Here is a 136831-nt window from a genome sequence, read left to right as displayed (position 1 = left end):
CTGCTCGGAACAATAATAATGATAACAAAGCAAAATGAATGTTACAGTCATAGCTGTGAACGTTTCCCTTTTTTTAAAAGGGAAATTCCCTTATTCCGAATAGAATTCCTCGCAAGAAAAGGGAAAAGTTGGCAGATATGGTTACAGTTAGAGACAAGTCAATGAGAGATTGAGAAGACAACAGTGCTTCTAGGCATGCACAGAGATCTCTATATAGGGCAAAGGCTCTCCTGTGATTTGGTAATCACCACCCGATTGCAGCAGCGGTAGATTAGGCCACACCAAAGCCAGATCTCTCCATCTTGGCCCATTTTCTAGGCCAGCCGTCCAGGAAAGGACATAGGCTCAGCTCTGACTGGTTTTTCAAGCGATAAATCTCTCTGTGGCAGAGTCAATGTTGATTGCTTGAAAAGTCTCTTAGCCAGAGATGGAAGGACCTTGGAGCAGCCGTAGGGCATTTAAGACAGGGATGAATGTGTGCAGGATGGGCCCAGGCAGGTTTTCCCAACGGAGGGAATTTGCCATGGGAATGTCCCTGCCCACAGAATGTCTGTCTTGGGGACATGAACCTTCTGACGCAGCATCAGAAAACCATGCAAGCTTGTTGTCACAGCAGGCAGGCAGTCATCTGGGACTCCAGACAGAGGAGTTGGACACCCCTGAAGATCTCCGCTTCGTTTTATGCATTTTTCAAAACACATACACGTATGCATGTTTCTAGCCCTCATTGAGGCTCCTTCTAAAGTTGAAAGCAGCAGCCTAACCCGAACTATGGAGAGGTGATATGCTGTTGTTGTAGTTTAGTCGTTCAGTCGTGTCCGACTCTCCGTGACCCCCTGGACCAGAGCACGCCAGGCACTCCTGTCTTCCACTGCCTCCCGCAGTTTGGTCAGACTCAGGCTGGTAGCTTCAAGAACACTGTCCAACTATCTCGTCCTCTGTCATCCCCTTCTCCTTGTGCCCTCCATCTTTCCCAACATCAGGGTCTTTTCCAGGGAGTCTTCTCTTCTCAGGAGGTGGCCAAAGTATTGGAGCCTCAGCTTCAGGATCTGTCCTTCCAGTGAGCACTCAGGGCTGATTTCCTTCAGAATGGAGAGGTTTGATCTTCTTGCAGTCCAGGGGACTCTCAAGAGTCTCCTCCAGCACCAGAATTCAAAAGCATCCATTCTTCGGCGATTAGCCTTCTTTATGGTCCAGCTCTCACTTCCATACATCACTACTGGGAAAACCATAGCTTTAACTATACGGACCTTTGTTGGCAAGGTGATGTCTCTGCTAGCCATATTTGCTAGCCGAGGTGATATGCTAGCCATATTTTAATATCCGAAGGCCGTTCCGTGGATGATGGAGGGGAGGTCTGTTTGCTGCCTGGTCCAGAGGGTAGGACCACAGATTCAAAAGGCAAGGAAGGGAAATACAGCGAGTATCTGGAAAAGCAGTGCCCTCAATTTGATACCTGGACTTTGTCTTGACTAAGTTCCGCAAAATAAATTGGGGCATGAGAATGTAAGGTAAAGAGGAAAAATAGAGAAGAGGAATCGAGAAAGAAACAGTTGACTTAGTTTACAACCGGACCCACGCTGAGGATGAAGGAAGTCAAATAGAAATGAATAAGAACTGAAATTGGGATGTGTCTGTAACATCTGCTTTGCACTTGTAGCTGTAGTATCTTTTTGTTGGTTTGTTTTGTGAGTGTTGTCTGTGTTGGTGTCGGTATAATAAATCAATAATAAAGAAAGAAAGATTTAAAAAAGATAAGGCAAGGAAGGAGATCCCAGCTCCACATCTGGGAGAAGTTTCTAACAGACCTTCACTGGCAGAACAGACGCCTTGGGGAAAGCGGAGAAGGTTTTTAAACAGAGGTTGGACGGCCGTCTGCCAGGGATGCCTTTGTTGTGATTCGTGCATTGCAGAGGGCTGAACTCTTCCAACTCTATGATTCTACTCCATGAAAACCATAGACCGAGTCATCTCCAGAAAATGTTCCTCACCACATGCATCCACAGTGTTAATGAACCACATTATCCCAAACTCTCTGGAACTCTGCCTCTGCAACCCTGAAGCCCAGATGTTTTCTACTACAACTCCCATCAGCCCCAGTCAGCACAATCATGGGACTTGTAGTCCAGAACATGTGTGCTATTCCGACACACTGGCCCTTTAAGAACAGGACAGCCTCCCAGCTGGTCCCAATTTCCCCTGCAGCAGGCCTGTCTTTGGTGCACCTGCTGGAGAATTGTATAAGACCACATAAATTTAATAATAATAATAATAATAATAATAATAATAATAATAATAATAATTTATTTATACCCCGTCCATCTGACTGGGTTTCCATAGCCACTCTGGGCAGCTTCCAACAAAGTATTAAAATACAGAGGTCTGTTAAATATTAAAAGCTTCCCTAGACAGGGCTGCCTTCAGATGTCTTCTAAAAGTCTGGTAGTTGTTCTTCTCTTTGATATCTGTAGGGCATTCCACAGGGAGGGTGCCACCACCAAGAAGACCCTCTGCCTTGTTCCCTGTAACTTGGCTTCTCGCAGGGAGGGAACCGCCAGAAGGCCCTCGGAGCTGGACCTCAGTGTTCAGCAGAACAATGGAGGTGGAGACGCTCCTCCAACGACTGAGGTCATTGAGGGCTTTCAAGGTCAGCACCAACACTTTGAATTGTGCTCGGAAACATACTGGGAGCCAATGTAGATCTTTCAAGACCAGTGTTATATGGTCTCGGCGGCCACTCACAGTCACCAGTCTAGCTGCCGCATTCTGGAATAGTTGTAGTTTCTGGGTCACCTTCAAAGGTAGCCCCACATAGAGCGCATTGCAGTAGTCTAAGCAGGAGATAACCAGAGCATGCACCACTCTGGCAAGACAGTCTGCGGGCAGGGAGGGTCTCATCCTGCGTACCAGATGGAGCTGGGAGACAGGTGCCCTGGACACAGAACTGACCTGCGCCTCCATGGACAGGTGTGAGTCCAAAATGACAATAGTAAAATACAACAGTCTATTAAACATTAAAAACTTTCCTAAACAGGGCTGCTTTCAGATGTCTTCTAAAAGACATTCCCGGACAGTCCGTGGGCTGGACTGAAAAGGTGATTGGGCCGCATCCGGCCCCTGGGTCTTAGGTTGCCCACCCCTGATCTAGCCTCTTCTGGGCAGGTCCTCCTGCCTTCTCCAAGAAATGGAGAAGGTTCTTCAAAAAGGGATGTGATTTATGAGAAGTTGGGTGGGTGGTTTAGGCAAAAATGAAAGGAGAAGGGAAGGAGCTCAGGACGGCTTTGTCTTGTTGGAGATTCAGGTCTCATGCTGCCTGCTTCATGTGGAAAGATGAGGCAGGTTGGTTTTCTGGGGATGAAGTTTCTCCCAGAAACTGATCCCCTTCCAGGAATCGGCTCCAGCGGTGGGAGAGGTTACTCCCGACGTTTTAATGGAGCACATTGAGTCTGCCTTCGGCTACTGGGGAAACCCCTGGCACTGAGCGTTGTGCAGAGAGGCTGGGCCAAGCCAGCCTGGAAATACCCTTTTGGGAGGGAGGCAGCGCAATGCTCCGTCGGCAGGCCTGCAACATGTGCTTTCCGGCTGTCAAGGAAGCAGGGAGTGTTTTGGAATGGGATTGCTTGCTCTGCTTCGGTCGGATGTCGCAAGGAGATGGTTTATGGCACAACAGAGCCGGGAGGGGGGGAAGAGGAGGGAGGAGGAAAAAACCCTCCAGCTGGTGCCTGTTTGCTATGACTGACCATTTCCACAACCCAAAAGGACAGCGGTTGCCAGGATAGGTTTCCCGAGGTGGCGGAAGGCAGGAAAAGGAAAACAAAATCTGCTCTTGGAAAGGCGCCAGCCTGCTGGGTTGATTAAATTTCAGCACCTTTGCAAGGGCTGACGCCTTTCAGAGATCTGGAGATATCAAGGATACCATCACTTAAACAATGCATTAAGCAACAGGCGATTAAATAGCCAGAGTTGGTCAATCGGCTGCCGAAGGAGTGATTAGAATTAAAACCGCCTTGGACGTTGCTTGTGTGATGGGAATTTTGAGGTCTTAGTTATATGTTAAATGTTCATAAGTGTACCTGAAGAAGTGTGCATGCACACGAAAGCTCATACCAAGAACTGACTTAGTTGGTCTTTAAGGTGCTACTGGAAGGAATTTTTTTTTGTTTTGACTATGGCAGACCAACACGGCTACCTATCTATAAGTGTACCGACCAAGATCAGCACAGGAAGACCGACCTGGAATCATTTTTGATTCCCAAGCTGTCCCAAACTGACCAAATGTCAAGGTCAAAGGAAAATGGAAAAGACTCCCAAAATGACCAAATGTTTTCTCTGCAAGGAGGGAGGAGGTGGAGGAGCCTTTCCCTTCACAAATCCTGTCTTAAGGGTATGTCTGTCTGAATAGGGTGAGCCTGTGACCTGACTCAGGAACTAAGTATTTGTCATTACAGAAGACTGGCCAGGCTCCCCAAGGTATCCAATCAAGTGAGCATTAACACGTAACCTGCCAGACAGGAGATAAACAATGCACTCAGATTTCTGCTGTAGACCGCCCTTTTCTGTGATGTAGGTATGATGTATCTGGGGGGTATGATGTATCTGGGGATGTATCTTCAGCTACCCCCCCTTCTGTGGGGAGTGGTCTTGGACTCCAGGGCGGGCAATTTAAAATGTCTTTTTAAGGACAAGCACACCTTTGTTCTGGGTCCTCCTCCTTTCCTGCGTGAGAGGGGAGCACCCTGTTGCAAAAGATCAATAAAGATCAGGCTTACTAGCTGCTTTGCTTCTCAATATTCTCTGGTTGACCTCTGTTATTTTCCCCGACTGATGGAGAACCTACAAAGGCCTCTATAAGCGCTCTTGTGTCCCCCATAAGGGAATAAGGGCAGATTTTCGTTTATTACAGATAGATAGATAGATAGATAGATGATAGGGTTTTTTCAGTTGGGCACCATTGCCATTGTAAGAGAATGGGGGGAGGCATTAATGGTGAGTTCTGGCCCCTCTTTTTCTAAAAAAATAGCACCGAATAGATATAATCATTACCGTATTTTTTGCTCTATAAGACTCACTTTTTCCCTCCTAAAATAAGGGGAAATGTGTGTGCGTCTTATGGAGCGAATGCAGGCTGCGCAGCTATCCCAGAAGCCAGAACAGCAAAAGGGATTGCTGCTTTCACTGCGCAGCGATCCCTCTTGCTGTTCTGGCTTCTGGGATTCAGAATATTTTTATTCTTGTTTTCCTCCTCCAAAAACTAGGTGCGTCTTGTGGTCTGGTGTGTCTTATAGAGCGAAAAATACGGTATAAAATGAGTCTGGCTGGGGCAACCCAGTGAGGTGGCCGGCATGTAAATCATAAAATTTTGTGGTTGTTGTTGTTGTTGTTGTTGTGAACCTGCCAATCCACTGTGCTCAGCAATACCAGTTTGATCTTCCAAACCACTTAACAGCACTCATAACTGGTGTCGCAGAGCATAGCTATGAAAGTTTGCAAGGAAATTCAAGAATGGGGAGGGGGAGTCTTGGAGGTTTCCCGTCAATCCGCTCCCGCTGGAGCGGGGCCTTCCTAGTGACATTTCCAGGGGTGCAGGAGAAGCCGACATAGGTAGAAGAGTGACTAGTGGGGTGCCACAGGGTTCTGTCTTGGGCCTGGTCTTATTCAACATCTTTATCAATGACTTGGATGATGGACTCAAGGGCATCCTGATCAAATTTGCAGATGACACCAAACTGGGAGGGGTGGCTAACACCCCAGAGGATAGGATCACACTTCAAAATGACCTTGACAGATTAGAGAACTGGGCCAAAAGAAACAAGATGAATTTTAACAGGGAGAAATGTAAAGTATTGCACTTGGGCAAAAAAAATGAGAGGCACAAATACAAGATGGGTGACACCTGGCTTGAGAGCAGTACATGTGAAAAGGATCTAGGAGTCTTGGTTGACTGCAAACTTGACATGAGCCAACAGTGTGACGCGGCAGCTAAAAAAGCCAATGCAATTCTGGGCTGCATCAAGAGGAGTATAGCACCTAGATCAAGGGAAGTAATAGTGCCACTGTATTCTGCTCTGGTCAGACCTCACCTGGAGTACTGTGTCCAGTTCTGGGCACCACAGTTCAAGAAGGACACTGACAAACTGGAACGTGTCCCGAGGAGGGCAACCAAAATGGTCAAAGGCCTGGAAACGATGCCTTATGAGGAACGGCTAAGGGAGCTGGGCATGTTTAGCCTGGAGAAGAGGAGGTTAAGGGGTGATATGATAGCCATGTTCAAATATATAAAAGGATGTCACATAGAGGAGGGAGAAAGGTTGTTTTCTGCTGCTCCAGAGAAGCGGACACGGAGCAATGGATCCAAACTACAAGAAAGAAGATTCCACCTAAACATTAGGAAGAACTTCCTGACAGTAAGAGCTGTTCGACAGTGGAATTTGCTGCCAAGGAGTGTGGTGGGGTCTCCTTCTTTGGAGGTCTTTAAGCAGAGGCTTGACAACCATATGTCAGGAGTGCTCTGATGGTGTTTCCTGCTTGGCAGGGGCTTGGACTCGATGGCCCTTGTGGTCTCTTCCAACTCTATGATTCTATGATTCTACCCTGACCGCCCTTGCGACACTGACAGAGGTCTCCCAGCCCACGCTTCCGGAACGGCGCACCGCGTCACGGATGCCCTGAAAACCGAGGTCACCTCCAATACCCCCCTTGTGGTGCCGGGCTGCTGGCCTTGAGCGGGCGGGGGTGATACCGAGAGCGAAACCCTCTGTATGATGACCAGTGACCCCTTGTGCATTGCCGCTGTTTCTAAAGATAGGGCAGCGTGTTTGCTAAGGGTTTACACATTGACAGAACTCCAGGCGGGCACAGAAAAACCAGCCGTGAAATTGTGAGTAAGCACCGCGGTACCGAAACCCTGATGACCCCCCCTGGTTATTCACCGTCTGAACCTGACTGTCTGTCTGTCTGCAAGCAGCAGCTGTTGTCTTTTACCCATTCCTAGTCCTGAGTCTTTCGGCAAATGTTCTTTTATTTTTTAAACCACAAACAGGATCTGGGAGGTCCGGGGGCCGGGAAACATGGAGGCGGGCGCAAGATAAGGGTTCAGTTGCTGGGAAATTAAAATCTTGCTTCTTGTTATCAAGTGTCCTTGGGTTGGGACGGGTTTGTAGTCAAAATAGGGAGGTGGGAATATAAGAAAAACCACAGACTGAGCTTTGCTGTTGCTCTGTGCTTGCTAGGAAGGGGTAAACAGAAGGATTCTGGGAAGTGAGAGGCCATATTGTCATGTTTGGGTCTGGTCTATAACTGAGCAGGCCCCAGAGGATTCTGGGAAGTGAGAAGCAACCTTAATAGTCACAAAGAATTATGGGAAAGGAAAAAGCCCTGCTGGCGACCAGGAAACGGATCATTTCAGTTCCTTTGCGAATCCCGGCTCAGTTCTCCTTTCTGGACACTTGCATAACATCTTCTCAAATGTCAGCGCAGAGAGTTAGGCGAGTGGAGGAGGGAATCTCCCACAAAAGAAGTTGTTGACTTCCTCTCTGAGCTGGGACAGGAAGTTGGTCATGCGCACAGGAAATTGCGCTCGCCGCATGTGTGTGTGTGTGTGTTATTGCCTTCAAACTTCTGCCGAATTTCAGCGACTCCCAAGCAAAACAAAACAAAACAAACAGCCCCGGAGAAGAAGTTGCGGGCAGAGTGCGCACAAGATGGGGGAGATACCGGGTTCAGATCTTACCGCTGACGCTCACTCGCTCAGTGGCGTCAAGGCAGTTGGGCCATGCAGTCAAAACGGCACGCATGACCCCCTCAGAGCAGCCCCTTCGGCTGCCTGGTGCCCTCTGGACTACAACTCCCATCTTCAGCCCCCTCCTGGTTGCTGATCACCATGACGGCTAAAGAATATGCAATCGTTAACCTGTGAGGGAACTGCCCTCGGAGCTGGACCTCAGGCCCTCGGAGCTGGACCTCAGTGTCTGGGCTGGACGATGGGGGTGGAGAAGCTCCTTCAGGTCTACTGGGCCTTTGAGGCCATTTAGGGCTTTCAAGGTCAGCACCAACACTTTGAATTGTGCTCTGAAACGTCCTGGGAACCAATGAAGATCTTCCAGGACTGGTGTTATGTGGTCTCGGCAGCCGCCCCCAGTCACCAGTCTAGCTGCCGCATTCTGGATTAGTTGTAGTTTCCGGGTCACCTTCAAAGGTAGCCCCACGTAGAGCACATTGTAGTAGTCCAAGCGGGAGATAACCAGAGCATGCACCACTCTGGCATAAGAACTGAGGCGGGGTGGAGAGAGAGAGAGAGAGAGCCCCAAGTTCAGGCAAAGGAGAAGAAGTTAGGGCAAGACTGCAGAGGGACAGACTGATCTGGCTCTCCTGAAATCTACGTGATGCTGCCTGGGCGCTGCTTCCTCTAGCTGAACACCTCCTTCTCTAAGACATTATCTGGAAGTGCTCTTCTCACACCCACAGGTCTCTCCGCACTGGGAAAGCACCCCTGCCGTGCAGATGCCAGTGTCTGGCCCTCCGTGAGACATACACATCTGACTCATCCCATCCTGCTTGGCTGGGGTGACACAGGGCCAGGGCAGCCTGAGGAATTCTTTGGGGACTGTTCTGCAGTTGCACTTGGATGAGAACAAAACCGTTTGGCGGGAGGCAGAGGGAGCCACGTTTTGGCTTTTCTAGATCCTGAAGCTGAGGCTCCAAGACGTTGGCCACCTCATGAGAAGAGAAGACCCCCTGGAAAAGACCCTGGTGCTGGGTTCCAAGTTGTTTGAGCAGGCACAGGCAAACTCAGCCCCCCAAATGTTTTGGAACTACAATTCCCACCCTCCCTAGCTAACAGGACCATTGGTCAGGACCATTGGTCAAAACATCTGGAGGGCCGGAGTTTGCCTATGCCTGTGTTTGAGAATGAAGGTACCACTGTATGCATTTAAGGCAAAGCCTTATATTTAAATGCAGACTCTTATATTTGCAGAGCAATGACAGACCTAGACAGCATCTTAAAAAGCAGAGACATCACCTTGCCAACAAAGGTCCATATAGTGAAAGCTCTGGTATTCCCAGCAGTGATGTATGGAAGTGAGAGCTGGACCATCAAGAAGGCTGATCACTGAAGAATGGATGCTTTTGAATTCTGGTGCTGGAGGAGACTCTGGAGAGTCCCATGGACTGCAAGAAGATCCAGCCTCTCCATTCTGAAGGAAATCAGCCCTGAGTGCTCACTGGAAGGACAGATCCTGAAGCTGAGGCTCCAAGACTTTGGCCACCTCGTGAGAAGAGAAGACTCCCCGGAAAAGACCCTGATGTGGGGAAAGATGGAGGGCACAAGGAGAAGGGGACGACGGAGGACGAGATGGTGGGACAGTGTTCTCTCCCAGCATGAGTCTGACCAAACTGCGGGAGGCAGTGGAAGACAGGAGGGCCTGGCATGCTCTGGTCCAGGGGGTCACAAAGAGTCGGACACAACTAAACGACTAAACAACAACACCACCCCTCCAAAGGAGCCTTGGCAAGAAAAAACACACATCAGAGTTGTTAAAGCCAGAGGGGACAGGAATGTGACAATTCGGGAGTAGTGCCAAGTCCCCACCATGGCCTCGAGCTAAAGTCAGGACAATGAGCCTGACCGTTCCCCGATACCATACACAATTCTTCTTCGGCGATCACTTGTAGCCGAGTTTTAACATGGTTTTAACTGTGAGTCCGTAAGTGACTGTGGAGGCCAATTCTGGACCCACACATCCTTCCACAGTGGGGACATTGGTTTCCGGACGGGAGTTGATCCCGGTGTGGATTTGCCAAGCGTGCCTTCCTCTTAGCACATTTCCCCCTTGCGTCCTGAGTTTGAGTGTCTTCAAAGCCCATGACACCTTTGGCAAAGGCTGTTCTCCAACTGGAGCGCTCGCAGGCCAGTGTTTCCCAGTCGTTGGTGTTTATACTACATTTTTAAAGATTTGCCTTGAGAGAGTCTTTAAACCTCTTTTGTTGACCACCAGCATTACACTTAACCATTTTAAAGTTGGGAATAGAGTAGTTGCTTTGGAAGACGATCATCAGGCATCTGCACAACATGACCAGTCCAGCAAAGTAGATGTTGAAGAATCATTGCGTCAACACTGGTGATCTTTGTTTCTTCCAATATACTGGTAATAGTTTGCCTCTCTTCCCAAGTGATGAGTTAAATTTTTTGGAGACACTGTTGATGACCTTAAAACCCCAAACCTCCCTCTTTTGTCCTAATCCTATGGCACAAGTGAAACCAACTATTAAATGCATGCTTAAATGAAATTCCATTATTTTTAATGAAAAAACTCCACATTTTCTGTGAATGGGTACCGACTGACCAATCAGGATGGTTAGATTTTGACAGACAGCCAATCAGATGTTCCAAACAGCTCCCTCTAGTGTCTGGGACACGCAATCGGCAGGGAATCACTGCAATGCTGGAAAGGCAGCCCAGCCTTTTGAATGGTCGATTGAGCGCCGCCCTGCTGGGCAGACAATGGAATTGGATTCATAAAATGTATCCATTCTGATTTCAATTGCCCAGAAGTGTTACAATGCATGTTTTCAACTTGGCTGAAGGGGGGAAAGTACAGAATCTCCAGAAATTCTCATAAAATCAATGCTTTAAGTAATTCGCTCCATTCCAGTGGCATCTTACTCCGAATTGGAAGGCAGATTTTAGGCATGGCCTTCATCCATAATCCTACAGGCGTATGGTCATGTCAGGGACGTGGGTGGCGCTGTGGTGTAAACCACTGAACCTCTTGGGCTTGCCGATCAAAAGGTCTGCAGTTTGAATCCCCGCGACTGGGTGAGCTCCCATTGCTCAGTCCCTGCTCCTGCCAACCTAGCAGTTCGAAAGCACAGCAGTGTGAGTAGATAAATAGGTACCACTGTGACGGGAAGGTAAACAGCGTTTCCGTGCGATCTGGTTTCCATCATGGTGCCCCGTTGCACCAGAAGCGGTTTAGTCCTGCTGGCTGCATGACCCGGAAAGCTGTCTGTGGACAAATGCTGCTCCCTTGGCCTGAGAACGAGATGAGCACCACAACCCCATAGTCACCTTTGACAGGACTTAAGGGGTCCTCTACCTGTACCTTTACCTTTTATGGTCAGGTCACGTACAACTCACTCCTTCCCAGGAGGAAGCGGAGTAAGGAACAGGAGGTGTTAGAGAGCAACAATGAAAAAGACAGAAAGGCCAAACTCAGGAAAATCCAGAGGACAGAGAGAAGTGTACAGTGGTACCTCGGGTTAAGTACTTAATTCGTTCCGGAGGTCCGTTCTTAACCTGAACTGTTCTTAACCTGAAGCACCACTTTAGCTAATGGGGCCTCCCACTGCCACCACGCAATTTCTGTTCTCATCCTGAAGCAAAGTTCTTAACCCGAGGTATTCTTTCTGGGTTAGCAGGTACCACTGTAAATTGTTTTATTGTTCTTTGGGAAGATGGTACTTAGTTTCATTTAAAGTCTACTAAAGATTGATCCAAGGTAGATTCCAATGTATAGTTAGCAGAGTGAAAACTTAAACACGTTGCAGGATTCCCAAAAATAGAGCAGAGGCAATATTTCATCCAGCAGAGTTTTACTGAAGGCAAATGAGCATAATGGTCACAAATCCAGTGCTATCAGGATTGGCCCTGTCCATAAGAAATCCCGTTGCAGCAGACTTAAATTAAACTTACAATAACTTATAATAAGTCTAGAACTTTAACACCATATACAGAAAACCGGAACATAAGAGATATAGAAAGCGAAAGAGAGGGAGACACAGGCTCCTTCTGGCCCTACTATTATAGTCAGCATGACTTGCAGAAGAGAGAACAGAACCAGTTTAAACCAACTGTACTCAACTTCCCAGAAGGTACAACCTATGGGTAGCCAAACTAAGGCCAGGGGGCCAGATCCGGCCCAATTGCCTTCTAAATCCGGCCCATGGATCAGCATGTTTTTACATGAGTAGAATGTGTCCTTTTATTTAAAATTCATCTCTGGGTTATTTGTGGGGCATAGCAATTCGTTCATATTTTTTTCCAAAATATAGTCCGGCCCCCCACAAGGTCCAAGGGACAGTGGACCAGCCCCATGCTGAAAAAGTTTGCTGACCCAAACAATCATGAACCTTCTACAGTGGTACCTTGCAAGACGAATGCCTCGTAAGACGAAAAATTCGCACGATGAAAGAGTTTTTCGTTTTTTGAGTTGCTTCGCAAGACGAATTTCCCTATGGGCTTGCTTCGCAAGACAAAAATGTCTTGCAAGATTGTTTCCTTTTTCTTAAAACTGTTAATACCCAGGGTGCATTGCTTGAAGAGGTGCAGTTGCGACTTGATTTCAAGGAGCAACTCATAGCACGCGGTGTGGTAGCCTTTTTGGAGGTTTTTGAAGACTTTGGTGATCCGTGCTTCGCAAGATGAAAAGTTCGCAAGACGAAAAAACTCTCAGAACTAATTAATTTCGTCTTGCGAGGTACCACTGTACTTGTTTCTCTCACAGAGAGAAGCTTCCAGTAGCTTCCAGAACCCTCTTGCATTAATCAGAATAGGAAAGACCTCTACACATCAGATCAAAACTTTCTGCACTAAGAAATGCAAACTGGCACTTCAACGGTGTCAGGAAATAGGGGTGATTGACAGGAGTTTAAAGGTCAGCACCAACGCTTTGAATTGTGCTCGGAAACTACTGGGAGCCAATGCAGATCTCTCCGGACCGGTGTTATGTGGTCTTGGCAGCTGCTCCCAGTCCCCAGTCTGGCTGCCGCATTCTGGATTAGTTGTAGTTTCCGGGTCACCTTCAAAGGTAGCCCCACGTAGAGCGCATTGCAGTAGTCCAAGCAGGAGATAACCAGAGCATGCACCACTCTGGAGAGACAGTCTGTGGGCAGGGAGGATCTCATCCTGCGTACCAGGTGGAGCTGGTAGACAGCTGCCCTGGACACAGAATGGACCTGCGCCTCCATGGACAGCGGTGAGTCCAAAATGACTCCCAGGTTTAGTCGGGAATCTCCCTTCTTGTTGTTTGAAGCCACTGATTCAGGCCCTGCCCTCTGGAGCAGCGGAAAACAGCATATCTTAATGCACACACAATTTTGCCCGGATGCTGAGGTCCAGCTCCGAGGGCCTTCTGGCGGTTCCCTCCCTGCGAGAAGCCAAGTAACAGGGAACCAGGCAGAGGGGCTTCTCGGTGGTGGCCCCCACCCTGTGGAACGCCCTCCCATCAGATGTCAAGGAAATAAACAACTACCTGACATTTAGAAGACATCTGAAGGCAGGCCTGTTCAGGGAATTTTTTAATGTGTGGCATTTTAATGTATTTTTAATCTTTGTTGGAAGCCACCCAGAGTGGCTGGGGAAACTCAGTCAGATGGGTACAAATAAATAAATAAATAATAATAATAATAATTATTACATTTATTACATTTATTACATTTATTATTATTATTTTATTAAAGCGGCAATAACAGTCTGCCGTAAGATTGCAAGCTCCATGGGGGCAGAGCGATGTGCTTTGCTCTCAGTGGACACTTCTACAGCAGCCTTCGCCAACCCGGTGCCCTCCGGGTCGCCTGATCCAATGGGGGTGCTGTGGCGCAGCCTCGGTTTCTGCAGCCCAAGGTGCGTCAAACCCTGTGCACAGAGCGTATTCGACACCAGCAACTCACGTTCCTGCTGAGACCGTGACTCGCCGGTGTGTGTGTGTGTATTTGCAACCGCTGTCTTTGAGCTTGTGGAGGGGTGGAAAGGAGGGGTTGACTCATCCCAGCTGCTCCAGAGAACCAAACAAAGCAAAAACCGAACCTGGAATGTGCTGAGAACAGGATGAGGGTGTGCTTGCGGGTGACTCATAAGCGCAGAGACGTCAGGCCTGGGAAGCAGGGGTGTGCCTCTGCGAGAGTGTGCAGAAAGCACAGAGTTTGTGCAGAAAGCACCGAGTTTGTTTTTCGCAAGCTGGGGATCGCCAAGCACTTTGGTTCCAACCCCCATCCTCCACAAATCATCTCAGAAGCAGCACCTAATTCCCAAAATTTGGTGCTCAAGGCACTTGTACAGGCTTAGAGATGTGGCTTGTTATTATTGCTTGGTAGGTTCTAGAGCATGGGTAGGCAAACTAAGGCCCGGGGGGGGGGCTGGATCAGGCCCAATTGCCTTCTCAATTCAGCCTGCGCACGGTCTGGGAATCAGCGTGTTTTTACATGAATAGAATGTGTGCTTTTATTTAAAATGCATCTCTGGGTTATTTGTGGGGCCTGCTTGGTGTTTTTACATGGGTAGAATGTGTGCTTTTATTTAAAAATGCACCTCTGGGATACCGTATTTTTCGCTCTATAAGATGCACCAGACCACAAGACGCACCTAGCTTTTGGAGGAGGAAAGCAAGAAAAAAAATATTCTGAATCTCATAAGCCAGATCCGCTGTGCAGTGAAAGCAGCAATTCCTCTTGCTGTTCTGGCTTCTGGGATAGCTGCGCAGCCTGCATTCGCTCCATAAGACGCACACACATTCCCCCTTACTTTTTAGGAGGGAAAAAGTGAGTCTTATAGAGCAAAAAATACGGTATTTGTAGGGCATAGGAATTTGCTCATCCCCCCCCTCAAATATAGTCTGGCCCCCCACATGGTCTGAGGGATGGTGGACCGGCCCACCGCTGAAAAAGGTTCCTGACCCCTGTATTTGACTCTTGCCACAGCAAACGTGCTTCACCTGCTGTGTTACTGCCTATATTTGCAGCCATTTACAGCGCAGGTTCCCTGGTAAGGTGGTGGAGGAGAGGGAAGCAACGTTCCTGCACGCAGAAGAACTCAAACCACTTTTAACTCTGGAAATGGACCTCCATCCCTCAGTGAGGAATAGGCTGTGCTGGTCCTGATTACTCCTCCCTCTTCCCACGGTTTTGCAGCACTCGTATCTAAAAAGGAAGGTGCAGCTAGAGGCAGCTGTGTCTTTTTTTATATATATATAAATATTTATTAAGAATTTTTATAAGAAAAAAGCATAAATAACAAACAACATTGCTTGTGTCATACACAAAATTTCATAACTCGTTTGGACTTCCTCACATCTCCCGCTCCCACTTACATTGTTAAAAAAATTTTTTCAAGCAAATTATCATCTTGTTTACAATCTTATATCCACTCATTTAAATATAATCTGATAGTTCTCCCAAAGGATTTGTCTTTTCCTTTATCTCGCTTATCGTCTAGTTTCAATCTAGTTTAGTGGTGGCCAATTATTTATGATCAAGCATCCTTCTTAACATTCAATCAAATTACAATATTTTTGTAAATAAGTTTTAAATTTCTTCCAGTCTTCTTCCATCCTTTCTTCTCCCAGGTCTCGGATTCTGCCGGTCATCTCCGCCAGTTGCATATAGTCTATCAGCTGCATCTGCCATTCTTCCAGTGTGGGTAGATCTTGAGTCTTCCAATTTTTGGCAATGAGTATCCTTGCTGCTGTTGTTGCATACTAGAGGCAGCTGTGTCTACTCACTAGTAACTCTGCATATGGGGCAAGCTTCTCCCCCATGGGTGATCTGCATGTTAGCCAGATGGAGCCTTTGGCACGGGTTCCGGTAAGTGCAGAGAGCGCTGCCCGTGGCATGGAAAGGGCACTAGGTTCTTTCTTTTTTGTATTTCCTGATTAAGAAAACCACACCGACTAATATGATCTGATTGCACGATGCGTCAGCGTGGGAAGCCTGGGCCGAAATCACGTTCTCAAGGTGAACCCGGTGCCCCCGTTATGTAAGCGCCGCAGACAAAGACGGCGGCAATTAGCAGTTTAATAACATGCCATTAGCAATAATAATCCTCACATAATCTAGAGAGGGCTGTTTTCCAGAACCGGAGAGGCAGCTTTTGCCGTCGTGTCTACATGGGTGCGAGTTTCCCGCGGTGGTTAATTTAGACATCCTTTAAGTAACAAAATACAAATCGTTTCCAAATGTGTGGGCCTCCCGCCTGACGTTTTGCCGGCTCCCCTCGTCCTGGAAGGACCTAGTGCTGGCTGTGGACATGCTCAGAGGCACTCTTGCTGTGTGCCTTTACGGCACCCGATGGCTAAAGGAAGCCTGGCGATTCAGTGGCGTGCTGCGAACTCATACCTGAATCTGTAGTCAGGAAAGGGAAGTGATAATGCAGTGTCGGGCATGAGAGTCGGGGCTTCGCGTTTGGTTGCTGTTTTCGGAAAGGCCTCTGTGGTTTGACATAAGCGGAAAAGGGGTCAGGAGGAATCCTGGATGCTTCTCACAGCTCAGAAGACAGAGCGATGCCATTGCAAATGCAGCACAACGGGAAACAGCCCGAAATCTCACACTGTGTGCTTGGCACTGCTCATCCCGGGGCAAAGCTGTAACAGTGACAATTGCGCCCCATTTGAGATTTTGACAGGGACCTGAAACCCCAGACACTTCCTACGTATGATTTAGAATTCCTTTGTTCCAGTTACAGATAGGTAGCCGTGTTGGTCTGCCATAGTCAAAACAAAAAAATTCCTTCCAGTAGCACCTTAAAGACCAACTAAGTCAGTTCTTGGTATGAGCTTTCGTGTGCATGCACACTTCTTCAGATACACAGTGTATCTGAAGAAGTGTGCATGCACACGAAAGCTCATACCAAGAACTGACTTAGTTGGTCTTTAAGGTGCTACTGGAAGGAATTTTTTTGTTTAGAATTCCTTTATTACACATACAAAACTGGGGCCATCGTTTTCAAGACAAGCCACCTTTGCACCGTGAGTCTGGCAAATCTGGAACCGGACTTGATAATCAAATAACGATATATTCTTTAGTTGGACTTTGTTGTTTTAACGTGCAAATGTGCTTATTCTGCCTGCCTGTTTTATGGTTTCGGTTTTTGTCTCTTAATTTTAATCTGTTGCTGTAACTCTCCTTTTTTATGCACACCATGAAACGAAAATTTTAAAATCCCTACAAAAATGTAAGAGAGACAGAATGGTTTAAATTAGGGGAGCTCACCCCGTCGCGGGGATTCAAACCGCCAACCTTCTGATCAGCAAGTTCTAGGCTCTGTGGTATAACCCACAGAGCCACCTGCTTCCCATTCCTGGACAGTTGGAGGGCTGGATTTAGAAGGCGACTGGGCCGCATCCGGCCCCCGGGCCGTAGGTTGCCTACCCCTGGTCTAATATCTATGAATCTAAGATGAACTCTGTTGGTTCAGAGCAAATCTGCAGCCTGAGACAGGCTGACCTGGAAGGCAAAGGCCCCATTTATATACCCTCCAACATTTCTCTGATGAAAATGGGGATGTCCTGTGTTTATTATTATTATTATTATTATTATTATTATTATTATTACCCCACCCATCTGACTAGGTCGCCCCAGTCACTCTGGATGGCTTCCAACAGATATAAAAACATAATAAAAATGAAACATGTGTTATAAGAATTTAAGATCACAAATATATAAATTAAATATTCATAAATTTACAAGGCAAACACATACACAGAAGTATGTAAACCATGTGTCTGAAATAGTATGGAAGAACAATCCTGAAACCATTTCGACTCTCCCAAATTGACCTCAAATGTTTCTCTGCAAGGAGGAAGGTATTTGTAGGACATCCAATGAGCATTGGAACACAGTTGTTTTTTAATATTGTATTTTAATTCCCCCCCCCCCCCAAGATCTGGTGATGAAAAGCGGTATATAAATTTAATAAGTAAATAAAGAAATGGCCACCAACCGGGATGGCTTTTAAATTGTTGTTGTTGAGTTGCTTAGTCGTGTCCGCCTCTTCGTGACCCCCTGGACCAGAGCACGCCAGGCCCTCCTGTCTTCCACTGCCTCCCGCAGTTTGGTCAGACTCAGGCTGGTAGCTTTGAGAACACTGTCCCACCATCTCGTCCTCTGTCGTCCCCTTCTCCTTGTGCCCTCCATCTTTCCCAACATCAGGGTCTTTTCCAGGGAGTCTTCTCTTCTCAGGAGGTGGCCAAAGTCTTGGAGCCTCAGCTTCAGGATCTGTCCTTCCAGTGAGCACTCAGGGCTGATTTTCTTCAGAATGGAGAGGTTTGATCTTCTTGCAGTCCATGGGACTCTCAAGAGTCTCCTCCAGCACCAGAATTCAAAAGCATCCATTCTTTGGCGATGGTCCAGCTCTCACTTCCATACATCACTACTGGGAAAACCATGGCTTTAACTATACGGACCTTTGTTGGCAAGGGCTTTTAAATAGGATTAGACAAATTAACGGAGGATGAAAGCGCTATTAATGGCCGCTAACCGTGATCTCACTGGATTGTAAGCGATAGAAAAAAATATCTCTTTGCAAACTTAAAAGTGATTTCTCTCCAGGCTTCGCACTGTGAGAGCTTGTCCCCAGACTAAATAACTGGAAGAAATAAACACACAGCCTGCACTACAGAATGGGAGCTCAGCCTTGCAGAAAACTGATTTATGAGCCGCTTTTCTGGGAATTGCATACCCGAAAAGGAGTGTGTGTTATTGACGCTCAAAATAAACCAAAGAAATTGTATTATTCCAAGTGCTTCCAGCTCCAGGTTCTCTGCTGGTGATGGGAGGAGTGTAAAGGAGGCTTATGTGTGAGGAAAAGGAGAATCTCCTCCCAACCTCTCACAAGATGCAAAGGAAGATCATTGAGAAAGACACACAAAGTCACACACACACACACACACACACACACACACACACACACAGGAGAAACACAGCCAGCTCAGCACTGCCCCCTTCAGGTCAAGAGGGTACTGCAGCCTGTTTCTGGGTCAACCTGGACGGTGTGCCAGGTTCACTTCCCAGAATCCTTCGGGGCGATCAAGCCTCTTTTATTTCCCAGAATCCTTCAGGACTTGCTCAGTCAGAGAATAGGACTGAACTTTGCACGGGATACAAAAGGAATGCGTGGCCTCTTTCTCCTGTTAATCATAAACCAGACAATATTCGTACACGTGGAGACTATTAAGGTCCCGGTGATGGATATCAACAAGATAAGCCGATGCTGAACAAACCGTACGCTTTGAACGTAAAACTTGTACGTGCAGCACAACACAAGTGTGCATCGCACAAGGGCGTTGCTGTATTTGCACGGGGCTCACTTACAAAAAGTATCACTGCACGTAAGACGCAGACCCTCCAAGTGTCCCTGTTTTCCAGGGACAGTCCTGGATTCACAGAAAAACCACCCTGGTTTCTGATTTGATCCTGGAACCTGCTTTTCCTTAGGGCATTCCTATTGTCATCGGAGAAATGTTGGAGGGTATGGAGTTATACGACTCTGCGAGCCGAGGAAATAAGTAACTATACGACCTTTAGAAGACATCTGAAGGCAACCCTGTAGAGGGAAGGTGTTTAAAAAAAAAAAAAACGTTTAATGTTTGATTATCTGTTTTATATACAGTGGTGCCTCGGGTTAAGTACTTAATTCGTTCCGGAGGTCCGTTCTTAACCTGAAACTGTTCTTAACCTGAAGCACTACTTTAGCTAATGGGGCCTCCTGCTGCCACCGCACGATTTCTGTTCTCATCCTGAAGCAAAGTTCTTAACCGGAGGTACTATTTCTGGGTTAGCGGAGTCTGTAACCGGAAGCGTATGTAACCTGAAGCGTATGTAACCCGAGGTACCACTGTACTACAAAAGCCATCCTGGTTTCTGAATTGATTCCGGAATATCCTGCTTTTCCTTTGTCCTCCCCTGCATGTCTCAGAGAACCAGTGTTTTTTTAAAAAAATAAATAATGTTTAGGGGTACTGATGTAAACAAAATCTCCTTTTCCCTTATGGGGTATCCAAGAGCCCCTATAAAGTCATTAAGTGGGTTCCCTATCAGTAATGGGTTCCCTATCAGTAGGAGCACCCTATTGGTGCTGGAGGAGACTCTTGAGAGTCCCACGGACTGCAAGATCAAACCTCTCCATTCTGAAGGAAATCAGCTCTGAGTGCTCACTGTATGTATCCCAAGGTACCACTGTATGCTGAAAGCTACCCAGAGTAGCGGACACAGGTGGCACTGCGGGTTAAACCATAGAGCCTAGGACTTGCCAATCTTCTGATTGGCGGTTCGAATCCCCACAACGGGGTGAGCTCCTGTTGCTCGATCCCTGCTCCTGCCAACCTAGCAGTTCGAAAGCACGTCAAAGTGCAAGTAGATAAATAGGTAGAGCTGCAGCGGGAAGGTAAACGGCATTTCCGTGCGCTGCTCTGGTTCGCCAGAAGCGGCTTAGTCATGCTGGCCACATGACCCAGAAGCTGTACGCCGGCTCCCTCGGCCAGTAAAGCGAGATGAGCACCGCAACCCCAGAGTTGGCCACGACTGGACCTAATGGTCAGGGGTCCCTTTACCTTCACTTATTATTAGCAGGTTGTTAAGGTCCTCCGTGGAGCATACCAGAAAGGTCCTGTAGGTATGAGGGTCCTAGGCCGTATAGGGCTTTAAAAGCCCTCCTGAACAGCTGCCTTTTTAACGACAATGGTGGATCCCAAACAGCCCCAGAGTGGACTGACAGCAGGCTTTAATCTAGGCAGGCCCCTTTGCCCCCGTGCCAACTTGGCCGGCGATCTCGGAAGCAGCGTTTGGCACCGTTTCGGGAACGAGCCGTCGGAAAGCCCAAACCAGGCTCTTTTCCCAGCTTGCTGACACAGCTCTGGCCCTGTGGCTTGGCAGGAGGTGCCTTTTTCCAATAGCTCACAGGCGCTTTTGGCTCGCGGGCCCAACGAGCTCGAAAAGGGGAGGCCAGGAAGCAGCCTGAAGAGGTGCAGCCGAGCCGTTTGGGGACAGGCTGTTCCCTTGCGGTTTCCTCTGCAACCCGCGGCCAGAGACGGGTGTTGGTGGTGCAGAAGGGTGTGAGGTGGGTGGAGGAATGAGACATCACTGCAACCAGGGGGAAGGACCCAGGAGACGGCTGGCAGGCTGGACAATTTTGTCTCTTAGCAGCAAGAGGCTTTCCTTCTTGAAATATATATATATATATATAGAGAGAGAGAGAGAGAGAGAGAGAAAGGATCATCGAGTTGTGATGCAACAGCTGCTTTTCCGGCCATAGCTCCTGGGACTGAACGTCCCCTTCTTGCTCTGCCTGCCTGCCTGGAAAAAAACTATTGCAAAACCTTCCTCCTGGGGAACTGGAAGATGGACTGGGTGGGGCAGTGAGAGCAGAGAACAGCAGAAAAGACTCCTGGAAGCTCAGCATCCTCGTTTTTCCACCAAGCAGTTGGTCCCTTACCTTTCCCGCCCCGACCTGGCCACAGTGATCCATGCGACGGTCACCTCCAGGCTTGACTACTGTAATTTGCTCTACGTGGGGCTGCCCTTGAAGCTGTCCCAGAAACTCCACCGGGTGCAGAATGCCGTGGCGAGGCTCCTTACAGGGTCCTCGCCACGGGATCTCATTCACTCAGTGCTTTTCCAGCTGCACTGGCTCCCGGTGGAGCACAGGGTCAGGTTCAAGGTGCTGGTTTTGACCTTTAAAGCCCTTCATGGCCTAGGACCCTCGTACCTACGGGACCTCCTCTCCTGGTATGCCCCATGGAGGATCTTACGGCCTGCAAATAATAACACCTTGGAGATCCCTAAGGAAGCCAGATTAGCCTCAACCAGAGCCAGGGCCTTTTCAACACTGGCTCCGGCCTGATGGAACGCTCTGTCTCATGAGACCAGGGCCCTGCAGGATCTGATTTCTTTCTGCAGGGCCTGTAAGACAGAGTTGTTCCGCCTGGCCTTTGGCTTGGAATCAATTTGATTCCCTCCCCCTCTTTCCTTTTTCCTTTCTCTCCTCTGATGGAACTCCTGGTTGGGGACTTCCCTGGCTTTTTTCTGGCCCACGTAGGACCAGTCTGGAAAGTTAGCCTTGGTGAAGACCTGACGTTTTCATCCCCAAAAAAGGTTTTGATTTGAGTTTCTACTGAAATGAGGCTGTATTTTAATGTTGTATTTTAATCTTGTTTTTAAGTTGCATTTCAATCAATTTGTTTTTATATAGGGTGTTAGCCGCCCTGAGCCCAGTCTTGGCTGGGGAGGGCGGGGTATAAATAAAATTTATTATTATTCTTCTCCCCATGGCCAAATACCACTAAGAACTTACAAGTTCGGATAGACTGCCTCTGGACCTGGAGGTTCCATGAGAACCTAAAGAAGCTGAGGTTTGGGAACAGAAATGTGGACCTTGATGTGTAATAAGGGATGTGGAGCTTGGAATTCCCCTTCCCACCTCTCCCCCTGGTCAAATACCTCAAAGAACAGTCACAGGCAAACTCGGCCCTCCAGATGGTTTGGGACTACAACTCCCATCATCCCTGGCTAACAGGACCAGTGGTCAGGGATGATGGGAATTGTAGTCTCAAAAAAAACCATTTGGAGGGCCGAGTTTGCCTATGCCTGTCAAAGAACCTACAAGTTCAGATAGACTGCCTCTGGACCTGGAGGTTCCATAAGGACATAAGAGCCTTCTGGTTCAGGCCTGTGGCCCACCAAGTCCTGCATCCTGCATTCTCACAGTGGCCAAGCGCCCCTAAGAACCTCCGGATGTAGATAGACTGCCTCAGGACCTGGAGGTTCCATAAGAGGAGTCTTGCTGCCAGATTACCCTATTTTTCGCCCTATAGGACGCACCGTCCCATAAGGCGCACCTAGTTTTTTGGGGGGGAAATAAAGGGGGGGAAATTATTTCCCCCCCAGGCGCGGGGCTGGGGAGGCCCGAACTTCCCCCGACCCCAGCCCCCAAACAGGCAGCTCTCTGCAAGCCGTGGGAGCCCAGCGCTGGCTCCCGCTGCTTGCGGAGAGGTCCGCGAAGCCTGGAAAGCGAGAGGGGTCGGTGCGCACCGACCCCTCTCGCTCTCCAGGCTTCAGCGAAAGCCTGCATTCGCCCCATAGGACGCACACACATTTCCCCTTCATTTTTGGAGGGGAAAAAGTGTGTCCTATAGGGCGAAAAATACAGTAGGTCAGTGACCCAACTAAGGCCAGTGACCATGGCCATCTAAGGCCAGTGACCCATCTAAGGCCAGTGACCACGGCCAACTGGCTGGCCCACAAGCAGGATTCGAACACAAGAGCCCTCTCCCCATTCTGCAGCTTCCAGCACCTGGCACTCAGATCCATTGCTGCCTCGGGCTGCGTAGACAGAGCACAGCTATTGTGGTTCGCAGCCATTGATAGACTTGACTCAGGTAGGCAGCCGTGTTCGTCTGATGCAGTCGAAATATATTTTTAAAATGTCCAATAGCACCTTAGAGATCAAATAAGTTTGTTCTGGGTATAAGCTTTTGTGTGCATGAACACTTCTTCAGACACGAATAAAATTTTTTATTGATAGACTGAGTTAGTTGAGGTTTGGGAACAGAAATAGGACAGGGATGTGGGGCTTGAAATTCCCCTTCCCACCTCTCCCTCTCATTTTACTGCTTCAGAACATTGGCCAGACCAGCTAAATGGAACCTCCTTGGACTGCAGCAGTCTACCAGATGGAAGCCCATCACTGTCATTTGCTGCTTGTGAACTTCAGTGGTGGGTGAGTGTATCCCAGCCATTCGCTGCTGGAAACGTTAACACACAGAGATAAATGCAGTTTGGTTTCATCCCATGAGGGCACCTACCTCCGAAGTCAAATGGCTGTGTTAGCATCACTGAGGCTGAGAGGCGGTGATTGTCCCAGGGTCACAGCCACTGAGCTTCATGACCGAGTGGAGATTTGAACCCTGGTCTCCCAGGTCCTAGCCCAATGCTCTAACCACTATGCCACGCTGGTTCTCATCGAAAAACTGGCTCTCAGCCTTGCTGAGCAATGCCCAGAGTTCCACGGGTTCCCCTGCTCTGATCTAAACGAAAGCAACCGAGCTGGGAATTTAGTGAAGCAAAATGAACACTTTATTATTATTATGAACAAAATGGATTGGGGAAATAAATCACAAAGGAATCCTTTGCTGCTGTACAAAGTAACAGAACTGCCTTGCCTTGGTCACCAAGACTGGCAGTGTGGAAGAGAACGAAGCTCTTCGAAAAGGTTAATGGGTTGGATCCGGACCTAGTTTTACTTAGAGTAGGCCCACCGAAATCAATGGAATGTAAGCTGGTCCTGGCAAGCTTACTCCTTTTCTGCCAGTGGGTCTGCAAAGCAGGACAGCTAGCACAGAAGAGTGAACTCATTAGGAAGTCCCACTGAAACCAGCAGGAATTACGCCCAGGTAAACCTGTGAAGGACTGCAGCCTGAAGTCTGGACCCAACTCCTTTTTTTTTTATCTTGATAATCATAAAAGGACACACACTAGAAAACTAAAGACAGAAACTGAGAAAGTCTTCCACAACAGGGGACAGGCCAGGTCTTCTCTGCGGTGGTAAAATCTCCTTTTTCCACGAAAACAGGGAGCAAAACCAACGAGAAATGGAAAAGGACACGCTCCCCCAGGGCAGAAAAAAATAAAATGGTGAGCAGAGAGAATGCAGCGATGAAAACCAGACAAGATTGCAGTCCCTCCCGGATTCATGTGTGAAGAGACATGCTTGCAGGGTCTCTTCTCCTGCGAGAAATAACTTAATCCTGCCAGGGGCACCCAATTTATGGACAGCAGGGTAGAGACAGGTTGAACTAAGACTACTGGGTCAGATTTCTCCTTTTGTATTCGTTAGGAAAGGAAAATCCACAGGCGGGAGTTCTGCACAGGGTTTCAGGAAATCTCCTTTGCAGAATTATGCATTTGATCAATCTACAAACTTACACACACATTAGCACAGGCCCATCTTCCAGAAAAAAAAGTCAAGGTGTGAGATTTAAAGGAGGAAATCAAAAGGGAACCGCAGATCCTTTCCGGGAGGGAGGTTTCTTTGTGGAGAGGACACCGCAATGGCAGGCGGAAAGGTTTGGCTAAGGAACCTGCAGAACTGTGGGGGGGTTAGGCTTGCAGATTTGCTCCTTATGGGTGGTCCTCAAGCATCTCTCTCCCGAAAGAAAGAAAGAAAGAGCAAAAATATTGACTGGCCAGCTCCAAAAAAAGACCCGCAGATTCCGAGGCCCCGCAGATCAGGAGAATTTTAATTTGTCGTACTTCCACAGCATCCTTTTCCGACAAGAGAACTGTCTGTAAGCGAAAAGGTTTCTGTGCATCTGAGCTGAGCGCCGGGCGTTTCGGTTAGAAGTTGTGGAAGATGTGAAACCAATGCGGACCCAGATGGAGACAGGTTCTGTCGGGAACCTGAACAGCACATAGGACTCACCGTGAAGACCTGGGCAGACTGGGAGGACTTTGCAAAGGAAGGAAGGAAGCAGAAGAGGTAGGACAAGGAGGCTCCCTGCTCCTTGTCTGTCTGTGTTGACAGGACTGCCTCCTTCTGGTCATGCGGGGAACCGACTCTGACCCAGCGGTTCAAACCAAAACGTCCGGCAGGAACAGCTTGCAAGCGGCCCTAAAGGACGCCTTGGGAGGGGGCCTTTCCCGTGATCTTGTTGGAGCACTCCAGGAGGGCGTTGTGGATGTCTTTGGCGCAAGAGATCTGGGACTTAATCATGCTGAGGTACTGGGTGTAGGGCAGGCTCTCCGCCTGGACCGCGTCCGGCTTGGTGGCTGTTGGCACGAGGGTCGGGGAGTGCTTGGCGCTGTCAAAGCTCTGGGAGAGGCACTCGTAGGCCAGGCGCTGAGGAAGGGGGAGCGGATCGGAAGGAGAGAGAGAGAGTTAGGAACTTGGCCTCGCTGAATAGGGCTGGGTATTCCAGCATCCTTTCCCCCCGAAACTGTGACCCAAGAAATAAGGCAGAGCAAGGCGCTTCCCCTTGACAGTGGCGTAGCGTGGGTTGTCAGCACCCGGGGCAAGGCAAGTAATTTGTGCCCCCTAACCCGTGGATTTGCGCCCCCTAACCCCCAGATGTTGCGCCCGGTGCAGCTGGCCCCCCCTGCACCCCCCACGCTACGCCACTGCCCCTTGATGCTAGTCCCTGGCGCCTGCTACCCAGGGGTAGACTGCCTCTGTATATGGAGGACCCATTTAGTACTCAAGGATAATAGCAGCTGATCAGTCTCTCTGTCTAACCAGGGACCCGGGGGCTTCATTTAGACTGTGAGAAAAAGGTCTGGGGGAAAAGCTGGGCTTTTAAGTTTTCAAAAAATGGATAAGAGCATCACACTCCTGGGCAGCTATCTCAGATGGCGTCAAGTACCCCACAGGAATATCGGTGTGGCTGCAGGAGCAGGGAGACATTTCCCCGCTTATGGTGGGAATGCCCCCCCCCCCCGACATTTTGGAAGAAATATATACAGTCCATACCTCGGGTTACAGACACTTCAGGTTGCGTTTTTTCGGGTTACGGAGACGCCGAAACCCGGAAAGTATCGGAATGGGCTACTTCCGAGTTTTGGCAGTTGCACTTTGCGCAGAAGCACTGAATCGCAAGCCGCTCGTGCGCAGACACGGCACTGCGGGTTGCGAACGTGCCTCCCGCACGGATCACTTTCGCGACCCGAGTGTCCACTGTAAACACATTCCCCATTCAAGTCTCCCCACAACTTTCCCTTTTGAATCAGAGTTTTAGCGTTAGGAGGACCCCCAAATGCCATCTAGTCCAACTCCCTGGAATGCAATTAAATTTGCGGGGCAATCAAACAGCAGCTTTCCAACCTAATAAACTTCTTAACGTAGCTGCAACGAGTATCTCTTTGGCCCAGAAATGGAAAGCACTACAGGACTTAAAACCTTGTGTTGCGGTAAAAGAATATGTAGACTCTGGCTGCTGCGTTTCTAAGGGTATGGAGATCCCAGAACACTCTTACGTCACTTATGGGATTTTATTTCCTATGTGCCCAATGCAGATATGCAAAACTCTCCTGAGCCTTCATGACGTTTCTTGCTCCTGTTATTTTTGCTCGTTTTATCTGCTGTTTATTTGAAGAACGCAACCTCTGTACGGCTCCTCTGTTTTGTAACCTCAATTGTGGGGTTTATTTGCGCTTCTGAATTTACATCAGTAAAGAACTGCACAAAATAAATAAACCCAAGTCACAACCTGCAGCACCAAGCAGAGATGGATTCCGTCTCCCATCTCAGAGCCAAATCCAGACTTCTGGGCTGCAACACCAAAGCCAGATTTTTGCGCCACACTCCCAACCCTGCTGCTTCTTTGCCTGACAAAAGAGATCTGGAGGACTTGGAAAGCCTGCTCGCTATTTTCCGGCACTGGGGTTGCTCCTAATGACGACGCTGCCCAGCTGTGAATTTGGGATTTAATTTCTTACTGCCTGACCTTTGCTTTGTATGTGCCTGTTTATTTGTCTTTCAGTGCTCCCAAGCGAATGAACTTGCGGCGATGAATCTCACCAATTAATGATATGCCGTGCAAAAGAAAAAGGAGGGAGCGTTTCATAAGGTCTGATCCTGCTGCCAATATGGGACATTCTTGGGACACTCACCAGGCACAACTCCAGCTGGTCACACAAGGCGTAGAATTCCTCAAGGCTCTTGTCCACTCTCTGCACGGGGCCGTCGTTGCTTTTCCTAGAAGGAGAGGAAAGCCGATCTTTGATTTGCATTTAGGGAAGAGGGTGAGGGGAGGAAGAAGCAGGGCAAGGGGGTAGGGGCAAAAACTCACTGTCCACTGTCGATGTTGGTGTTCTGGATGAAATTCTGGGCAGCCACTTTCATCAAACTCTGCAAACGGAAGAGGCAGAGAGTACAGTATATCAGATTACAAATCGGGGGCGATAGACAGCTGTGGCAGGAAGAGGGCACATCTACCAAAGACCCACACGCACACCCCTCTGGAGCCTGGCCAGGTGTGCAAATATCATCGTACCATATGCTGGTGATTTCTTAAAATGATGCAAAGTTTCGGTTTCAGCATGAAGCAAACTAGCACGCTTTCGAGACCAAAGGCCTGATCTGGGCTTGAAAGGGCGGTATGCCTGGCAACTTCTCAGCGGCTCTGTGACGCTAGGAATCAAGATGGTTAGATAACCAAACCGCTAACTGGGAATTAAGGCTGTGGGCCTAGCCACCTGCTCAGTGGCTGTGACAGCAGCCTGAGAGGGTGTTTATTGGAAGAAAGAGTGGATATTTTGGCTGGACCCCCAACACCCAGCGTGGCCAATGGCATGGGTGGATGGGAGCAACATCTGGAGGGCCACAGGTTCTGAGCAGCAGCACTGGACTCCCGGGTAGGGTCTGACAAGAGCAGAACAGAGTGTGCTGACTTTATTATTATTATTATTATTATTATTATTATTATTATTATTATTATTATTATTATATCTGTATACTGCCCTTCATCCTTAGATCTCAGGGCAGTTCACAACATTAAAATACAATAGGACACCCATTAATCTGAACCTTTTATTGAGGGTGAAAGAGGAGAGTGCAAAATATGTTCTGAAGCTCAACATCAAAAAAATGAAGATCATGGCCACTGGGCCCATCACCTCCTGGCAAATAGAAGGGGAAGAAATGGAGGCAGTGAGAGATTTTACTTTCTTGGGCTCCATGATCACTGCAGATGGTGACAGCAGTCACGAAATTAAAGGACGCCTGCTCCTTGGGAGAAAGGTGATGACAAACCTAGACAGCATCTTAAGAAGCAGAGACATCACCTTGCCAACAAAGGTCCGTATAGTTAAAGCCATGGTTTTCCCAGTAGTGATGTATGGAAGTGAGAGCTGGACCATAAAGAAGGCTGATCGACGAAGAATTGATGCTTTTGAATTCTGGTGCTGGAGGAGACTCTTGAGAGTCCCATGGACTGCAAGAAGATCAAATCTCTCCATTCTGAAGGAATGCTCTGGTCCAGGGGGTCACAAAGAGTCGGACACCACTAAACGACTAAACAACTAAACAACAACAGGCTTCTGCTGATGCAGCCTAGAATTGCATTTCCTTTTTATCGCTGCTGCATCACAGTGTTGATTCATGCTAAGCGTGCAATCTACTAAGACCATACCCCTGCCCAATCCTTTTGGCTAGCCCTGCTGCCAAGCCAGTTGTCCCCAATCCTTTCATTTGGGCACCTGCTTATTCCTTTTGGATATCTTTTTATTATATGTATGTAACAACAGCAGCATGGATGCTACTAGCCCAGAGAGGAATGGCAAACCAAGCTGTTAGACTATGCTGAAATGGCAAAACTGACCGGAAAGCTCAGGGACCAAGAAGAGAAAAACTTCCAAGAAAGAATGAGAAAAGTTTCTAATTTATTTAGGAGACCACTGTAAGCAGATGAAAATGCGAGCAGGGTTTTAATCTCGCTCGTAATGTAACAAATACTATGGACAATATGGATAGATATAAAATAGAGATTACGAAATAATATGCAGTTGAAAATGTTGACACGAGGACCCATGGAGGGGATGGGGGAAGTCTCGAGATTGTACTCTGAATCTTCAGGTTACAGATGCTTCAGTTTACAGACTCTGCTAACCCAGAAATAGTAAGAACTTTGCTTCAGGATGAGAACAGAAATCGTGTGGCCCCATTAGCTAAAGTGGTGCTTCAGAACAGTTTCAGGTTAAGAACAGACCTCCGGAACGAATTAAGTTCTTAACCCGAGGTGCCACTGTAATCTCTTTATACGGATGTGTATTTGGTATGGTTATAAATTTGTATTTGTAAAACCAAATAAAAATGTTTTTTTTTTAAAAAAAGGAGATATTTTTATTATTACGCAGCTTCCTATTATGTTCCACAGAAACCGAGCCCCAGGGCACATTAAATTCTACCCCAAGGCCACAGCGAGTCAGAAATAGCCGGCTGGGAGCAAGCAGCGATTCCGAGAGCTGCGGTTTCGTTTCCAGGACCTCGCATGGTCAGGAAATGCGAGGGCAAGCTCAAAGGTATCAAAACAAAACACACACAAAACCACCAAATCCTGGAAACCTGCCTGCCGACGCCTCCGGGTCCAAGCCGAAGCCTGTTCCGTTTCTCGTTCTAGGGATATTGACACAGGGATAAAGGTGCCCTCACCCCACCCCTGGGGGCTCATCCTGCCACGCTGATTCATTTACCAGAAGCCTTGGACACGAGCCCTGGGGGCGGTGAAGCATCCATTCCCCACCACGGGACTCCTGGTTTTTTTGTTCCTCTGACTCTCTTCGCCCCCGCGCCACACAGACCAAAGGAGGGGAGGAAAAAAGTTGCCGCTTCAGCAATTCATATATTTGGGCCAAGGACTGACGCTTCATTCTTTCGGAAAGAGCCAAGAGTCGTTTCAAAATGCGGGGATAAAAATAAAAATAAAAAAGTCTGACTCGGCAAAGGGCTTTCCGGGAAAAACAAAGCAAAAAACGAAACCACACGTTTGCGAAACAGAAAGGGAAGGGAGCTTGCCTCAGTTCCCAAGAAGGGAGCGATGCCTAGGGGTTAGAGCTGCGGTTTCTCAAAGGTGGGCAGCTAGCTGATCTGCACCTTAGGTCAAGCGGTCTGGAAGAGAAGATGTAGGTAGTTGGCTTTGGAACTGGGGAGGGAGAACAGAAGGGCCTCGTTGGGCTATCAGCTCACAGGAGCTTCCGAAATGGCCACTGCATTTCACGCTGCCCTACCTGCCCCACATTTGAAGAACCAGTGTGGTGTGATGGACTCAGGAGAGGGCTCAAATCCCCCACTAAGCAATGAAGATGACCGGCAGTGACCTTGCGCCACTCAGTACCCCGATCAGGCTAGCCTAAGTTTCCACCAACGGTGTCTCCGAAAAATTTGACACATCACTTGGGAAGACAGGCAAACTAATACCAGTGTACAGTGGTACCTCGGGTTACAGACGCTTCAGGTTACAGACTCTGCTAACCCAGAAATAGTACCTCGGGTTAAGAACTTTGCTTCAGGATGAGAACAGAAATCGTGCTCTGGCAGTGCGGCAGCAGCAGCGGGAAGCCCCATTAGTTAAAGTGGTGCTTCAGGTTAAGAACAGTTTCAGGTTAAGTACAGACCTCCGGAACGAATTAAGTACTTAACCCGAGGTACCACTGTACTGGAAGAAGCAAAGATCACGAGTGTCGAAGCAATGATTCTTCAACATCAACTTCATTGGACTGATCGTGTTGTGCAGATGCCTGATGATCGTCTTCCAAAGGAACTACCGTATTTTTCGCTCTATAAGACGCACCAGACCACAAGACGCACCTAGTTTTTGGAGGAGGAAAAAAATATATATATTCTGAATCTCAGAAGCCAGAACAGCAAGAGGGATCACTGCGCAGTGAAAGCAGCAATCCCTCTTGCTGTTCTGGCTTCTGGGATAGCTGCGCAGCCTGCATTCGCTCCATAAGACGCACACACATTTCCCCTTACTTTTTAGGAGGGGAAAAGGGTGTCTTATGGAGAGAAAAATACGGTTCTCTATTCCGAACTTAAAAATGGAAAGCGTAATGCTGGTGGTCAACAAAAGATGTTTAAAGACTCTCTCAAGGCAAATCTAAAAAAATGTAGTGATGGGAAGTTTTGCTTCTGCACATGACTCTGGCAAACCGCTCTAAGCTGAAGCATTCCTTCCTCACCCTAGAATGTTCAGTTCACATTAAGTTCATGAAAACATTGTACCCTGACCTGTTCTTAATGCATGGTTGACCACACGTACGGATGAATGCTATATCAATCACTAGTAATAGTTTAATAAGGAGGTTTTCACGCTGTCCAATTCTGTGTTCCCAACCTTTAATCTATCGATGATTAATGCTTATAATGCAACCTTTGCATTGTATTTGTGTTAACCAATCAGCAACAAGCACATATGTGGCAATGCTGTAATATTCAATAAAAGGGACTCCCCGAGACGTGCTCAAGAGATGCCTCCCATATGACACTTGCCATTCGTCTGTCGTTTATTTCAACCCAACATCGTAGTATATACCGTATTTTTCACCCTATAAGACGCACTTTTCCCCCTCCAAAAATGAAGGGGAAATCTGGGTGCGTCCTATGGGGCGAATGCAGGCTTTCGCTGAAGCGTGGAGAGCGAGAGGGGTCAGTGCGCACCAACCCCTCTCGCTCTCCAGGCTTCTGGAAGACATCCGCAGCCTAGGCAGCCCTGCGAGAGTTCCCGCAGGGCTGTCTAGGCTGCGGATAGTAGCTTGCTTCCCGGAGCGCCAGGCGCACTGAAAGCAGAGCGCCTGGCGCTTCGGGAACACATCTGCAGCCTAGGCAGCCCTGCGGCAGTTCCCCACAGGGCTCCCCACACTGCGGATAGCAGCCGGCCGCCCGGCGGGCGGGGTGCCCTGAAGCAGAGCGCCCCTCGCACCGGACAGACATCCGCAGCATGGGGAGCCCTGCAGGAGTTCCCCGCAGGGCTCCCCACACTGTGGATAGCAGCCTGCCGCCCGGCGCGTGGGGCGCCCTGAAGCAGAGCGCCCCTCGCGCCGGGCAGACATCGGCCAGCCCCACAAGCTCGGGGGACAGCAGGGAGGCGCAGCGCCGCCATCCCGCTGTTCCTCGACCTGGTTCGGTTTCCCCGACCTGCTTTGGGGGGGGGAAATAAAGGAATTTTTCCCCCCTTTATTTCCCCCCAAAAAAACTAGGTGCGTCCTATGGGACTGAGCGTCCTATGGGACGAAAAATACGGTACACCGACAAAATAAAATAAATACAGTAAGAAACATGTTCCCGCTCTTAGGGACTAGAAACCCACCTAAGTAAACGGACTGAGCTTCAGCCCCGCCCACCCACTTTGCCCCGCCCCGGTCTCCACGGAAACGGCCCCGCAGCCCCGCCCCTTTCTCCTGGCCCCGCCCCTCACCTGCAGGCTCTCCTTGAGCTGCGGCAGCAGGAGGCGAAAGCGCTGCACGGGGTCGAAGTCCTGCGCCTGCGCGGGAGGCTGGAGCCCGCCGGGAGCCTGGCCGACCGTTAGAGAAGCCGCTCCGGCCGCGGCCTGCGCCGAGCCCGGGTGCCCGCCTGCCGCCGCCGCCGCGCCGCCGCCCGAGGGAGGCCCCACCTGCGCCTGCAGGAGCGTCAGCTGCGCCGGCTGCGCTTGAGGCGGCTGCTGAGGCGCCGCCATCTTGACTCCCCCTCAGCGTGGTTCCTCTCGACTACCTCTCCCGGCATGCAGCGCGGGGCGCAGGCGCGGGCGGGGAGGATCCCGGCATGCATTGCGCACGAGAGCTCTCCTGATTGGCGGCGGCGGCAGCCGTATGCCCCACAATGCACTGCGGCCAGGACTCCATTTCCCGACATGCCATTCGGGACGGGTTCTTTCTGTGTGAGGGAAGGGCGGCTATTTCGCGCTATGGCAGTTCCCCTCACACTTGTAGGTCCCAAACAATGGATTTCCCGCGCGCATAAGCAGCCTGCGACGTTTTTCCCCCCTGGCCGGAAGTGGCTTGACGTAGCAGCCCGAACTACATTTCCCAGCGGGCTCCGCGGCGGAGTTATTAAGCCCCGCCCCCCGTTGACTGGCATAGCCTGTTGCTCCTGAGGGGGGTTCGCGATGGCGCCAACTATCCAGACTCAGGCGCAGCGGGAAGAGCCCGGGCACAGGTAGGGGTGACGTCACTGCCCTCTCCCGGACGCCTGGGTCCCCTGTGGAAGAGGGGAGGGGTCTCCCTCTCCCCCCCGCCCCCCAAAGGGTCCGCAGAGGGGGAGGGGCTGAGCCCGGACTCCTGGGTCCCTCTGCCAGGCGCCTTGGAGTCGCTTCCGTTAAAAACTGAGGAATAAAGCAGTAAAGTAACAATTGTACTTAGGTAGCTCCCGCATATTGTTTTAATTCGTCTCAAAAACTGCATTTAACGCTCTGTTTTGATGCTGAAAACTGCCTTGGGACCTTGGGGTGAGAGACTGGTATGGAACAATGCCACTCATAATATGGACAAGCTGAAAGGTGGGCAGAGAGGGGCAACCAAGACGATCAAGGGTCCTGAAACCAAGCCTGATGAGGAACGGTCGAAGGAGCTGGGTAGGTTTAGCTTAGAAAAGAGGAGACTTGAGGGGAGATACTATGGCCATCTTCAAACACAGGTGAAACTCGAAAAATTGGAATATCGTGGGAAGGTTCATTGATTTCATCAGCTGTACGCCATAACCATCACAATGATAACAAATCAAGGCTTGACATATCTCGCTTTGCATGTCATGAGTCCATCTCATATATTAGTTTCACCTTTTAAGTGCAATTACTGAAATAAATGAACTTTTCCACAATATTCTAATTTTTCGAGTTTCACCTGTATCTTAAAGGCTGACACCTGGAAGGTGGTGCAAAGTTGTTTCCTCCTCCTCTGGGGGGCGGGGGGGAGGTAGGGCCTGAACCAATGAATTCAAAAGGAGATTCTGACTAAACCGTTCCACCAAGTCTCATTTCTTAGGTGCCGGCATCTCTGTGCTAAAGTATCAGTAACCCCATCTCTCTGTCTCTTTTTCTTCAGGCCCAACTCCCACCGGGCGCTTCCTGAGAGGTAAGGATCACCCCCTCGCCATCCCTCACCTCTTGCTTGGAGCGTGGCAAGTGGTCTCACCTCCCTTTCGCTCTTTTCCCTCTGCAGGTCAGGGGTGGTGTGTCGCGTCAAGTATTGCAACAGTCTCCCCGATATCCCCTTCGACCCCAAGTTCATCACATACCCATTTGACCAGAACAGGTGAGCAAGGAGAGGCTCAGATGTGAGGCTGTCGTTTTCTGCACATTAGCACGTCCACAGTGGATCCTCCGGGGTCTTAAACAGACCAGACTGACTTTTCTGCAGCACATGGCGAGTTAATTTAGGCTGCAAAGCGTCGAATGGTTATGACCTCTTAAGTCTGCATGTAAAAATAGATCATAGAAGATGTGCAATGCTTATGTGAAAAGTTACACAGAGGAAACAAAAGTGAATGGGCAGTCATTAGTTGGTAAAATAGTTTTTTTTATTTTACAAAATCTCTTTTAAGTTGGCGCTGTTTTATCTGCTCACATTTTTGTATTGCCATGTTCTGTTAGTTTACGGATAGCTGCTTTAGGCATCATTTATGGAAAAGCAAGATCCATTCAGCATTTTTGAAAGGTGCCCCCATTAAATTGGGTTGCAGATTGAAAGACTGGTTATTTTTGTGGAAACCACATATTGCAGTTCATATTCTTTCCTGTGCCAGAGAGAAAGAAGAATGCACCCACTAATCTCTTTCAGCTTCTGCCTTCTGGAAGAAGGTACAGGGTTATAAAGACTAGGACTAGCCGCCTGAGAAACAGTTTCTACCCAAATGCGATTTTGATTTTAAACGCAGTGTAAGGTAGTCTCTATGGGAGTATATTTAATTATGGAGTATCAGAGTTTTTAGGGGGTCAACTAGGCTGGGATAGTTGGGATAGAAGGCTTGTTGGTTTCTGAATGTCTGATGTAGATTGTTTCAGTTTCGTTGTTCTGTATGGGACAATGACAAGAAAGATTATTGTATTGTAAATTAGTGTTCAGAGGCATATTTTTACACCTTAAAACTCATAATTAGAACTGCCCTTTAGCTGGAGAACAGTGCAGGCATTTTTTTATGACATACCCATGCAAAATTGGAAAATGCTTGTATATTTTGAAATAATTATCGTCCTTTGAAATTCTGCTTATGCATTTTCCGCTACTTGACCTGCCTCTTGCTACTGTCACCTTCCAGGTTTGTACAGTACAAAGCCACCTCTCTCGAGAAGCAGCACAAACATGACCTCCTGACTGAGCCCGACCTGGGGGTCACCATAGATCTAATCAACCCCGATACATATCGCATCGACCCCAACGGTGAGAGGAGTCGCGGGACCGGGAAATCTTAATAACCGTGTGGGACGTGGGTGGCACTGTAGTCTAAACCACACAGCCTCTTGGGGTTGCTGATCAGAAGGTCGGCGGTTCAAATCCCCGCGAGGGGGTGAGCTCCCGTTGCTCGGTCCCTGCTCTTGCCAACCTGGCAGTTTGAAAGCTCACCAGTGCAAGTAGATAAATAGGTACCGCTCTGGCGGGAAGATCATCGGCATTTCCGTGCGCTTTGGTTTCCGTCACAGTTGCGCCAGAAGCGGTTTAGTCATGCTGGCCACATGACCCGGAAAGCTGTCTGCGGACAAACGCCGGCTCCCTCTGAAAGTGAGACGAGCACCGCAACCCAATAGTCGCCTTTGACTGGACTTAACCATCCAGGGGTCCTTTACCTTTTTAATAACCGTGCACAGCAGTTGTGGGTTCCGATTGTGGAGATGTGACTGATACATTTTGATTCCCATTGCGCAACCTGCTTGATGTCACACACAAATACGTTGTGTATTAGGATGCCAATTTTTAAATGTGGTTGCCCATCCGTCTGTTTCGGGAGGCAATAGAGGAGTGAAGTCAAACCGAAGTTCAAGATACAGATAGGTAGCCGTGTTGGTCTGCCATAGTCAAAACAAAAAAAATTCCTTCCAGTAGCACCTTAAAGACCAACTAAGTTAGTTCTTGGTATGAGCTTTCGTGTGCATGCACACTTCTTCAGATACCGTTGGAAAGGTTAGAGAGTTTCTTGTTTTTCTGTTTTTTCAGTAGCTCCAGTTGAGAGTGGTAAATGTTTTGTTTTTCCTTTTGGAACTCTTGCCAAGCTTGGTGGTTCCTGATAGAGTTGCCCAATACAAGGAGTTCCTCCTTTATTAGCTTCTGTTTAGAGTAGAGAACGCTGATCAGATGTTTGAGCAGTTTCTTAGAGAAAGTGTTGCATAGTTTTCTTGCATATTCAGTGGGATACGTGGATTGTAGAGGGTTCTTAATTCTAAGACCCTTGGGTATAATGTCCAGGTTCTTGCATTTAGTAAGAAAGAAGATATCAGTCTGTACCTGTGCAAGTTTCTTGGTGAGGTTGATGGACTTCCATTTCATGCGGCTCAATGGGGTGCCTTCCATAGTTCCAGTTACAGATAGGTAGCCGTGTTGGTCTGCCATAGTCAAAACAAAACAAAATTCCTTCCAGTAGCACCTTAAAGACCAACTAAGTTAGTTCTTGGTATGAGCTTTCGTGTGCATGCACACTTCTTCAGATACCTGAAGTTCAAGAGTTACCTACAGCACCTACTTTGGCTGCAGAGACCGATATGGGAGAGACATGTTTTGTTGCAGCTGGGGCAGAGGAAGGTGTCCGGTTGTGCTGCTGCAGATGCACCATGACGTTTCTTCTCTCTTCGCTTCTCCCAGCGGTCATTTCTCCTATGGTCATTCCATGAGCTGACTGTCTCCAGTCACTGCGGTTGTCTGCAAGCAATTCCCCACAAGGCCTGGGTTGATGTCCATGGCAAAAAAAGCCCACTTTAATTGTCTACGATTGGTACATCTTAATGTGACTGTATCAGGCTCTCATGGATGTGCTGAAGACAATCAGAACTCCAGGAAGTCTGGCCAGAGGCAGATTCCCAGGATTTGGCTGAAATAGCTAGACCAGGCTAGGTGTGTAAATAAGGGGTAACAGCCTTCGGCCTCTAACCACTGCTGCACCTTCTTTGGCTTCTTGCAGTTCTTCTAGATCCCGCCGACGAGAAGTTGCTGGAGGAAGAGATCCAAGTGCCAACCAGTTCCAAGAGGTAATGGTTTTCACCTGGGCCGGGATTCTAAACCCCAAAGCACTCCTCCGACTGCAGACGCCTGCGAGAAAAGCCTTTTCTGCTCTCCGTTGTGTCCCTTATCTCGCTTCCGATCGCTTGCCCATCAGCGGCTTTGTTTCAACACCCACTTCCCTCTTTCAGAAAAAAAAAAAGCATGATCTGTTTTTCTCCCCTGGGCAATTTGGCTCCAGGGACCACACATTCACACCATAAGACACACGGACATTTCCCCTTACTTTTTAGGAAGAAAAAAGTGCGTCTTATGGAGCGAAAAATACAGTATATGTTAGGTGGGGAAAATACTCTTAGAATCATAGAATTCTAGACTTGGAAGGGACCCCTGGGGGTCATCTAGCTCAACCCCCTGCAATGCAGGAATTCTGGCCGCAGGCATCCCTGGGTGGGCTTGAACCACCAACCTTCTGGTTAACAGCCAGTTGCACTGACCTGTTGCACAGCAGGAGGGCTCTTCATTGCCAATAATAATAATAATAATAATAATAGTAATAGTAATAAAAATTATTTATACCCCGCCCTCCCCAGCCAGAGCTGGGCTCAGGGTGGCTAACACCAGTAAAATTACAGTAAAAACATAATGGGGGGAATCAATTTAAAATACAGGTTAAAATACAATTTAAAATGCAGCGTCATTTTAAAAGTAGCCCATAGATCAAAACCATAAGGGGAGGGAAACATAAGGGTCAGACTGAGTCCAAACCAAAGGCCAGGCAGAACAGCTCTGGCTTGCAGGCCCTGCAGAAAGATGTTAAGTCCCACAGGGCCCTGGTCTCTTGTGACAGAGCGTTCCACCAAGTCGGGGCCAGTACTGAAGAAGTCCTATGAAGTAGCTCAGTGAAATGAAGCAACTTGTACATTTCTGTTGCCAGTAGGAGTGGCCAAGGATAACCCAGCAGCTTTTCCTTCCTAGGTCTTTCTCACAGGTGTTGCAGACCATCTTGAGGGCTAGGAACGTGGCTGTTGGAATTGGAGGCTTGCAGTACTCAGAAATGCCTCTGGAGAGAGACAAGAGACGGGGATTCTTCCTAAAAAAATTTAAAATCTCTTTCTCTTTGCAGATCCCAGCAGCATGCCAAGGTGGTTCCATGGATGAGAAAGACCGAATACATCTCCACAGAGTTCAACCGCTACGGGGTCTCCAACGAGAAGCCGGAGGTTAAGTGAGTAGAAATTAAACATATTTTAAAAAGCTGCTGTTTCAACATAAAAAAACAATAGTGATGAACGTGATAAAACTTTGAGTTTCTGGACCAGGCCTTCAAAGCCTCCAGAGATCTGTTTCAGCCAGTTTCCCACAGTTCCTCCTGAGGGCCGCTGTGGTCTTCCTTTACCTGGGTAAACGACTCCTTTCTGATACATATTTCTTTCCTGGTTCTCAATCAGGATTGGCGTGTCTGTCAAGCAACAGTTCACAGAGGAAGAGATCTACAAGGACAGAGATAGCCAGATTGCGGCCATCGAGAAGACCTTTGAGGATGCTCAGAAGTCGGTGAGCTGCCCGGGGTGGTTCCTTTTTTTGGGAAGTGAAACCGCTGTCCTCTCACTGTTGCACTTTTGTAAAGGGGATGATGATGATGATTGACAGATTGATGGACTCACCCTGAGGTTCCGGGGCAGGTTAAGTATTAAAACACAATAGGTAAAGCGACCCCTGACCATTAGGTCCAGTCGCGGCCAACACTGGGGTTGTGGTGCTCATCTCGCTTTATTGGCCAAGGGAGCCGGCGTACAGCTTTCGGGTCATGTGGCCAGCATGACTAAGCCGCTTCTGGCGAACCAGAGCAGCGCACGGAAATGCCGTTTACCTTCCTGCCGGAGTGGTACCTATTTATCTACTTGGATTTTGACGTGCTTTCAAGCTGCTAGGTTGGCAGGAGCAGGGACCGAGCAATGGGAGCTCACTCCGTCACGGGGATTCGAACCGCCGACCTGCTGATTGGCAAGCCTTAGGCTCTGTGGTTTAACCCACAGCGCCACCCACGCCCCTTTAATTAAAACACAATACTCAGAGCTTGAAGCTGCCCACCTTGCCAGGAAATGCAGAGGTGGGCAGCAGCATAAATATATTTGCTGCGTCCCTTTGGGAGGACAATGCTTTTCGGGGATTTGGGGGCGCAGTTCCGAGAAGCTTATTGGTGTCCTTGCCTCCGCTGGCCTCACCCACATTTCTCACTTCCAAATTCTGCCTCCAGATCGCTCAGCACTACAGCAAGCCTCGGGTCACACCGGTGGAGGTCATGCCTGTCTTCCCTGACTTCAAGGTGAGATCGAAAGAAGGGACAGTTGGATTATTTTATTTTGATTATTATTATTCTTTATAATCACTCTTTCCTCCAGGGACATCGAATAACTTACAAAAAAAATCAGTCAAAAATCTAACTATAACATACATCAAAATCATCCTCCTATTAGTTATGCATAACAGTATATTCTTTTGTCCCTATTCATTTATCCTAATTTTTCTTCCTCCTTCCCCTTTACCCCTCCCCCCAAAAAACTTGTTCTCTCTTCAAATCTTTAACCATGTGCACAGATTAATCATTCTAATTTGGATGCTTGGGTTGGCTCCCCCCCCCCCCCCGTGCTATCCAATTCCTATAACTTGCCCATTTATTCAAAATCTTTTGACCTTTGTTATCCCTTGTTTCTTCCCTCATTACCTCTTCAAATACATCAGATTGTATATGTTCAAAAACATAGTCATTCCATTTTTCCATTGTCCATTTATCCTTTTCTTTCCATCCTGATGCAATAACAAGCATACCAGCTAAGATCATAATTTTATTTTTTTATTTTTTTCACTTCAATGAGCCTTTATTCCTTTTTTAAAAAAAATAATATTTATTGAAGTTTCAAAAAATTACAAAAATAAAAAAGAGAAAAAGAAAAACAGAAAATACAAAATACAAAAAATAAAAACAATTAAAAACAAGTCAATCTTTCCATGTCTTATCTTTCATTTGCTTGTTTCCTTGACCTCCTCACACCTCCCTTTTTTGTATTCTAGTTCAATTAGTTATTTCAGCAAATCCTTTCCATCTTTGTTTTAATCTTAATAATTTATCTTAATATATTGTAAATTACATTCTGACCTGTTGACAATCCATTTTTACTTAATCCTTTATAACATTACTGCTAAAACCACATAACTTCATTCCAGCATCCTTCTAACATTCCTTAATTTTACAATGTTTCTGTAGATAAATTTCTTCCAATCTTCTTTCTTTAAATTTCTTCCAATCTTCTTCTACTGACTCTTCTCCCTGGTTTCGGATTCTGCCAGCTAAGATCATAATTTTATACCAATCTTGCTCTTTCCTTTCTTTTTTACTATTCCCCAGTATTCCTGAGATAAGCATTTCTCTATATATGTGCATATACCCCTAACTCTTGACCGCAGTGCCAGCACTTAGGACTCAATCCTTTAACTATGTATGGGGGCAGTTGGATCTAAGATGTTTGGGGCTTTGTATACAGCAGCCCTGCTCTCGCCACTAGGCCTCTCTCTACCTGCTCTGTTCCTATGGTTTTTCGGCTGCGAAGCTTCATTTCCTGTTCATTTGCGAAGGGTCCGGAGGCAGGGAGAGCGAGATTAGAGAGGTGGTGGGCTCTTGGCAAAGATGGATGAACCAACGAGCACTTATTTAGGGCATCAAGGGAAGGGGGGAAGCGACAGAAATTTCCCATGGCCGGATTTTTAACATTTAGTGGTCACAAATTGCTCAGGTGGGCGTTCCTTTTCTCAGCCGAAGTATATTAAAAATCCCAACCGAACAACTATGCAACAAGGCAGGAGGGATGCCTTATGTCCATTAAGTATAGAAGCAGGATTGGTTTTGAGGATCTGATCAAAGACTTTGCAATTGGAAAAAGTAGGGGAAAACTTTTTGAATACAAATAAAGCGGAAGTACAGATGTACCTTGGTTCTCGGACAGAATGCGTTCCGGGAGTCTTGTTCGACTTCCGGAACTGTTCGAAAACCAAGACGTGGCTTCTTGCATCCTGCAGCCAAACAGAAGCCACGGCGGATGTTCGGCTTCCGAAAATCATTCGAAAACCGGAATGCTCACTTCTGGTTTTCGATCATTCGGGAGCTGAAATGTACGAGTTCCAAGGCGTTCGGCAACCCAGGTAGAACTGTATACAAAAATGAACATTATTTTCCATGTTGCCGTAGCTTTTGTCTCGTTTCGAAAAATAAAATTTTATCTTGTGGTTTATAATTGCATATATTTGGGGTTAGATAGATATGGGGGCAGCAAAATATTTTAAGTGCTTTGGGGATATAAAGGTCTTAATCCGGGCCTCTCTGCCTAAGAGGAGAGTAAGACTCAGGGGGTGGAGTAGTAGTCACAGAGCCCCTTCCCCCTGGTTCTCGCACCCACTCCCTGTTTTTGCACGCAGAAGCCCCTCATTCTCCTCGGACCGCATAGTCAGGCCCATTTGGGGCGAATCCTGGAGCATAGCTGTCAACTTTTCCCTTTTCTTGCGAGGAATCCTATTCGGAATAAGGGAAGTTCCCTTAAAAAATGGGAAACATTGACAGCTATATCCTGGAGACGTGGGGATGAGGCACTTCTAGGCCCTGCCAGCTGTGTGCCATTTCTGGAGGGTTCTTGCCGTGCCGTAAGCTGTTCTTCTTCCGCCCTCTGCCAGATGTGGATCAACCCCTGCGCCCAGGTCATCTTCGACTCTGACCCAGCACCCAAGGACACCAGTGGGTCAGCCGCCCTCGAGATGATGTCCCAGGCCATGATTAGGTAAGGAAATGCAGCTCTCTTCACGGGAGACGGGAATTATTCCAAGCCTCACTTGGAGAAGCTGTGCTGGGGGTTGAACCTGAGGCCTTCTGCATGCCGGGCAGGTGTCCTGTCACCAAACCATAGCTGTCAACTGTCCCTTATTTGGCGGGAAAGTCCCTCACCCCAGCGCCGTCTCCTGCTGCTGTCCCTTATTGATGATGTCCCTTAAATATCCTGGGTTTCAAAGGGAGCTGCTCCTCTTCCTCTCTCCCTCCCTGCTGGCCAGGGAGGAGGGAGGCTCAAACTGTGTTGCTTGGCTGCGTTGCTCACCCAATAAGGAGTCTAAGAACGACGGGGGGGGGGGGGAGCTTGTATTCCTTGTGCCAATCAAATTAGCTGCGTTGCCTGGGGACTCGCCTTTGCTCAGCGCTTCCCAGCAGAGAGGTGACGGTGGTTTCCCTTGCTGCATCCCCTTTGCTGGGTTGCTGCGCTGTGGGAACCACCACTTGAGGCTTCGTTTGGCTGCTGGCTGGGCTTCCTGCCTTTGGCTTGGAGGGGCTCAGAAGTTGAACATACCTGTGTTCAGAAAATCCCTTATTTTGGCTGCTGATCCCTTATTTTCGAGGCTGCAGGTCCCTTATTTTCAAATCTGTAAGTTGACAGCTACGCACCAAACTCCAGTCTCTCCATGACAAACTGGTTTGCTACTGGATTCCATGCAAGAGATAACCTTCCTTCCTCTCTCTCTCTCTCTCTCTCTCTCTCTCTCTCTCCCACCCCCCATTCCAGGGGCATGATGGATGAGGAAGGGAACCAGTTTGTGGCCTACTTCCTCCCTGTGGACGACACGATGCGCAAACGCAAACGAGACCAAGACGAAGAGATGGACTACGCTCCCGAGGATGTGTACGTGTGCCAACTGGGAGGGCGCACGTGTTGTCTGGTTAAGAAAGCTAAACATTACAGGGAGACTTAAAAAAAAAAAAATCCCCGCACTTGGAAAACCAGCATGTCAGGCGTGTTTCCTGCCCAAGCCGTCTCCCTGACACACTACCTTTTTCATGCGGGGACATGTTTGCTCAAAAGTCATCTTAAAAAGAGATAAGCCTGTTTACATATTATAAGGGAGGGGAAAAGGTCAATTATTACTTCATCCAAAGTGGCCAGGAAGTCTAGCGTGGACTGCAGGGTATCATAGCCCCATGAAATGGAAGGCTCTTTTGCAGATACAGAGATTGTGCTTGCAAATCTGTCAGAGGCATTTTCAAATACAGTGGTGCCTCGCAACTCGAAAAGAATCCGTTCCGCGAGTCTCTTCGTCTTGCGTTTTTTTCGTCTTGCGAAGCAAGCCCATTAGCGGATTAGCGCTATTAGCGGATTAGCGGGCTTAGCAGATCAGCTGATAAGCGGCTTAGCGGATCAGCTGTTAAGCGGCTTAGCGGATCAGCTGATAAGCGGCTTAGCCGATCAGTTGTTAAGCGGCTTAGTGGATCAGCTGCTTAGCGGCTTAGTGGATCCGCTGTTAAGCGGATCAGCTGATAAGCGGCTTAGCGGCTTGGGGAAAAGGGGGGGGAGGATAAAAACCCCGCAGGAACTCGCAATACATTTTCGTCTTGCGAAGCAAGCCCATAGGAAATTCGTTTTGCGAAGCACCTCCAAAACGGAAAACCCTTTCGTCTAGCGGGTTTTCCGTCTTGCGAGGCATTCGTCTTGCGGGGCACCACTGTACCATCAGAGGAACTCCAGTCAGGGGCGTGTGGCTCAGCCTGTGGTCTTCGGGAACTTCAAAACTCTCAAAGTCTAAAGGATCATAGGAAAAGAGGTTCTCCATTTCTGGATAGTCTTCAGTAACCATGCTGCTGCTTTCAACTCTGTTTGCAGTTTCAGTAGCCTTTTTCATAGAAGACTTTTTTTTCCTTTTGGGAAGTTGCTCTTTGTTGTTGTTAAAGGCCTATCCAAATTTCCTAGAACCTCCCTGACAGACTGGAATGCTGCTGGATTTATGTCTGTTGTCCTTCCGACAAGTGGAGTCTTGGGGCAAGACCTTTCAGCAAAACTCTTTGACGGTGCAGATACCAATTTCACCCGACCCTTAGAAGAAGCAACCGCGCCAATTTCATCATTCTCTTTTTCTTTGTACCATATTTTTCTCTCTACACCAGACCATAAGACGCACCTAGTTTTTGGAGGAGGAAAACAAGAAAAAAAATATTCTGAATCTCAGAAGCCAGAACAGCAAGAGGGATCACTGTGCAGCGAAAGCAGCAATCCCTCTTGCTGTTCTGGCTTCTGGGATAGCTGCGCAGCCTGCATTCGCTCCATAAGACGAACACACATTCCCCCTTACTTTTTAGGAGGGAAAAAGTGAGTCTTATAGGGCAAAAAATACGGTAAATTTGTGTTGCCATCACTTTGACATCCAAGGATTGCTGCCTAATCAAAGAACACTAAAAGCGATAACACCACCAACCTTGGGGAGGACCTTCGGACAGCAAGGGCTGTTCAGCAGAAGAACGGCCTCCGATTCTCCTTCCTTGGAGGTTTTTAAACAAGAAATTGGATGGCAATGCTTCGGGGATTCAGCTGTGATTCCTGCGTTGGACCAGATGACAGTTCTGTGCTTATATTTTGAAGGAGCCTGGCTAGAACCGTTTGCCCTCTCAGCCGATGGGATTATTGGAGGGGGACAGGAGAACACCTCGGAATGAATATGGGGCTGCACCAAAGCCCTCACCCTTTTCTTTCTATCCTCCTCCTCCAGGTACGAGTACAAGATCGCCCGGGAATACAACTGGAACGTCAAGAACAAAGCCAGCAAGGGCTACGAGGAAAACTACTTCTTCATCTTCCGGGAGGGTGACGGAGTCTATTACAACGAACTGGAGACCAGGTGAGGCAGAGGGAGAAAGTGAAGCCTTTTTTTGGGGGGGGGGGAGCCGCCCAGCCTTTTCCTTTCTCCACTGAGCACATGGTTAACCTGTGGAACTCCCTGCCACAGGAGACAGGGATGGCCACCAACGAAGACAGCTTTCAAACAGGATTAGGCATTTCTTGTTTGCTCCCTTTGTATACTGCCTTTCATCTGAAGATGAAAGTTTGCGGTGTAAAAATGCAAAACAGAAGCACAAAATAGATAATGAAAACAAAGACAAAAGCAAAACAAAAACAAATGATGAAGGAAGAGAAAGATATCAGTGGCTACTTGCCATGATAGCTATAATAATAATATATTTTTTATTTATATCCCGCCCTCCCCAGCCGAAGCCGGGCTCAGAGCGGCTAACAACAATAAAAGTAACACAGCATTCTAAAATCAATTCATTTTAAAATCAATTCAGAATCAAATTAATGGCAATCATTGGGCTAGAGTTTTATGAGGATTACCAAAGGAGGGGGTCAGACTGTGCCCTGGCCAAAGGCCTAGTGGAACAGCTCCGTCTTGCAGGCTCTGCAGAAAGATGTCAAGTTCCGCAGGGCCCTAGTCTCTTGGGACAGAGCGTTCCACCAGATCGGAACCACAGCCGAAAAAGCCCTGGTTCTGGTTGAGGCCAGCCTAACCTCCCTGTGGCCCGGGACCTCCAAGATGTTTTTATTTGAAGACTATAAGGTCCTCCATGGGACGTACCAGAAGAGGCGGTCCCGTAGGTACGAGGGTCCTAGACCGTATAGGGCCTCTGCCTCCCTGGTCAGAGGCGGTAAATGCTTCTGAACGCCAGTTTCTGGAAATGGCAGGAGGGGAGAGTTGCTCCTGTACTCAAATCCTGCTTGCGGCTTTCCCATAATGGCACGCTAGGATCTCATGGAACCTCCAGGTCCAGAGGCAGTCTATCTAGACTTTTGGGTATTTGGCCACTGTGAGACTAGATGGGCCTGATCCAGCAACCTCTTCTTACTCCTTTCCCTCCAGCACATGAGCACATGTTGCATCTGAGCTGTAAGTCCTGCGTGGCAGGGGTGGGCTGGATGACCTTTGGGGGTCCCTTCCAATACTTTGAATTTATGAAATAAGGGCCTCCCCAGAGATATCCCATTGTGTTCCCTCTGCTGGTCACCACTGTGACCCCGCTAAGTGGCGCAGGCGGTTCTGGCATGCAACCAGCCCCTCGCCGCCCCCAATTTTGTGCAACACGCACCAGCACTCGAGGGCTGTATCCTGCCGCCAGGGCGTGTGTGAATGCGCAGAGGGAGTCGGGCCCCTGCTCCCTCCTTAACCTCTCCCTCCCCGTCGCAGAGTGCGGCTGAGCAAGCGGCGAGCCAAGGCCGGGGTGCAGTCGGGAACCAACGCCGTTCTGGTGGTGAAGCACCGAGATATGAATGAGAAGGAGCTGGAGGCCCAGGTAAGGCTGGAGAGACCCAGGGGACCCAGGAATCCTGGCTCCCAGCTTCCACCCCATCTCTATTTTCTTATTTTTTTAATTTTTTATTAGTTTTTCAACATAATCATTTTCAACAATAACTAAACGTACTTTTACATTTTTTTTTACTTCCATCAATCACATCTGAAAATTTTCCAATCTATTCATTTGATTTACATTTCTTATTTTCACTATTACACTTAGGTCTCATATTTAATATCTCCTTTCTCTTCTTTGTAACACTTTGTACATTTCTCCTTACAAAACTTCTAGCGTAATTTGTTGATTACAGTTGCTCTTCAAATAATTCGTACATTTCTTCTAATCTTCTGTAAATCTCTGGTCAGGCAGGTTTCGAATCCTTTTTGTCATTTTATCCAATTCTGCGTAGCCCATTAATTTTGTCTGCCATTCTTCTTTCGTCAGAATTTCTTCTTGCTTCCATTTCTGGGCTAACAATACTCTTGTTGCATATAAAAACAATTTTACATCCTGTCTATTAATATCCTTACCTATAACGCCAAGTAGAAATGCTTCTGGTTTTTTTAGAAATGTATATTCCAACATCTTTTTCAACTCATTATGCATCATTTCCCAAAAGTTTTTTACTTTCTTACATTCCCACCACATATGATAAAATGTTCCTTCGAGTTTCTACCCCATCTCACTGCCCCGCTCTGGCCATTGGAGCTGGCCGGATGCTTAATGGAAGCGAGGATCATTGACGGAATTAGAACCAATTCCTAGAGAGAGGAGAGGCAAACCACTGCCTATCAGCCACCACTTGTTGTTGTTTCATCGTTTAGTCGTGTCCGCCTCTTCGTGACCCCCTGGACCAGAGCTCGCCAGGCCCTCCTGTCTTCCACTGCCTCCCGCAGTTTGGTCAAACTCATGCTGGTAGCTTCGAGAACACTGTCCCACCATCTCGTCCTCTGTCGTCCCCTTCTCCTTGCGCCCTCCATCTTTCCCAGCATCAGGGTCTTTTCCAGGGATCTGTCCTTCCAGTGAGCACTCAGGGCTGATTTCCTTCAGAATGGAGAAGTTTGGTCTTCTTGCAGTCCATGGGACTCTCAAGAGTCTCCTCCAGCACCAGAATTCAAAAGCATCCATTCTTCGGCGATCAGCCTTCTTTGTGGTCCATCTCTCACTTCCATACATCACTACTGGGCAAACCATAGCTTTAACTATATCGGCCACCACTAGGGATACGGAAATCTAGTTCGGTCCTTGGCACCTGGGGCCTGGTGCACCTCAATCTCTGAAGGCCAGGACTTCTCTTCCGGTCGAAATTCTCTGGAAAGGAGGACTTGGGGTGGGAGACGGATGACAAAAGTCTGCCCCCTGGGAAGGAAGCTGCCTCTGCTCACTGGTACCTTTGGGGTTCCTAAGTTCCAAGAGCACTTTTGGCCATGGCAGTTCTGTAGAGCCTCCATGTTCCAAAGCAGTCTATACCTTGGGGGGGGGGAGTCAGGAGAGAACAAGGCTTTTCCCACCGTGCTTGCTAGATAGGTTCTCAGGGGTATCCCATCAGCCTCTGTTGAGGGGGCAGTATGCTCGACCCTTCAGCTGGTCTTGGCAGGGTTAGGCTAAGTAAGGGGTTGCCAAGGTTTAAATCGCCTGGGCCGGTTCACTCCAGCGGAGATCCCTCTGTGAGCCAGATTGCGCGTGCGCATGAGCAGGCGCGATTTCTGGCATCTGTGTCTGCGCAGATGCGATTTCCGGTGTATGCGCAGGCCCAATTTCTGCTGACACAAGTCCCTGCGCCATGTTGTGCCGGTTTGGTGCAGTGCGCGGGGACTCGCCGAGCAGGTGGCTTGGTTTGGGGGTGGCTCCTGGGCCAGTTAAACGACCCCCATGGGCCTTAGGTTGCTGACCCCTGGGCTACGTGAACCCAGAACCAGGGGAAGTGTCATAATAGTAATATAACAATAATTTATTAGTTATACCCCGCCCATCTGGCTGGGTTTCCCCAGCCACTCTGGGCGGCTCCCAACAGAATATTAAAAATAGAATCAAACATTATAAACTTCTTAAACAGGGCTGCCTTCAGATGTCTTCTGGAAGTCAGATACAGTAGTTGTTTATTTCCTTGATATCTGATGGGAGGGCGTTCCACGGGGCGGGTGCCACCACCGAGAAGGCCCTCTGCCTGGTTCCCTGTAACCTCACTTCTTGCAGTTACAGATAGGTAGCCGTGTTGGTCTGCCATAGTCAAAACAAAATTAAAAAATTCCTTCCAATAGCACCTTAAAGACCAACTAAGTTAGTTCTTGGTATGAGCTTTCGTGTGCATGCACACTTCTTCAGATACATCTGAAGAAGTGTATCTGAAGAATACATCTGAATACATCAAGTGTATTCTTCAGATACATCTGAAGAAGTGTGCATGCACATGAAAGCTCATATCAAGAACTAACTTAGTTGGTCTTTAAGGTGCTACTGGAAGGAATTTTTTTATTTCGTTCTCACTTCTTGCAGGGAGGGAACCACCAGAAGGCCCTCGGTGCTGGACCTCAGTGTCCGGGCTGAACGATGGGGGTGGAGACTGACTGGATGACAAGGAGTGGTGGGAGGCACCGGCCGGGGGAACCCCCAGGGAGATCCCAGAGGAGGAAGGCTCTGAACCCCGGGGGTTGATGGAGCGGTCAGAGGGAGATTGGAAGGGGATGCTGGATACAGACGGGACAACGGGGTTTAGTGAGCAGGAGGAACCTGTGACAGGGAGCAGCTCAGACTCTGAGGCTGAAGCAGAGGAAGGGGGTCCAGAGGCTGCTGAATTATCCAGGATATCTCCCTCTCCTGTTGCAACAAGTTTCCCTCTCCCCTGAACTCCCGATAACATGCGAGATAAAGAGGGTGTGCAGATGCAACTTGAGAATGCTTGGGAAACATCCGGGAGAGGAGGAAACTTCGGTGGAAGCCCCCTGCCTCTTTGTTCTGACCTGCCTGTGATTCCAGCCCTGGCAGGAATGCCAGTGGAGTTGCTGGAAGTCAGCTGGGGGGGGGTTTCTCCTTCCCCAAATGCCCCCTAACTCGCAGCTCTGTCCCCTGCAGGAAGCCCGCAAAGCCCAGCTGGAGAACCACGAGCCCGAAGAGGAGGAGGAGGAGGAGATGGACCTGGGAAAAGAGGCCCAAGGCTCAGGTAGGTGCCGGCTTGGCAAAATCTCTCCCTGGTGCCCCCTCTGCTCGCTGCTGGAGATGCCTGTGTGGCCAGGCGGCCACATTGCGAAATTTGCAGCCTCTGCTTTAAAGAACTCCCCCTGCATTTTGGCACCTGGTGGAACACTCCAAAGCAGCTCCATCGCTGTTGCCTCATTGGCTGGCGCAGCGGCATCCATGTTTCTTAAAGGGGGAGGTCCTGCCTTCCATCGTTACCCTCTTCGTTTAAAGGGATGGGAACCGTATACAGTCATACCTTGAGTTACAGATGCTTCAGGGTGTGTTTTTTGGGGGGTTACGGACCGCCAAAACCCGGAAGTACCGGAACCGGTTACTTCCGGGTTTCGGCGGTTGCGCATGTGCAGAAGCGCTAAATCGCACTTTGCGCATGCGCAGAAGCACCGAATTGCACTTTGTACATGTGCAGAAGCGCCGAATTGCAACCCGCACGTGCGCAGATGCGCCACTGCGGGTTGTGAACGTGCATCCTGCATGGATCACGTTCGCAACCCAAGCGTCCGCTGTATGTTGCAAAGTGGACTCACTAGCAGGGTTTGAGTAAAATCTTACAATTAAGAAAACAAGCATAAGTCAAGATGTAATAATGGGGAAATAATAAAGGGCAAGATGTAATATGGAAAAGTATGGTACAAAAGCGATAAGATTGTAACAATATCAAATTAAGAGATTATAAAATTAAGGTAGAATAAAACAGGCAGGAGAAGTAAATATCTAAAGAACCAGAAGAGGAAGTTGAGGGAAGTCATGGCTGAGGGGCACAGGGATTTATATATACTTTTTGTGATAAAAATGATTGTGTTGAATATAAAACTGTACAACTTAATAAAAAACTATTTAAAAAATAATAAACGGATGTTCCCAGCCCATCCTCCCGCTTTAGGGTCCTCAGATGTTGTTGGACTACGACTCCCATCATCCCTGAGCTCTGGCCTTGCTAGCTAGGGGTGATGGGAGTTGCAGTTCAACAACATCTGGGGACCCACAGGTTGAGAAAGGCTGAGCTAGAGCATTGGGCGAGGAGAGAGCAGGGTTCAAATCCTCCCAGTTGGCCATGAAGCTTACCCTTCGGCCCTCACGGGGGGGGAGAGTAGCCACTGCCTCTCTCTGTGCTTACCCTACCTCAAAGGGTTGTTGTGGGATTAAATGAGGGGGAAGAGTCACGTACTGCCACCTTGAGCTCCTTTGAAAGAAACCCAATTGGTCCCTCTGAAAAGCCCAGCTTTCCCCCGTTTTTCCCCTGCCCTCCATGTGCTCACCTCTCTCCTTTTTCCACTCGCCCTAGACGAGGAGCCGGAGAAAGGCAGCGAGAGCGAGAAGGAGGCCAGCGAGGCGGAGGAGGGCGAGGAGGAGGAGGAAGGGCGCTCGGCCAGCGAGAGCGAACGGGAGGCCAGCGAAGGCGAGGGGGCTCCGGCCGAGGAGAGCGAGGAGGACGAGCGGGCAGCCCGAGACAAGGAGGAGATCTTCGGCAGCGACGACGACGAGGACGAGGACTCGGAGCAGGAGGGGGGCCAGCGCGACGAAGGCGAGAGCGGCAGCGAGGAGGACGACGACGAGGAGGAGGACGAGGAAGGGGGTGGCCGGCGCCAGCAGCGCCGCGCCAGCAGCCAGAGCCCCCTCCACAGCGGCAGCGAGGACCGCTCCAACCACGAGGAGGAGGAGGAAGAGGAAGGGGAGGCCAGCGCCAGCGAGGCCCCGTCCGAGTCCAGCGAGGAGGGCAGCGACAGCGACTGAGCAGGCCCTTTCGGAAGTCAACTTTACCCCTCTCCTGCGGGGAGCACACCTGGGAACGGACGGTACTTACCTTGGCTGGCTGGCTGCGTTGTCCCAGTTAAACCCAGAGGATTCTGGGAATTTTCTTTCCTCCCGGCGAAAGAGGCGGATCGGAGGGCTGCCTCCCTGCCACCCGTTTCTGCCGATCTTCTGCCTCCGCCAGTGTACTCTTTGCCGCGAACCTTCTGCAGGAATGACTGGCATTTGAGGTGTGCGGTGGGACACAGGCTCACACGCATTTGGTTCTTCGGCTCCCCTTCTTGTGTTGTTCTCCCCGCTTTCCCGCTGTACATAATGCGCCACACGGCAGCTCTCTCTCTCACCCACCCCAAAATAAAGTTTTTTGCTTCTTGAATCTCCACTCTCTCATTAATCAGGGCCACTTGCAACATCATTGGGGCAAGTGTACTTATTTACAGCCATACCTCATGTTACGCTTCCTTCAGGTTGAGCGTTTCCAGGTTGCGTCCGGTGGTGACCCGGAAGTAACGGAACCGGTTATTCCGGGTTTTGTTGCATGCGTGCAAAATGACATCACGAGCATGCACATAAGCAGCGAATCGTGAGCAGCGAATCGTGACCCGTGCATGCGCAGATGCGGACTGCGTTCTGTTCAGGTTGCGAACGGGCCTCCGGAATGGATCCCGTTCGCAACCAGAAGTACCACACTATTTCGGAAAATATTTGCCTTCCGCTCTTTCGTAAAAATTCATCAAATCGGGATACAGCAATAAAACCATCCTCTAAAGCAGGCATCTCCCAGCCTGCGGCCCTCCAGATGTGTTGGGACTACAACTCTCATGATCCCTAGCTAGCAGGACCAGTGGTTAGGGATGATGGGAAGTGTAGTCCCAAAACATCTGGAGGGCCGCAGGTTGGAGATTCCTGTTCTAAAGTCATAAAAAGTTAAATGCAGACCATCAGAAAACCCTTGTGGAACGTTGTTGTCCTGAATTGCCTGCATAGGAGTAGAAAGGAATTCAGCCGGTGTTTTAACAGTTGGCACAGAAGGCACCTGCCGAATCTCCGGTGGCAGAGAGTTCCACAGGACTGGGCCAACAGCACCAAAGCGTTTCTTTGTTGTCAAGTGACTGTCGCGAACTTGGGGAATGCAAACAACACTCCTGTGGATCTCGGTGATTGAGATGGGATCTATGAGGATTTGTGCGATTCCTGAGGCACCCTGGACCTAGGTTGTTCAGGGCTTTGTAAACTTGGATGAAGGAGGGGAGGGGTTGCTTGTCAAGCTTGCCCGATGACACTGATTGGAGCGGGAGAGCTGGTAAGACTTGGGGACAGCATTCGAGATGCTTTGGGCAGGATTGGAGAACCCAGAACAAAATTTGAGTCTTCAGCAGAAATCGGTGTGAAGTTCTGCATTTGGGCCAGAAGAGTCAGGCTAGCAAGTGTCTAGGTAGCAGCACTTGTGGAAATGATCTAGGGCAGGGGTTCTCAAAGGGTGGGGCAGGAGAGGATGGCAATGGGGCAGGAAGATTCAAGGATAATCAAGGAAACATTTAAACATTTCCATGTTATATAGTATAAAAAAAATGTTTCCCTTTGCAGAATTTGGATAGGTACCTTTTCAAAATGAAAACAAGTGCAGGAAGTGATACTGAGAACAACCCTAGAGGAGTTTTCCAATGTATTTCTTTTCCATAAAAAAAAAAAAAAAAATGGTGCAAATTTTAATTCTGAAAGTTTGGCCCAGAGGGGGGAAAAGTTTGAGGACCACTGATTTAGGGGATTTTTTTTTTTTTAGGAGAGCACAATCTGAACAGGGGGAAGCAGTGTAATGCGACTAATTTCTCTGCTCTGCAAGGCCTGTATTGCATATTTTGCAAATAGCTGGAGATGTTTTGGGAACAGCTGAAGAATATTCAGAACCTGGCATTTTGGGGAAGACTTGGAAAGGGGCTAGGAGAACCAGATGGTGTTCTGGCTCCAGGTTCAAGTAAATATGGCTGTGTTCCTTTGAAGGTGAAGACAATCCTAGCTTTTAAGAAATTTGGTTGATTCACCTATTTACACCTTCCGTCTGCATGGAAGGAGTCCTGACGATGTAGCCTGGTCATTTCAAGAGCTGCTTGTCCCACGCAGCAGGGCAACCCTGGAGTCGGAGGCATCTCTCCCAATTTTTCCCATGGACCATTTTGTCCGTCTTCTTCGTAAACCGCTTTGAGGGCTTTTGAAATTTATGAAATATGAGTAAATAAATCCCGCATGGGCGTGGTCTTATTTCCAGTTTTATCCTCTCCCACCCTCTTTGAGTCTCTGCCCCGCTCTGCCATCGCAAAGAACCCCAAGGCCATGGCGCGCCGGCCTTTTGCGCTTGATGGTGGAAGAAAAAGTGGCGCGCGTTAGGAAGGAAGGAAGGAATCTAAAAGGGGGGTGGGTGGGGTGCAAACTGGGGGGCGGGTCTCCCCCCCCCTCCGGCGGACACGCGCCTGGGAGAGCGCCCTCGCCCCTCCCAGGCAGCCCAGAAGGACCCAGGAGTCCGGGCTGGCGGGGGACCCTTTGGGAACGCAGAGCGGCTGGACCAGTTCTTGCGCCATCATCTTGGGCTACAGAAAGCCTGCCTTTCCAATATGATGGCGCAAGAATTGGTCCAGCCGCTCTGCGTTGCCAAAGGGTCCCCCGCCAGCCCGGACTCCTGGGTCCTTCTGGGCTGCCTGGGCGGGGCGAGGGCGCTCTCCAAAGCGCGTGCCCGCCCGAGGTTTCTCCTGCGTCTCCTCCGGCGGCAGGTGGCGGCGCTGCGCCAGGCAGGCAGGCAGCACGCCCTCGCTGCCTTCGCGTCTCTCGTCGCTTCCCGGACGCCACCCAGGAAGCGGTCTCGATCGGGGCAGGGCGAGCGCGCCTGGACGCGCGGGGCTTCCGGGGAGCCGGAGATCCAGCCGCCTGGGGAGGCGGAGAGGTTCCGGGGCTCGCCGTGCGCCGCCAGAACCTCGGAGAGGAAGGAGACCTCCGGGGTCGCCGGCCGGTAAGGGGCGCGCAGCAGAGCGCACGGTGCGCTAGGGCGCGTTGGAGAGGCCTGGGAGGTGGATGGAGGCGCGGGGGTTCCCTTTTGGGTGCTCTGAGCATGTGCAGAGTGCCTCCCACGGGCGAGGCCCTTCGGTGGATAGAGCCACGGTGAGGCGGAGATGAGGAATGCGGGGTGTGAGCAGGAAGGTGCGCCGGGTTTCGGGGTGCGCCTCTGGGGCGCCCTGCGCCAAACCTCGCTGCTGCATTTGAAACGCCGATCCCAGCTGCGGAGAGGGTCCGGCGCTCTGCACACGCCCAGAGGCCCACAGGTGAGCTGATTACCCCAGCCTCACTCAGGTACTTTTAAGAAAGGAGTTCTGCGGCATGGTGGTTGAAGTTTCGGGTTAGGACTTCGGAGGAACCGGGGTTCAAATCTCCCACTTGGCCCTGAAGCTCCCTGGAAGATTTTGAGTGCCAGTCGCCGCCTCGCAGGGTCTTTGCGGGGATAAAATGAGTGGGAGAACCGCGTTTGCTGCCTTGCGGTCCTTGGAAGAAAAGGCGTCAAATTATTGTCTTTCTCCTCTCCAGATGATATCTAAGGCAGCACCCGAGTTCGTTTATCCTCTCCTGTTATTTGCCTTTCCTAGCAGACCTAGAAAGCAAGCTCTTGTGAAGGCAAAAGGGGGAGAAAATGTAAGCAATGTGGCAGAAAGGTGGTCTGTAAATGGATTATTGAGGAGGTGGGGACACTTCCACCTGTTGCTGTCTCTTTGTTTCCAATCAGTGGTCTTCTCTCTGTCCTGCCCAGGTGCTCCGTGTGAGGAAGGAGAGAGACGCCTCGCCCCCCCCTTCCAACACCTGGTTAATGGATGAGCCGAGCAGGGCAAGGAACCCCATTTGCAACCGTAAGCTCACCCCAAGTTGGGATGGTCTGATGGGGAGTAGGGGGCTGCGATGGGCAGCAGAGGGATTTCGTCTCTTTGTTGCATTTATACCCTACCTTTTCCTCTGAGGTATCATACGTGGTTCTGCCCTTCCTTCTTTTAATCCCACGATGAGGACCCTGTGAGCTAGGTGAGGTTGAGAAGCAGCGGCTGGCGCCCAAAGTCACACCCAGTGAGTTTCATGGCTCTCCCAGGCCCTCGTCCGATACCATAAAGTTAAAGGTAAAGGGACCACTGACCGTTAGGTCCAGTCGCGGACTCCTCTGGGGTTGCGTGCTCATCTCGCTTTGCTGGCCGAGGGAGCCGGCGTCCAGCTTCCGGGTCATGTGGCCAGCAGGACTAAGCCGCTTCTGGCGAACCAGAGCAGTGCGCGGAAACACCGTTTACCTTCCCGCTGGAGCGGTACCTATTGATCTACTTGCACTTTGACATGCTTTCGAACTGCTAGGTTGGCAGGAGCAGGGACCGAGCAATGGGAGCTCACCCCGTCGCGGGGATTCAAACCACCGACCTTCTGATCGGCAAGTCCCAGGCTCTGTGGTTTAACCCACAGCGCCACCTGCATCCCTAGCCCGATACTCTAGTTCCATCAAAATAAATAAATTGTCCAGTAGCACCTTAGAGACCAACTAAGTTTGTTCTGGGTATAAACTTTCATGTGCACGCACACTTCTTCAGATACTCTAGCCCAGGCATAGGCAAACTCTGGCCCTCCAGACATTGCGAGACTACAATTCTCATCATCCCTGTCCTGTTAGCTAGGGGTGATGGGAATTGTAGTTCCAAAACATCTGGAGGGCCGGAGTTTGCCTATGCCAGCTCTAGCCCCGTGTTTCTCAAACGTGGGTCCCCATCTGGTCTTGGACTACAACTCCCATCATCCCTCGCTGGCAGGACCAGCGGTCGGGGATGATGGGCGTTGTAGTCCAACATCATTTGAATACCCACACCCACTATGCAATACTGACTCTTTGGAGCAGGGAGGGGGCAGTGTTGAAATAAGCTTGAGCCGGAGAAGTTGGCGAAGGGGGAACGAAATGTTGGGCAGAAGAGAGAGAGAGAGGTAAGCTTGTGGTTTGCATTTGTGAAGGGAAGCTGGACTCTAGCTGTGGGCTAAGGCAGCAACACCAGCCTCCTTTCAGTTGGTTGGCATGCTAGCTTTGGGTCCTGATGGGACCTGGACTCCCAATGTTGTAACAAGAGCCCTGCAGGACGGAGCCTGTGGCTCATTTAGTCTAGCATCATGTTTTCACAGTGGCAGTGCAGGATTAAACCCTGTGGACCAGAGATTTACGGAAGATTGGAAGAAGTATATGAACTATCTGAAGAGCAATTGCAACCAACAAATTATGCTAGTAGGACTACAAGACGTTTTATAAGGAGGAATATACAAAGTGTTACCAAGTAGAAAAAGATAGAGTTATGAGTTTTAAATGTAATGGGGAAAGCAAGAAATGCATACTAAGAGGTTAGATTGGAAAATTTTCAGACAGGACTGATGGAAGTAAAAAAACTGAATGGCCTTCTCTGTGGTGGTCCCTAAGCGGTGGGACTCCCTCCCCACAGAGATGCACCTGACGCCTTCATTGCACAGCTTCCAGAGGATGCTGAAAGCACAACTTTATACCCTGGCTTTTCCACCCTCAAATTGGTTGCACGTTGTCTTAAATCGTTCAAAACGCAGCAGTTTTTAATGACCTTATGGTGGAGGTCAATCAATCAAATCTATCCATCAACAGGGGTCCTAGCTGACTTAATGTGGCACCGATGACCTGATGACTTCCCCAGCGTCTGAAATTCCCCAGGCGCGTATCGCTGCTGGCACAGGTTCACTTACAACTACGTGGGAGGTTTCTCCACAATTACCAAACCTCTGCCTTAGTCCAGAGTTAATGCCATTTCCAGTTCCACTGTGTGTTTCTCCTTCTTTACTGGGAGATGTGAACTGTTGTAAGAGTGAGTGACAGTCGAGCAATGTGGTTGAGAGCACAACATCACAGAATCGTAGTGTCGGAAGGTATCTTGGGAGTCATCTAGTCCAACCTGCTGGCGAATAGGCATTTGTGGTGTTGTGGCAACTGTAACCTAGGTTTAAGGTTACAGGGAACCAGGCAGAGGGCCTTCTCGGTGGTGGCACCTGCCTTGTGGAACGCCCTCCCACCAGATGTCAAAGAGAAGAACAACTACCAGACTTTTAGAAGACATCTGAAGGCAGCCCTGTTTAGGGAAGCTTTTAACGTTTGATGCATTACTGTATTTTAATATTCTGTTGGAAGCCATCCAGAGTGGCTGGGGAAGCCCGGCCAGATGGGCAGGATATAAATAATAAATTATTATTATTATTAGTTGCCTAGCTTATATTACCCAAGTATCTAACACGGGCTCTCTCTTCCCTTGCCCAGGTCCCCCTTCCCACACCGCCACCGCCACCATGTGCTTCCCTCGGCGCATCCATGTCCACCTCTCTGTGCGCCTGCAAGATGCTCCTTCCCTCTAGCTCCTCCCCCCGTGGGGCCATGTCGCAGGAGGGGGGCGCCCGGCCGAAAGCCAAGCAAGATGCGGCTCCTGGCGCCCGTCCCGCCAGCCGCTGGAGAGCCCGAGCGAGCCGATCCCTGGAGAGGCAGAGCCTTTCGCCGCCGGACGCAGAAGCAGATGGAGGAGGCTCTTCTGGGTCGCCAGAGCCCGTCGGCAAAGCGGTGGGCCGCTCCTTGCGCCAGAAGCTTCAGGCGGCAGTGGGGCAGTGCTTCCCTCTCAAGAGTGCCTCCCGCTCGCCGGACCTCTCGGCGCAGCGCAAGATCCACCTGCGGGAGCTGATGCTCGACACCTGCCCCTTCCCTCCCGGCTCGGAGCTTGCGCGCACCTGGAACCTCATCAAGCAGCACACGGCGCCCGTCTCCGAGCAAGAGGCCCTGGCAGCGCCACCGCCGTGCTCCGACGACGAGGACGACCGCCTGCGGGAGCGGCGGCGCATCAGCATCGAGCAAGGCGTTGAGCCGCCCCCGGACGCCCTGATCCACACCTTTGAGGTGACGGCACAGGTCAACAACCCCCTCTACAAGCTGGGGCCCAAGCTTGCGCATGGCATGAGCGAGCTGGCTGGCGCCGGGTGGGCGGCACTGGCGGCGACGGACGAGGAGGACGAAGAGGAGGAGGAAGAGGTGGTGACCGCGGGCTCCTCTTCCTGCACTGTGGGGCTGCCGCCCGACGTGCGCATCCACACCCAGATCGACTACATCCACTGCCTGGTTCCCGACTTGCTCCAGCTGACGCAGCTGCCCTGCTACTGGGGCGTGATGGACCGCTACGAAGCAGAGGCTCTGCTGGACGGGAAGCCCGAGGGGACGTTCCTGCTGCGCGACTCGGCGCAGGAGGACTACCTGTTCTCGGTGAGCTTCCGCCGCTACGGCCGCTCCCTGCACGCTCGCATCGAGCAGTGGAACCACAACTTCAGCTTCGACGTGCATGACCCCAGCGTCTTCCACGCGCCCACCGTGACCGGGCTCCTGGAGCACTACAAAGACCCCAGCGTCTGCATGTTCTTCGAGCCACTGCTCTCCGTCCCCGTCAACCGGACCTTCCCTTTCGGGCTGCAACACCTCTGCCGCGCCGTCGTCACCTGCTGCACCACCTACGACGGCATCGGCCGCCTGCCCATCCCCAACACCCTGAAGGCGTATCTCAAGGAGTACCACTACAAGCAAAGGGTGTGTGTCCGGAGGCTGGACGCCTGGTGGAGCTGACCGGGGATCCCGTGGCTCCCATTTTCAGCTGGTTAGCGCTCTCTCTCTCTCCCACCACTGCCCGTTTGACTCGGATACTTGTCCCCTCTGCCCCCAGCAGACGTTTTAATCCATCCTGCTCCAGGGTAGCGAGTGTGGGCGCTTTCCTCCGCGAACCGGGTTTCGTTCCCGCGGCCAAATTGCATGGCTCGCTCTCGAGAGATCTGGGAACCTACGGGGAGGACATCTCTTGTATCTGCAGAAGAGTGGAGAAGCCGGACTTTGGTGGCAGCTAGGAAGGGACCTTGGAAGCAGCCTTATAGAGTCTACACTGACTGGCAGCCGTGGCTGGCCGGGGTTTCGGGCAGGGGATGCTCTGAGCTGGACATAAAGGTGCCGCCTGGGATCGAACCTTCTGCAGGCAAAGCAGGTGTTCTGCCAGCTGGAGGACCCCTGCCTCCCCGTCCCCTGGCCTGTTCTGGCCCAAGCACCCACCCACCCACCCACCCTGCCCCCAGTTTGGGTGCTGCTTTGGCACTGGCCAGAGGTCAGTCCCTTTGCTGTTTCCTACTCCACCAAGTGTTTATGTGTCTGTCAAGTGCATTAACCGGGTTCTGGGTACGACCTTTGCCTTTCGAGAAACTTCCAGCCACACGCAGAGTGCCCTCACCTCCTCTTTCTCCAGGAAGCTGTGGTTCCTGTATCGCTGTGGGTTGGGCTAATGACCCTGGAGTGTCCCTTCCAGATCTGCGGTTCTGTGACCCAGTTTGCTTACACACACTCTTCTTCCCGAGCTCACACCACTGCCAAATGGGAACCGGGTGAGGTGGGGTGGGTTTTGAGTCAGCGACCGACCGTTGTGGGTGGCAGGGGATAAATAAAAAAAGCACAAAACTTGAAACACGAGTTGCTTCTTCCAAGACAGGCTTTCGAACAAATTCCACGCAGGACGGGAATGGACCGAGACTCTTTTATTTGGCAAGAGTCCTCCTCTTGACTTGTCTTTAATCCATCCCCACAAGCCCGAATCCTGGGCTGCTGCTTTTGCCCCCAATACAAGGGGGGCAGAGGGGTTGAGGAATTTGGAGGCTCTGCTCTCAGGTCTTCTTTGCAGGACCAAGGCAGCAGCTTTTGGCAAATCCAGCCAATTTGCCACTGGACGTTTCCTCCTGCCAATGTGGATCAGCTGAGTGGCGATGCTTTTAGAAGAATGGACTGCCCAGGTGGTATTTTTTGGGTGGAGGGGCAGGTTGAGTGAAATCTAGGTCTTGCACTCCCCTCTACTGCCAGAAAAGGACTGCTGCTACTGTCTGTCTATCTGACTGTGTGTGCGTGTGTCTTATTAAACAGCTTTCTTTTTTTGTCTACACCTGCTAGTAATTGACTCTTCCCTAGCATCGCATCCTGGGAACGGTGCAGGGAGGGAAATGCGGGTGGCTCAGATCCCTGGCTCTCGAGGAGGTGTATGCACTCAGAAAACACAGAGCACCTGTTAATGCACGATGTAAGAAGCTGCCGGGATCAGGTCAACGGCCCATCCAACCTCTCTTTAAAATCAGAACCAGTGAAGGCAGAGAAGGTCCTGTGTGAGTGTCTGGAGGCGGTTGGAGGATGGATGGCGGCTAACAGATTGAGGTTGAATCCTGACAAGACAGAAGTACTGTTATTGGGGGACAGGAGGCGGGCAGGTGTGGGGGACTCCCTGGTCCTGAATGGGGTAACTGTGCCCCTGAAGGACCAGGTGCGCAGCCTGGGAGTCATTCTGGACTCACAGCTGTCCATGGAGGCGCAGGTCCATTCGGTGTCCCGGGCAGCTGTTTATCAGCTCCATCTGGTACGCAGGATGAGACCCTGCCTGCGGAATGTCTTGCCAGAGTGGTGCATGCTCTGGTTATCTCCCGCTTGGACTACTCCAATGCACTCTACATGGGGCTACCTTTGAAGGTGACCTGGGAACTACAATTAATCCAGACTGCAGCAGCTAGACAGGGGACTGGGAGCAGCTGCCGAGACCACATAACACCCGTCATTGGCTCCCTGGAAGTTTCCAAGCACAATTCAAAGTGTTGGTGCTGACCCTGAAAGCCCTAAACAGCCTCAGTCCAGTATACCTGAAGGAGCGTCTCCACCCCCATCATTCTACCCGGACACAGAGGTCCAGCAATGAGGGCCTTCTGGCAGTTCCCTTGCTGCGAGAAGCCAAGCTATAGGAAACCAGGCAGAGGGCCTTCTCAGTAGTGGCACCCGCCCTGTGGAACGCCCTCCCATCAGATGTCAAAGAGATAAACAACTGCCTGACATTTAGAAGACATCTGAAGGCAGCCCTGTTCAGGGAAGCTTTTAATGTGTGACATTTTAATGTATTTTTAATTTTTGTTGAAAGCTGCCCAGAGTGGCTAGGGAGACACAGCCAGATGGGTGGGGTACAAATAATAAAATTATTATTATTATTATTATTCAGTCTGGCATCCTGTTACCACGGCGGGCAACCAGATTCTGCTTCTGGGAAACCTGTGAGCAGGATCCGAGCACAAGGGCAACTCCCCCCTCGTGGTTTCCAGCGACTGGTACTCTGGAGCATCACTGCCACAGACTGTGGAGGCAGAGTAGAGCCATCCTAGCTAGCAGCCCCTGATGGCCCTCTCCATGAATTTGTCCAATTCTCATTTAAAGTCGTTCCGGTTGGTCCCTATCACTGTGGGAGGGAGTTCCATAGACTGTGCCAAAGCTGGGACACAACATCTTGCAGGGAAACGGCACTTCAAATGGATGCTGGAACCAACGAACGCCCTGCTTTGCAGCTGTTTTAGACCCAGAGACCACATGCAGTCCTAAACATCTGGGTGGGGGTCAGCGGCTGCCAAAGGGACATGGAAGGGAACTGGGTGAGGGGCTTACAAAGGGGTGCTGGGGTGGAGAACAGAGAAGCATGCCAGAGGGCACAGTGGCTGCCTTTGGAGCAATGGCGGGAGATGGAGAGAGCAGGCTTAGTGCGCAGAGTTTGGCGCATGGGCTCTTGCGCTTTACACTGAGTCAGAGCCTTGGCCAGCTCAGTGCCGTCTATGCTGAGTGGCAGAAGGCTTTCAAGCCGGGAGTCTCTTGTCGACTCTTAACTGGAGGCGCTGTGGTGGACTGAATCGGGAGCCTTCAGCAAGCTGGTCCGATGCTCCGGCGCTGAGCTGTGGCCCTCCCGCCCCAGGCTATGAAAAGACCACACCAGGCAGGCAAGCGTTTGAGGGCCCCGTGAAGTCGCAGCGGGGAGGATGAGAAGAGATGGGTTACCGTGGGGCTCTGAAGCTGCACCCGGTCACGGCTGTCACAGGTGAATCAAAGGCGCACCCAAGAACCCTTTGCCCCTGAGTGTTGAGGGCGAGCCTGGAGAAGGCTGAGCGCGGATGCGAGCGCCACCTCCAAACATCTGAAGGTTTGCCGCACGCAGCAAAGTTAGGATAGAATCAGGGTTGGAAGGGACCACCAGGGTCATCCAGTCCAACCCCTGCAATGCAGTAATCTGGGACTTGAATCCACATCCCAGAGGTTATGATTCTCACGCTCTGACAGAGCTGTTTCGTTCTCTTCTGCTCCAGAGGGGAGGACCCAAACCAGTGGATTCAAGTGGCAAGGAAGGAGATTCCGAATAGCCCAATGGTTACCATTACAGTGGTACCTCGGGTTAAGTACTTAATTCGTTCCAGAGGTCTGTTCTTAACCTGAAACTGTTCTTAACCTGAAGCACCACTTTAGCTAATGGGGCCTCCCGCTGTTGCTGCGCCGCCACTGCACGATTTCTGTTCTCATCCTGAAGCAAAGTTCTTAACCCAAGGTACTATTTCTGGGTTAGTGAAGTCTGTAACCTGAAGCGTCTGTAACCTGAAGCATATGTAACCTGAGGTACCACTGTAATGTGATTCTGAATTGATTTTTAGAATGAACTGATTTTAGAATGTACTGTATTTTTCACTCTATAAGACGCACCAGGCCATGACGCACCTAGTTTTTGGAGGAGGAAAACAAGAAAAAAAATATATTCTGAATCCCAGAAGCCAGAACAGCAAAAGCGATCACTACGCAGCGAAAGCAGCAATCCCTCTTGCTGTTCTGGCTTCTGGGATAGCTGTGCAGCCTGCATTCGCTCCATAAGACGCACACACATTTCCCCCTACTTTTTAGGAGGGAAAAAGTGAGTCATAGAGGAAAAAAAATACAGTATTTCAATTAACTGATTGTGATTTTATGTAAACTGTTACTTTTACTGTTGTTAGCTGCTCTGAGCTCGGCTTCGGCTGGAGAGGACGGGATATAAATAAAATGTTATTTTATTATTAACAGTGGAGCGCACTTCTCAGAAGGTGAACTGTCCTCCGTTGGAGGTTTTCAAGGCAGAGACTGAATTATTTGATTCCTGCATTGCAGTGGGTGGACTAGATGACTCTAGGGACCCCTTCGATCTCTGCAATTCTGTGATTGGTGTTTTGTGCCTGATCCCACCAAGATACCTGCTGGGTTTGAGGACGCTTCGCCCCTCCACCCCCAACAACCGAATGAGAAGGTTCATTGCAACAACATTTGCTGCTCAAACCAAAAGAAATTCTGGAGGAAAAGCCAAGAATACCTTTGACTGGGTTTTGCCCTCTTGTGAAGAGACACGGCTGTCAAGAACCAAGGAGGGAAACCCAGACGGTTCACTCAGGTCCGTCTTCCTTCTAGAGCAGCGGTTCTCAGCCTGTGGGTCCCCAGACGTTGTTGGACTACAACTCCCATCATCCCTGAGCTCTGGCCTTCCTAGCTAGGGGTGATGGCAGTTGTAGTCCAACATCTGGGGACCCACAGGTTGAGACCCGCTGTCTAGAGCATGGGTAGGCAACCTAAGGCCCGGGGGCCGGATCCAGCCCTTCTAAATCCGGCCCACGGATGGTCCGGGAATCAGTGTGTTTTTACATGAGTAGAATGTGTGCTTTTATTGAAAATGCATCTCTGGGTTATTTGTGGGGCCTGCCTGATGTTTTTACATGAGCAGAATGTGTGCTTTTATTGAAAATGCATCTCTAGGTTATTTGCGGGGCCCGGCTGGTGTTTTTACATGAGCAGAATATGCACTTTTATTTAAAATGCACCTCTGGGTTATTTGTGGGGCACAGGAATTCGTTCATTACTATTATTTTTTCAAAATATAGACCGGCCCCTCACAAGGTCTGAGGGACAATGGACCGGCCCCCTGCTGAAAAAGTTTGCTGACCCCTGTTCTAGAGGGTGCACAACCCAGCAGGAAGATCTCCCAATTTACAGGGGGTTGGAAATCCTATCCGATCCTACGATTCCCACAAGGTCCGTTGACTATGAACGAATAGGAGTTGTGCGGATCAGGGCTGCAAGCCTTCAAGAGAGTTGCCTCTGGTCATAAGTTCTCCCAAGGGGTCTTTAAGGAAGAAGGTGTGTTTTGCCTGCGTAGCCCAGCAACCCGCCATCCCGCCCTCTTCCATGGGTGCAAAATGGTGCTTGGGTCCCGTCCCCCCCTTTTGACATGAACTCAACTGCAATGGTTTTAACCCTTCACCCCCCGGTCGGTGAAAAAGGCTTTGATAGTCCTGCAACCCATAAGAAGAAATTCAGGTGCCCACACCCCCTCCCTATGTCAACCCGCCGCCCTCCCCACAAAAAAAAAACCCCAAACCAAAATAAAAATAAAAAACCCAAACGTTTTAAAAGAAATTAATACAAAATAAGCACAGCTTTATCATAGAGGTTAATAAAAAAAGAGCTAATACTTAAATTCTGTATGCCTTTTACAAAGCAAAAAACTGGAAGAAGGGAAAAAAGCGGTAAAGGAGTCCAACAAAGCAATCTAAAGTCAGAATTTGGATTTTTTTTTTTGTAAAACATTTTGTGGTTTTTTTTTTTTTTAAATAACGTATTCATGGTTACCAGCCATAGTCATAACAAAAGTTATTCATAATAAAATGTATCTAAAATAACATTTCTATCTGAAACAGGAACCTTGTCTCTCTAATTTTTTTGTTGGTTTTTTTTTAAAGAAATAGTTCTCTCAGGTCTGCTCTTCTGGGTTTTTCTGTATGCTACTGTTCGGTATACATTTTTTTTGGGGGGGCGTAGGGAGGGAAAGGCCTTTTTTCCCAATATTTAAAACAGGTCTTGGAGGGTGAGAGAGGGGAGAGGAAGAGGAAAACGATGGAAAGGTCCTCTGTACCTAAGAGCCTGCCAAGGTCAGCTTTTGGAGAATGGGGAAAGGGGTTGGGGGTTTGGGGGGTTTTTTTGCCCATCATGCGAAAAACAGTGGCTTTGGGGGAGAAAGGCACACTCACACACCCAACTCGCATGCACACGCACAAACAAAGTCGGGGCGCAAGGGAAACTAGCAAGGCAACCCTCCCGCAGACCCCCCCCCATCTGACAAGCTGCCTTGGGCATCCTGCACCTTTGAAGAGCCCCCCCCCCCCCGTGCCAAGCATGGATGGGGGTCTTGAAAATGCTTCGGACGTCTGTTTCACCCTCCGCCTGCACAGAAAGGCCTCCCATTAGTCGTTTTCTTATTTTAAAAAAAGAACAGCCAGCGTCTCAGCCCCTCTGAAGGCGGCAAAAATCACCCCCCTCCCCGTTCCGCAGCTGTTTCGATGCAGAATGCTGACCCCAAAGGGCTGGTGGCGGGAGGTTTGGAAGTCCGGAGGGTCCCGACGCAGCCGTTTGCCCCCCTGTAGTGTTTTGTGTAAATGCCAGCGCAGAGAAACTGTCCACCCGCCTGGATTTAAAAAGGAGAAGCATTCTGGTCCCGTTGGCATTTCTGCCCGGAAGGTCTTTCTGCTCCCCAACCCTGTTGGAGGGGGTGGCGGTGGGGATCTCTCAGATCCCTCAGCCGCCAATTGCCTCCCGGGTCATGGGGGGGCGAGGATCTCGGCTTGGCTCCTGCAAATTCATCAGCACCGTGAACCCAACCGCCTGCACCCAGGAGTGCCGTCAGTCACTCGTAAGCACCTGAAAACCGCCGCAGAACTTGGGGCGGTGGTCCCCCCCCAGTGGTCAGGGACCCACCATGGCTTTTGCTGTGACCCACTCAATCTTTCCACCCCGCCCCCCACATAAACCCGTCTCAGGGAAGACAGACAAGACCACTGTGCACCCCCAAATGTTAGGAAAATGAACGGCCGAGCTTTTGAGACCCGCCAACAGAACTGCTCCTCCTCTTCCACCAGCCTTCGGACGTTCCCCCCCCCCCCCCGCCTTGGAATTATGGGAGGGAGAAGAGAAAATTCACCTTGCGCCGGACACAAGGAACCCATAGCAGCTGAACCCAGAAAAGAACTTTGATCCTAAACCACAAAACTGCCGGCTGACCCCCCCCCAAACCCATTTGAACTGCTTCAACGAAACTAGGTCCAGCACCCCAACCAACGCCCTGCACACCCGAGAGGCGGCTGCCGACGAAGGGGTCCAAAACCCCAGCGCCCAAAGGACCACGGCACTCTCAATCTAGGGGTGGCGGTGGGGCATCACAGACGTCTCTTCTCAACTGCCACCTGCTACTCTCCTGCCCAGTTCCCCAAAGGCCGTCTTCTCCAACCAAGTGCGCCCCCTCAACCCGTTTCGGACGACAACTCGCACCGGGTCGGGAGAGGGCACTTGGGTCCGGGGAAGGCCGCCCTAAGAGGTAGCATATGGACATCGTTTCAATTATATATCTATATATATATTTATATGTATGTATGTATAAAAAGAACCAGGGGCAAGCCTGCAAAGCTGAGCACTCTGGTGTGGGGCTGCGCTGCCCCCCCCCCCCCCCCCGCTGCATCCTGCCCTTCTCCACCTGCTCTCGGGAAAGGGGTGGGGGGAGTATTAGAGGCACTTAAAAAAACTGTGTCAGTCACCTGCAGCACCAATGCCTTCCTTCCCTCCCCACTAAGACTCTTCCTCCTCCTCCTCCTCCTCCAGTGCCAGGTACGGAAAGCTGTCAGCTGGGTTAGCTGAGACGGAAACCAGCTCGCCCAGGTAACCCCACGATGCCCCTCCCGTGTCCTAGCCTCTGATGGGGCAGGCATCAAAAACATCCCAAATCCAGCTAGCAGGAGAGGACCAGTCTCATCACCTTGGCTGGTCTGTTTCAAGAGGAGGAGAGGAAGGAGGAGGAAGAAGAAGGAGAGGTGGTCGGAGGGGGGCGAGGGAGATGAGGAAAAGAAAAAACGAGAAAACCCCAAAGGGAAAAGGGGCGACATGACCCAAATTCAGCCTCCTCCGCCCTCCTGCCAGTTAAACTTCGAGGAGCATCCTGCCCACCTGCTCCCTTGTGCACGTCGACGTATTAAAAACCAATAGCTGAAGTTATAATAATAATAAAAAGTAGGGGGAAAAAATATTAGAACACAGTAAGACGGTGAGATTGTAGTGACAGCTTTTTCTTCCCCTCCGTCTCCCTTCCGGCGGCTGGGAACTGCTGGAGGTGGTTTCGTGGGGGAAGGGGTTCGCCCCCCCACCACAGCAAACACACCCCTGGGAGATGAGGGGCTTATAACAAAAAACAAAAACAAGGGGTGGGGAAGGGGGGGGAAAAATAAACAGCCACCCTAAAGCTTCTCAGGAACATCAGCAGATGCAGCTTCTTTCAAATGGTGGAAGTCTTGTCGGTGCCATCTGCAGAGAGAGAGAGAGAAAGAGAGCGCAGAATTATAGCAGGTGGAGGAATAGATGGGAAAGTACGTTGGTTCCCAGTTTCTGAGCACAATTCAAAGTGTTGGTGCTGACCTAGAAGGCCGTAAATGGCCTCAAATGCCCAGTATACCCGAAGGAGCGTCTCCACCCCCATCGTTCTGCCTGGACACTGAGATCCAGCTCCAAGGGCCTTCTGGTGGTTCCCTTGCTACAAGAAGTGAAATTACAGGGAACCAGGCAGAGGGCCTTCTTGGTGGTGGCGCCGTCCCTGTGCAACGCCCTCCCATCAGATGTCAATAAACAACTATCTGACTTTTAGAAGACATCTGGAGGGAGCACTGTTTAGGGAAGATTTTTAATGTTTGAGGTTCTATTGTGCTTTCTTTTTTTCCCAATGCAACAAGCTTTATTAATAGATTGTATTGTGCTTTTAGTATTTCTAAAATATTTTAATATTAACTGTCTCAAACTATGTAAAAGGAAAGGTGGGAATCTGGATGTAATAAAAACAGGAGCTGGTGTGGTGCAGCGGTTAGAGTATTGGACCAGAGCCTGGGAGACCAGCGTTCGAATCCCGCCCCCCTTGGCCATGAAGCCCCCCCCCCCGGGTGACCTTAGGGGCCAGTCGCTGCCTCTCAGCCTAGCCTTCCCTGCAGGGTTGCTGTGGGGGCTGAATGAGGCGTAAGCCGCCTTGAAGTCGCTGGAGAAAAAGGTGGGCTAGAAATGCAGTGAATAAATGAATGAAAGTCAAAGAATCCCCTCACCGCCCAGTGCGTGCTCCGTCATGCTGAGACACAGGGACTCCAGCGTAGGGTTGATCTCCAGGTCTGTTCCAGGGAGCTGGCAATCTGGAGGGGGGAAACGAAATCGCAGGCGGTCACTGCCCATTCTGACCCAGGTTCACAAAATGAAAGAGACGTAGAGCTGGAAGGGACCACGAGGGTCATCTAGCCCAACCCCCGGCAATGCAGGGATCTTCTTCCCAACAGGGGTCTTGAACCCACAACCCTGTGATTAAGAGTCTCACACTCGGCCCCGACTCAGGTATCCAGTCTTGTATGCTTGGTCAGTGGGAAAGTCAGTGGGCAAGGACAGTGCTCCCCCTTGCCTCCACAAAGGTTTAAGTCAGAGGTCAGTAAACTTTTTCAGCAGGGGGCTGAACTTTATTTTGAAAAAGAAAATGAACGAATTCCTGCTCCATAAATAACACAGAGATGCATTTTAAAGAAAAGCACACATTCTACTCATGTAAAAACACCAGGCAGGCCTCACAAATAACCCAAAGATGCATTTTAAATAAAAGCACACGTTCTACTCATGTAAAAACATGCTGATTCCCGGACCGTCTGCAGGCTGGATTCAGAAGGCGATTGGCCTGGATCTGGCCCCCAGGCCTTAGTTTAACCTACCCATAGTTTAAGTCCTGCAGTGAGATCTTGCAGCAGCTGCTCTATGAGCCGCCGTTAGTTACCCAGAAGCAAGGAAAAAGCAGTCTGCATGTGCCCAGTGGCACTCATTGCCTGCGTTCCAGCGCTGTGCCGGTTTTGTTTGTGGCTAAATTTTTTCTGAGAAGAACCAAATGGCCAAGCCAATGCCCCTTTCCTGACACTGAAGGCAAGAATCTGGCTGACTCACCCTGTGGGAACATGAGGATGGCCTGGGGGGATGTGTGGACGGGGAGCGAATGGGTCCTCTGGACAGAACTGCGACTCTGGCCCGGCATGCTGTTGCTGCCCCCGGGGTTGGCAAACCACAGGTTCTTGGAGGGGAAAAAAGAATTTGATTTAAACAGGGGGGCAAACCGGAGAAACAAAACACACACACACAAACACTAAAAACCACTCCTCCCAGTAGGTAAGTTACTGTCATGGAGCCGAGGGAGAGGGGTGAAGTCTGGCATGTCCCAAATAAGTCTCGCCTGCAGGTTTCTGTTTGGGGCACCTGCCTGGTCACTGCAAGACCAGGGTGCTGACCCGGCTGGGCACTTCTGATCTGGCCACAGTGATCCACGCGACGGTCACCTCCAGGCTTGATTATTGTAACTCGCTCTACGCGGGGCTGCCCTTGAAGCTGACCCAGAAACTCCACCGGGTGCAGAATGCCATGGTGAGGTTCCTTACAGGGTCCTCGCCACGGGATCTCATTCACTCAGTGCTTTACCAACTGCACTGGCTCCCGGTTGAGTACAGGGTGAGGTTCAAGGTGCTGGTTTTGACCTTTAAAGCCCTATGCGACCTAGGACCCTCGTACCTACGGGACCTCCTCTCCTGGTATACCCCGTGGAGGACCTTAAGCTACACAAATGACAATATTTTGGGTGTCCCAAGTTGCAAGGTGGTTAGATCGGTCTCAACTAGGGCAGGGCCTTTTCAGTACTGGCCCCGACTTGGTGGAAAGCTCTGTCACAAGAGACCAGGGCCCTGCAGGACTTGACATCTTTCCGCAGGGCCTGCGAGACAGAGCTGTTCCGCCTGGCCTTTGGTTTGGACTCAGTCTGACCCTTATGTTCCCCTCCCCTTAGGGGTTTGATCTATGGGCTAATATTAAAATGAGGCTGCATTTTAAATTGTATTTTTAACCTGTACTTTAATTTTTTTTGTCCCCCCGCCCCAATTATGTTTTCAGTGTAATTTTACTGGTGTTAGCCGCCCTGAGGGCAGGGGAGGGCAGGGTATAAATAAAATTTATTATTATTAATATTATTATTATTATTAATATTATTACTATTACTATTAGAAACTGCCATCTGCATGGAATATGCAGTGATGCTAATACGGGGGCTGCTCCATCTCCCTTGTCTCTAAAACGCAGCCTGGTGCCCTCTAGGTGTCTGGGGCTACAGCTGCCGCCTGCGGGGCCACAGACAGGAAGGAGGCGAGTTGTAGTCCAAAATACCTGGAGGGCACTTGGCTGGCTACCCCTGCGATAGGCTGTCAGCCAAGCCCCTGGGGTTGCACCGGAGTACAACACAGTCGAGACCTTCCTTCCACAAACATCTTTTTTGCAAGGTGCTGTCAGAAAAAAGCAACTCCACGCATTTTGCTCCCTGCTTATGTCCCTGTAAGATTATTTCCACAACAGAGCACGTTGAATGTCCCTGGTAAGAAATCCCCTTTTCAAAACACACCAAGCGGCACAAGTAAGGCGGCTTAGAATGCCCCCTTCTGAAGGAGCCCTTTTGGGTTAATGGAGAGGGGGCCAGGCTGCCTTTCAGAGGCATCCTGTTACCTTAAGTAAAGGTAAAGGGATCCCTGACCATTAGGTACAGTTGTGGGCAACTCTGGGGTTGCGGTGCTCATCTTGCTTTACTGGCCGAGGGAGCCGGCGTACAGCTTCCGGGTTATGTGGCCAGCATGACTAAGCCGCTTCTGGCGAACCAGAGCAGCGCACGGAAACGCCGTTTACCTTCCCGCCGGAGCGGTACCTCTTTATCTACTTGCACTTTGACGTGCTTTCGAACTGCTAGGTTGGCAGGAGCAGGGACCAAGCAACGGGAGCTCACCCCATCGCGGGGGTTCAAACCGCCGACCTTCTGATCGGCAAGCCCTAGGCTCTGTGGTTTAACCCACAGCGCCACTGCGTCCCTTCCTGTTACCTTAGCGCAGGGCTATAAAGGGAACCCTCCCTCCCTCCCATCCCTTTCTTACCTGCCGCCCTTGGCTCCCAAGGTTCGGGCTGGTGAGGGCATGCCGCGGGGAGACTCCGCCGATCCCCACAGGGCTCAGGATCCCCAGGCGGCTGGGAGGAATGGCGCGGGGGGGCATCTGGAACTGCCGCTGTCCTCGGCGGGCCACCCCCACCCCCACAGATCCAGCTATGGGGAGAGAATTGGAACCAAAGGCCCATCTAGAAGAGTACCAAAGCGGAGGGTGGGGGAAAGAGAGAGAGAGAGAGAGAGAGAGAGAGAGAGAGAGAGAGAGAGAAGTCAGTACCATCACTTGGGAATACAGGTAGAATTTCACAATAAGGCTGGCCACTGTTACCTTAGCTCTAGTGGTCCCCAAATGTTTTCTGGCCACTAGCCCCCTTGGTTCCAGAATATCACCCCGAGTGCCCCCTACCCCACGCTAGAAAGAGCATCATACAGAATAGCGGTTCACATGACCCACTGATAACAACACAATAAAATTCAAAACGCTAACCATTAATTGCACATTTATTCAATACAGTGGTACCTTGGGTTAAGAACTTAATTCGTTCCGGAGGTCCATTCTTAACCTGAAACTGTTCTTAACCTGAAGCACCACTTTAGCTAATGGGGCCTCCTGCTGCCACGCGATTTCTGTTCTCATCCTGAAGCAAAGTTCTTAACCCGAGGTACTATTTCTGGGTTAGCGGAGTCTGTAACCTGAAGCGTATGTAACCCGAGGTACCACTGTACCTGATTCAAACCATTTAGTTTAAGTAATTCAACAAAGCTGATGAACCCAATCCAGTGATTAAAAACTTCAAATCTGATAGCCATTTGCACCCCCAGTGCCTCCCTGCCTTGCAGGCCTAAGATGGCAGGGCCCGGACTGACTCCAGCTACAAAAGCTGAGGCTGCTGAACAGACTCTTTTGGGTTTGGTTTTTCATTGGGGAGCCAGTTGCTGCTGTTTTTGATGTTAATTTTTTTGTATCTGTATTTCAAACCTTACTACGAATTATGTGGAAATTGTTTCATTTGGTTGTATACTTTTTGAGGTTTCGTTTATGGTTTAGGAGCGCTATTGCCAGGTTTGGAATTATGTAAATCTTGTTGATAATGTAAGCTGCCTTGAGCGTGGTTTTGTCTAAGGAAAGGCGGCATACAAAGAAAATTATGTATGGATGTACCACCCACTTTGAGAACCACTGCTGTAGTATAAAGCAGCCCTGGGCACCCTGGGGAAGGGACATAGCTCAGAGGTAGAGCATCTGCCTTGCATGCAGAAGTACTTGGGTTCAATCCCTGGCAACCTCTTCTGGTAGGCCTGGGATAATAATAAAATAAAATAATTCATTATTTTTCTTTTCTTTTCTTTCTTTTCCTTCTCCTCCTGTGATGAGGCTACATTTTAATATTTTAATGTTCCATTATTTTAATGTTGTACAGTGGTGCCCCGCAAGACGAAGGCCTCGCAAGACGAAAAACCCGCTAGACGAAAGGGTTTTCCGTTTTGGAGGCGCTTCGCAAAACGAATTTCCCTATGGGCTTGCTTCGAAAGAAGAAAGCCCATAGGGAAATCTCCGGGGACCTCTTTTAAATGCTAGCGGTGGGGAGCAAAGCCTTTCCCCCCCCTCCGGCCTTCAGAAGAGGTCCAGGAAGGCCAGCGGGGGCCGAAAGGCTTTGCTCCCCACCGCCAGCATTTTAAAAGCAGTCCGGGATAGCAGGGAAGCGCTTCCCGCTATCCCGGATGGCTTTTGAAGGCAGGCGGCGGGGGGGGGGGGGGAGCAAAGACTTTCGCCCCCCACCGGCCTTCAGAAGAGGTCCTGGACCTCTTCTGAAGGCGGGCGGGGGGCAAATGTCTTTGCTCCCCCCTGCCTGCCTTCCGGGAGAGCGGAGAAACGCAGTGCTGCGTTTCTCCGCTCTCCCGGGAAGGCAGGCAGGGGGGACAAAGACTTTTGGCCCCCCGCCCGCCTTCAGAAGAGGTCCAGGACCTCTTCTGAAGGCCGGTGGGGGGCGAATGTCTTTGTCCCCCCTGCCTGCCTTCCCGGGGGCTTTCAAATCGCCCCGGGACAGCGGATAATTCCTCCACTGTCCCGGGGCGATTTTAAAATGCTGGCGGGCAGCAGCGCTGCCGCCCGCCAGCATTTTAAGATCACCCCAGACAGCGGAGACTTCTCCGCTCCCGGGGCGATTTTAAAATGCTGGTGGGCGGCAGCGAAGGCTTCGCGGGCAGCAGCGCTGCCGCCCGCCAGCATTTTAAAATCGCCCCGGGAGCGGAGAAGTCTCCGCTGTCTGGGGTGATCTTAAAATGCTGGCGGGCGGCAGCGCTGCTGCCCGCGAAGCCTTCGCTGCCGCCCACCAGCATTTTAAGATCGCCCCGGGAAGGCTCCGCTGTCCCAGGGGCTTTTAAAATGCTGGGGGACGGCAGCGAAGGCTTCGCTGCCGCCCGCCAGCATTTTAAGACCGCCCCGGGACAGCGGAGAAGTCTCCGCTGTCCCGGGAAGGCAGGCGGGGGGGAGCAAAGACTTTCGCCCCCACCAGCCTTCAGAAGAGGTCGGGGGACAGACTGTCCCCGGACCTGGTCTGTAGGCGGTTTCCATAGGAACGCATTAATTGATTTTTAATGCATTCCTATGGGAAACCGTGCTTCGCAAGACGAAAAACTCGCAAGACGAAAAGACTTGCGGAACGAATTAATTTCGTCTTGCGAGGCACCACTGTATTTTATTTTTGTTTTTAAGTTGTAATCATTCATCTTGTTTTTATTATTGCTTGTAAGCCGCTCTGAGCCCGGCCTTGGCTGGGGAGGGCGGGGTATAAATAAAAATATTATTATTATTATTATTATTATTATTATTATTATTATTACCCTGCCCATCTGGCTGGGTTTCCCCAGCCACTCTAGGCTGCTCCCAACAGAATATTAAAAACACGATAAAACACCAAACATTAAAAACTTCCCTAAAAAGGGCTGCCTTCAGATGTCCTCTTAAAGTCAGATAGTTGTTTATCGCTTTGACATCTGCTGGAAGGGCGTTCCACAGGGCGGGCGCCACTACCGAGAAGGCCCTCTGCCTGGTTCCCTGTAACCTCATTTCTCGCAATGAGGGAACTGCCAGAAGGCCCTCGGAGCTGGACCTCAGTGTCTGGGAGGCTGAACAATGGAGATGGAGACGCTCCTTCAGGTATACTGGGTCTTTGAGGCCATTTAGGGGTTTAACAGGTCAGCACCAACACTTTGAATTGTGTTCAGAAACGCCCTGGGAGCCAAAATAGGTCTTTCAGGACCGGTGTTATATGGTCTCGGCGGCCGCTCCCAGTCACCAGTCTAGCTGCCGCATTCTGGATTAGTTGTAGTTTCTGGGTCACCTTCAAAGGGAGCCCCACGTAGAGCGCATTGCAGTAGTCCAAGCAGGAGATAACCAGAGCATGCACCACTCTGGCGAGACAGTCTGCGGGCAGGGAGGGTCTCATCCTGCGTACCAGATGGAGCTGGGAGACAGATGCCCTGGACACAGAACTGACCTGCGCCTCCATGGACAGTCTGGGACAGACTCTCTTGCCTGAAATCCTGGAGAACCACTGCCAGTCAGTGTGGACAATTCTGAGCTCAATGGACCAATGGTCTGACTGAGTAGTTCTTTAGACGTGTCTGCCTGTTCGTGACCCCCTGGACCAGAGCACGCCAGGCCCTCCTGTTTTCTACTGCCTCCTGCAGTTTGGTCAAACTCATGGTGGTCGCTTCGAGAACACGAGAACACTGTCCCACCATCTCGTCCTCTGTCTCGTCTTGAATGTCCGTCTGGCTGCCACCCTCCCACAGGTCACTATGTCTCACTATGTCTCACCTGGATGGAGCTGAACGTATCTCAGGGGCCCACACCAGCTGACAGGGAAGGGGCGGTGGAGTTCTGCTGCTGGAGTCTGACTTAAACACAGAAACCTTCTCAAAAGCGGGAGCCTGGTGTGCCCGAGGTCTTCTCCTGGCACAATGGCTTCCTTTGGTCTGGACTCAGTCTGACCCTTCTGTTTCCCTCCCCTTGCGGTTTTGATTTATGGGCTACTTTTAAAATGAGGCTGCATTTTAAATTGCATTTTAACCTGTATTTTAAAGTGTTTTTTTCTATTATGTTTTTATTGTAATTTTACTGGTGTTAGCCGCCCTGAGCCGGGGAGGGCAGGATATAAATAAAATTTATTATTATTATTATTATTATTATTATTACTATTACTATTATTTTCCCCACTCCTTACACAGACCAGACACACACAACCCGCGCAAAAGGTAAACCGCAGTCCCAAAAGACGAGCAGGCCCCAGGAGGCAGCAGAAAGCGAGCCCACGCAAACCACTCTCCCGTGTTTTGAATAGGGTTGTCAACCGATCAATGGCTTTGATCAAAACTGTTAGAGAGCCAGGCAGTTCAGATTTACATATTATTACCAACTCCACAATAGGGGATTGCTTTCATAGGATGCTGACTTAAGCGACGACAGTTTCCCTTAAGCATGAAAGGAATAATTTGACGAGATGTTGCCCCTCCTTTTCAGGCAAGGTGGAAAGTCATTTGTATTGTTTCAGAGAATTCTTTAAGCCACAATGCCCCAACCCTTTTAAGCGTTCCCGAACTTAGGCAGCTGCTTCCAAGACAGCTCTGACAGTGTTGTGGCTCTATTTTCATCAGCAAGCGAGAGAAAGGTATGTTTTGTCATAATAGCAGTTAGTACCTCAGCTGCTTGCAAGGCACTAAAGGAAAGTGTTGCTCTTCTGAGCAGAAGTATTTGCTTGCAAGCTGCTTTGCGTTGCCTTTGGCAAGAAAGAGCAACCAATAAATTTAATAAATAGTAATGTAATAACAATGCTTTTGAATTATGGTGATAATTTGAATTAATAATAAAGATGCTTTTGAATTCTGGTGTTGGAGGAGACTCTGGAGAGTTCCATGGACTGCAAGAAGATCAAACCTCTCCATTCTGAAGGAAATCAGCCCTGAGTGCTCACTGGAAGGACAGATCCTGAAGCTGAGGCTCCAAGACTTTGGGCACCTCAGGAGAAGAGAAGACTCCCTGGAAAAGACCCTGATGCTGGGAAAGATGGAGGGCACAAGGAGAAGGGGACGACAGAGGACGAGATGGTTGGACAGTGTTCTCGAAGCTACGAACATGAGTTTGACCAAACTGCGGGAGGCAGTGGAAGACAGGAATGTTGTTTTTATTATTGTTTTTACTATTATTTTATTATTGTTATTGTTTTTATTATTGGTTGTTAGCCGCCCTGAGCCCGGTCTTGGCTGGGGAGGGCGGGCTAGAAATATATTTATTATTATTATCATTATTATTATTATTATTATTATTATTATTTGCTCTGGTCCGTAGGGTCACAAAGAGTTGGAGACGATTAAACGACAACAACAAGATAATAACAACAGCCGCATAAAACCCTAGCTTCCAGCCTTAGAACCCTGTGTGGCAGGAGGCTGCCCTGCCTAACCCAGGACCCTCCTGGCCTAATCCTGTCACTTGAACTCACCCTTTCTGCGGACGGTAGCCTTGCATGTCCAGCACGGCCTTCCTGGGAAACGTCCGGAGCAGCTTTAGCACCTGCTGCTTCCAGGACAGGAGCCTCTTCTTCTGCGTCTCTGTGAAAGCCTGGAGGGAGAGCACAGGAGGGCAGGCATGAGTTGGGATGGGCAGGGCGGGCGGACATGGGGCCCTAACCCTCTCCGGGAAGCCCAACGCCTACCTCGTGCATCAGGCATTTCTCTATCAGCTGAAGGTAGCTGGTGATGTTCTCCTCGTCCGGTCGGGAGACCAGCAACTGCGTACACACTGCGGGGGAAAGTGGAAGAAAGGAACTGAAAATAAAACTGCTGCTGTCGTAACGCCATTAACACAGATCTACGGGGCAACCACAACTGGAAAACTGTGTGTGGCTGTGGTCGCCTCGCCTCAAAAAGGATACTGCAGTCAGAAAAAGGTTCAGTGATCCACGCGACAGTCACCTCCAGACTGGATTTTTGTAACTCGCTCTACGTGGGGCTGCCCTTGAGACTGACCCAGAAACTCCAGCAGGTGCCGAATTCCGTGGCAAGGCTGCTTACGGGGTCCTCGCTGCGGGATCACATTCATCCGGTGCTATACCAGCTGCACTGGCTCCCGGTGGAGTACAGGATCCACCTGTACCTACGGGACCGCCTCTCCTGGTATGTCCCACGGAGGACCTTAAGGTCTGCAAATAATAACACCCTGAAGATCCCAGGCCCCAGGGAGATTAGACTGGCCTCGACCAGAGCCAGGGCTTTTTCGGTCGTGGCCCTGATGTGGTGGAACGCTCTGTCACAAGAGAATAGGGCCCTGTGGGACTTGACATCTTTCCCGTGTATAAGACAACCCCAAATTTTGGACATGATTTTCTCGGGGGGAAACTTCATATTATACACAGAAAAGTACGGTATTTTACCCTCTTCTCATAGCTACCATAACCCTTCTATATTTTACAGTGTCTTACATCCATCTTTGGAGATACGCCTCTTCAATTTCTTTCTATCATTCACTGCTGTTAGCTTCCTGCATCCAAATAATAATAATAATAATAATAATAATAATAATAATAATAATAATAATATCCCGCCCTCCCCAGCCAAAGCCGGGCTCAGAGCGGCTAACAACAGTAAAGTAATACAGCATTCTATAATCAATTCATTATAAAATCAGTTCAAATCAAATTAATGGCAACCATTGGGATAGAATTCTGTGAAGATTACCAAAGGAGGGGGTCAGGCTGTGCCTTGGCCAAAGGCCAGGTGGAACAGCTCCGTCTTGCAGGCTCTGTGGAAAGATGTCAAGTCCCGCAGGGCCCTAGTCTCTTGTGACAGAGCGTTCCACCAGGCCGGGGCCACGGCCAAAAAGGCCCTGGCTCTGGTTGAGGCCAGCCTAACCTCTCTGTGGCCCGGGATCTCCAAGATGTTTTTGTTTGAAGACCGTAAGGTCCTCCGTGGGACATACCAGGAGAGGTGGTCCCGAAGGTACGAGGGTCCTAGGCTGCATAGAGCTTAAAAGGTTAAAACCAGCACCTTAAATCTGATCCTGTACTCCACCGGGAGCCAGTGCAGCTGGTATAGCACTGGATGAATGTGATCCCACGGCGAGGACCCTGTAAGGAATCTCGCCGTGGCATTCTGCACCCGCTGAAGTTTCTAGGTCAGTCTCAAGGGCAGCCCCACATGGAGTGAGTTACAATAATCTAGTCTGGAGGTGACCGTCGCATGGATCACAGTGGCTAGGTCAGGGCAAGAGAGGTAAGAAGTGCTGCTGCTAAGTTTCAGATCACCCACCCATCTCACAGGTGGCCGTCCCCTTGGTCTTTGGAAACCGGAGGGGTCTGCATGTCCATTTTAACTTTGGGGGCCCTGAGCCAAGAGGCCCTGCAGGACTAAAGCAGTGTTAGCACGGAGACCTGGCCATTTCCAAAGACCAACCCTAAACCTAAGAGGGACCGTGAGGTGTTAAGAGGGTTCACTGGGCGGCGCAAATCCTACCGCTTCAGGCCTGGTGGCAACCCGGAGCCCTCACCTTTGCCCATCACCCGGGTGAACTGCCCTGCAATGTCCCCCTCGGCAATGGGCGCCGCCCCCGACTCCCCGTCGCAAGGGGAGCCTGTCGGGGGCAGGAAGGTGTCGGTGGCCGGGTCCTTGTCCTCGGAAGGGTTGCCGCTCTTGTCCAGACACAGCTTGGTGGCTCCGCGCTGCTCTGCAGGCAGCTGCTGCTGCTGCTGGCTCTCCTTGGATGCTGCCATGGCCTGCAGGGCGTGGAAGGCCTTGATGGGGGTGATGATGATCTGCTGCAGCTCCTGGAGGGCGTTCCACAAGTTCCCACCTTCCAAGATGTCCTGGGGGGGGGGGAGGGAGAGAAAAAGGAGAACTTGAAGAGGGGAATGTTTCGGCAGCTCAAGACTTGGCGGGGAAAATGGAGGAGGAGCGGCTGGAAGCATTAAGGGAAATGAGCTTATGTCGAAGTTAATTTGGATTTTCGTACTTGTGGACTAGAGTATTGTTTAGGGACTTTCAATGGGAAGCATATTGTTTATTAGTGTGTATACATTCGTATTGTTAATTGTTTTTTATTGTTTTTAATAGGTTTTCATTATTTTTATTATGTAGTTTGTGCTTTGACTAATTTTTATTGTCTATTTTGTGCTTCATATATTGTAACTTTATGTTGTGAACCACCCTGAGACCTACCGGTATATACAAATTATTATTATTATTAGTGCTTTTTTTCTGAAACAAATGTTTAGGAGTGCTCTCATTTTCCTACTCATATTGAAATACTGCCCCTCAATGAGGCCAAACTTAGATTCACAAAATGTTGAGGGGTACGTGTACCCCTGCATACCCCCGTAAAAAACACTGATGATGGTGATGATGATTACCGTATTTTTTGCTGTATAAGACTCACTTTTCCCCTCCTAAAAAGTAAGGGGAAATGTGTGTGCGTCTTATGGAGCGAATGCAGGCTGCGCAGCTATCCCAGAAGCCAGAACAGCAAGAGGGATCACTGCTTTTGCTGCGCAGCGATCCCTCTTGCTGTTCTGGCTTCTGAGATTCAGAATATTTTTTTTCTTGTTTTCCTCCTCCAAAAACTAGGTGCGTCTTGTGGTCTGGTGCGTCTTAAAGAGCGAAAAATACAGTATTTAGTTACACTGTTATTCTAAATCAGATTTTGGACGCACTTAGCTCCTATTTTAGACACCCTGTCTTTCCCACAGCTTCAGGATACTAAAATGACAATTCTGTTCCATTTCATACAGGAAACTCGCACCCAAGAGGGGGTTATGTTCTGGGGATGGAACCTACACATAGGACCACCCCCTTGGAAGCACCCCATAACCACAAGCAAGACAGAGAGCTACTAAGGGAAAACCCTGTGCAAAAAGAGCTTTTGAGTTCTCCGCCTTCCATGCATTTAAATCTGCGTGATTTGAACCACATCAAGCTGAAATCACACGGGTTAAATAAAATGTGCATCAGCTGTGAGCTACCGTTAAACTCACCAGCAAAGTCTCCACCTTCAACTGGCTCTCTTACCTTCTCCAGAGACTTCAGGACACTCTGCCTCTCCCGCAGCTTCTGGATGCTCAAGGCAATTTTGTGCCTCGCTCCTTTGGTGACGTTCTGGTCAGGGAAAAGAGGGACAGCTGAAATACCCACCAGCAGAGGCAGCTGCCGCCCAGGCCTCGGAGGAAGAAGCGTGTTTGAAAATGCGCAGCAGCCCCCCAAGAATGGATGGTCTCAAGCGATATCCACCTTTACAAAACAGCCACAGAAGCTCTGAGCATGCGTGAGCATAACAATGTCATGTTGCATAAAAAAACTCCTACGCCTCTAAGATTTCCTTTGGGGTGGCAGTCCTCAAAGTTGTAAGGAAAGGCTTAAAGGCATGCGGATAGTGTTGTGAACCGCCCTGAGACCTGAGGGTATGGGAAGTTATTCAAATTTAACAAATAATAGTAATAATAATAATAATAAGGGACGCGGGTGGCGCTGTAGGTTAAACCACAGAGCCTAGGACTTGCTGATCAGAAGGTGGGCAGTTCAAATCCCTGCGATGGGGTGAGCTCCCATTGCTCGGTCCCTGCTCCTGCCAATCTAGCAGTTCGAAAGCATGTCCAAGTTCAAGTAGATAAATAGGTAGCGCTCCAGCGGGAAGGTAAACGGTGTTTCTGTGCGATGCTCTGGTTCGCCAGAAGCGGCTTAGTCCTGCTGGCCACATGACCCGGAAGCCGTACGCCAGCTCCCTTGGCCAATAAAGCGAGAAGAGCGCCGCAACCCCAGAGTCAGCCACGACTGGACCTAATGGTCAGGGGTCCCTTTACCTTTACTAATAATAATGGCTTCTCAGACATCCAAAGGGCCCCTGGTAAGAGGTCTTCCAACAACTCTAGACATGCTTTCTTTCCCCAGACCCCCCCCCACTTGCAAAGCAGTCGCCCCCAGGACTCTGGTTTAAGCACCTTGTGCAGTACCTGCGACTCCAGATGTTGCTCTGTGAGGGTCATCATCTCTTCGTAGGTCATCTGGGAGAAGAGGGCTGCATATTTGTGGAGGCGAAGACTCTTCAGCCACGAGGGGACATCTGGGGAGAGCGGTCGAGAGGTTAAGACACCTTTGGGGGACAGCCTTGTGAGTGAACCAATGTCACGGAGTGTGGAATCTAGGCAAACTGTATTGGGTCAGGCCCTTGCGGCGCAACAGAAACGAAGTTGCCTGAACCATGTGTATTAATAAAACTTATAGACCATGTCGTTTTATGCTGACTGAAAACTGAAAGGTTAAGGGGTGATATGATAGCCATGTTCAAATATATAAAAGGATGTCACATAGAGGAGGGAGAAAGGTTGTTTTCTGCTGCTCCAGAGAAGCGGACACGGAGCAATGGATCCAAACTACAAGAAAGAAGATTCCACCTAAACATTAGGAAGAACTTCCTGACAGTAAGAGCTGTTTGACAGTGGAATTTGCTGCCAAGGAGTGTGGTGGAGTCTCCTTCTTTGGAGGTCTTTAAGCAGAGGCTTGACAACCATATGTCAGGAGTGCTCTGGTGGTGTTTCCCGCTTGGCAGGGGGTTGGACTCAATGGCCCTTGTGGTCTCTTCCAACTCTATGATTCTATGATTCTATGCTTCTAAAATATTTTAAGGTCTTTCAGGGGGTGTTTTCTTGTGCTGAAAGCCGTCTTGGTCTCCCTTTTGAGAGGAGTAGAATAAACTCCCGCCGGCCTCATCCTGCACAGCCAATGGTCAGGGATGCCGAGACACCTGAAGGGCAACAAGTTGGGGAAGGCTGTCCAGCACAGCTGAAGAGTAGTAAAAAACTGAGTGCCAGGGAATTGTCCCAGGAATGAGGCATCTCAGAATGGGGAGTGTTCTTCCCGCCCTTGGTCAGGACTATGTCTATTGGCATAGCAGTGTCTTTTAAACAAAAGGACGTTTCCCAGGTAACGGGGTCTACAGGAGGGGCCAAGGCTAAGCATAGGTTTTCAACTCCCATTGGGACCATCAAGTCTCTGACTGCTGCACTCAGCAGCCTCAACCTGGGGCTGAACAGGCAAAATGTGTGTCTGTATTTAACTCTCTCTCTCACCCACACAAATACACAGGCCAGGCAACTGGTTCCCCCTGAGCTTCCTGGGCATGAGAACATGGCAAGCCAAGAGGGACTGAAGAGAATGGGCATTTGTGCCATTTTACAAAGTTTGGGGGGGGGGGAATGGACTGCTCAAAGATGCAGCTACACATACACATCTGAGGACTCCTTTTGCAGAATCCTCAAATCCCGTTATCAGGGCTGGTGCTCAGCAGGTCCTTCCGATATTTTGAATTACTATAACCGCATTGTTTTGATGATTTTGTAAGAGTTGTAGAATCGTAGCGCTGGAAGGGACCACAAAGGTCATCCAGTCCAACCCCCGGCAATGGAGGAGTCCTTTGCCCAACATGGGGCTCAAACCCACGAGCCTGAGTGTCTCATGCTCTACCAGTTTGGCTCTACTTCTATGTTTCCTGTATACCTGAAGGAGCGTCTCCACCCCCATCGTCCAGCCGAGACACTGAGGTCCAGCTCCGAGGGTCTTCTGGCGGTTCCCTCATTGCGAGAAGTGAGGTTACAGGGAACCAGGCAGAGGGCCTTCTTGGTGGTGGCGCCCGCCCTGTGGAATCCCCTCCCACCAGATGTGAAGGAAATAAGCAGCTATCTTCTCTTTAAAAGACATCTGAAGGCAGCCCTGTTCAGGGAAGTTTTTAATATTTAACGCTGTACTGTTTTTAACACTTGATTGGGAGTGGCTGGGGAAAGTCAGCCAGATGGGCGGGGTATAAATAAAAAATTATTGTTGTTATTATTTCTGTGTTTGATATTACAGCAGCTGCAATGTTTTTAATGCTACGGCGATTGTTGTGAGCCGCTTTGAGCTCAACATTGCTGTTGGAAAAGCGGAATACAGTCATACCTCAAATTGAAGTAGCTTTTCAGGTTACGCTCCGCAGTGACCCGGAAGTAATGGAGTCAAAATGACGTCACGTGCATGCGCGGAAGCGCCAAATTGCAACCCACGCACTCGCAGACGTGGGTTGCATTCGCTTCTGGATGCAAACGGGGCTCCGGAACAGATCCCGTTCGCATCCAGAGGTACCACTGTACAAATATTAAATCTAATCAAGCCGATTTGGTAGAACTGGGTTTCCAGCGGTTTGGGGTCCGGCATTCATCTTTGAGACCAGTCCCTGACCCAGGAGGAGAGAACCGCAGTCCACCAAAGTGGCGGTTGAGTCCAGCCGCACCCTCCCCCTCCCCGAAGTACCTTTCATGCCGCTCCCCTCCTCCTGGAAGGTGTTTCGGCTGCCAGACTGCTCCTCCGTCTGCTCGCTGCCCGATGAGGCCACGCTGCTCTGGGGCGAGAGGGGTGCGTGCTCCCCGCCGGGGATGAAGGCTGGCCGGGCGCCCATCTCGTCCACGCTCATCCACTCGCTGGGGACCTGCTGGCTGGTGGGGATGAGGGACATGGAGCGCTTCAGCGGGCTGGGGTGGATTTGGCAGGGGAGAGCTGGAAGGAGGGAAGAGATGGTTAGGACCTGCCGACAATGGCCCCACACTTGGCCGCAAAATCATCAGGAAGCCTTCAGCAGTTTAGGAGAGATTTCAGGACGAAGGAAAGTTTACAAATTCTGAACCTGTCGAGTGGCTGTACTACCCAGAATGTGGGTTCATTCAGTGAACCTGACCGGAAGGAAGTTTGAGCAGGAATACACCGAGAACCACCAATTTGTCTTCTGAGGTCCTTCTTTGTGTGCCCCCTATACGGGAGGTTCGGAGGGTGACAGCAGCTTTTCAGTGGTGGCTCCCCATTTGTGGAATGCTCTCCCCAGGGAAGCTCACCTGGCACCATCAATGCATATCGAGCACAATTCAAAGTGTTGGTGCTGACCTTTAAATCCCTAAACGGCTTTGGCCCTGTATATCTGAAGGAGCGTCTCCACCCCCATCATCCAGCCTGGACACTGAGGTGAGATTACGGGGAACCAGGCAGAGGGCCTTCTCGGCAGTGGTGCCGCCCTGTGGAATGCCCTCCTGCCAGATGTCAGAGATAAACAACTATACGTCTTTCAGAAGACATCTGAAGGCAGACCTGTATAGGGAAGTTTTTAATGTCTGATGTTTTCATATCTGCTGGAAGCCACCCAGATAGTGGGGAATAATAATAATAATAATAATAATAATAATAATAATAATAATAATAATAATAATGTATTCAGGCACCAGGCAAATTCATTACTTTTTAACCAGGCCTTTGGTTTTTAACTGTCTATGGTCTTTTAGTGTAGGTAGAATGTTTTCATGTATTTTCATGTAAATTGCTTTGAGTTGACATGGCAAAACAAGCAACTAATACATTTAATAATAATAATAATGTTCAGGCAAGGAACTGGAATGACCACCTGGCTGACTAGGCCTCAAGGATCACCCAACCAAAAAGGTTTCACACAGTCCTTTGCACTGCCTACAATTCTGAATTGTTTTCTTAGCTCTGGCATGAGGATAGGAAAGGAAGACACACAGCTTTTGATATCAACAGACAGATTCCTCCTAGAGATGAGAAAGCTCCCTCTGGCTTGAGATAGATAGCTCAGTTTATTTCCAAGCCGTTTCACCAAAAATTGGGAAATATTTTGGTTAATTTCCAAGCTAATCAGAACTGGTTAACTGCTTCCAGAGGGAAACCTTTTAGAGCAGCAGAAATATTTTTGCAGAAAGGCTGCTCCTGAGGGAACTGCTGCGGTGGGGCAAGAACCTACCTTAGTGAATTGGGAAGGTCTTCTATGTCCCAAGACACAGGTTTTAGATTTTTTTGCAAGAAAACACCCCCTCCATCACCCTCCCAAGCAAGATGGCGCCTGTTTCACAGACCCTCCTCACCCCTCCGCCCTGCCTTCCGCACCTGTGTTTGCGTTGCTCCCGATACTGTTGATGGCCGACGGCACGGATCCAGAGGAATGGAAGGACATGTGCCCATTTTCCCGTGGCGGCTTCTCCTGCCAGCTGTGCCCCAGGTCTCCGAGGCCCGTGTCCACGGGGCCCTGCCACTCGTCCGAGCCCTGGCGCGAGTGGTAGGCCGTGTCGGGCCGCCCCCTGCTCTGGCCCGAGTAGCCGCTAGAGAGGCGCTCCTCCAGGTGGTTGAGCCACAGGGCCAGGGAGTTGCGGTCGTCCAGCGTGGTGGCCGGGTGGATGAGGGCGTAGGAGAGGAGCTGCCGGCTCTCCTCGATGAAGAGGTTGCTCTCGATGGAGTAGGCCAGCACCTTCTGCAAGAGCTTCATGTACTCGGACTTGGCGTCCGTGTTGCCAGGCTGGAGGAGAGGCAGGTGGGAGAGGAGCAGGGAGACTACTTTGTCCTTGGGCTCTTGGTGCCACTGACTGATGACAGCTGTTGGGGTAAGAGAGAGAGTTATGTTATGTTCTGTGTACTATGTTTAATAATAAAAATTCATTTGAAAAAAAAAAAAAGATGACAGCTGTTGGGGTAAGAGAGGGAGGCACGTCAAGAGAATATCTGGTGCATGATTGATTGATTTCGGTTGATTTGATTGACATCCTATGCCCTCTTAAAATGTGTTGGGGGGGGGTTATTGCTGTTTTCATTTTGATTATGTGCTTTGTTCCATTTTATTTATGCATACATACATACATACAGTGGTACCTCGGGTTACATACACTTCAGGCTACATACACTTCAGGTTACAGACTCTGCTAACCCAGAAATAGTGCTTCAGGTTAAGAACTTTGCTTCAGGATGAGAACAGAAATCGTGCTCCGGCGGCGCAGCAGCAGAGGGAGGCCCCATTAGCTACAGTGGTGCTTCAGGTTAAGAACAGTTTCAGGTTAAGTACGGACCTCCGGAATGAATTAAGTACTTAACCCGAGGTACCACTGTACACACATACATACATACATACTTTTCAAGTTTATACATTTCACTCATTTTGACATTTCAAAACTTGACTTCCATCCCCCCCTTTCTGCGATTCCTTAAACTTGTTTTTATTATCTTCTGCATATCCAAATTAACTTAATTTACTCATTTATTCATCTTCGTTAAATATATACTCTTATAAAATTGCAGGTTGCTACAATGACCCTGTCAATGTTTTTATCTGTTTCTAATTTATCTGTAAATATTCAATAAACCATTTCCATTCTTTTATAAAAAAAACTGTTATCTTGATTTTCCGGTAACTTTCGCTATTTCTGCATATTTCCACTGTATCCATTCTTCCTTTACTGGGACTTCTGCTTCTTTCCATTTTGGGGCCAGTAACATTCTTGCTGCTGTAGTTGCATACATGAATAAGTTTCTATAGTTTCTATACATTTTAGGTAGTTCTGTCCCTTTAATTCCCAAAAGAAAAGCTTCTGGTTGTTTTTTTCTTTTTAACAAAGGTTACTTTAAACATCCTTTTCATTTCATTATATATCATTTCCAAGAAATGAATTGATTATGTACTTTGTGGTTTTATATTCAGATTTTAGCTTTCTTTATCTCCTGCCCTCAGGAAGAAGATATAGAAGCATGATTAGTCGCACCAACAGGGTAAAGAACAGCTTCTATCCGTGGGCAGTTAGGCTGCTGAATGAAAAGAAAACAACAAGGCAATGGGTTTGGTGGGTGTGCGTCAGTAAACGAGGGAAATTAAGACTAAGAGAGCTGAGTGGGAGGGGGTGCTCGTGTAATCTCAATGTATACAAGTTGTACAGGTGACAATAAAGTATTTCAATTTTTTCAATTTCAATTTTAGCCTGTGAACCGCCCTAAGACCTGCAGTATAGGGCGGTATACAAATTACTGTATTTTTTGCTCTATAAGACTCACTTTCTCCTTCCTAAAAAGTAAGGGGAAGTGTGTGTGCGTCTTATGGAGCGAATGCAGGCTGCGCAGCTATCCCAGAAGCCAGAACAGCAAGAGGGATTGCTGCTTTCACTGCGCAGCGATCCCTCTTGCTGTTCTGGCTTCTGAAAATCAGAATTTTTTTTTCTTCTTGTTTTCCTCCTCCAAAAACTAGGTGCGTCTTGTGGTCTGGTGCGTCTTATTGAGCGAAAAATACGGTACATAAACAATGACGAGCCACTTCCAGGCACTCCAATGTAAGCCTCTGTGAACTGAAACATGACCCTTCACACCAAGATAGCCTGATGGCTTAGCTCAGGGGGCATCATGGGAGGGGCGTTTAAAGCCACCCCACTCCACCTCTTGCCCTTGGAAGCCTTGCAAGCAGCTGCGGGAGAAGGACACTGAGCAACATCAGTTGCTCTAGGACTAAGGAGAAACTGAAGCTCCCTTATTATTTTTTGCTATTGAATGCTGCATGTTGTTTAATCATTCCGGTTACATTTAAGGTACAGTGGTACCTCCAGTTGTGGACAGGATCTGTTCCAGAGCTCTGGGCAGATAACGAGGTTTCCACAACCGGAGGGATCACTTCTGCACATGTGCGCGCGGCAAAACCCGGAAAAATACTTCCGGGTTAGCCGCGTTCGCATCCTGAAGGATATGCAACCGGAGGTGTGCCTATCCAGAGGTCCCACTGTACTAAAATGTGGGGGGTTTTAAGTTATTATATTTTTGTTTTGCTGTGCTCTTGTAAAATTGGTTATTTTTGTAATTTTGTGAACTGCCCTGAGAAGGGTGGTATACAAATTTAATAAAGAAAACCATAATAATACAGGCTGCCCCCTGTTGACGCAGGGGTTATGTTCCGAAGCACTGAGCACATCGGTAAAATTGTGTATAACTGAAACCCATTGAAATAGCCTGCAAACACCCCGTTCTGCACCCTCCCTTTCAGTGACGTCTTTATGACGTTTCCAGGTCACGTGTGGGTTCAGCACAATACACACAATCACAATCATACTGAATGTGCATAAACAAGTGGCTGCTTGTAGTAAGTTTTCGTAGTGTTTGTTTGAAATGCATTCCTGTTTTTCTTTGTTGTCAGCTGCTTTGAGCACCATTTTTTTGTGTGCGGAAAGGCAGCATACAAATAAAACGAATGAATGAATCAATTTACATAGTACCACGGTGGTGTTTTTCAGACAGTGATGCTGGAAGCCACAGGTGAGGAAAGAGTGCTCAGGTCCTGCCAGCGTGCTCACAAATGGGCCATCTGGTTGGCCCCTGTGAGAACAGGATGCTGAACTAGTTAGGCCATTGGTCTGATCCTGCAGGCTCATCTTACATCCTTATATTTGAACGAAAGCACCTTCAATTGTTTCTGGAGTGTCTAGAGCAGGCACCCCCAAACTCGGTCCTCCAGATGTGTTGGGACTACAAGTCCCATCATCCCTGACCACTGGGCCTGTTAGCTAGGGATGATGGGAGTTGTAGTCCCGAAACATCTGGAGGGCTGAGTTTGGGGATGCCTGGTGTAGACAGAGATGCCGTTCCACAGAACAGGAGCAGCTACAGTAAAAGCCCTGCTCTCGGTTACGTCAGAGCAGGCTTCTGAGATTTTCAGAACTTGCAGGAGAAAGCTCTCCTGCAGACAAAAGCAGGCTCTTCTTAGGACCACCTTCCCCAAGTTGAAGCCCTCCAAATGTTTCGGACTACAGCTCCCAGCAGCCACCTGGCTGGGGTTGCTGGGAGTTGTAGTCCACAGCATCTGGAGGGCTTTATCTTGGGGGGTGGGGGTTGATTGAGGGTGCTCCGAATTGTCTCCTGGCTTTACGTCAGCAGCCTCCGAAAGAGATTCAGTGAATTCAACCTCATTCCTTTTACCTTAATCTTGGGCTACACTATTATTAGAGAGCTGTAGGAGTTGCATTTTGCCTCACAGATAAAAGGGAGGTGCTTGTGTGTGTCAGTTGCAAGGGTGGAGGTGGTGAAGGGGGTGCGTGCGCTTGGGGAATGGAGCTTAACTGAGTGGCATGGAGTTCTCACAGCTTAGCAAGATCCAGCGGAACTTGTGAGGACACTTGGTCCTTATCAGGCATTCGGCAAAAGGAGGCAGATGCCACGGGCTGATCACCCCCGAAGCGCATGCATTATGCACTCCTAATCTGCAAATTATTCGAGATTACTTATAGGAGGTCTACTTTTCCTCAGTGTTCAGTCACAAGTAAACTGGGGGTGGGGGGGAGCTCCTTGACCCATTTGCAATTTTTAGGCGAGCACTTAAATGCAAAGTGTGAATGAGGGAGAACGTGCATTTGCAAACATGTGCACCGGAGAGGCCCACTCACAGAGCCGGAATTAGCTGCAGCTAAACCATATGCTCTGGGCAAACGCAGGTCTTCTATCACAGTGTGCGAAGTGGTGCGAGGGGATGAATCACAGAGCTTCATGAATAAGGAATGGATACATAATTTTATCTCCTCCTTTAATATCAGAATGCCGAGTCACCCAACAAAAAATGACTGGCAATGGGTTGAGACCTGTCAGAAGTACCGTATTTTTCGCTCTATGGGACGCAATTTCCCCCCTCCAAAAATGAAGGGGAATTGTGTGTGCGTCCTATGGAGCGAATGCAAACTCCTTGGCTTCAGCGATAGCAACACAAAGCCTCCAAAGCGATGAGGGAGCGCTCCCTCTGCGCTTCGGAGGCTTCGTGTTGCTTTCGCTGAAGCCTGGAGAGTGAGAGGGGTCGGTGAGCACTGAAGCCTTTGGAGCGCAGCAGAACCCGCGCAGTGCTCCGAAGGCTTCAGGTTCCTTTTGCTGAAGCCAGGAGAGCAAGACTCTCCTGGCTTCAGCAGAGAGGGAGAGCTGCGCAGCGCCCCTTCAGCGAAGCGGGAGGAGAAATGGAAGGGGCTCAGTTTCTCCTGCCGCTTCGCTGAAGGGGCGCTGAGCAGAGAGGGGGAGATTTTTTTTTCTTGTTCTCCCCCTCTAAAACAAGGTGCGTCCTATGGTCGGGTGCGTCCTATAGAGTGAAAAATACGGTACTTTTAACACAACACACAATTAATCTATGGAATTTGCTGCTTCGAAACGGCCATTAGCCATGGGGAGTTTTCTGAAGAACTGGACCTCTTCTTTGTGAATCTGCTAAACACCAGCTCTGAGACACCACAGCTAACTGGAGCCGTGCTCACATGAATACCAGGTGATCAGTGTTCGAAATTAGCCAGGCGGGTTTTGTGACAGGTAACTTGCCTTTCGCGAGGAAGCAGAGATACCTGGACAGCTGGTTTAGCGCGTAACATCACCATTGGCTGGCAACACCTTTCTTCATCGCTCTGCCCCTCAATCTTTTTGGTTGCCCTTTTCTGAACCTTTCCCATCTCTACAAAACCCTTTTGGAGGTGAGCGACCAGAGCGTGCCCAACCCAATTAAGGACCCGTGGCAATACTGCGACATAAGCAGATGGTCTGAATCCATTCGGACTGTGAGAACGTTGGACCTAAGTTCCAAAGGGGGAAAAGAGCTGACTTACCTGCACTGTTGGCTTCTGACTCCAGAACGTGGATCTCTGTGCAATCTGCCAACGAGTGCTCCAGGCACAGCTGCAGAAAGCGGGCTTGAGTGCGAGAGATACGCTTGAGGAGAGACAGCAGGGCCACCGTCTGCTCACATTCATTCCAACCTTTGAACCAGCCAGCAAGGATGCCCACCTGGTCCCGGAACATCATGGTGGCTGGCACCTCGGGTTCGGCGGCAACTCACCCACAATGGGGTCAAGGAAGCACCAGGGTTTGGGGTGGGGTAAGGGGGAGGGACCCCTCACATGGTTTCAACCTCAAGTCTGGAGGCTCAGCAGAAGGCCACAAACCAGAACACTGACTTTCCCGTTAGCAGAGAAGCAGAATGGCATGGAAAGGGAGGCTTAGCTGTTCCGAAGATCTTTGGGTTCTTTGGGGATTATTCCACTTCAGCAGGATGTCTCAGAACCCCCCTGTAAGACAGAAAGAGAGTCAAGGATGAGGATCTTTGCATCCCTCCATATTTGTCTGTACCCTACAAAATTATGCTGGGCAAACAGAACCCCGTGCAATCTGCTGCTTTCCAAAACTCCCATCTATCAACACAATGTGGTGACAGTGGAACACCCAGGCCTATTTGCATTTGTTTTTAAAATTGTACTTTTTAATTATTGTGAAAGGCTCCCTGTGAATATTTATATTGAAGGGTGGAATAGTAGTTGGTTCAAAAAAAATACTGGCTCAAGGAAATGTGTCTGGTGGACCAGAGTTCAAATTCAGTGGTTTCTCTGGGAAGTAGAGTCCAGGGGCAACTGCTTTGGACAGTTCACACGAGGCTCAACGTTTTGAACTACTAAATGCAGAGTGATGACGACGGCGAACTCAAAAGAGTGTGGAGCCCCTTTCACAGAATCGCAGAAGTGCAGTTGGAAGGTACCCCAATGGTAATCTAGCCCAACCCCCTACAATGCAGGAATAACAGATTCAGAATCGCTTCTTGCACCCTTCTAATCCAGGAATGCCAACCTAGGCCACGGTCACAAAGCATTTGCTTCGGTTTGACTGGGGCGTTTTTCCACCCCTGTACTGCTCTTGCCCAGAGAAGAGCTTTTGGAGACCTGAGCAGGACTGGCACACCAGTCAAGGCTTGCACTGACCAAGGATGCACAGCTGGCTCTGAAGGCAACCAAGGGAAAGCCAAACAATAGTAGCCCTTCACACCCAACCACTTGTGCACACTAATGCTATAGAAATGAGGCCTCGCGGGCTGCAATTCGGTGCTTCTGTGCATGCACAAAGCACGATTTAGCGCTTCTGCGCATGTGCAACTGCCGAAACCTGGAAGTAACCCATTCCGGTACTTCCGGGTTTTGGCGGGTCCGTAACCCGAAAAAACACAACCTGAAGCGTCTGTAACCCAAGGTATGACTGTATATGCTTTGATGATACTGCAGGAGCCATACAACTTGAACACCCGAGGCAAGAAACAACAGCACCTGAAAGTGACTTGGCCCACAGGCCTTCTGACTCCATTCGAGTCAGAAGCAAGATGAAAAGCATGAGTTACCTCAAAGAGACATGTAACTCCCCCCACAAAAAACCCCCATACCTATTACATAACTGAATGCCTGGGAATTCAAAAGAGAATGCCAGTGCAGAGGAAAGAACCAATTACGGATAATTTTACTATCTGCCTTTCGAATGATAAAAAAGCACAAGCAGAGAAATCCAACGAATTTCCTAAAAAACTAACTGGCATGAACACAAAATGCTGTATCCATGAGCAGAGCACAGCACAGCTTTCCCCACCGTCTGGGCACTGCCTCGGGTTTAAACAGTTGTGAACTCTTCGAGAGAGAAGCCTGTTTCTATTAAAGCCCTTATATAAAGAGAAAGCATCTGTCTTTAAGAGAGAGAGAGAGAGAGAGAGACTGAGGAAATGGCTGTCTGGATCCCTCTATCCTCTGGACACTATAATTAGAGCCAACCAAAGCAAATGCCGTCCCCAAGAAAAGCCACCAGGAGAAGTCTGGAGGAGCAGCAAGGCAGCTGGCCCTAATTATACCTTCAGAGGAGGAAGGAGGCACATCAAATGCCACACACAGCTACGTAATGTGGAGGAGGGAGCCGCTTGGGTCTGCAGGTAGAGACCCAAAGCTGGGCAAGGGGCTGTGCCAACAGCTGGCAAAGCCATCCGGACGCTGGTCAGGGAGCAAGACAGGTTGAACTATTCTCTGTGCTGTGACACCTTGGAGCTGACACATCCTGATGCCATCAAATGAAGGTGGTGGGGTTAATACTACTACTACTACTACTACTACTACTACTACTACTACTACTACTACTACTACTAATCATTTATTTATACCCCGCCCATCTGGCTGGATTTCCCCAGCCACTCTGGGCAGCTTCCAACAGAACACCAATATACAATAACCTATTAAACATTAAAAGCTTCCCTAAACAGAGTTGCCTTCAGATGTCTTCTAAAAGTCTGGTAGTTGTTTTTTCTTTGACTTCTGGTGGGAGGGTGTTCCACAGGGCGGGTGCCACTACCGAGAAGGCCCTCTGTCGCCTGGTTCCCTGTAGCTTTGCTTCTCGCAGGGAGGGAACCACCAGAAGGCCCTCAGCGCTGGACCTCAGTGTCCGGGCAGAACGATGGGGGTGGAGATGCTCCTTCAGGTATACTGGACCGAGGCCATTTAGGGCTTTAAAGGTCAGCACCAATACTTTGAATTGTGCCTGGAAACGTACTGGGAGCCAGTGTAGGTCTTTCAAGACCTGTGTTACGTGGTCTCGGCGGCCGCTCCCAGTCCCCAGTCTAGCTGCCGCGTTCTGGATTAGTTGTAGTTTCTGGGTCACCTTCGGAGTTAGAATGAGCAGCCTGCGTGAGGGCTTTCTGTTGATGGCAGTGGAGGGGGCTACCATCAGTGGGGATTCAGCCTGCATCACTATCATCCAGCCACGCATCTGAACAAGAAGTTCTGTACTGGGGCAGTGGCGCTGTACTCATCCCCTGGTGCCAGGGACGGCCCGCCCATTAGCTGTGATTAGGCAGTTACCTCAGGTGGCAGGCTGGCGAGAACTCAGAGGAGCGCACTGCTCGCCGCCTCCTGTGCTTGTTGCTTTGGATGCCACTGGCTCAGGGAAATGCTGGCAAGCGGTGATGGGTGCCATTTTCTGTTTTGCCTCTTGTGGAGAAATGTCCAGCCCTGGCTGGTGGAGCTTCTTTTGGCCCAGGCAAAGAGAGACCTCTGCCTCGTCCAAACCCAATGCAGTGGGTTGTGGGGCTCGAACGCAGCCCAAGAGAATGAAAGTGAAGCTGAAGCCTAATAGGACTTTGCGGCCCTCAACAGCCTTGGCCCAGTATACCTGAAGGAGCGTCTCCACCCCCATCGTTCTGCCCGGACACTGAGGTCCAGCTCTAAGGGCCTTCTGGCAGTTCCCCCACTGTAAGAAGCAAAGCTACAGGGAACCAGGCAGAGGGCCTTCTCGGCAGTGGCGCCCTCCCTGTGGAACACCCTCCCCTCAAGGAAATAAACAGCTTTCTGACTTTTAGAAGACATCTGAAGGCAATCCTGCATCGGGAAATTTTTAAATAGCTATATGTTCTACATTTTTTTATGTGCTGTAAGTCTCCCAGAGTGGCTGGGGAAACCCAGACAGATGGGCAGGGTATGAATAATAAAATAATTGTTGTTGTTGCAGGCACTGTCCACCAAGAGGGAAAACATTATCAGTACTCAATACTTATCAAAGCTCTGACCAGCTTTGCAATCCAGACAGGATTCAGAAACCCCCAAAGTTTCTGAACATATGATGGCAACAGCCCCAAGCTTAAAGAACATAAGAGGGGTTTTGGTGGATCAGATTGAAAGGTCTATCTAGTTCTAGTCCAACATCCTGTTCTGGCAGTCGCCACCCAGGAACTCCAAAGGGAAGCCCACAAGGAGGACCAGGGTGCAACAGCACTCTCATCTGCAACTCCCAGCGAATGGCATTCAGAGGCATGTTCTCTCCCTGGTCCTGGAGATCATTTGTACTAGTCATCGTGACTAGTAGCCATGGGGCTAGCTTTAGCATCCAATTTCTCCCCGAACCACAACCCTGTAGAGCAGTGGTTCCAGATTTGCTAAATACTGTGGACCGCCTGTTGTTCAAAAGCCAAGCCATGGGCCCTCTACTTTTGAAAATGTTGGCATCTCTATGGTAGGTTTTGCTATGTGGATGGTGGCACAGATCTCCTTTCGATACTAGCTACAGGTGGCGACTATTTTAGGCACGTCCAACGGAAGCACGATTGCTAAAGCACGGGTACTTTGGGACGTGGAAGAGGGCAGAAAGGGGGCATAATGGGGGCCAGGGACAGACATCCCCATCCCACGCAAAATGGTCGCTGCCTGTACTAGGAGTTTTGCTTTTGGTTTACAATGGTACCTCGGGTTAAGTACTTAATTCATTCTGGAGGTCTGTACTTAACCCGAAACTGTTCTTAACCTGAAGCACCACTTTAGCTAATGTTGCCTGCTGAAGCAAAGTTCTTAACCAGAAGCACTATTTCTGGGTTAGCAAAGTATGTAACCCGACGCGTATGTAACCTGAAGCGCATGTAACCTGAGGTACCACTGTATAAGATACGATATGATAATCTTTATTGTCATTGTCCCATACAGAACAACAAAATTGAAAAATCTACATAAAACATTCAAAACCCAAGAAGCCTGCTATTCCAACCTAGTTAGCCCCCTAAAAACTCTGATACCCCATTTTTAAATACAATATACACCCATAGAGACTCCTTGCATTGCGTTTAAAACCAAAATCGCATTTGGGTAGAAACTGTTTCTCAGGCGGCTAGTCCTAGTCTTTATAACCCTGGACCTTCTTCCAGAAGGCAGAAGCTGAAAGAGATCATTTCCTGGGTGTGCACTATCCTGCGCTATCTCTGCGGCTTTCTTATGGCACCTGGAAGCATAGATTAGATCCAAGGTGGGTTTCAGCTGCATAAGGAGTCCGGGGCTAGAACTCTGAACATTATAAGCCCCATCCTAGTAACTCAGCACAAATGTTCTTCACAAAGAATCCAAGTCGGTGCTAGTGGCAGCTTTTCTCTCTGAACCCCAAAGGGGTAATGTTGAAACTGAAGTCTGCTACCCCAACAAACTGGCAACCCATTGAATGGAGGCAGGATGCAGCCTATGCGGCCTGTGGCTACCTGCCCCTGATCCTGAAACATCCAGGTATCTTAAAAGGCCAGCACGTCCCTGGTTCTCACAGTTGAGCAATCAAAACGTGGGAACAGGGCTGCCAAGAGCTACAAAAAGGACTTTTAAACCAGAATGCAAAAGGCCCGATTCAAAATGAGGTTTCAGGGCTCAGGAGGATGTGTGGCACCATTTCGTGCACGAGAGGCCAGTGACGCTACAGCTCTTGATCACAGCAACAGGTGGGACTTGAGAGGAAGAGTCAGGTCTGTATTGGCACACTTCTAGCTGACCAAAACTGTGCTAAAGAATAAAGCAGTGAAGGTGAACGGCTCATTAGGAAGAAAGAACGCTGGCCTGGCAAGGGAGAATCTCCGACGCCTTGATGACTCTCCCTGCTTTACTATCCGTAGTTTGGCTAGCTTTAGTTTTCACATATTGCTCAGCCAGAAAGGAGCCCACACAAAAACAGAGCAATAAGGTTTACCCTGAATTAGGGCTCATCCACACTCTTGCTTGACTTGTCAGACCCGTGGAAAGTCCAAAAAAAGCAATTCTGCTTAGCCAAGCTTCAATTCAGCAGGTAAGACTCAACTTTCGCAAGGCACAGCCGTGGAACAACGAGAAAAGCTCTTGGACCCGGAGGAATTAATCGGTACACAATATGATCAAAATATGGTTCAAGCAAAAGTGTGGACAAGCCTTTATCTGTTCACGTGACCCTTTCCAGGTGATTTCCAGAGTGGCTGGGGCAATCCAGTCCAATGGGCAACATGCAAATAATAAAATTATCACTATTAAATTATTACCTACCTGTGCTTTAGGAATCAAAGTTTGGGTTTTTTTAATAAAGTATTTATATACCACTTTATCATGTAAAGAAAAATATCAAAGCGGTATACAGCAATAATACATAAAACATATAATAAATTTAAACAATTAGCCATTGTGCAAATTTATAAAGAACTGGGTATCCTCCCCACAAAGTTACCAGTGCCCTGGTAACCGAAAAACTCTGCCCAAGCCTAGCCCAATACTGATATACACACACAAGCCAATTACTCTCTATGGTAGCGCATGCAAGCAAACGGCTTCACAGCTGAAGTGTGCAGAGGAAGGACAAGTGAATGGAAAGCCCAGAAGATAAACAAACTTGCCAATCCCAGCCTGTCATGTAATGCAGCCTGCAAAGCAGCTCATGGAATGACAAACTGGATGATGGCCCTCAGCGCCTACGTCATCTCATGCACTCACCCCAATTTCCAACACCCTTCTTGCAAAACTCCCAGAAGTTAAAAACCCAACTAATTGTGAAGTGCAAAGTTTACTCCCTTTGCACTAGTTGGGTCCTCTTGCAAGTCAGGTAAGAGACACACCCACCTTAAAACAGGGTCCAGAACAAGTTTCCAATAGACAGTTCAGAATGAGACTTATGGGTCATTTTATAATCTAAGGACACACAACAACGGCGCATCACGAAATATATTTCGAGTCAGATAAGCTTTTCCCCAAATAAAGCCTTTTGACAGGCTCTTACATATTCACAGCTGTCATGGACACAGAATTTGGGACCACATTACTAGTGATATAGAGCATTATAGTAACAGAGGACCTCTCCTTCCAAGTTTCTTAATCTGCTTTTGCTCTCTGGTTGCAGTTTCTAGGCAGGCAGAAGAATGGCAGAATCTCAGCCTTCTTATCTCTTGTCCTGACAAATCTGGTTACAGAGTGTTAAATGCAAGATAGGAAGCCTGAGGGAAAAACACAAAGGATGGAACCACAAACTTCAACCAACCAATAAGGCAAGAAACTTTTGACAACAGGGTTGCCAGTATATATCATGCTTAGTGTTAATAGTTTGTACTGTCACCAGTGACTCCCACAATTGCAGACAAGGCTCCTCGAAAGGTTTACTTGTAACATGTGTGAAAGAAAGAAGGATGCCTACAATTTTCAATCAAGAAAAAAAAGTGCACCCATCACCAAAAGTTTGGGAAACTTTGGCCTGGTCATTTCAGTCATTAAAGTTCCCTCTTTGCAATATTAACTTGAAGACCCAAAGATAAATGTTCTAAAAAAGCACAATTACAGTACAGTACAAAAAGAGAGGGACGCAGGTGGCGCTGTGGGTTAAAGCCTCAGCGCCTAGGACTTGCCAATCGAAAGGTCGGCGGTTCGAATCCCTGCGGCGGGGTGCGCTCCTGCTGCTCGGTCCCAGCGCCTGCCAACCTAGCAGTTCGAAAGCACCTCCGGGTGCAAGTAGATAAATAGGGACCGCTTACCAGTGGGAAGGTAAACGGCGTTTCCGTGTGCGGCTCTGGCTCGCCAGAGCAGCGATGTCACGCTGGCCACGTGACCCGGAAGTGTCTCCGGACAGTGCTGGCCCCTGGCCTCTTGAGTGAGATGGGCGCACAACCCCAGAGTCTGTCAAGACTGGCCCGTACGGGCAGGGGTACCTTTACCTTTACCTTACAAAAAGAGAGAGAGAGACTTTCTTCCATACACAAACCCTTTGCACCAGTGATCCCAAGGTATACAAAGAAAACAGCAAGATGTATTGGAGAGAAGTTAAGCGATTATTTCAGGAGTTAATATTTCACACCTCAGGTGTTGCCATCAGTTTATCTCCTTCAGGCAGGGCAAAACAGCTTTCCACTTCTATACAGAGAGACCAGCATTGTAGTTTATTGATTTAGCAACACAAATAGAAAGCTCTCTTAGAAACCATTCAGAACAAATGGCTGAAAAGAAAGATGGGAGGAAGCCCCAGTACGTTGAGCCTTGAAGTTCAGAAAGTACAAGACTCAAATTGAAAGTGTACCAGAAAATTACACCAAGCCCACCAGGGTCATGTGACCAGGAAGAGCTAAATGTGCAACCACCACAAGGTACCAATAAGCCTGCCAAATTACACCCCCAATGTATTCAATTCTTGCAGAGAGATGCTCAAGTTCTGCACCAATAGCACACGTTGTCCCCTCTGAGGAGTTGAAGGGTCACCATTCAGCCTAAGTCAGAGCATCCATTTATCTAAATGCCCAGAGGAAAACTGGGATTTCTATACGGTAAACGTCTTTCCAACCACCTTACAGGTGTCATAAAAGCAACCAATGAGTTTTCATCTCATTGGGCCTTCTGGCGGTTCCCTCATTGCGAGAAGCAAGGCTACAGGGAACCAGGCAGAGGGCCTTCTCGGTAGTGGCACCCACCCTGTGGAACGCCCTTCCAGCAGATGTCAAAGCGATAAACAACTACCTGACATTTTAAGGCAGCCCTGTTCAGGGAAGTTTTTAACGTGTGATATTTTACTGTATTTTTGGTTTCTATGGAAGCCGCCCAGAGTGGCTGGGGAGGCCCAGCCAGATGGGCAGGGTATAAATAATAAATTATTTTATTATTATTATTATTATTATTATTATTATTATTATTATTATTATTATTATCTATTGGAGGGGAGGGAGAACACAAGCTTTTGGACTGGGATCATCAGGAAGCAGTCTGAACATACATATTGCTGCAACAGTTTAAACTTGTGCCTAGGGATAAGAATGTTCCGGCTCTCTTGGAGAAGCCTTTCAAAACTCTCAGGAAACAAACTGACCTGGGAAGAAATTTCCCAATAAGACCCTTAGGTGAACAATGGGCGCAGCTGCTTCATTATGATGTGCCCATTTGGTCTAAGGAGTGGCGAGGAGAGGAGAAAATGATGAAAGGCACTTTAAGATCCTTCCAAGTTGTGTTCCAGATGAGAGAAGACAAGGGAAGCTGCTTCTCTGGAGGTCGGGAGGAGGCTTGCTGAATGTGGAAAGTTCCTGGGCCAGGAGAGAGGTAAAGCACTAGATAAGCGTATCATTGGCTGGATAACTGGATTAATAGTTAATGCCCAAACCAAGCGAGGGAGCCTTAAATGTTACTTACTGTAGAAAGAAGGGATTTTAAGTGCAAGGGGCAAATAACAACAAAGAGGGGAATGTTGACTTCTGGTCAAAAAGTGGATGATGGGATGAGGGGGGAGAAAAGGATGGATGATCTAGGTTAGGAAGGAAGGAGGGTATTCAGTCTCACCTAAAACAAAACACCCAGTATTGGGGCTGGGGCGGAGCTAAGAATGGATACCACAAATTGAGATCGAGAGAGATGGAAATGACAGCCAGCTGTTGAGAGATGCTCTAGCGCTAGATTTTAAGCACTGAGCAAGGAGCAGGGCTAGAGCCTGTCAAAGTCCTCCCTCTAATTTCTATGACCCCAGAACTCACCTTAGGAATTGAAGGTGGAGGAGTCCTAAGAGATGGAATACAAACAATGGAGGAGAAAGCACAAGAACACAGCTAGGTCAGAGCAAAGGCACACCCAGCCCAGCATCCCTTAGGAAACAGGACCTGAAAGCAACATCACCATCACCAATCCAACACTGCCAATCTCCAGGATCTGGTCTGTTAAAGTGCACTGAACCCTGAGCACAGGAGCTTCCCCCTTACCCATCACAGGTCCTTGGATGTTGAAATACCCCAGTAGGTAGAACATGGGATTCGTAATTTCAAGGCCATGGGTTTGAGCTCCATATTGGGCAACAGATTCCTGCTTTGTGGGAGTTGGACAACATGACCCTCATGGTCCCTTCCAACTCAACAATTCTATGAGCCCACCTCCACCCAGATATGTGCAACCCTCTCTTAAACCCAGCTTTAAAATTGGGGTGGGGGGATAGAAGAGTATTAAATATATTAAGAGTATTAAATAAATTACCGTAAATATATTAAATTTGGGAAAGTGATGAAAAGGGAGCTGGAATGTGAGGGGTGGGTGAGAGGCAAGGTGGGAGAACAGGGGTTCATTCCCCCCCCCCCCATAGTGCGTATATAACATCAAATACATGCATATCTCTATACTGGGGGTGGTGAATAGAAAGGGATTTAACACCTTAAACTGGGAAAAGGGTAGGTGGGGGTGATGGGGAGCTGGAATGTGATGAGGTGGGCAAGGGGGGAGGAGGGAAAAACTGGGGCTCAGTACCCCCACCCCCCACCAAATTTGCACGTGAATGCCTCTATATGTAAGGGCAAAGGGGAGGAGGATTTATACCTTAAACTAGGAAAGGGGTGGGTGGGGGTGATTGGGAGCCGGAATGTGATGGGGTGGGCATGTGGGGAGGAGGGGAAATGGGCTCAGTACCCCCCCCACCGCCAAATTTGCACATGACTGCCTCTATATGTGGGGGCAAAGAGAAGGGGATTTAACACCTTAAACTGGGAAAGGGGTGGGTGGGGCTGGAATGTGATGAGGTGGGCATGTGGGGAGGAGGGGAAACGGGCTCAGTACCCCCACCCCCCTGCCAAATTTGCACAAACACCTCTATATGTGGGGGCAAAGAGAAGGGGACTTAACACTTTAAACTGGGGAAGGGGTGGGTGGGGTGATGGAGAGCTGGAATGTGATGGGGTGCGCAAGTGGGGAGGAGGGAAAGCTGGGGCTCAGTACCCTCACCCCCCACCCAATTTGCACATATGTGGGGGCAAAGGGGAGGAGGATTTATACCTTAAATTGGGAAAGGGGTGGGTGGGGAGCTGGAATGGGATGGGGTGCGCAAGAGGGGAGGAGGGAAAGCTGGGGCTCAGTACCCTCACCCCCACCAAATTTGCACATATGTGGGGGCCAAGGATTTATTCCTTCAATTGGGAAAGGGGTGGGTGGGGGTGATGGGGAGCAGGGCCCCTCCCAGCCCCCCTAAAGTGTGTCTATTTCCACATCTTTATACTGGTGGGGTGGTTGGGGGGCTCGGGAAGGGGCGTGTCCTCTGCCCAGCCCCTCCCCTAGGGGCGGGGCCTCCTCACCTCCTGAGGACCACTGGGGAGGGGGAGGGGCCCTCAGGGCGGGGAGGGGGGGGGAGAGGGCGAGGCCCGCGGCTCCCCCTCAGGGCCCGCTCCCCCTCCGCCGTCGTCGTCGTCCCCACCGCTCCCCGGCGCCTCACTCACCGTCTCTGCGGCCCACTGCGGCCCCTCCGGGGAGAGGCAGAGGGAGGCGGGCAGGCAGGGCCGGCGCAAACACGCAAACACACGCACAGCGCCAGATACCACACACTCCAGAGGGCGGCGCGCGACGTCACAACGCACGGCGACGTCAGCGCGCCCGCGCCGGGACCCGCCCTCCGATCCCCGTCCCTCTTCCCCCGCTCCAGTCCGCGGCGCCGTCGCCCCGCTACGTCACCTCCTCCCCACCTCCCTCGCCTCTCCATTGGCTAGGGCTGAAGCGCGTCAAGCGCCGACGGACAGCTGCCCCAGCCAGTCAGCGGCTTCCTCACAGAGTTGTCGGGCGGGGAGCGTGAACTCCCACCTCCTCCAATAGGAGAGCGGAGCTTTCCAACCCCTTAATCCGAGGGAGGGAGAGAGATCAGCCCCACCCCACGCTTTTTCCGTCGCCAATCAGCGGCGGGGGAAGGCGGGCTTTGTGCTCCCGAGCTACCAATGAGCTGGCGGGAAGGGGCGGTGGGGTGGGGACGGAGGCGTGGCCTCCGAGGTAACGCTCCGCCCCCTGCGCTCTCTTTTCCCGCCCAAAGCGTCTCCTCAGGCAACGACATTCCCTCGCTTTTAATTTTCTGAGGAATTTAAACCGCCTCTCACAAATATGGATCTACTCGGTCCGATAAACAATATATTTTGACCCATATTCCCAACAATAGTGTATCAAGCACTGCGTGCCCGTGCGTGTGTTCCATTTATATATTGAAAAAATAAATGAAATAATAGTTTTGGGTTCTGAGAGACCAAATGTTACCTGACATAAATTTATTCGTTCTTTTACTTCTCCTGAAAATAAAGAAGAAAGTTAAACTGCCCGTTGCCCTCAAAGGGAATAAAACCTGTTCATATATCCAGTCATAACCAGAAATGGGAAAATTTTCCACAAGTGGACTGACAGCATAGTTTATATGTATTGCATAAAACGCATGAAACAGAATAAAATGCATTTCACCTTCAAAATAATCAGTAAAAACTCGTAAATTTCCCCCACAAACTTCATCACAGTTTGGCAAACGGCCTTAACTGGAAAAATCACACAAATTAAAAAATGTCCCAAGGGCCAAAAAAAAAACAACAATGAAAGAAACGTGATAATTTCTATGATATATGGTATGGTTTTATTGTATATACAAAGAATGAAGGACATGAAAGTGAATTAACCCCCAGTTTACAGCACAGTTTGTCGAGTATAGACTGGATAGGGTTTTATTTCATTTTATTTCCCACAGTCCATTTCCTGTAACAGAAAGTAAACAATACAATAAGGCAAAACACGTCAACGTTAATGGAAAAGTCTGTTACGGCTTGCCTGCTATTAGTACACGGCTAAGCTCCTAATATTGAAAATAGATTTTATATACAGTATTTATTTTTCGGATGAGCTCTTAGATCCTAATAACTTTCATTTGCTTCAGCTTTTATATGCCTGAGACGCTTGTCCTGTTCCCTTTCCTGTGTTTGTTCATATTTTGAAATAATAATAATAATAATAATTTATTATTTATACCCCACCCATCTGGCTGGGCCTCCCCAGCCACTCTGGGCGGCTTCCATAAAAACCAAAAATACAGTAAAATATCACATGTTAAAAACTTCCCTGAACAGGGCTGCCTTCAGATGTCTTCTGAATGTCAGGCAGTTGTTTATCGCTTTGACATCTGCTGGAAGGGCAGATAAATGCAATAAAAACACAATCTGAAATAAAAGGAAATAAAAATAGAATTCTATGATTCTACGTCCACAACAAGCAAAGAGGGATTTGTAAAGAAACCCCACAATTCTCTTTGCCAAGGCTCTTAAAAAAATCCCTGTTTGACAATGGCATGAACTCTCCATCCTTGGAGGTTTTTAAGCAAAGGTTGGATATTATTTTATTATTTATAGCCCACCCATCTGGCTGGGTTTCCCAAGCCACTCTGGGCGGCCATCTGCCATGTTGATTCCTGCCTTTCAGGGGGTTGGACTGGATGACCCTTAGGATCCCTTCCAACTCTGCCATTTTATGATTCTGTGACCTAAGAAGTGGGGAAAGACCCAGTTCAAGGGTGTTTCCAAAGTCTGTGTCCTTCAATGGAAGTCGGTAATTTAGCAGCCATGGCTCAACCTGAGAATATAACAGGTGGACCAAAGCCCAGAACAAGCCCAGGCTTGCAAAAGAGGTTTAAAATAATAAGAAAATTGTTGTTGTTGTTTCCCCTGGCTGTGTCTGAAGCAAGAGGAAGACCATGCAATTAGTAGGTCCTCTGCATGAAGATGGAAATTTTCTGTTGGGTGACAGAGAGGAGGAACTGCTCAGCAGTCCAAGAGGTATTAAGGGAACACCTAGCATATTTGATAGAATTCAGATCTCCAGGGCCAGATGAACTGCTTCCAAGGGTACCAAAGTATCTTGCAAATGTCATCTCATAGCGTCTGTCTGTAATTTTGAGAATTCTTGGACAATTTAGATTGGAGGTGGGCAAATGTTATTTCCATCTTCAAAAAGTGGGTGGGTGGGGGGAGACCCAGGCAACTACAGACCCGTCAGCTTAACGTCAATACCAGGAATAATCATCATCATAATAATAAATTTTTATTTATATCCCGCCCTCCCCAGCCAAAGCCGGGCTCAGAGCGGCTAACAACAGTAAAAATAGCACAGTTTACATAAAATCACAGTCAATTAATTGAAATACATTCTAAAATCAATTCATTCTAAAATAAATTGAGAATCAAATTAATGGCAACCACTGGGCTAGGGTTCTATGAGGATTACAGAGGGAGGGGGTCCTAGCACAGAAAAATCAAACAATCAGTCTGTGAGCACTTAGAAGAAGATGCTGTGATGACTAAGAGCTAGCACGGGTTTCACAAAAACAAGTCGCACCACAGTAATCTTATTTCTTTTTTTATATATATAGTGTTACAAGCTTAGTAGATCAGGGGAATGCAGTGGGTGTAATGTATCTTGATTTCAGCAAGGTTTTCGGCAATGTCTCCCATTATATTCTTGCAGAGAAGCTAGTAAAATATGGTCTAGGTAATTTTATTCTTAGGTGGAATAGTAGCTGGTTGACTGAGTGAACCCAAAGAGTGCTCACCAATGATTTCTTGTCTTCCTGGAAAGAAGTGACAAGTGTTGCAGGGTACTGTCCTAGGCCTCTTGATTTTCAACATCTTTATAAATGGATGGATGAAGGAATTGAGGGGCTCTGGTGGTCTTAGTAGACTACAAGCTTAACCAGAGTCAACAGTGTGATGCAGAGGCAAAAAAGCTAATGCAATTCTAGATAAACGGAAATCTAGTGTTCGGATCAAGGGAAGTCATAGTATCACTCTGTTCTGCCTTGGTCAGAACGCATCTGGATTACTGTGTCCAGTTCTGTGCGCCACAATTTAAGAAGGATGTTGACAACAGGAACGTGTGCAGAGGAGAGCAACAAAGATGATTAAGGGTCTGGAAAACAAGCCTTATGAGGAACGGTTGAAGGAGCTTGGTATGTTTAGCCTGGGAAAGAGAAGGCTGAGAGCAGATATGATAGCCATCTTCAAATATATGTCAAAGAGCTGTCACATGGAAGAGGGAACAAACTTGTTTTCTCCTGCTCTGGAGGGTAGGACTCGAATCAATGGCTTCAAATTGACAGCGGAACGGTTTCCTGCGGAAGGTTGTGGCCTCTCCTTACTTGGAGGTTTCTAAGCAGAGATTGGATGGCCATCTATCATGGATGCTTTAGCTGAGATCCCTGCATTGCAGACGGTTAAACTAGATGACTTTGTTCCCCTTCCAGATCTGTTTCTGGTGCCATGCGCTGGTAGATTCATTAAGATTAGTGTGTCTCTCTTATTCAAGAAGTAGTCACTCCAGCACAGTTTGAGAACTGTAGGTGAAGGAGAAATGTGTTGTTAGCAACCATCACTTTTCAGTAATGTCAGTGCCAGTTACCTGGAGAGAAGTCATCACCTATGGACAATTGGGTGTTGGTACCAAAAGGAACTGAATGGTCTGAAGCTCAACATCAAAAAAACGAAGATCATGGCCCCTGGTCCCATCACTTCCTGGCAAATAGAAGGGGAAGAAATGGAGGCAGTGAGAAATTTTACTTTCTTGGGCTCCATGATCACTGCAGATGGTGACAGCAGTCACGAAATTAAAAGATGCCTGCTTCTTGGGAGAAAGGCGATGGCAAACCTAGACAGCATCTTAAAAAGCAGAGACATCACCTTGCCAACAAAGGTCCGTATAGTTAAAGCTATGGTTTTCCCATTAGTGATGTATGGAAGTGAGAGCTGGACCATAAAGAAGGCTGATCACCGAAGAATTGATGCTTTTGAATTCTGGTGCTGGAGGAGGCTCTTGAGAGTCCCATGGACTGTGCAAGAAGATCTAACCAATCTATTCTTAAAGAAATTAGCCCTGAGTGCTCACTGGAAGGACAGATCCTGAAGCTGAGGCTCCAATACTTTGGCCACCTCATGAGAAGAGAAGACTCCCTGGAAAAGACCCTGATGTTGGGAAAGATGGAGGGCACAAGGAGAAGGGGACGACAGAGGACGAGACGGTGGGACAGTGTTCTCAAGCTACAAACATGAGTCTGACCAAACTGCGGGAGGCAGTGGAAGACAGGAGTGCCTGGCGTGCTCTGGTCCATGGGGTCACGAAGAGTCGGACACGACTAAACGACTAAACAACAACAACAAAAACAACAACCAAAAGGGACACGGGTGGCGCTGTGGGTTAAACCACAGAGCCTAGGGCTTGCCAATCAGAAGGCCAGCGGTTTGAATCCCCGCGACAGGGTGAGCTCCTGTTGCTCGGTCCCTGCTCTTGCCAACCTACCAGTTCGAAAGCATGTCAAAGTGCAAGTAGATAAATAGGTACCGCTCCAGCGGGAAGGTAAATGCTGTTTCCGTGTGCTTCTCTGGTTCGCCAGAAGCGGCTTAGCCATGCTGGCCACATGACCCGGAAGCTGAACACTGGCTCCCTTGGCCAACAAAGCAAGATGAGCACCACAACCCCAGAGTCGGTCTCGACTGGACCTAATGGTCAGGGGTCCCTTTACCTTACCAATGCTTGATCACTCAGTCTCCTTTGGACGTTATTAGGCTGGTAACTAAATCCCCCTGTTCATGCCTACTTTCGGCTTTTGTCTGTCCTGTTGAAAGGCCCAGCCTGCTTTGAGTCTGATCCTGAACCCTCTAGGATCTTTCTTGTCCTCTGCCTGTGGCTTCCCCTTTTGTAACTGTGAATGGAAACCTTTAACTTCTCTCTGGACTCCTCCCTACCACCAGCAATGACTTCCGCCCCAGCAGCACACATTCTGCAGCTGTCAAGAGTGTGTGCCTGGTGCCTGGCGGTGTTTCGCAAGTGCTGATGTTGAGCAGAGTGTGTCCTAACTAAAGCAAGAGCACAGAGATCTGCACATCCTGTCAGAAGGGCCAGCGGCTGAACCCAGAGCTGCAGCATTTCAGCTGACACGGAGAGACCTAAGGCAGAATGGTTAGCTGAAACAATTCTTAACGTGGGTCGGAAACAGTGGCTAGTGGGTGGTGGGTAGATTCTGCGCCATACTTGTGTTGAGCTGCTTTGAAAGTTTGCTTGTTGAAAATCTGACCTCTTTCCTTGCCATTCAGCCCTTCCTCCTTGTTATTATGCAAATAAGATGTCCAAAATATAGTGTTTCTAGCCTTTTCTTGTTCCAAAATTCTGCCTCCGTCCTTGAAGCTTTTGCTGTGGCTTGGAAGCCACATCTTGACAGTAGGCAGACATGAGCTTCCTGTGTGGTGTGTGCAAGCCTGAGTGGCAGATCAACCTTTCAAAATGAAGGGACCTTCTGGTGTGGCGTTTGATAGAAGAATGAACACACCTAAAACAACAGCAAAAAATATAGATTGTGGATTATGAGAAAAGGTGCTGAGCCTTGTAGGACCCCTTCAGCAATGGGAAGAGCTGCCGAAGGGCAAGACCTTCTCTCAAAGTGCTTGAGAAGAGTTGGGACAAGTTTCTGCTTGGGATAGTTTTCTGTTATAAGAGACCTTGTTTGTGAAGAAGTGAGCTGAGATATGGGTGGACAGGTTGCAGGGTCTTGCGGAGAGCTTTGGCTTGGAGAGCATCCTAATAGAGACCCAGAGGTTTATCCACTGTGGCACCAAACTGTGTTTTGCAAGTGCTGTTAAGCAAGTGTTTTGCAGGGTGGAGCTGGGAAAGCTGAGTAATCTAAACAAGCCAACACACAGAATAAGTATGGGAAGAAAATATGAATCCCTGTGACACAAATGTGGAGGGTAAATAACAAAAGAATCAGCTGGGTGCCTCTCTCCAGCAGAGAGAGCCCTCAGTAGCAATGCTTAAACTCACAAAGTTAAGCAGCACTGTGAAGTGTTAGGACTGTAGACTGTTAAACTTTTTGCATAAGTCATTTAGGCCTTTGCAAACTGCTTCCCTCTTTCTGCCTCTCTTGCAATGAACAGACCACACTGTTAAGTAAGTTTAAAATGCTTTACTAACAAAACATTACAAAGATCAGGTTCATGCATTTATCTAAGCAGCAGCAGGAAAGACACAGGCAGAATACTCTTGGGTAGAAAATACAGAAAGATACCTTCAGACATGTGCTCTAAGCTTGGAGCTTTCTTACGCAGGTCTTCCTTGCTCAGTTACATCGTGCAGAGAGGGGGAGAAATGAACAGGAAGAGAAGGCTTCACTTCCTTCCTCATCAGAGAAGAGGGGGGCATGACCAAAATGAGTCTAGGAAATGCAGCTCTATTGCCTTAACCCCTTCATTCACTGACTAGCAGTCATACATAGTTAAGTTTGCTTGCAATTTCCCACAATTAGTTCTAGAGGAGATGAGGCTATGCCATGGTCATCAGGGCAATGAAGAAGAATGGCCTGCTTGATTGGAGGAGAAAACCCACGTTGCTTTTTCCATTGCAGTCAGATTCTCTGGTTGTGTGTGACGTGGACCCAGAGCTGAAGGAGAAACTGAAGACGTTCCGGTTCCGGAAGGAGACTAACAATGCGGCCATAATGAGTGAGTTTACTATCCTGCATGCCACCTCCCTATTTTTGCCCTAAGATTGGGGGCTATGGTATTGTGTCTTGGCACCCCTGCCATAGGAACACAGGAAGATGGAATCAGACCACCTAGCGTGGTCAGCTAGTTGACAGCTGTCTAAACTGAGTGACAACGGCTCATCTGGCTTTCTGGCAGTGTTCTCTTCCAGCTCTACTTGGAAATGCAATTGGTGGAGTATAAATACTCCAAAATAAATAAATGAATAAGAATTGGGATCTTCTGCATACATCAGATGCCCTATTACTGAGCTACAGCTCTTCCCCACTCAGTGCAAAGCAGATGGGTTGCCCCACATCTCACAAGTGACAATGGCAGGCTCCTAAGGAGGCATTGTAAAAAGCTTAGTACAAGGTGGTACCTAAATACTGGTGCATTTCAAGCCTTTGTGCTTCGTCAGGGAATGCTTTAAAAAAGAAAATAGAAATGAACGCAGTTCTCTGACAATGCGGTGTTTGTCTTTTCTAACCTGAGAAGCCTGAGGCATACCAGATTGAAATGTGCTGGGGGTCTGTGCACCTTGTATTAAAGTGGCTTTGATGCTGATGGAACTTCTCTTGGCAGCTGCATAGGCAATTCTTAACTGCGGTTAATCAGGTGTCACTGATAAACTAGAAGGGGGTGTGAAACGCGCTGTTGGCTGTAGTCCTTCTGCATACCATTAGGCCACTGACTTAAGGGCCATTTCAGTCTCACCAGCAGTTCTCTGGCTCACAACTCCCCCCAACTGCCCCGCAAGGTAATTTGTGAAGGCAAGAGAGCTTGGGCTTGGCTTTGATGTATTTATTTATTTAGTGCTCTTGTATCATGCTTTAAATCACCCAAGTGACCTCAAAGCAGTTTCCATACCAACAAATAAAACAAAATCATTAAAAATTCACGGGACACAATTAAAATATCAATAACGAAACCACAAAAGACCAGTGCTATAATGCAGAACAGACTCAAGGCACAAAACAGTCTAACCTATGGCCTCTGGAAGCTGGAGAAAAACAAACGACTTTTCACTAAGCAGCAGCAGCAAAAACCCATCAGTATCACGGGAACCTGCCTTATACGGAGTCAGGCCATTGGATAGATTTCAGGACAGATGAGAGAAAGTCCTTCTTCCTTCATGCAGCATATAGTTAAACGGTGCAACTCCCTCCCAGAGTCGGCGCTGATGGCCGCCAGTCTAAAAAGGTAAAGGACCCCTGACAGTTAAGTCCAGTTGCAGACGACTCTGGGGTTGCGGCGCTTTACTGGCCGAGGGGGCCGGCGTACAGCTTCCGGGTCATGTAGCCAGCATGGCTAAGCCGCTTCTGGCGAACCAGAGCAGCACACGGAAACGTTTATTTTCCCGCTGGAGTGGTACCTATTTATCTACTTGCACTTTGACGTGCTTTTGAACTGCTAGGTTGGCAGGAGCAGGGACTGAGCAATAGGAGCTCACTCCATCATGGGAATTCGAACCGCCAACCTTCTGATTGGCAAGCCCTAGGTTATGTGCTTTAGACCACAGCGCCACCCGTGTCCCTAAATGCCATTTAAAGGTAAAGGTAAAGGGACCCCTGACCATTAGGTGCATTCGCAGACGACTCTGGGGTTGTGGCACTCATCTCGCTTTACTGGCCGAGGGAGCCGGCGTACAGCTTCCGGGTCATGTGGCCAGCAGGACTAAGCCGCTTCTGGCGAACCAGAGCAGCACACAGAAATGTCGTTTACCTTCCCGCCGGAGCGGTACCTATTTATCTACTTGCACTTTGACATGCTTTCGAACTGTTAGGTTGGCAGGAGCTGGGACTGAGCAACAGGAGCTCACCCCGTCGCAGGGATTCGAACCGCCGACCCTCTGATCGGCAAGCCCAAGAGGCTCAGGGGTTTAGACCACAGTGCCATCCGCGTCCCTGGCCACCAATCTAGATGGCTTTAAAAGAGAATTGGACAAATTCATGGAGGAGAATGCTATTCTCCAAGGTGGCTGCGCTCTGCCTCTAGCTGCTGGCAGCAGTGCTTCTGAATTCCCTGACTCCTGGAAACCACAGGAAGGGAGTGAAAAGGGCTCTTCTGCTCAAGTCCTGCTTACGGGTTTTCCATACAGTGGTACCTCTGGTTACGTACTTAATTCGTTCCAGAGGTCTGTTCTTAACCTGAAACTGTTCTTAACCTGAGGCATCACTTTAGCTAATAGGGCCTCCTGCTGCTACCGCACGATTTCTGTTCTCATCCTGAAGCAACGTTCTTAACCTGAGATACTATTTCTGGGTTAGCGGAGTCTGTAACCTGAAGCGTATGTAACCCGAGGTACCACTGTAATGTGAATCTGGCTTGGCCTGTGTGACTAGATGGGTCCTTGGCCTGATCCAGCTGGCTTCTCTTATGTCCATCTAGCTCAGTGTTTTCTACAGTGACTGGCAGTGGTTCTCCAGGGAACTTCCGCATGCAAAGCAGATCTTTCTAAGAATGGAGGTGAAATCCCATTACTAGGTTTTTTCTCCTCTCTCCTCAGTGAAGGTGGACAAAGACAGGCAACTGGTGGTGCTGGAGGAAGAATTCCAGGTATGTAAAACCTTTCCACTTCTTTTTTCTATTTAAAATGAGAATCATTCCTCCTGCTTTTATTTCTTTTAAGCACCCTGATTCAGGTCAAGTTTTAAAAAGTACCCCTCATTCGAATTCAGAGGCTGCAAAAGAAGGCTGATAGGCTTCAGGCTGAAGCAACACAAAGGTGTTTTTATACCGTATTGGCCTGAATATAAGCCACACCTTTAAAACTGAAGGGGGTGGGGGAAGAAAAAAAAAAACCCCAAATATAAGCCACTGCCTTCCTCACTGCTCCTGGCTACTGGGGGGGGGGCGGGCAGGAGCCGCACTGCATTGCGATGGCCTTTCCCCTTCCTCGCTCTCTTTTCCTGGCCTTGAGGGAGAAGATGGTCTGCTTTCCCACGCTCCTGGTGCTGTTTGCCCCACGCTCCTGGCTACATACTGTAATGTGGCAAATATAGTTAAAGGTAAAGGGACCCCTGACCATTAGGTCCAGTCGTGACGGACTCTGGGGTTGCGGCGCTCATCTCGCTTTATTGGCCGAGGGAGCCGGCGTACAGCTTTCGGGTCATATGGCAAGCAGGACTAAGCTGCTTCTGACGAACCAGAGCAGCCACGGAAACGCCGTTTACCTTCCCGCCAGAGCGGTACCTATTTATCTACTTGCACTTGACATGCTTTCAAAGTGCTAGGTTGGCAGGAGCAGGGACCGAGCAACAGGAGCTCACCCCATCGCGGGGATTCGAACTGCTGACCTTCTGATTGGCAAGTCCTAGGCTCTGTGGTTTAACCCACAGCGCCACCCGCGTCCCTTTGTGGCGAATATAAGCTGCACATTAACTTTTCATGGTCAGAATTTGGGGGGAAAGTGCAGCTTATATTCAGGCCAATATGGTATATATGCGTGCACACACACACACAAATTGCAGCCTGGTGCAAATTCCCCAGCCTTCCAGATTCCAAACATATTGGACTTCAGTGTGCTGACTGAGACTGATGGGAGTTGTGGTCCAAAACATCTGGAAGGCACCGGGTTGAGGAAGGCTGGTGTGCTACACCCCCATGGCAGGTGTTCTGCTGCACAGACCAGAGCAAATGGCTCCAGGTGACTCATATATGTGACGCCCAACCACACAGTGTAGGGAAAGGTAAGCAACCCTCTGAGGTCACACGCAGGCTTACATGAACTGGGGAAAGTTCTCCCTAGCTACCAGGTGTGGCGATCAGTTAGATTCTGACTGTGGGGAGGAGGCTTCAGATTTCATCGCAACACTTATCTAATCGTTTACTTGCAGTGTTCGTACGCTGTATAAAAACAGCATATTTTCCCCCCCTACAAAGCCAGCAAGTGATTGAGCTGCAGACTTTGTTGTGACTATAAAGTGAAGGCATTACAGAGGGGTTTTTTTTTCCTGGAGAAAAGCGTAATTGTCTCCACTACAGACAAATGTAAAGCTTGAACAAGCTACTCTGCCCAATCATAGTCTTGTTGTTGGGAGGAGGTGGAAAGCAGGGATGTTGAACACTAAACAAAGACAGTGCAGAAGCACTGCTTTTTTATATTGCAGGAGAGTGGAACTGTAATCAACCGGTTCTCTCACACACATGTGTGTGCACACACTTACTTTTCACTTCACTTCACTTCAGCCTGCGACAGCAGCTGAATTCCCAACTCTTCCAGCAACTGCCTGGAATCTGACATGGAGAGACATCTCCTTTTCCCCAAAGAAATTGCATCAGCTCCTCCATTCCACCTTCCTGCATTCTTGACATGAATTTTGTCGGTACATTACAAATTACGAGGCTGGGTTAAAAGCAAATTGAATTTCAGATCAGGTTTAATATCTCAGGGGAGCGATGTGCTGATGGCGTCATTTGCTTTCATATTTAATTCAACACGTTATGCAAGAACCCTCACACGCGTTAGCGAAATGTTAATCAAATGGCAGCGCGGAATATCCACTCCGCTGTGTTTTAGGGAAGCAGGAAAACTAGCGGCGGGGGTTTCAAGGGAAGATCTCTTCCCATTTCTTAAAATATGAAACGACTGGCAAGTTTTGCTTGTCAAAATGGAAGCCCAGCAGCGCACACTTTCCAAGAAAGGAACTGATGCATAATAACATTCCACTGAAATAATCCAGGAGGGTCCTAGCCTGGAAATGGAAGCTTCTAAACAGAGTCAGCTTGTTAGGGGATCCTAGAGCCACAGCTTGCTGAAAACAATGGACTGGAGGGTGAGTTTGTCCAAATGTCAATTAGTGCTCCCTTCTCAGTTTACATCACGTAGTTCTTGTGCCTGCTGGTGTCATCTGGCAGCGCTTCCTGATGGTTGCTGTTTTGGGGTAGGATCCAGTGATGTCATCAGGGCCGTCTTAAGCATATCCGGCGCCGTGGTGCAAAGCTCCCTCTGGCGCCCCCCCCCCCGTTTCCCAGAGTTTTTTAGGGAAGACGGCACTGCTGGCAGGGCTGGAGGAGGCGGACAGTGGCTGGAGGGTGGCTCCTCCGGTGGGGAAGAGGCAGAGGCTGGACGCGGTGCCTCCTGGCTCAGCTGGCCACTTCGTGCCACGGCGGCCACGGCAGATGGAGGCTCCGGGTGCGGTGCTGCTTCGGCGTGGCATGGTGGAGGCGGGCAAGGGCAACGAGCTGATGCTGGGAAGCGCCACGTCCAGCCTCCACCTCTTTCCTGGCGCCCTCCAGAACTTGGCGCTCCACGCCACTAGCCTCTATGGGTAAGATGCCCCTGGATGTCATGACAAAACCAGGGTGCTCAATTACAGTTGACTTGGCACCTTTGCACAGCAAACTCACTCCCTCCCCCTCCAAACCAGACTTTTTGCGATAAGGAAAGTTAAAGAGAATTGCATGGGATAACAATTGCTTGGTGCAGCTATACTCGCCCCACAAACAAATCAGAACGGACACTCAATAAATAGCCAACTTCACTTAACCTTCCTGCACCCGTTGTGCAAACAAATAAGGATGAATGAGGCTCAATCAACAGGCCGCCAACAAGTGACTTTACCCTTAGCTTTTCGGCTCTGAGGAGGCCTCGTTTACATCCACCTTCCAGCCTTGCCCTCCCTCTTGCTGCTCTTGAGTACCGAAGTCTGCAATCTCACACACCAGGAGTGTGGAACCCGTTGCTCTCTAGAAGGTCCTGGACTTCAATGCCTACCAGCCCCAGTTAGCACGGCTTGGGGTGAAGAATGGTGGGAGATGTGGTCCTGCAACATCTGGAGGGTCACAGATTTCCCCATCTCTGCTATATGCATTTATCTGGAAATAAATTGAATTCAATGGGATTTCTGAGTGTGCATGCATAGGATTATTCACAAGGCCGGTGAAGGAGGGCCAGCTTCTGCACCTTTAACAAACAGACTTCCAGTCTCCCCCTTTTGCCACGTGCTTCAATTTCTTCCCATTGATACAAGGTGTCCGAGACTCGGCTGCATCAAAGGACACAGCAGTCTTGAACAGGAAGGCTGTCGATCCTTCCAGCCATCTTGTTTGTACGTATGTGGCAGCAAGCTCTGCTTAATTCTGCTCCTTTGCCAGTTCATTACAGGGCTTGTGGTGCCTGCTTGGCTGCAGCAAAGAGGATTAGATAATGGGCTAATTCAGAAGAAAAGAATTTATGAGCCCTCCCTCCCTTTAGCAGCAGAGATGAAAAGGCAGTGGGAAGCAGCAGTCTTCGGTGAGGGAGGTGGTGCATGCTCCCTCCTTTTCCTCCAATCATCATCATCATCATCATCATCATCTATTTTTTGTACCCCGCCCATCTGGCTGGGTTTCCCCAGCCACTCTGGGCGGCTTCCAACAGAGATTAAAAATACAGTGCTACCTCGGGTTAAGTACTTGATTCGTTCCGGAGGTCCGTTCTTAACCTGAAACTGTTCTTAACCTGAAGCACCACTTTAGCTAATGGGGCCTCCCGCTGTCGCCACGCCTCCGGAGCATGATTTCTGTTCTCATCCTGAAGCAAAGTTCTTAACTATTTCTGAGTTAGCAGAGTCTGTAACCTGAAGCGTCTGTAACTTGAAGTGTATGTAACCTGAGGTACCTTGAGGACACCTTGCGAGGCTGTTCCTCTCCTATACACCCAGATAGAGGACAGAAACCTCTCAGCTACCGCTGAGCCACAGAGCCTTTGTGCAATGTCAGAAGTGACATCGCCGGGGGGGGGGGGGGATTGGGGTGCAGCTGCCTGGAATGCTGGGGGGGAGCAAGGGCTGAGCAGAGTGCCACCCTTGGCATTTGGTGCCAGAGATTGGAATGTCACCTGTCACCTGCACACACCTTTCAACCTGCGCACAGGCATAGCATCTGAGCTCCACCCTTGACAGGGAATAGCCAGAGAGGAATGGCGGAGGAGATGTTGTACTGCATAGACCTGGGTTCAAATCCCTACTCTTCTGCAAAGCGCATTGAACACTACCCGCCTGGGTTTTTCCAGATGACCTATTTATTCAGCATTCATCCTTAAGTGTCTTATTGAGAGCCAGCGTGGTGTAGTGGTTAAGAGCGGTAGTCTCGTAATCTGGGGAACCGGGTTCGTGTCTCCGCTCCTCCACATGCAGCTGCTGGGTGACCTTGGGCCAGTCACACTTCTCTGAAGTCTCTCAGCCCCACTCACCTCACAGAGTGTTTGTTGGGGGGGGGGGGGAAGGGAAAGGAGAATGTTAGCCGCTTTGAGACTCCTTCTGGTAGTGATAAAGTGGGATATCAAATCCAAACTCTTCTTATTGTTTCCCAAGGGTTTATATACCACTTGATTGTAATGAAACCTCAAAGAGGCGCTGACAGAAAGAATAAAACAATAAAATTATCAGTAATAAATAGTTAAAAACAATGATTTGAACCATTCCAAACAGAATTGGAATCAACAATAAGCTAAAAGCTGGATTAAAACAAACGCCAGCGTTCTGTATCTGGATAGGCTTGCTTAAACAAAAATGTTTAATTGTTTGGCACCTGTTTTGGCAGGCGCCCAAATGAGTGCAGTGAAGGCACCTGCCAGTGACGACAGGCAGGGAGTTCCAAAGTGTGGGTGCCACACTAAAATATCAATGTGTAAGAAGTGCAGAATGAGTATTATGTGACACTTGTAACAGTGCCTGATCCTTGGATCCATAGGTGCCACCTCCCTGTGTCCCTGAGTGCCCGAGCACTCACAAATTCCCTATGATGAGGCCGGGCACCCACAAATTTTGGTGCCAGGGCCATGCACGCTACATGGCACCCACAGTCCTGGGGCCAAGCTGGCACTCCTGCATGGATCAATGAGCTCAAGTGGGCACATATAGGATAAAGTGATCTCCTCTGAAGGAGTGGGTATGTAGCTTGCGGCTCCTTCTGGATCCCTTGCTGTTACTTGAGGCTCAGGTGGCCTCAGTGGTGTGGAGTGCCTTCCATCAGCTTCAGCTGGTGGCCCATCTGCGCCCTTATCTGTTGTCTATGCTCCACTTCTGTTGTCTATCCTCTAGGTTAGATTACTGCAATGCATTATATGTGGGGCTGCTTCTCCAGAGTTCAGGAACTTTAGCTAGCGCAGAATTTGGGGCAAGATGGACTGAGCATATCACACTGATCCTGGCTCCGACTGCATTGGCTGCTGATTAGTTTCTGGGCCCAATTCAAAGTGTTGGTTTTGACCTATGAGGCGGGGTAGGCAACCTAAGGCCCATAGGCCACAAGCGGCCCCCGGAGGTCATTTAACTGGCCCACAAACTGCCCCCAAATTGAGCTGCCCGCTCAGCGAGTCCCCGCGCGCTGCGCTAAACCGGCGCAGTGCAGCACGGGGGCTTGCTTCCGCAGCGCCAGAAATCGCGTCTGTGCAGACACTGTAAATTGCATCTGTGCAGATGCTGGAAATTGCAGGCGTGTGCGTTCACTCACACACACACAATCCGGCCCACAGTGGGATCTCCACTGGAGTGAACTGGCCCAGGCAAAGCAAACCTTACCAACCCCTGCTATAAGGTCTTAAACACCTCAGGACTGCAAAACTTCAAGAATTGCCTTTCCTTATGTGAACCAACCCCTGACCCTGCAATCATCATCTGAGGCCCTTCCTCGTGTGCCTCCACAACAGATCTAGAGGGTGGTAAAATGAGAAGGGTGGTAAAATGAGAAGTGGTGGCTCCCTGCTTGTGGAGTGTTATCCCTGTGGAGGCTCACTTGGAGCCATCATTACATATCTTTAGGCTGAAATGTCTTGCTTCAACCAGGCCTTGGGCTGATTGACATTCACCCTGATAGGTTTGAGGGGAGTTTTTTCCCTTCCTGTAAATCACTCGCTCGTCCTACACTATTCAATTTGCCCATCACTTTCCAAACTGCAAACAGCCACAGTTTTGAAAAAGTGAATTGTTGTGCGGGGGGTGGGATCTCATCCCTTCCTACGCAGCTACTCCCCTTGGGAAGACCCTTGTCTACAAAACTGATGCCTGATTTTTGTGATCTTCTTTAGGACATCTCTCCAGAGGAGCTGAGAAGCGAACTGCCAGAACGCCAACCTCGATATCCTAAGAGTTGTTTGAGTGTGTTTGTGAGAGGGGAGGGGACAACCTGATTCGGCCCATACACACTTCCATGCTCAGCTATAGTTTTGAGGACGTGGCCAGAGAAAGGGTTTCCAATGGATTTCGGGACCAGGGAAGCGGAAGCCTAGTTCATTTATAGAATTTTCTGCCAGAAGATTCTGTGATGGATGGGATGGGTAAAAGGTAAAGGGACCCCTGACCATTAGGTCCAGTCGTGCCCGACTCTGGGGTTGCGGTGTTCATCTTGCTTTATTTGCCGAGGGAGCCGGCATACAGCTTCCGGGTCATGTGACCAGCATGACCAAGCCGCTTCTGGCGAACCAGAGCAGCACGGAAACACCGCTTACCTTCCCGCCAGAGTGGTACCTATTTATCTACTTGCACTTTGACATGCTTTCGAACTGTTAGGTTGGCAGGAGCAGGGACCAAGCAACGGGAACTCACCCCGTCGCGGGGATTCGAATCACCGACTTTCTAATCGGCAAGTCCTAGGCTCTGTGGTTTCACCCACAGCGCCACCCGCACCCCCTGGATGGGATGGGGGACAACTGCAATTCCTTTCACATTCAAAGGCATAATACCCATTTTGAGGCGAGGCGACCAGAACACGGTATTCCCAATGCGGTTGCGTGATATAATTCACATGCAACTGGAGCAGGAACCAAAGATGCTTTTGGACTAATAAGGCCAGTCCTGGGTGACTTGAGCCCTTTTTCACACATGGTGTGGACACAAACCTTTTACAACTGGGCTGTCAACAGCTACTAACTGTGATGGCTCTACTCTGCCACCAGAGTCGGAGGCAGCAATGCTGGGATCCACAGGAGGGGAGAATTGCTCTTGTGCTCACGCTCTGCTCCCTGGATTCCCACGGGTGACCACATTGAGAACAGGGTGCTGGGTTAGATGGGTCATTGGCCTAATCCTGCAGTCTCTTCTTATGTCCTTATGCTGCATTCTTAGGACAGGAAGTAGCCCAGTGCCTACTGGGAAAATATAATAATAATAATAATAATAATAATAATAATAATAATAATAGCAATAAATTTTATTTATACCCCGCCCTCCCCGGCCAGAGCCGGGCTCAGGGCAGCTAACACCAGTAAAATCACAGTAAAATACATGAAGGGGGGGTTACAATTTAAAATGCAATTTAAAATGCAGCCTCATTTTAAAAGTAGCTAATAAATCAAGACCATAAGGGGAGGGAAACATAAGGGTCAGACCAAGTCCAAACCAAAGACCAGGCGGAACAGCTCTGTCTTCCAGGCCCTGCGGAAAGATGTCAAGTCCCGCAGGGCCCTGGTCTCTTGGGACAGAGCGTTCCAACAAGTTGGGGCCAGTACTGAAAAGGCCCTGGCCCTAGTTGAGACCAATCTAACCGCCTTGCGACTTGGGACCTTCAAAATGTTGTCATTTGTGGACCTTAAGGTCCTCTGCGGGGCAGATCAGGAGAGGAGGTCCCGTAGGTACGTGGGTCCTAGGCTGCATAGGGCTTTAAAGGTCAAAACCAGCACCTTAAACCTGACCCTGTACTCCACCGGGAGCCAGTGCAGTTGATAAAGCACTGGATGAAAAGGAGAGAGAAAAGAAAGGGGGGGGGACACTGGGGAATGAGATTTGTGGGTTTCCGCATCCAGGGAGCTCCAGAGCCTAAGGTGTCCTCACAGAAGAAGCTCTTTTCCACCCCATTGCCAGTTGGAGACAAGCTGGTCCGGTTCCTCCCCCCCCCCCATGTCTACCTTGCCATGAGATGCCCAGTTGCTTCCTTGACTGTGCCTGTGTGTGTTTACATTTGTAGTTTACAGCTATAAATACGTCCACGATGATGGCCGGGTCTCATACCCTCTCTGCTTCATCTTCTCCAGCCCAGTCGGTGAGAACCAGTGACTTCCTCAACTGAGGGTGACCAAGGGGTGGCATTCTCGGCTTCCTGTCCAAAGAGTTGAGCTTGGTGTATGTCGAGAACAAATGTGAAGCGTTGAGGGCGGTGGGGTGGGGGGGAGCCTGTAGGGTTCGATTCTGAGTTGGTGCAGCACCAAAGGGCCAGGTCTCAGGGCCCTGGGCCTCCACGTAACAACAGCCAAGCTGATGTGCGTTGTAACCACAAACCGTTCTGGATGAGGCCAGGTTGGGGGAAGCGATTACTGTATAACTGGCATTACTGTGATAATGGCCGTGTTCACACCATGCATTTTTAATAAAAGTTTTTATTAGAATTTGTAAGTTAGGACAAGAAGGGGAAACTTTTGCACAAAATAGGAAACCTTGGGGGGAAAGCATAATAATAATAATAATAATAATAATAATAATAATAATAATAATAATTTTATTTATACCCCGCCCTCCCTGGCCAGAACCGGGCTCAGGGCGGCTAACACCAGTAAAATTACAGTAAAAACATGTTGTTGTTGTTTAGTCGTGTCCGCCTCTTCATGACCCCCTGGACCAGAGCACGCCAGGCACTCCTGTCTTCCACTGCCTCCCGCAGTTTGGTCAAACTCATGCTGGTAGCTTCAAGAACACTGTCCCACCATCTTGTCCTCTGTCGTCCCCTTCTCCTTGTGTCCTCCATCTTTCCCAACATCAGGGTCTTTTCCAGGGAGTCTTCTCTTCTCATGAGGTGGCCAAAGTCTTGGAGCCTCAGCTTCAGGATCTGTCCTTCCAGTGAGCACTCAGGGCTGATTTCCTTCAGAATGGATTGGTTTGATCTTCTTGCAGTCCATGGGACTCTCAAGAGTCTCCTCCAGCACCAGAATTCAAAAGCATCCATTCTTCGGCGATCAGCCTTCTTTATGGTCCAGCTCTCACTTCCATACATCCCTACTGGGAAAACCATACCTTTAAATATACGGACCTTTGTTGGCAAGGTGATGTCTCTGCTTTTTAGGATGCTGTCTAGGTTTGTCATTGCTTTTCTCCCAAGAAGCAGGCGTCTTTTAATTTCGTGACTGCTGTCACCATCTGATTAAAAACATAATAGGGGGTGGGAAAACCAATTTAAAATACAGGTTAAAATGCAATTTAAAATGCAGCCTCATTTTAAAAGTAGCCCATAGATCAAAACCATAAGGGGAGGGAAACATAAGAGTCAGACTGAGTGCAAACCAAAGGCCAGGCGGAACAGCTCTGTAACATGAGGTTCAGCAGGAGGAGATGAAGCAATGGCCATATTTTCCATGTGAGTGGGAACTTAGGAATTCACGTACAGGTTTGCCAAATGAAAATTTAAAGGAATGAGAGAACGATGAGATAGCTCAGTCATGGGTTCGAGTTCTGCATTGGGCAAAAGATTCCTGCATTGTGGGTGGGTGGGCTACATCACCCTCATGGTCCTTTCCAACTCTGCTTCTATGATCATAGATTCCCTTGCTTCCTAGTTTGTTGTAGTCCAGGAGAAATACAAAGATAAAGAGAATCCATCTATCTAAACATACCGTATTTTTTTGCTTTATAAGACTCACTTTTTCCATCCTAAAAAGTAAGGGGAAATATGTGCGCGTCTTATGGAGCGAATGTAGGCTGCGCAGCTATCCCAGAAGCCAGAACAGCAAGAGGGATCACTGCTTTCGCTGCGCAGCGATCCCTCTTGCTGTTCTGGCTTCTGAGATGCAGAATGTTTTTTTTCTTGTTTTCCTCCTCCAAAAACTAGGTGCGTCTTGTGGTCTGGTACATCTTATAGAGCGAAAAATATGGCACTTTCGCAAGTCCACACCTTGGAACAAACAGGATGGACCATACAGCCATGGGATTCTACTTTTTGAAATAAAGTCATGCCATATTGCAAAACCACCAGCACGGAGAGTTGTTAGGAGATTAGGAGACCCTGATTCCCTTCCCAGAGCGGTTTAATACTTAACCCCTCTTTGCAGGGAACAGAATTACAGTCCTGGGAGGGCAACAGGGGGCTTCTCTCAGCACCCTCAAAAAAAACCCTACAGCTCTCAGAAATTCTCTGGGGGAAGTCATCTCTGTTTAAAGTTGTATAATGGTGCTTTAAATGTATGGTGAGATCGCGGCCAATGTCTTTGAACATTCCAAAGTGCTATAAAAACGAGTCATTTGAATGATTGAACGCCAGTCATTTGCTAGGTTTCCCCCCACCCTGCCGGTGGAAAAACCCAACAAATCCCACTTCTGTCGCAGAGAGATAAGGCAGTGCCCTTCAGCACCTGCCTGCCTTGGGTTCAAATCCCAACGTCGCCGTAGCAGGAACTTGTTTTGTGGGCTTGGGGAAGTCCGCCTCTCTCCACCTCAGCCAGTCCTTAACTCCCTGACCCGCTGTGGATCACAGCGCCCATTGTGAACAAGATAATGAACAGTCATTGCAACTAAAAGAGCTGCCTTCTCCTTTCCCCTCGCAGGGTGCAAGCCGGAGCAGCAGATGATGTATGCCGGGAGCAAAAACAGACTGGTGCAGGCAGCTGAGCTCACCAAGGTATTCCAAGCACACTCCTTACCTCTGGTTTTGTCCATAGCTGTCAAACGTCCCTTATTTGGCGGGACAGTCCCTTATCCCAGCGCCATGTCCCGCTGCTGTCCCTTATTGATGATGTCCCTTAAATAAGCTACTGAAGGTAATGGGGCCCTTTCTATATCCAGTTGACCTTTGTCAACAACAAATTGTTGCTGTTTTTTGTGTTGAATATGCTATATGGTAATTTATGGACCTAATAGGTATCTAAAGCCATTTGCACGCAACAAAATATGTATTTTATAAAAGTAATTGTTGATCCCTTATTTTGGCTGCTGATCCCTTATTTTCGAGGCTGCTGGTCCCTTATTTTCAAATCTGTAAGTTGACAGCTATGGTTTTGTCCCTGGTCGTCTTGGCATTGTTTTTGGCCTCTCTCCCTGCCAGAAACACCCCCCTCCCCAGCCTCTTGGGATTCTAGAGAGCAGCCTGGTTGCCTGGCGCAACCTGGAGAACATGCATGTAACCTTAAACCCCCAGGAGAAGTGGAAGAGGATGAGGCAACTGTGATTTCTCGCTTACATCTTCCTCTCCCCCTTTCCCCATGCCTATATGTGGCTTTTTGGTCTTGGGCAGCAGGGGATTCTTGTTTTGGGTGCCAGAACCGGGGTTCAGTTTCTAGACCAGGGGTAGGCAACCTAAGGCCCGGGGGTCGGATGCAGCCCAATCGCCTTCTCAATCCGGCCCACGGACAGTCCGGGAATCAGCATGTTTTTACATGATTAGAATGTGTGCTTTTATTTAAAATGCATAATAATAATAATAATAATAATAATTTATACCCTGCCCATCTGGCTGAGTTTCCCCAGCCACTCTGGGCGGCTCCCAATCGAGTGTTAAAAACAATACAGCATTAAATATTAAAAACTTCCCTAAACAGGGCTGCCTTCAGATGTCTTTTAAAAATAAGATAGCTGCTTATTTCCTTGACATCTGATGGGAGGGTGTTCCACAGGGTGGGTGCCACTACCGAGAAGGCCCTCTGTCTGGTTCCCTGTAACTTGGCTTCTCGCAGCGAGGGAACCGCCAGAAGGCCTTCAGAGCTGGACCTCAGTGTCCGGGCAGAATGATGGAGGTGGAGATGCTCCTTCAGGTCTACTGGACCAAAGCTGTTCAGGGCTTTAAAGGTCAGCACCAAGGCTTTGAATTGTGCTCGGAAACGTCCTGGGAGCCAATGTAGGTCTTTCAAACCCAGTGTTATGTGGTCCCGGTGGCCACTCCCAGTGCATCTCTGGGTTATTTGTGGGGCATAGGAATTCATTCATTATTTTTTCCCCAAAATATAGTCTGGCCCCCCACATGGTCTGAGGGACAGTGGGCTGGCCCACAGCTGAAAAAGGTTGTTGACCCCTGATCTAGACCAACCCTTGAAGCCAAGGAAAGATAGATCGCCACGTCTTTCAAAATGTGCAATATATTAAATAATAAAACCCTCACCTTAGCCCAGTAGTAGGGCACCTGCTTTGCATGCAGAAGTCATAGAAACATAGAATTGTAGAGCTAGAAGGGACTCCCAGGGGTCATCTAGTCCAACCTCCCAATGCAGAAATCCCAGCCCCAGGTTCAGTTCCCAGCTTCTCTGAGTAGGACTGGGAGGAGACCTCTGCCTGAAGCCTGGAAGCCGCTGTTACTCAGCATTGACATTACTGAGACCAATGGTCAGACTGGGTGTAAGGTAGAATTACTGTATTTTTCGCCCCAAAGGACGCACCGGCCCATAGGACGCACCAAGTTTTTTTGGGGGGAGATAAAGAAAAAAAAATTTATCCCCCCCCCGGCACTTGTGGGGCCGGCAGCGGGGAGAAGCGCTCTTCTCCCCACCGCCCGCCTGCAGACCAGGTCCGGGGACAGCGGGAAGACGCGCTGTGCCTCCTCACTGTCCCCGGAGCTTGTGGGGCTGGCGGCAGGGAGAAGCGCTCTTCTCCCCGCCGCCCACCGGCAGACCAGGTCCGGGGACAGCGGGATGGCGGCGTTCCGCCTCCCCGCTGTCCCCCGACCTTGTGGGGCTGGTGCTGTGGCCCTCCTGAAGCCTGGAGAGCAAGAAGGGTTGGTGTGCACCGATCCCTCTCGCTCTCCAGGCTTCAGCGAAAGCCTGCATTCGCCCCATAGGACGCACACCCATTTCCCCTTCATTTTTGGAGGGGAAAAAGTGCGTCCTATAGGGCGAAAAATATGGTATGTCCCTACTCTGCCCCAGCCAGCTCCTTGGCTACCTGGGAAAGGCAGGGAAGGATGCTTGGCCACATTCTCAGCCTAGGCAGATCGCCTTCTCCACCTGACTGCTGCTCTGTTTTCCCCCCCAGGTCTTTGAGATTCGGTCCACAGACGACCTGACAGAGCAATGGCTGAAAGAGCGCCTGGCCTTTTTCCGCTGATTGGTAGGGTATTCCTGGAGGGCTGGACCTTCAGTAAACTCCCCACTCATAGCAAGCCCTGTAATCTCACTCGCGCGCCCCCCCCCCCCATTTCACCCTAGAGATACCACTGCACCGTGGGTGTATGTGGAATATAGGGAAATTTAGCTGACCTATTGTCTCCATGACCAGAGCCACTGGCTTCCCCCTGCAGAGGAATTAAAATGAAATAAAGCGATTGGACCTAATTCTTCTTTTCTTTTTGCATTGCGCTGAGCCTGTGTTCTTTATGCTTGAATTGTGATCTTCTAGGGAGGGACATCTGGCCGCTAGCTACCCTTGGGCCTCCTCCAGGATCATTGAGCATTTATGCTGATTTGCTTGCACAAAGCTTGCCCAATGCCTGGTTTTCAGTTGAGCATTTGTTCTGATTTGCTCGCAGGGAGGTTATACAACAATGAGCATTTGTCTTGGTTGCAGCCTTACTTGCTTGTGTGGAAGTTATATGTTTTCCTGTTAACCAGTTTTATGTGGAGGTTATATGTTTTCCTGTTAACCAGTCATTCAGCTTACACTTTTAGTGCATTTTTTAAAAAAAACACTGGCTCAAGCAATAGAGCACTTTAATCCATTGCACATACCTAAATTTTTGGTATGCAACTGAATGCCTCCCACAAAATACTGACAGGTTTATCTCATTTTGGTCATGTGCACACCACACATTAAAGCACATTTATAACAGTCATGAATCCACAGCACTCTTAATAAACTACACTTCCCATGATCCTTTGGGGCGGAGCCATGTGCTTCAAATGCACTTTAAATGCATAGCTTGCATTTCTCCCTCACCACAGTGCAACCTTTCGCCACCTGGTGGCGCCTTCTGTCCATCAGATGGGTGCCGGGTGGGACAGTCAGATGTTTCCTGTCAAGTTCTATTATATCAGGGGTCACCAGGCTTTCAATATGAGGTCTCACATCTCAAATAGCTGGGGAAACGGATGACGTTCACAAGTGCAGCTTTTCAAATTGCAGAAGGGCTGTGGCGGCAGAAACTGCATACCTGCTGAGAGCATTTCACCACAGGCTTGCCACATCGTCACAGGTGCCTCGGGAACAGAAGCATCAAAGCAGTTCCTAAAGCACCACCTTATCGCCACCCACCCAAATCTCTGTCTTACTTGGCTTATTTTCTGCCCAGTGCAGAGGTAAGATAGAAGGTGCTTTTTAGAAGCTGTGTAATGAAATGATCCTACACGTATCAATTTGTGTTGTGTGATTGTCCTCACAGTGGCTAAAATAGGTGACTGCATGGCCAAAGTGCTGGAAAAAGGCAAATACATTTCCTTCTCTTGGCTTTGTAGTTAATTCATGTGTTACTTTAAACCACCAGAGGGCATGATTTTGTCTAGTAATCTAGCCAGCTCTTGTTTGTAACCAACCTCTCTATCTAAGCTAGCTCCAACACTAAAACAGGAGCCATTATGTTTGCTGTTCTCTCTGGAGAAGATGTCTGCTATTTTCTTTTTCTCATCTCCACTCCTTCTGGTGAATAGTTCCTGCATGAATAAAGCCTTTGAACTCCAGAAATTGTAAGCAATCATTCCAATCTAATCCACCCAAACTGCAAGATCTGATAACCCAAAGTAGGTCCAGAAAAAGGCAACTGAAAGAACTACATTTTAAACATGCCTTTTAAGAAAGCATGCTTGGAACTGTCCAAGTCCTCCCCACCACCGGAAAAAGTGGCTGCTTGGACCATCTGATCTGGATCAGGGCTGTGTGGAGGGGTGTGTGAAAGCCTTTCTGCCCTGCATGATCCTCCCCACTCCAAAGTCACCTCCCCAGCTGCTCTGGGCCCCTAAAGGTGCTATTTCCAATAACTTCTTCTTGGTCAGACTTGGCTAGGCAGCCATCCATTCTGCCTGAGCCTGCTCCTTCTGGCTCTCTCTGCTTGCTTGCTTGCCTGCTTGCATCTTTCTTAGTCTCGCAGGACTTCCCCATCGCCCTCAGTCTTGGGTCTCATCCTGCTCCCTGCACCTTCCGCCAGCTCAGCATCTTGGCGACACCTTCCAGCCGTGCCGTGAAGCTGATAGCTGATACGGCAAATAAAAAGGAAAACACTTCTTTTATTTCATGCGCCATTAATTCAGGGAATTCATCGCTGCAAGATGCGGCTGTGGCAACAAGCCTAGATTAGGCCTATTCATAGAGGTGCCGAGGTCTCCCAATGGCTATTAACCTTGATGGCTAAGTTTAGACACACATTCCCCTTCAATAAGGAACCGTGCGCTGCTCAAAAGGTTCTGAGGGACATCTCATTGACCACTGCACCGAGGATGCGTGCTGGACCAGGTCAGCTTCTCCTGGAAATGAAGAGAGGAGCTGGCGGAGGGAGAAGGGAGAAGAGCAAAGAGGATGAGTCGGAGGAGAAAGGTTTTAAGGAGAAATATTAGGCTGGTGAGAGATATTAAACCACTGTAGTACTGTTACTACTCCCAAAAGATGGGAGACGGATTGTCCCCGGCAGGAAAACTCTGCATTTCAGAGATATATCACCCCCTGGAGACCTCCATGAGGGAGAGCGATGCCCCCCCCCCCGAGGGATTCATATCCTCCAGAGATCGGGGGTAATTATTGCTTCGTTTATATAGATGGAATGAGCTTCCCTCCATCTACCCGCCAAATTAATCTGGAAGGCGATTAAGCAGCTTGCTATGGGTAGTGTTTCTGCTGAGCGGTTTGCTCTTCGAAGGACAAAAGGATGGAAGAGGAGAAAGGGGGGGGGGTATGATTGTGTGTAAGTAACATTACTTAACATTGATCTGCGGTCTGGCTGATCAGCCGTTGGGTGAGGACCTGAGCCGACGACGACTTGCTCCAGGAAACTGGGTCTGGATATTTGCACGCTGCTCACAAGCTGCATTGCATTCACCCGAGGGAAAGAAGCAGGTTTCTGGACCTGGGAGGCTAAAAGCTGGGAGTGCCACAAGGACCTGTGCAACTGCCCACGACAATGCCGGATTCTGCATACGACCACTACATAGCTGTCAACTTTCAGATTTGAAAGTAAGGGATCAGCAGTCTCGAAAAATAGGGACGCAGGTGGTGCTGTGGGTTAAACCACAGAGCCTAGGACTTGCTGATCAGAAGGTTGGCGGTTCGAATCCCCGCAATGAGGTGAGCTCCCGTTGCTCGGTCCCTGCTCCAGCCAACCAAGCAGTTCAAAAGCACGTCAAAGTGCAAGTAGATAACTAGGTACTGCTCCGGTGGGAAGGTAAATGGTGTTTCCGTGCACTGTTCTGGTTCGCCAGAAGCGGCTTAGTCATGCTGGCCACATGACCCGGAAGCTGTACGCCGGCTCCCTCGGCCAATAAAGCGAGATGAGCGCCGCAACCCCAGAGTCGGCCATGACTGGACCTAATGGTCAGGGGTCCCTTTACCTTTTAGTCTCGAAAATAAGGGATCAGCAGACTCACCTGTCCTGGGGACAGTCCACGGGATATCTAACAATCCGGGATAGCAGCGGGAAGCAGCGGAAAATGGCGCTGGAATAAGGGAATTTCCTGCAAAAAAAGGGAAGGTTGACAGCTATACCAGTATAAAGTAAGCAGCACATAAGCGGCACACAAAACACTAAAAAAAACCATTCTACGTTCTAAATCTTATATTAATAATCCAAAAATTGAGAGAGCTATGTACAATATCCACTACAGAAGCCACAAACAGAAAACTCATTCAAATGGTGTCCAAAAGGAAGATATGGTCTTTAAATGTTCCTTTAGCCAAGCTCCTGTTGATATCAACAAAGGTAAGCTGGATCAAACAGAGTGTCGGTGATGTTACGCGCAAGGGTTAAATATCAACGAGGATAAGTTTAATCAAACAAAGTGTCGGCGATGTTGCGCACAATTCTGTATACAAGCTGCAGGGCCTGGGGACAATTTGGACCCTGATCCTGGCACCTCAGCTGCCAATTTAGTGAGAAAGAAAATGAAAAGAAGGTTGTATGAATAGCTTGCTGGGTCAGGGCACTAGCCCGTCTAGTCCAGCATCCTGTTCTCACAGTGGCCAACCAGATGCCTGTGGAAAAGCTGCAAACAGGATCCGAGCGCAAGGGCAACTCTCCCCTCTTGTGGTCTCCAGCAACAGGTATTCAGAAGCAATACTGCCAGAGCACAGCTATCGCAGCAAGTAGCCATCAATTTTACTTTCTTGGGCTCCATGATCACTGCAGATGGTGACAGCAGTCACGAAATTAAAAGACGCCTGCTCCTTGGGAGAAAGGCGATGGCAAACCTAGACAGCATCTTAAAAAGCAGAGACATCACCTTGCCGACAAACGTCTGTATAGTTAACGCTATGGTTTCCCAGTAGTGATGTATGGAAGTGAGAGCTGGACCATAAAGAAGGCTGATCGCCAAAGAATGGATGCTTTTGAATTCTGGTGCTGGAGGAGACTCTGGAGAGTCCCATGGACTGCAAGAAGATCCAACCTCTCCATTCTGAAGGAAATCAGCCCTGAGTGCTCACTGGAAGGACAGATCCTGAAGCTGAGGCTCCAAGACTTTGGCCACCTCGTGAGAAGAGAAGACTCCCCGGAAAAGACCCTGGTGTTGGGAAAGATGGAGGGCGCAAAGAGAAGGGGACGACAGAGGACGAGATGGTGGGACAGTGTTCGCGAAGCTACCAGCATGAGTTTGACCAAACTGCGGGAGGCAGTGGAAGATAGGAGGGCCTGGCGTGCTCTGGTCCAGGGGGTCACGAAGAGGCGGACATGACTAAACGACTAAACAACAACAAGCCATCAATAGCTCTCTCCTCCACGAATTTGTCCAACAACCCTCTTTTAAATTCATCCTAGTTGTGGGGCCATCACTGCCTCCTGGGGGAGCGACTTTAACTTTGCGGACGTCCTTTCCTTTTATCTGCCGTGCATCTTCCAACATCCAGCTTCCTTGGAAGTCCACCAAAATCCTTCTTTCTCATTTTTTCTCTCCAGCCTGCGAGGAACTCTTCCATTAATTTATCCCTGGCAATGTCAGCTTGGATCAAGTCACTGTCATATCGTGTGAAGTCTTTATGTCAAACCATGTGAACCATGGAGAGCGGCAGATCTGATGAGCCTCATACCCTCGCGAAGATGACAGTCGGGTTATTGGATGGCTGCTCTATGGGGCCAAAAGGAGGGGGCATGTCTGATTTACGGGGCAACCATCAGGCAACATGACGCTTCTGAACATTTTTAACCTCTTCGGAATACATATTTTCTAATTGTTATTTGTCCTTCAGGGTGGGATGCAGTAGAAATTTCCTTTGAAACTCTTTGAGTAGGCAGTAACGGGGAGAAGGAGTGCCAGTTTGGCACTGCGACCATGGGTGCCCAGGGCCGCGGGTGCCATGCAGTGTGCATGGCCCTGGCACCAAAATTTGTGGGTGCCCGGCCCCTTCATGGGGAATTTTGTGGGTGCTCGGGCACCCAGGGCCCCAGCATCCTATTCTCTTTTCTTTATATACATAAATTGTTATTTGTTTTTTTAACATATCATTTTCACCAATAATTAAACATACTTTTATATTAAAGCAGATACATCACCTTGCCAATGATGGTCCGTATATTTAAAGCCATGGTTTTCCCCATAGTGGTGTATGGAAGTGAGAGCTGGACCATAAAGAAGGCTGGTCGCCGAAGAATGGATGCTTTTGAATTATGGTGCTGGAGGAGACTCTGGAGAGTCCCATGGACTGCAAGAAGATCCAACCTCTCCATTCTGAAGGAAATCAGCCCTGAGTGCTCACTGGAAGGACAGATCCTGAAGTTGAGGCTCCAAGACTTTGGCCACCTCAGGAGAAGAGAAGACTCCCTGGAAAAGAGGGAAGACAGGCAAACTAATGCCAGTGTACTGGAAGAAGCAAAGATCACCAGTGTCGAAGCAATGATTCTTCTACATCAACTTCATTGGACTGGTCCTGTTGTGCAGATGCCTGATGATCGTCTTCCAAAGCAACTACTCTATTCCGAACTTAAAAATGGAAAGCGTAATGCTGGTGGTCAACAAAAGAGGTTTAAAGACACTCTGTAGGCAAATCTTTTAAAAATGTAGCATAAACACCAACAATTGGGAAACACTTGCCTGCGAGTGCTCCAGTTGGAGAACAGCCATTCCCAAAGGTGTCATGGGCTTTGAAGACACTCGAACTCAGGACGCAAGGGAGAAACGTGCTAAGAGGAAGGCACGCTTGGCAAATCCACACCGGGATCAACTCCTGCCCAGAAACCAATGTCCCCACTGTGGAAGGACGTGTGGGTCCAGAATTGGCCTCCACAGTCACTTACAGACCCACTGTTAAAAGCATGTTTATGGAAGACGGTCTTACTCGGCTTCTTGCCAAAGAAGAAGATTTTTGGGGTCAGGGATTTTTGCAGGTTATGGGCTTCATATACTAATGGTAACACCTTGAACTTGGTTATGTAGCAAACCGGCAGGCAGCGCAGATCTTTGAGCCCAGCAGTTATACGCTGCAGCTTTCAAATGCAGAGTTCAGGCTGGCCGGTGTGGAGCCAGCCGAGCCAAAGACTCCTTGGAGAGATCTAAAAGGGCAGGCCTCACCTTCCCTCCCAGCGAAGGCAGGCAGAAAACAGAGCCGCCTCTCTCCGCAGAAGGGAACCAGGGACTTGCAGTTCTGGACTGCGGACGGCAGGGGGCATGGTTACCCAGCCCATGGCTTTGCAGGGAAGAGGGGCTGGGTTTTCTGTTGATTAGGATTACTGTTTGTCAACGTGGAGGAGGGAAAAAAGGGAATTAAGGGTGATTTATTTATTTATTTTGCTAGCTGCAGGAGCTAATGCCTAGAGGAGGAGGAGGAGGAGGAGGGAAGCCATAGATCCCTTTCTAAAAAGAAAGCATTGCTCAGGCCTGCTGAAGGATATGGAACAAGGAATGCTATTATTATTATCATCATCATCATCATCATCATCATCATCATCATCAATTTATATTATGATTACACTTCTATTGGGATGCGGGTGGTGCTGTGGTCTAAACCACTGAGCATAGGGCTTGCCAATCAGAAGGTCGGCGGTTCGAATCCCCGCGACGGGGTGAGCTCCCATTGCTCGGTCCCTGCTCCTGCCAACCTAGCAGTTTGAAAGCATGCCAAGTGCAAGTAGATAAATAGGTACTGCTCCGGCGGGAAGGTAAACGGCGTTTCCGTGCACTGCTCTGGTTCGCCAGAAGCGGCTTAGTTATGCTGGCCACATGACCCGGAAGCTGTACGCCAGCTCCCTCGGCCAATAAAGCGAGATGAACGCCGCAACCCCAGAGTCATCTGCAACTGGACTAGATGGGCCGTGGGCCTGATCCGGTAGGCTCTTATGTTCTTAGCACTGCAGCTGGAAAGAAAGAAAGAAAGAACTGCATGTGCAGTTCTGCATTTTAATATCAGAGCCCCATCATGACTGACAGGATAGCCCCTGTCAGATATCCAAAGGGCTATCCCAAGGAAAATGCAGCAAGCTTGTTTTCTGTTGCACCTGCACTGCAGCTTTTGTTTTTTCCAATCTAGGGACTCAGGTGTGTGCAGGTAGATTCCTAAGCACCTGCAACGCACCCCACACTTCGAGAAGAGCGCCGGCCTGTGCATTTTACAAGCATTCATGAAAAATGAGATTTTGCAAAGCCTGGGAATGCACACGCACTTGAAGATGTGGAGGTGTGGAATTAATGCTAGATATATATGTATTTGTCTGTGAGTGAGTGCGTGTGTGTGTGAGAGAGGGAAGGCAAGCAGTCTTGCTCTTGCAAATCAGAAGATTAAGAGATCTGAATGTACGGATGCAAATAAGGCAAGCAAGCCGGAATCCTGCCTTGTTCAGAATCCACTTCTCCCGTGAATCGGTTGGGCTTAACCCTTCGTTCCTCATCCCCAGCGAAAACAAAGCCTGGCTGAGAGAGTGATTCAATTAAGATAGCTGGTCCCACCTCTCCATCTGTGAAGGTAGCTGGCATACAACTGAACGTTTTTTATGGGGGGTGGCGGCGGATGCTGATAGGAACACAAGCGTCATCGTTACAAACAAGACAGTCATCTGCACAACGATTGCAGCAGGAGGAGACAACCACACCAGGCCGCAGATAAAAGGAATTTGGTGCTGTTTCTGCATTACAGGGGGTCGGACTACATGACCGTAGGGGGTACCTTACAACTCTACGGTTCTGTGAATCGAAGAGAAGAATTGGTTAACGTCCAGTGGTTCCTCCAGGTGGCCACTTTATTGAGCATTCGTTCTGATTTGCTTTCGCGGGGGTGAAATTGCATGTCCGGGCACCGTGACACACCTCCCCATGCATCAGCATTAAATGGTCACTCATGACCACGATTGTTTGGGTTCAGATTAGGCCACAACTTCATTGATTGCAGATGTAAGTGGCTTTGGCTCAGGCACTGGGTTAAGCCATGGGTAGGCAAACTAAGGCCTGGGGGCCGGATCCAGCCCAATCCCCTTCTCAATCCAGCCCACGGACGGTCCGGGAATCAGCGTGTTTTTACATGAGTAGAATGTGTGCTTTTATTGAAAATGCAGCTCTGGGTTATTTGTGGGGCCTGCCTGGTGTTTTTACATGAGTAGAATGTGTCCTTTTATTTAAAATGCATCTCTGGGTTATTTGTGGGGCCTGCCTGGTGTTTTGACATGAGTAGAATGTGTGCTTTTATTTAAAATGCATCTCTGGGTTATTTGTGGGGCCTGCCTGGTGTTTTGACATGAGTAGAATGTGTGCTTTTATTTAAAATGCATCTCTGGGTTATTTGTGGGGCATAGGAATTCATTCATTTTCTTTTTCAAAATATAGTCTGGCTCCCCACAAGGTCTGAGGGACAGTGGACCGGCTCCCTGCTGAAAAGGTTTGCTGACCCCTGTCCTATAAGAACAGACGAAGAGTTGCTGGATCAGGCAGATGATGATTTTTAAAGCCATTTAGGATGGGGGCCATCACAGCCTCCTGTGGGAGTAAGCGCCGTAATTGAACCATGTGCTACCGAAACTGACCCAACCTGTAATGGAGCAGCTGTAAGTGATGGCCCAGCTGGAGGCAACGAGGTCATCCCCGCATCTGGAGCCAGGGCAGGATCAGGCCCCTGACTCGGCCCAGCTGGTGTTTGCTGCAGGGGAACCTGTGCAGACTGGGGCTCTTCAGGATCAGGCCCCAGACTTGGTTCAGATGATACCTGAGGCAAAGGATCTGGTGCAAACTGAGTCTCCTCTGGTTCTGAGTCCCAGGCCATCACACACGGAACAGAACTTGCACACCGAGTTCCTTAACTGTAATTCCTGCATTGCAGGGGGTTGGTCTGGATGACCCCTGGGGTTCCTTCCGTGAATTTATGACCGTTCTCTTGAAATTGAAGCGTGCCTTGTGTTTCCAAGCATTCCTGACTGCTTAGCTTTGGAGGGTGCTGAACAAGGCCTTCTCGGTGTTCTTCCTGCACCCCTTCTCCAGAGTGACCTTAGGAGCCCATTCTCAGCGGCTGAGTCACCTGCTTGCATTCTGTCTCTCTCCAAAGGGGAGAAGACTTCTTGCCAGGGGCTAAATCACTCCTCTTTTCATGCTGGTTGGGCAGACAGGGACCCTGGTGGGGGGGTATTAAACCACTGCACCTCTGCCCCACACTTCTGAATGCATTTTCCCATACATTTAAAGCACTTGGTTCCACTCTGGGGAATCCTGGGAACTGTAGCTTACCCCTCGCAGGGCTATAGTTCCCCAACACACTGAACAAACTGCAGCCCCGAGTTCCAATTCAAGCAAGGCTATGGCAAAAGACTCCTGCCAGATGAAATCTGTATAAAACAGCTTTCTCCTGTTCCCCGTAGCAGTATTTCCAGCCCCCCAGGGACGTGGATGGTGCTGTGGTCTAAACCACTGAGCCTAGTGCTTGCTGATCAGAAAGTCGGCGGTTCGAATCCCTGTGGCAGAGTGAGCTCCCTTTGCTCTGTCCCAGCTCCTGCCAACCTAGCAGTTCAAAAGCATACCAGTGCAAGTAGATAAATAGGTACCACAGCGGCGGGAAGGTAAACAGCGTTTCCGTGCGCTCTGGTTTCCGTCACGGTGTCCTGTTGCACCGGTAGCAGCTTAGTCCTGCTGGCCACATGACCCGGAAAAACTGTCTGCGGACAAACGCCATTCCCTTGGCCTGAAAGCGAGATGAGCGCTGCAACCCCAGAGTCGCCTTCGACGGGACTTAACCGTCCAGGGGTCCTTTACCTTTTAACCTTTATTTCCCAAAAGCATTGCACACACACACACACAGTGCTTTTTTCTTAAAAAATGTTTAGCGATACTCTCATTTTCCTGTTGTTGTTGTTTAGTCGTTTAGTCGTGTCCGACTCTTCGTGACCCCCCTGGACCAGAGCACGCCAGGCCCTCCTGTCTTCCGCTGCCTCCCGCAGTTGGGTCAAACTCATGCTGGTAGCTTCGAGAACACTGTCCCACCATCTCGTCCTCTGGCGTCCCCTTCTCCTTGGGCCCTCCATCTTTCCCAACATCAATACTGCCCCTCGATGAGGCCAGACTTAGATTCACAAAATGTTTAGGGCTATGTGTCCCCCTGAAAAAGCAGTGTGTGTGTGTGTGTGTGTGTGTGTGTATAATCCATTCCCCCCTCCCTGGCCTAGGAAGCCCCCTCCTCCTTCCCCAAATCCTCTTGTCTTCGAAACCTACATGTGTTTTTCTTCCCTCTTCTCTCTCTCCTCTTTCTCTCCCCCTCCCATTTTATTTTTTTTAAACCACAGTGGCTATGGATGGTGCATCTCCATGGAAACAGGCTTGCTCCTGATGGTGGCTCAAGCCATCATAAATGTCTCCTGTTCTTTCCGAGTTAGCCCCTTCCCTCCCATCTCTTTCGCTCTCCATCTCTCCACCTTATCCCCAGTCCATCTGCTACAGATTTGTGTGTATGTGCATGAAACGCGGGGAGGAGGGCTGGGCGTGCGGGGCAAGAAAGTACTTAATTTCCGAAGGGAAATAGATTTTCTCCAGCTCCGCCCAGACAACCTGTTTCCCCTGCTGGCCACTCGGACACCCTCTTCCACGGCCCACCATATCCTGTATCCAAAAGATGGGGGTGCTTGGTTTGGATCAAGCCGTTGTCACCCAGCTCAGATTCAGAAAATTCAAGGCAGGGGAAAGAAAATCCTACAAATCCTGGACATGCAATGAAGTTTCTGTGTTGGAAGATTTGGGGGCAGGTCAAAGAAAAGGACATATCTTTAGCTGAGATTCCTGCATTGCAGGGCGTTGGACTAGATGACCCTGGGCCTTGGGTTTGTTGCAGGAATTTATGCATAGGTTGGGGGGGGGTTGCCCCTCCAGCAGATATCATGCACATGCAGCCCACTACCAAAACCAGCACAATCGTTTTTGTGACTTTTGTGACTCGTCCCCACAAAACACTTAATCACAGTTTCTTCCTATCTATTCCAAGGGCCTTTGCCGCACGATACCAATTGCATGGCGAGTTCCCGCCCCCCACCAGGATAAATAAAGACACGAGACATCATAATTTAAGGTTAATTGGGCGAATTAGGCCACAACTTTATTGAATTCAGGAATGAGAGGCATTGGCTTAGGCATTGGCCCTATCGACTATCCGACTCCAGCCCATTTGCTGGAGACACGGGGAAGGGTTAACACTTTATCGGGGGAGTCTCCTGCCAAGGCACGTTGACTAGGAGCTCCCCCCCCCAGTCACCGCTCGGGGGCGTGCCTTTGGCCCACACCTCCATAGG

The 136831-nt window shown here is 49.3% G+C and overlaps 5 protein-coding genes and 1 long non-coding RNA gene across 8 annotated transcripts; 4 read left to right on the top strand and 2 right to left on the bottom strand.

The window, feature by feature from the left end:
• Positions 1-23815: 23815 nt before the first annotated feature.
• Positions 23816-32927, bottom strand: MED29 (mediator complex subunit 29; the record flags this gene model as incomplete). Of its 2 annotated transcripts, none has more annotated exons than XM_083754370.1 (4): positions 23816-25600; positions 27367-27451; positions 27546-27604; positions 32670-32927. In XM_083754370.1, 4 exons carry the CDS (start codon positions 32925-32927, stop codon positions 25373-25375), a joined length of 630 nt encoding a protein of 209 aa, XP_083610496.1. In that variant the 3' UTR covers positions 23816-25372. The 2 variants fall into 2 exon arrangements, with proteins under 2 accessions (XP_083610496.1, XP_083610497.1); XM_083754371.1 differs by lacking the exon at positions 32670-32927 and adding an exon at positions 29947-30230.
• A 363-nt stretch (positions 32928-33290) lies between these two features.
• Positions 33291-51863, top strand: PAF1 (PAF1 homolog, Paf1/RNA polymerase II complex component). The gene is made up of 14 exons (XM_083753952.1): positions 33291-33406; positions 34291-34320; positions 34408-34500; positions 35504-35625; positions 37355-37421; positions 38519-38620; positions 38844-38949; positions 39653-39721; positions 42118-42221; positions 42993-43109; positions 44965-45093; positions 46435-46540; positions 49613-49700; positions 51021-51863. The coding sequence occupies exons 1-14, from the start codon at positions 33357-33359 to the stop codon at positions 51467-51469; spliced, it is 1632 nt and encodes a 543-aa protein (XP_083610078.1). The 5' UTR covers positions 33291-33356; the 3' UTR covers positions 51470-51863.
• Positions 51864-54214: 2351 nt separating this feature from the next.
• Positions 54215-60499, top strand: LOC310851527 (suppressor of cytokine signaling 5-like). The gene is made up of 3 exons (XM_083754045.1): positions 54215-54488; positions 55278-55374; positions 57816-60499. Exons 2-3 carry the CDS (start codon positions 55339-55341, stop codon positions 59151-59153), a joined length of 1374 nt encoding a protein of 457 aa, XP_083610171.1. The 5' UTR covers positions 54215-54488; positions 55278-55338; the 3' UTR covers positions 59154-60499.
• Positions 60500-64768: 4269 nt separating this feature from the next.
• LOC310851822 lies at positions 64769-67681 on the top strand. Its single transcript, XR_014567845.1, has 2 exons — positions 64769-65970; positions 66001-67681. It is a non-coding gene; the product is annotated as an uncharacterized lncRNA (long non-coding RNA).
• Positions 67514-102274, bottom strand: SAMD4B (sterile alpha motif domain containing 4B). 2 transcript variants are annotated; one of them, XM_083753843.1, is made up of 13 exons: positions 102050-102274; positions 90888-91346; positions 85408-85890; positions 83773-84015; positions 81429-81550; positions 80503-80589; positions 78989-79304; positions 77160-77245; positions 76947-77065; positions 71435-71633; positions 69423-69546; positions 68552-68635; positions 67514-67769 (listed from the first exon to the last, which is right to left on the bottom strand). In XM_083753843.1, exons 2-13 carry the CDS (start codon positions 91081-91083, stop codon positions 67741-67743), a joined length of 2088 nt encoding a protein of 695 aa, XP_083609969.1. In that variant the 5' UTR covers positions 91084-91346; positions 102050-102274; the 3' UTR covers positions 67514-67740. The 2 variants fall into 2 exon arrangements, with proteins under 2 accessions (XP_083609969.1, XP_083609970.1); XM_083753844.1 differs by having other exon boundaries at positions 81441-81550; positions 102050-102245.
• A 2032-nt stretch (positions 102275-104306) lies between these two features.
• On the top strand, positions 104307-125291 carry GMFG (glia maturation factor gamma). The gene is made up of 7 exons (XM_083754480.1): positions 104307-104401; positions 109012-109108; positions 111639-111688; positions 118143-118212; positions 120017-120091; positions 122580-122653; positions 124993-125291. The coding sequence occupies exons 1-7, from the start codon at positions 104342-104344 to the stop codon at positions 125062-125064; spliced, it is 498 nt and encodes a 165-aa protein (XP_083610606.1). The 5' UTR covers positions 104307-104341; the 3' UTR covers positions 125065-125291.
• Positions 125292-136831: the final 11540 nt, after the last annotated feature.

The sequence above is a fragment of the Podarcis gaigeae genome (genome assembly GCF_964106915.1).
Source record: "Podarcis gaigeae genome assembly, chromosome: 8".
NCBI lineage: Eukaryota > Metazoa > Chordata > Lepidosauria > Squamata > Lacertidae > Podarcis > Podarcis gaigeae.
The sequence above is the reverse complement of the archived record's forward strand: the minus strand, read 5'-3'. Positions and strand labels throughout refer to the sequence as shown.

Bases quoted from the DNA above. Each gene is read 5' to 3' on its own strand.
- GMFG (XM_083754480.1), top strand. From the start codon at position 104,342: ATGAAGATGGAAATTTTCTGTTGGGTGACAGAGAGGAGGAACTGCTCA. The intron at 104,402-109,011 runs GTATTAAGGGAA...TTTCCATTGCAG, and splicing joins ACTGCTCAGCAGTCCAAGAG to TCAGATTCTCTGGTTGTGTG. The intron at 118,213-120,016 runs GTGTGTTTGTGA...TTACATTTGTAG, and splicing joins ATATCCTAAGAGTTGTTTGA to TTTACAGCTATAAATACGTC.
- SAMD4B (XM_083753843.1), bottom strand. From the start codon at position 91,083: ATGATGTTCCGGGACCAGGTGGGCATCCTTGCTGGCTGGTTCAAAGGT. The intron at 85,891-90,887 runs GTAAGTCAGCTC...TTACCCCAACAG, and splicing joins GTCAGAAGCCAACAGTGCAG to CTGTCATCAGTCAGTGGCAC. The intron at 84,016-85,407 runs GTGCGGAAGGCA...CCCTCCTTCCAG, and splicing joins CGGGAGCAACGCAAACACAG to CTCTCCCCTGCCAAATCCAC.
- LOC310851527 (XM_083754045.1), top strand. From the start codon at position 55,339: ATGAGCCGAGCAGGGCAAGGAACCCCATTTGCAACC. The intron at 55,375-57,815 runs GTAAGCTCACCC...TCCCTTGCCCAG, and splicing joins AAGGAACCCCATTTGCAACC to GTCCCCCTTCCCACACCGCC.
- PAF1 (XM_083753952.1), top strand. From the start codon at position 33,357: ATGGCGCCAACTATCCAGACTCAGGCGCAGCGGGAAGAGCCCGGGCAC. The intron at 42,222-42,992 runs GTAAGGAAATGC...CCCCCATTCCAG, and splicing joins ATGTCCCAGGCCATGATTAG to GGGCATGATGGATGAGGAAG. The intron at 45,094-46,434 runs GTGAGGCAGAGG...TCCCCGTCGCAG, and splicing joins TACAACGAACTGGAGACCAG to AGTGCGGCTGAGCAAGCGGC.